The sequence below is a fragment of the Podarcis vaucheri genome, assembly GCF_965113315.1.
Source record: "Podarcis vaucheri genome assembly, chromosome: 16".
In the NCBI taxonomy this organism is placed as follows: domain Eukaryota; kingdom Metazoa; phylum Chordata; class Lepidosauria; order Squamata; family Lacertidae; genus Podarcis; species Podarcis vaucheri.
The window spans coordinates 4,208,880-4,351,599 of NC_138754.1; the positions used below are offsets into that span (position 1 = coordinate 4,208,880).

The 142,720-nt window shown below is 47.2% G+C and overlaps 2 protein-coding genes and 6 long non-coding RNA genes across 10 annotated transcripts in view; 4 read left to right on the forward strand and 4 right to left on the reverse strand.

The window, feature by feature from the left end:
• The first annotated feature begins 433 nt into the window (after positions 1 to 433).
• LOC309520737 lies at positions 434 to 81,827 on the forward strand. The gene is made up of 4 exons (XR_014214357.1): positions 434 to 1,050; positions 78,448 to 78,838; positions 79,685 to 79,779; positions 81,286 to 81,827. It is a non-coding gene; the product is annotated as an uncharacterized lncRNA (long non-coding RNA).
• On the reverse strand, positions 20,960 to 25,110 carry LOC309520800. Its single transcript, XR_014214434.1, has 2 exons — positions 24,780 to 25,110; positions 20,960 to 21,416 (listed from the first exon to the last, which is right to left on the reverse strand). It is a non-coding gene; the product is annotated as an uncharacterized lncRNA (long non-coding RNA).
• Positions 38,958 to 65,094, forward strand: LOC309520736. The gene is made up of 2 exons (XR_014214356.1): positions 38,958 to 39,928; positions 64,407 to 65,094. It is a non-coding gene; the product is annotated as an uncharacterized lncRNA (long non-coding RNA).
• On the reverse strand, positions 66,282 to 67,253 carry LOC309520771. Its single transcript, XR_014214397.1, has 2 exons — positions 66,859 to 67,253; positions 66,282 to 66,372 (listed from the first exon to the last, which is right to left on the reverse strand). It is a non-coding gene; the product is annotated as an uncharacterized lncRNA (long non-coding RNA).
• On the forward strand, positions 67,247 to 70,220 carry LOC309520773. The gene is made up of 3 exons (XR_014214400.1): positions 67,247 to 68,386; positions 69,692 to 70,098; positions 70,133 to 70,220. It is a non-coding gene; the product is annotated as an uncharacterized lncRNA (long non-coding RNA).
• Positions 81,828 to 118,677: 36,850 nt separating the features above from the next.
• On the forward strand, positions 118,678 to 129,898 carry TNFAIP8L2 (TNF alpha induced protein 8 like 2). 3 transcript variants are annotated; one of them, XM_082202586.1, is made up of 2 exons: positions 118,678 to 119,083; positions 127,836 to 129,898. In XM_082202586.1, exon 2 carries the CDS (start codon positions 127,845 to 127,847, stop codon positions 128,403 to 128,405), a length of 561 nt encoding a protein of 186 aa, XP_082058712.1. In that variant the 5' UTR covers positions 118,678 to 119,083; positions 127,836 to 127,844; the 3' UTR covers positions 128,406 to 129,898. The 3 variants fall into 3 exon arrangements, with proteins under 3 accessions (XP_082058712.1, XP_082058713.1, XP_082058714.1); XM_082202587.1 differs by lacking the exon at positions 118,678 to 119,083 and adding an exon at positions 124,117 to 124,252; XM_082202588.1 differs by lacking the exon at positions 118,678 to 119,083 and adding an exon at positions 127,630 to 127,713.
• Positions 121,136 to 127,562, reverse strand: LOC309520769. Its single transcript, XR_014214395.1, has 2 exons — positions 127,475 to 127,562; positions 121,136 to 124,244 (listed from the first exon to the last, which is right to left on the reverse strand). It is a non-coding gene; the product is annotated as an uncharacterized lncRNA (long non-coding RNA).
• A 5,379-nt stretch (positions 129,899 to 135,277) lies between the features above and the next one.
• Positions 135,278 to 142,720, reverse strand: part of LYSMD1 (LysM domain containing 1) — a 10,213-nt gene continuing 2,770 nt past the window's right edge. Inside the window, exons 2-3 of the mRNA XM_082202570.1 lie at positions 140,266 to 140,606; positions 135,278 to 136,119 (exon numbers count right to left, since the gene is read on the reverse strand). Coding sequence (XP_082058696.1) covers positions 135,954 to 136,119; positions 140,266 to 140,606 — 507 coding nt within the window. The 3' untranslated portion in view covers positions 135,278 to 135,953. The remainder of the gene's footprint in view (positions 136,120 to 140,265; positions 140,607 to 142,720) is intronic.

Consider the following 142,720-nt stretch of genomic DNA (forward strand, 5'->3'; position numbering starts at 1 on the left):
TGGGAGAGGCATAATAATAATAATAATAATAATAATAATAATAATAATGGCATAGGACATCTCTATTTTCATTGGAGAAATGTTGGAGGGATATGTATGGGCCTTTAGAGGAGTTCTCTGACTTCCCCAGAAGGAGAGACACCAGCCTCTTAGGGAACATCTCTCTCTTCCCCGTGCCAAACGAAGAAGAAGAAGAAGAGTTTGGATTTGATATCCCCCCTTTCACTCCCCTCCAGGAGTCTCAAAGCGGCTCACAATCTCCTTCCCCTTCCTTCCCCACAACAAACACTCTGTGAGGTGAGTGGGGCTGAGAGACTTCAGAGAAGTGTGACTGGCCCAAGGTCACCCAGCAGCTGCAGGTGGAGGAGCAGGGAAGCGAACCTGGTTCCCCAGATTACGTGACTACCGCTCTTAACCACTACACCACACTGAGGCCCAGAGCCTTTCCTTCATACAGTAATGGATTCCAGCCGCCATCTTGAGCCCCACAGCCAAAGGGCCGCTTCCGCTTCCCACAGGGAGGCAGAGGGTCCTTCCCACCACGATAGGACTCTTTGTGACTTCTTCACTGCACATCTGAGGCCATTTCAGCCCTTGTGAGGGGAAGTGGCTCATTTCAGAGCCCGAAAATGCCGAGGGGAGCCATCGTTTCCCCTCTCTCTTGTGACTCCTCTGAAGGACTCAGGGGGAAATGTAGACTGGAGCAGCCACACTTTGGGGGGCTGACGTTCCTGAGGTAAAAAAATGGGGGGAAGAGGGAAAACAGAAGAGGCTCGGGGTTTTTTTGCAGGAGGATTTGAAGTGGGAGCCATTTGTTTGATAAATGCCACCACCACTATGGACCCTTGTTTGATTTTTGCTGCTGTTGTTCTCCATGCCTCAGAAAACAACCACAACCGCAAACTATATGTGTTTTATTTGATGGCTTGGGTTCCAATCTGCTAGAAGAATAGAGGAGTCAGCCTTCTGCCATGTGTCTCCTCTGAGGCACCGAGGAGGTAAAAAGGAGGCTGGGGCAGCCATGTTGCCGCTGGGGGCGACCTTCCTGAGGTAAAAAAAAAAAGGGAGGGGAAACGGAAGATTTCAGGTAGCAGCCATTCAATTGATAAGCCTTGTCCCCTCCGGCTTTCTTAACTTTTCTATTACAGTCCAGCCGTAGAGTAATCTCATGAAATGAATAAATTAATATTAAGTAAGTAGGTATTTATCCTTCCAGGCTCAAAGCATATGTGTTTTCATGACCACAAGGACTTGCAAAATCCATTTTTGCTGCCTTCTTATTCTAGGGCTGCCATACGACTGGGAATCGCTAAGCAAAATGTCGTCTGGGCAGATTCTTGCTGAATATTCGGGAAAATCTAGACGTATGGCAAGATTAATAATAATAATAATAATAATAATAATAATAATGCCCCCAGAGCTTTTCCAGATGTTCAAACAAAACAAACAAGAAACACCTCAACAACTTTGAAACTCCCCACAAAAAAAGCAGCTCAACAGCTCTGTCCAGATTTTCACTTTGGGGAATACGGCAACCCTAATTAATCCCCAAACCATGAGTTGATAATTTAGAAGTAACTGATCAGCTTCAGAGTGTGAGGCCAGCAGTATTTCCCAGGACGGGGGGTTTCCGATATTTTTTGAACTGTCTGCTTTCATGAGACACTTTCCATACCGACCCCAATTTTAGAGAACAACATAATTTCCCCTCAGAAACGAACAGCTGAGGAAATGCTTCCTTGGCAAGGCACCCCCTGTAATCAAAGGTGCCGAGCTGCCTGCCAGAGACTGAGCTGTTGTGTATCATTACTATTGCTTTTAAAGGTGTAGATCATGCCTGAGGAGCGCTAATGAGTGCACCGACTAATTAACAAGGGAAACCACCCCAGATGAGTAGGAGCCTCCAACTCCATTGGCAGAGCCCATGTCTTGCAAACAGAAGATCATCCCCCAGCAGCGTCTCCAGGTAGGACTGGGAGGACTGGAGACAAGGCTGACGTTGGGCTCCCATCCCCAAACACGCCACGACTCTTGCTTGAAAGGAAGAAAGGCGGATAAAATCATGATATGGAACTGACGACAAGAGGCAGGACTATGAGGATGTGGAAAATGCATTGGAATTCAGACCGTGGGAAGTAAAAAAAAAACAAGATTACAATTTGGAAGACAATTGGACTTTTTTATTTTAGTTTTTTATCTTTATTGGATTGGATTTGATATGTTAATTGGATGTTCTTATTGGAAAATTAATAAACGCTTTTTTAAAAAAGAGGAAGGAAGGAAGAAAAGTATCTTTATTCAGGCTATTAGCGAAAGCTTAGAAGTCAATACATGAGCAAGGGAGCAGGTTCATAACTGAACAGAAGCTATGGAAATGTCCCGACAGTTGACACGCACACCGGCAGGCTTTTAAGGATGATACTCGCAAAACAATTTTTCTGCTGTCTGTGCATCTTGGCAGCTTTGTCTGATTCCAGCTGCAAAGGGGGCACCTGTTTCTCCGTGACAAGCCTGCGTCCTGCCTGCCACCCCTTTCTGATCCCTCATTCTGGTCAAACTCCTTCTCCCCAATTAACAGACCCTCCTACAGTCCTGCAGACTGAGCTGCCTTCCCAGGATCTCTGTAAAAATTCATCTCACGGTTGCATAGGGAATGCATCTCATCCTTCCCTTTGCCCTGGCCCAGCCGGCTAAAAACGGCCCCAGACGGGAATCCTCAGTGGAAAATGTGCAGCTCTTGAGGGTTGCTTGGCGCAAAGGGAGGGAAGATACACAGTCAGCAGAGCTAGAAGGAAAATTTGTAAGGAAAGAGTAATGTGGGACAGAGCAAAGATGAGGTGTGGGCGGCTACGGATGTCAGAAAAGATGGCATCCCTGTCATCGCGGAGACATGGCTGGCCTCCGAGATTACGGACCATCTCCAGGTTTGTTATTTCAGTTTCCAGCTGGGGGCTTTCCTTTAGGGTGGGGAACGTGGGCTATTCTCGGATCCACATTCTGAGTTCCATCACAGTGACTGACATTATGACTTCATCAGTCGATAGTGCAGAACGAAAAGGAAGGAAAATTGGTCCCATGTCTGGTATCATCAGCGCCTTCAGGGTGACTCCCATGCTGACAGTGGACATCTTGGAGGAGTCTTGGAGAACCTGAAATGAGAACATTTTCAAGGATACTTTCAGAAAGATGTGGATTCCCAAAGAAATAAGTGTTTAATGTTGTAGCCTGCCCTGGGACGCAAGGGAAAGGGATGGGTGACAGGTTAAACAACAATTTTAAAAAGAACCGAAGAAGAGCTGGCTGGATCAGGCACAGGAAATCTCTTGTGATTTCCGGAACTTTTGTTCAGAAACATGCTGCCTCCAATCGTGGAGGGGAAAGCATAACCATGGTGGCTGGTAGCCAGCAATACCCCTTCCCACATTCAGCATTACATTCAGAAGACAGGGAGCTCCTTTTAATGTGTTGTCCCTAGAGCAGGAATGGGGAACGGATTGAATCTGAACTACAAATCTCAGCAGCTGAAGGAAGCAGGGAAGAAGAAGAAGACTTTGGATTTGATATCTCGCCTTTCACTCCCTTTAAGGAGTCTCAAAGCGGCTCCTTTCCCTTCCTCCCCCACAACAAACACTCTGTGAGGTGAGTGGGGCTGAGAGACTTCAGAGAAGTGTGACTTGCCCAAGGTCACCCAGCAGCTGCAGGTGGAGGAGCAGGGAAGCGAACCTGGTTCCCCATATTACGTGACTACCGCTCTTAACCACTACACCACACTGGCTCTGGAAGATGATGGTTGTAGTTTGGCCATGTCTGGAGGGCCACAGGTTCCCCACCTCTCTTCACCAGAAAGAAGGATTCCCTTTCCAGGGTTTCAGGGGAGCACCTGGCTCTGCCAGACCTGCCTCATGCAAGAAAGGGTCAGTGGGGCTGGAACAAGGCAGCCCTGCATAGAGTGAGCCTCAAAAACCCAGTTCGGTTGCTACATGGGCAGCAGCTGTGACCATGGCCAGAGCAGCTTTCTCCAGAAAGACAGGGAACAGGGACACTAGGCAAGGTTTTGCAAAACCACTCAGGACCACGGCTGCTATCTTCTTTTCTTAGCTGGCTCCAACCATGAAAGTACCCAGTTTCGCATTTCTAAAAGCCCCAATACAACTCTAGGTTAAAATTTTCTGTTGAGCCCAAAACAATCCCAGTAACACAACTCCTAGGATGTAGAGATTTGCGTTTCTCTTCCCAAAACTGCTTCTTGTCTTGACAGCTAATTGAGTCGAACCAAATTTCAAAAAGATCTCTGTTCCATAATCAAACAGTTCCTTCCTTCTCTCCTCTAAGAAGCGATCCAGTTCAAGACAACTTACCAAGTGATGGAGAAGCCGAGTGGCGGAAGAGAGGAGATGTTTCAAGGCACTGGTGGGAAAGCCTTTTATACGGTTTCTCTCTGGACTTTTCGGGCAACATGGCGTCACTAATTTGGCTAAGTATATCACTCCTCAGTCAAGTCTAGACTTTACCAGAATGCTCCTGGCCACCCTCCCAGACTCTGTAACCCAATTGTAAGATGTTATCTTTCATGTCAGGCGACGTCTTGCCTCAGGAAACTGCTTTGCTTTCTTTTGGATCAGCTTCATCTTGGAAGTTCTTTGTGTTCCTTTTTATGGGATTTGGGTTTTTGCCTTAAGCCTTCATGCTTCTGAAGCATCACATGTGGAGCATCACGGCTACAGACAAACTTCATTGTTGAAACACATTTAAAACACTTTCCCCTCTTCATAGAAGAAGTTTAGGGAGGGCTTTAATATTTGATGAATTATTGTATTTTAATCTTTTGTTGGAAGCCACTCAGAGTGGCTGGGGAAACCCCGCCTGATGGGTGGGGTATGAATAAATTATTATTATTATTATTATTATTATTATTATTATTATTATTATTAGGCACTGTAGATCTTTAAGGGCGCTGGGAATTGTAGCACTGTGAGGGGGGGACAGGCATTGGACAGGATCCACACACCCCGGATCCCTTAAAGAGGATGTCCTTAATGAGGAGGGGCAGGCAGAGCCTACAACCTCCCCTCCATCCAAACAAAGGCTTACCTGCCTTTCCCAGCAGCGGGTACCCAGAGGCAGAATGCAGAGGAGGAGAAGGCAGACTCCATGGCCAGTAGCCATTGGTAGCCTTATTATCCTCCACGAAACTGCCTCATCGCCTTTCAAAGCCATCCAAATTGGCGGCCGTCGCTGCCTCTTGTGGGAGGGAGTTCCGCAGTTTAATTATGTATTGTGAAAATTCTTTTGTCTTTTCTCTGGAGGCGTCTGCCTTCTGGGGGATTCCAGTAACACAGGGTGGTGGCTGTCTTGATTAAGAACTGGGGCGCCATTCCCGTGGGATGAAAAAATGCCTTTTAACCCCATTCCGATTTCCAGAATGGTAAACAGCAACTCCTGGGTATGAGGAGCAGAGCGCTGCCCTTCCTCTTCACCCTGTTCTCATCTCAGCACGGTCCTTTGCCACACACCAACCCTTGTGCGAGAGGGAGAAGCAGGCGGCCATTTTCCTCAGGCTTGGAGCCACTAGTCCTCTCCATGTGACATTGCTGTGGGGCTTCAGAGCGGTTCTCTGTTTTCCACTGAAGGAGAGACAAGAGCCTTTGAGGAAACAGCTCTCTAGTCCCTGTGGCAAACGGCTGAGGCCCAGAGCCTTTCCTTTATAGTGGATTTCAGTGGCCATCTTCAGCCCCACAGCAAAAGGGCCGTTTCCGCTTCCCACAGAGGCAAAAGGCTCTTCCCAGGACTATGGGACTCTCTGTGCCTTCTTCCATGCATCTCTTACGCCCATCTCTTGTGGCTCATTTCAGGGAACCAAAAGAACAAGGGGAACTATCTTCTCTCTGAAGGGCTCCAAAGGGGGGGGGGGAGACACACGGCGGGTGGTGACATTTTTGCAAAGCAATTTTCCTCTGCATGTGATGTTCAGTGATATTATTTGTATTTATATTTCTATCTGTATTCATGTGGACGCTTTAGCATGGCAGATGCATCTTCCAAGTGGATGTACAGCAGAGGGAGGAAGTTTGTACACATGGCAGAATCACAGACTCCTCCTTAAAGCTTAGGAAATGGGAGTGATTTGAAATTTTGTTTCCTAAAGCTAAAACTCGTCACCGTTCAGAATATTATATTTATTTTATTTCACATCATTTAGAAACTGCTTGATTGTCATAAAACCTCAAGAGGTTTTTGTTTTGGTAAACCTTTCCACTCCCAATATGACTCTCAGCCCAAATATACTTTCTCACGTGATTGGTTGCTCTTTGTCCTTAAAACTGTATGTTATATGAGAAGTAAAATGATCACACCTTTTTCCTTAAATGGTAGAAAGCATTCTTGTGTTATTTGTCTTGTGCTATTTGTATTACAGTGGTGCCTCGCAAGACGCAAAGAATTCATTCCGCAAGTCTTTTCGTCTTGCGATGTTTTTCGTCTTGCAAAGCACAGTCCGTCGCAACTGCGCCTCTTCAAGCAGCTTTGAGAAAAAAGAGCAAGACGTTTTCGTCTTGCGAAGCAAGCCCATAGGGAAATTCGTCTAGCGAAGCAATGCAAAACCGAAAAACCCTTTCGTCTAGCGAGTTTTTCGTCTTGCGAGGCATTCGTCTTGCGGGGCACCACTGTACTTCAAATGTCATATCTCATTACTGTGTCTATGTAATCGTCCTTTATGAATGTATCACAATGTATATATCACAATGTATTCAGTGCATCACTGTTTCTATGTATGAGTATATCTTTTTTCTATAAGAATGAAACTGCTCCTAATCTTGTAAAATGTCAAAGTGTATCTTCCTGCCACTACAAATGTGAATGTATCTGTACAGTACTTCATATTTGGCAACACCACAGTGCTACCTACTGAGTCTACAGTGCTAAACTAATCACTCACACAAACATAAAAAACAAAGACTTTATTTCACAATAGTTCATTCATGGCCAAACTCCCATTCATACCCTCGTTAATATGCTGATTTAGAGTCAACGCAACGCCCAAAGCGATAAATCCTGTCTTCCTTCCTGTCAGCGCCAGACATAACCATCAAGACCCCACCTAAAAAAAGTAAAGGAACATTGAATAATCTTTAGTGAGAAGAGAAATCAGGATGGGCTCAAAGATAGGTAAAACCATGGGTAGGCAAACTGAGGGCCGGGGGCCGGATCCGGCCCAATCGCCTTCTAAATCCGGCCCTGGGATGGTCCGGGAATCAGCGTGTTTTTACATGAGTAGAATGTGTCTTTTATTTAAAATGCATCTCTGGGTTATTTGTGGGGCATAGGGGTTCTTTTTTCTTTTTTCTCACAATATAGTCCGGCCCCCCACAAGGTCTGAGGGACAGTGGACTGGCCCCCTGCTGAAAAAGTTTGCTGACCCCTGGTAAAACCCAACAGCCTCTCTCACCCTATTGTCAACATGTTTGTATTTGACGCATAAGCAGGATTCCCCCTACAGTTCCTCAATCACTGAAATATCAACCCTTTGTCAAACACTTACCTGGCAATCATACCATTCCTCTTCGTGTCATTTTTTGACCACTCTGTATAACGGGAAAAAGTATAAATGTAAGCTTTTTTCTTTGTTCGAGGTTCTCTCTCTTTTGCACACGTGGGGACCCACAGGTTGAGAACTGCTGGTCTAGAATATGTGAATTCTCTAAGGTCATCCATTCCTTCAACCAGCCAACAATGACAGACTCTCAATAAAGAAGAAATTAATGTAGACTGAAGTAAAGACTGTATTTTTATGTCATCTCTTTCAGGACCCTGGATAATACCATGGTTAGTAATTTCACATCTCAAGTCAGGCAAAATAGCTCCCAACTCAGAAGGGAGGGATTTGAGGAAGTCAACCAAGATGTTTAAAAGGTTGGATTTGTGAAGAATTAAGTTTGTTATTATTGTCTATCTTTATTGTTCCCTCCCTTCCCCCCCTTTCTTCTTTTTTCTTTTTCCTTTTCTGTTTTTGTATATCATCTTGCTTTGTGGTTTGTGTTACCACAGTGGAATATTTAATAAAATTTATTTTAAAATAAAGAAGATATGGGAGAGCTAGCAAAAAAAAAAAATAGCTCCCAGCTGGCCTTTTTTATAGACCAGGTTTATATCTCTCCTCCTCCTCCAAGAAGCTCAAAGTAGTACACATGTATTTTCTTTCAAACTTTAACAAAATCAATTGGAAAACAAAAATGGAAAATAACCCATGAGGGTGGCCACCTTCGCATCCCTAAGAGTCTAACTGGAAGTCTAAGTTCCCATTTGTGTGAAATTTCATTTGAGCCCTAAACAATTCCAGTGGCACGCCGAGTTGCGCATGGAGATTTGAACGTCTCTTTCCACCAATCTGAATTTCATCTGTCGATAGACATCAAATCATGCTGAATAAAATCTCAAATAAATATCTGATTCGGAACCACGTGATTCTTTCATTCCCTACCCTAAGAAGAGAGTAAGTGAAAGATAAGTTAGCAAAAGAACTGAAGAAGATGCCAGAAGGCACTGGCAGAAAATCCGCACATGGTGAGCCCCTCGGGCCAGCCCCAGACATTTTGGCACCTCGTGAATCAGAAATGGCTCTCTCCCCCCACATTCTAGTCTGTTAAGGGTGCTTTTTATATAAAGTTCAGGCTTTGTTGTGTTTTTATATATATTGTAACCCGCCCAGAGTGGCTGGGGAAACCCAGCAAGATGGGTGGGATATTAATTAAGAAATTATTATTATTATTATTATTATTATTATTATTATTATTATTATTATTATATTCCCGCCCTGTGGAACGCCCTCCCATCAGATGTCAAGGAAATACAGAACTGTTTGACTTTTAGAAGATATCTGACGGCTATAGGGATGCTTTTAAAGTTTGATGTTCTCTTAAGGTAAAGGGACCCCTGACCATTAGGTCCAGTTGTGGCCGACTCTTGGGTTGTGGTGCTCATCTCACTTTATTGGTCAAAGGAGCCTGCGCGCAGCTTCCGGGTCATGTGGCCAGCATGACTAAGCTGCTTCTGGAGAACCAGAGCAGCGCACGGAAACGCCGTTTACCTTCCCGCCAGAGTGGTACCTATTTATCTACTTGCACTTTGACGTGCTTTCAAACTGCTAGGTTGGCAGGAGCAGGGACCGAGCAACGGGAGCTCACCCCATCACGGGGATTCGAACCACTGACCTTCTGATCGGCAAGTCCTAGGCTCTGTAGTTTAACCCACAGCGCCACCCGCATCCCTTGATGTTCTATTATGTTTCTGTATATGCTGGAAGCTGCCCAGAGTGACTGAGGTGACCGAATCAGAGGGCGGGGTAGAAAAAAACAAAATTAAAATAATTATTACCATTATTCTTATTCAGGGAGACAATAAAACGCACCAAATTCCATTAGAAGGAACATGAAGAACATTATGCAAAGTGAAGCCAAGCAAAAAAACCACCCCGAAATGGCATGCTAAGCAAAGGAGGATGCTGACATGACAGTAATTCATCCAAACACATAACATTGGAGTCAAGTTGCATCTGAATTGCTAGGAACATCAAGTGAATCTAGGTGGGGTAAAGGTAGTCAAATTAGTGACCCCATGCCAACATATTTTCTTCAAAGTACAGAGAGAACCCATGTAAAATACCATACACAACAGTTTAATTACCACCTGCTACACTGCTTCACAGGACGCGGGTGGCGCTGTGGGTAAAAGCCTCAGCGCCTAGGACTTGCCGATCGAAAGGTCGGAGGTTCGAATCCCCGCGGCGGGGTGCGCTCCCGCTGCTCGGTCCCAGCGCCTGCCAACCTAGCAGTTCGAAAGCACCCCCGGGTGCAAGTAGATAAATAGGTACCGCTTACCAGCGGGAAGGTAAACGGCGTTCCGTGTGCTGCGCTGGCTCACCAGATGCAGCTTTGTCACGCTGGCCACGTGACCCGGAAGTGTTCCGGACAGCGCTGGCCCCCGGCCTCTTGAGTGAGATGGGCGCACAAACCCCAGAGTCTGTCAAGACTGGCCCGTTCGGGCAGGGGTACCTTTACCTTTTACACTGCTTCACAGCTGTAAAACTAGGTCACGTTATTTGCTCTGGCCCTTAAAGACATACACATCTTGTGAAACAATAATGAACCTTCAAATTTAAAGAGACCATTCAACAGATTCAGATTCAGTTTCCAAAAATGGTATGAGAACTGAAAAACACCAACCTTCGAATTGCACATTTGTATGAATTTGTGGGGACGAGGGTGATGCTGTGGTCTAAACCACTGAGCCTAGGGCTTGCCGATCAGGAGGTCGGTGGTTTGAATCCCCATGACGGGGTGAGCTCCCGTTGCTCGGTCCCTGCTCCTGCCAACCTAGCAGTTTGAAAGCACCCCAAAAGTGCAAGTAGATAAATAGGTACTGCTCCGGCTTAGTCATGCTGGCCACATGACCCGGAAAAACTGTCTGCGGACAAACGCCAGCTCCCTCGGCCTGTAAAGCTAGATGAGCGCTGCAACCCCAGACTTAACTGTCAGAGGTCAGCAAACTTTTTCAGCAGTTCACTGTCCCTCAGACCTTGTGGGGGCCGGACTATATTTTGAAGGGGGAAAATGAACAAATTCCTATGCCCCACAAACAACCCAGAGGTGCATTTCAAATAAAAGCACACATTCTGGTAAAAACACCAGGCAGGCCCCACAAATAACCCAGAGAGGCATATAAAATAAAAGGACGCATTCCACTCATGTAAAAGCAGGCTGATTCTTGGACTATCCACTGTCAGGGAACTGCAGGCAGCGAGGGAGGAAAGAATTAGAGGATACAGGGAACGATCTCCACTGCTCAGTACTGAATCCTCCTCAGAAGACAGAGAAGAGGATAGTGAGTCTGGGGAGGAAGGGGTGCTTCAGAGAGGGGGGGATCCACGTCACAGGGGGAAATGGAAGGGGCTGAGCCGTTGGCTCTGTTGGTCTCGAGGGAGAGGGAAAAGAGAAAGTAGTTAGAGCAACGCGTCATGAGAGACGGGTCGCTTTGTTTATTCTGCATGTAATCTGGTCAGAAGAAAATAAAGAAAGGAATTTATGGCTGGCTGCCGGGAGTGTTTTTCTGCTAAGTGCAGCAACGCATGCAGCTGGCCAGCTGACATCCATGGACCGGATTGAGAAGGGGATTGGGCCAGATCTGGCCCCCAGGCCTTAGTTTGCCTACCCATGCACTAATGTCTAGGAACTCAATGCGCTTGCAGCTTTCTTGCTGCACCACTAGGAGGACTAAATGTAACATGTTCCAATAAATTACCTTTCATGTCAGCCACCCCTTTGCTCAGAAAGCTGTTTAGCTTTGTTTTTCCGCAACTTCATCTTGGATATTCTTCATGTTCCTCTTAATGGGACTTGGGGTGTTTCCTGAATCATTCATGCTCCTTTAGCGTAATGTTTGGAGCATATGTTATCCTGGCCACAGAGGTACCCACATCATACCTTTCAAGCACATTCACAGCACAGTTTTCCCCTTTAAAAACGACGGGCTCTGTCAGACAGCTGGGAATCGTAGCTCTGTGAGGGGTAAACTGCATCTCCCAAAATCCTTCGATGGGAAAATATACTGTGAACGTTTGAGGCCTTGTACTGTTAAAATACCCTGCAAGCATGCGTAGCAGAAGTCCTTCTTGAGCAGTCTTGGGAGGTGAGAGAGAAGAGAAAACTTATTTAACTGGGAGGAGCCTGGATCAAGTCAATTCATCCACACTGGTCCGGGTGGGAGAGGGTGCAGGACTATCTAGCCAACGTGGGGATTTAGGGAAAGCCACTTCCGAGCTGGAGAGGAGGTGGGGTTGCGGGCTTCATGCCCTCCCCCCACATGTGCAGGGGCTGGCTTGCAGTCCCCGCGAGAGCAGGGAATCCTCAGGCGCGTCATGTCCCTTGCCAGCCAATCGGCTGGCCCGGGAGGCGTGGCCCGCGCTATTTAGGGCCGGCGCGCCTGAGGATTTCCCTCTTTCTCCGCTCCAGCGCCCCAGCTGCTCCGGTTTCCCACCCTCCCGCCCTTTAAGGTTTTTTGTTCCTTGACCTTGCTATGGACCTCGCTTGGTCGCCATTAAGGAGCCTGGCAGGATTTTTTTCAACTTGGCAAATCGGCACCAGCCATTTGGTTTTTCGCCTACCTCGTAGCAAATCGTAACAACTTCCTCGGCATTGGCGGTTAGGCATTGGTAAGGGTATTGTTATGCAGATGAGTGGGGGGGAAGGAAGCGCCATCACCTTCCCCCATATCGAAGGGTAGTCCAGTAAAGGATTCTGGGGGGGGGGCGTTGCCCTGTCCGAAGCCTATGGAGGTGTGGGCCTAAGGCACGCCCCCTAGCGGTGACCCCGGGGGAGATCCTAGTTGATGTACATCAGCAGGACTCCCCCTACTAGTGGTTAACCCTTGCCGGTCTTCTAGCAATCAGGCTGAAGCCAGTTAGTCGATAGGACCAATGCCTAAGCCAATACCGCTCAATTCCTGTAATCAATAAAGTTGTGGCCTAATTTTGCCCATTAACCTAAAATACGGGTGTCCCGTGTCTTTATTTCCATGGGGGAGGCGGGAACTCGCCACGCAACATGACTAGAGGGTGAAGCCACTTTGTGACTGGTGTCAGAAATGGTGTCTCCTGAGGCTTCAGAAACTCTAATCAGGTACTATGAAGACCCTAATATAAATATCCACATTCCTTCCTGTACATATTGTCCCTTTAATAGATCGAAACATTAATTCAAAGTTCATTTTGTCTCTCGTTCTGGTGTCTAGCTCATGCTTCTTACATCAACTTCTAGGAGGTTTGGAAAGCATTCAGAGTAAACTGGGGGTGGGGGTGGCAAAAAACTAAAGGATGGCAGCATTAGGGAAAGTGTTTGTTGGGTTAATTCCACATAAGTTGGTAATGCTGACTCATGTTGGGAAACTGCCAGGGAGATATTGTCCATCATGGCCCCCAAGCCGGCTGCCGGACGTCCATCAATCTCCCGTAGACAGGCAGATCCAGCAGTTAGCGACACGAAGCCGTTCTGGAAATAGATAGCCACATTCCAGAGCTTGTGCACACTGTTCTTTATCAGCAGAAACACAGGCAGAAAGCTGCACCGCAGAAGAGCATATTTAGCATATTTACAGACTTTATTTAGCGTAGAACAGAACAAAGGAAAAACATGACCGTTCTGAGTCAGTGTCTTCGACCCGACTGAAATCGAAAGGAAACAGCAAGGAAGGAAGGAAGGAAGATTTGCAAGGGGAAAGAATGTGTTACAGAGCAAAGATGACATGTTGGCAGCCATGGATAGTTTGCGTAGTGGGCGCTCAGCATTTCGGACTTCCTGGCCCTCAAGAGCACAAACTACATTACATTAGGATCAGAAAAGCAGACGATTCTCAACTGGGCGCATCTGGTGAGTGACATGACTGCTGTGCATAAAGGAAGCAGCAGAAGTGAATCCTCAACGAGTGAATCGTAGTGTCCCCTCGACAACGATAGCGAATTCATATATTATAGCCCAAAGATCCTCGTCTCGGGGGGGTTTCACTGGCATCAATGGAGAGGGAGTTAGATTGTTGACACTGGACATCTTGCAAGGGTCTTGGATACTCTGAAATGATACGTTTTCAAGGATACTTTCAGAAACTCGTGAAAACAGGGGAGATCAGACATTATGTCTCAGATAGCCAGAGAAATATTTGTCAGACAGGGAGGAGGCAGTTCCCCTTACTTTTCAGCTTTTATATTGAGATTCCTTTACGATGACTTAAAGAATGCATATCCAGGAAGGAGACAGTTCAGATAACGAGAGATATAAAAGATTAATTTAATGTTGATTTTTAATCGTTGCAGCCAGGCCTGGGACAGTAAGTTGAATGATGGTAAAACATTAAAATAGTGATTTTAAAATGGAAAGGTCTCAATGATTCCCACCCCCATTTGACAGGTTGTGTCTCTCTGACCCTTCTCCCTCTCCCTCTGAAATTTGAGAGACTTCTCTCACGCTCTGGCCCTGCGGGATCCTTCCTCCTCTGGGCTCAGACTGTTGGTCCCCCTAGCTGAGTGTTGTTTCTACAGCAGGGATGGGGACGGGTAGCCTTCCGGAGCTTGAGGAACTCCAACTCCCAGCAGCCCTAGCAGCCAACATTGGCCAAGGCCAGAGGGGGTGGGAGGTGTTTCACATCAGGAGGACCACGGGTTCCCCAGTCCTGCTAAGCTGTGAGTGGGATTGACGTCCCAGGAGTCCAGCTGAGCCTCTTTCCCTGCCTGACCTGCCTCACCCAAGAAGAGGCAACTGTCAGCCCTGCCTAAAGTGCTCCTCAGTCCTCCCGTTGAGAGGCAACGTGGGCACATCCTGTGACAACGGCACAGCGCCTTTCTCAGAAGAAGAGGAGGATGGGGCACTGGCCTGAGATTCCCAGAGGAGGGAAAATGGGTCCAGGGATCTTCCCATTACACAGAGCTGCTCTTTCAAACACAGCACAACCAGATCCAGAACAGGACATCTTCCCCTTGCCAGTTCTGGTCTCTTAGGAGGAAGAGAGTCCCCTTTTCACCCTCATCCAACTCCATCCCAGAGAGGGCCCAGCGCCACATTTCAGAAGTCCTATTAGAAGTGGGACTTCTGTTTGAACCCAAAACAATGCCAGTGGCACAGGGAATTGCAAGTAAAGACCTGAAGGTCTCTTCCCAAATCTGATTTCCATGTGAAGCTAAGAAGAAAGGCATGTTGGGGGGAAACCCCAGTAAATAACTGCCCCATAGTCAATCCGTTGCAAACTTCTTTGCTCTAGTAATCAATTTACTTAAAAGGAGCTTACCAAAAGCTGAAGAAGCTGAGCAGCCGAAGAGAGGCGATCTTCAAAAATGCTGGTTGAAAAGGCCTACGCACTGAGCCCTTTTATGCAGGTTCTCTCTCTGCACCTGCAGCAAATATCTTGCTTCAGCACCACTAATTTGGGTAATTAATTCTACCAGCTAAGATATTTGTTCCAAGTGCAGAGAGAAACTGTCTGCCTCTGAGCTGTCACCTCCCGCAAACCAACTGGTGGAAAGCTGGCGGAAAAGCCATACATTGTGGGCCCTTTTAGACGGTTTCTCATGAGAGTTCAAGCCAACAATTTGGCGTGGTGCCACTAATTTGGCTAAGTATGCCGCACCTCCATTTCCTCTAGATTTCCCTGGATGTTCCAAGCCACCTTCCCACATCCAGCATTACTTTCAGAAGACAGGGAGCTCCTTTTAATGCGTCCGACCATGGGTTCATCTAGCAGAGGGTTGTCCCTTGATCAGGAATGGGGAACGCTTTGAATCTGAACTACAAATCTCAGCAGCTGCAGGAAGCAGAGGAGACGAGGGCTGTAGTTTGGCCATGTCTGGAGGGCCAGAGGTTCCCCACCTCTCTTCACCAGAAAGAAGGATTCCCTTTCCAGGGTTTCAGGGGAGCAGCTGGCTCTGCCAGACCTGCCTCATGCAAGAAAGGGTCAGTGGGGCTGGAACAAGGCAGCCCTGCAGAGAGTGAGCCTCAAAAACCCAGTTCAGCTGCTCCGTGGGCAGCAGGTGTGACCATGGCCAGAGCAGCTTTCTCCAGAAAGACAGGGAACAGCGACACTAGGCAAGGTTTTGCAAAACCACTCAGGACCACGGCTGCTATCTGCTTTTCCTAGCTGGCTCCAACCATGAAAGTACCCAGTTTCGCATTTCTAAAAGCCCCAATACAACTCTAGGTTAGAATTTTCTGTTGAGCCCAAAACAACCCCAGTAACACAACTCCTAGGATGTGGAGATTTGAGTTCTTCTTCCCAAAACTGCTTCTTGTCTCTCAATTGACAGCTAATTGAGTCAAACCAAATTTCAAAAAGTTCTCTGTTCCATAATCAAACACTTCCTTCCTTCTCTCCTCTAAGAAGAAATTCAGTTAAAGACAACTTACCAAGTGATGGAGAAGCCGAGTGGCGGAAGAGAGGAGATGTTTCAAGGCACTGGTGGAAAAGCCTTTTATACAGTTTCTCTCTGGACTTTTTGGGCAACAGTTTGGCATGGGGTCACTAATTTGGCATGGGGTCACTAATTTGGCTAAGTATAATCTTTTGTTGGAAGCCGCTCAGAGTGGCTGGGGAAACGCAGCCTGATGGGTGGGGTATAAATATATTATTATTATTATTATTATTATTATTATTATTATTATGCACTCTAGATCTTTAAGCTGTCTCCTGTGGGAGGGAGTTCTGCAGTTTAATTACATATTGTGAAAATTGTTTTTTCTTTTCTCTGGAGGTGAATTCCAGTAACACAGGGTGGTGGCTGTCTTGATTAAGAACTGGGGTAGCATTCCAGTGGGATGAGAAAATGCCATTTTGCCCCACGCCGATTTCCATAATGGCAAACAGCAACTCCTGGGTATGAGGAGCAGAGCTCTGCCCTTCCTCTTCACCCTGTTCTCATCTCAGCGCAGTCCTTTGCCACACACCAACCCTTGTGAGAGAGGGAGAAGCAGGCGGCCATTTTCCTTGGGAGAGCAACGGCTTGGAGCCACTAGTCCTCTCCATGTAACGTTGCTGTGGGGCTTCAGAGCGGTTCTCTGTTTTCCACTGAAGGAGAGGCAAGAGTCTTTTAGGAAACGGCTCTCTAGTCCCTTTGGCAAACGGCTGAGGCCCAGAGCCTTTCCTTTATAGTGGATTTCAGTGGCCATCTTCAGCCCCACAGCAAAGGGCCGCTTCCCACCATCTCATCCTCTGTCGTCCCCTTCTCCTTGTGCCCTCCATCTTTCCCAACATCAGGGTCTTTCCCAGGGATTCTTCTCTTCTCATGAGGTGGCCAAAGTCTTGGAGCCTCAGCTTCAGGATCTGTCCTTCCAGTGAGCACTCAGGGCTGGTTTCCTTCAGAATGGAGAGGTTTGATCTTCTTGCAGTCCATGGGACTCTCAAGAGTCTCCTCCAGCACCAAAATTCAAAAGCATCCATTCTTCGGCGATCAGCCTTCTTTATGGTCCAGCTCTCACTTCCATCCATCACTACTGGGAAAACCAGAGCTTGAACTATACGGACCTTTGTTGGCAAGGTGGTGTCTCTGCTTTTTAAGTGTGTGGCAAAGGACTGCGCTGAGATGAGAACAGGGTGGAAAGGAAGGGCAGTGCTCTGCTCCTCATACCCTGAAGAGACAACTCCCAGAGCCGGCCCTACCATTGGGCAGAGTGAACCAGAGGACGATGGGGGAAACTTGTGGTGGTCCCACAGCACCATTTCTTCTTTATTGGATAATAATTTTTATTAGTTTTCAATTACAATAACCCAGTGCTGTTTTCCCCCGCAAGGATGCAGTGGTACGCATTCCGCTAAACATTTTGTGAATCTAAGTTTGGCCTCATTGAGGAGCAGTATTTCAACATGAGTAGGAAAATGAGAGTACCCCTAAACATTTTTTTTAGAAAAAAGCTGTGCAATAATCCAAGAATAACCTCATTATAAAAATGCCAATTTAGAATACAATTACTAATGCCAATCCTTCAGGTACCAAATTATATCATTTAAATGCCCCCCCCCCGGTGTGCTAGAATTGATGGTTTGATGATTTACTTTATTTCTGCGTTCCAAAATCTTTTCAATTACACTCTGGTCAAAATAACAATCCCTTATATAACAACTGCAATATTCCACACAGTAAATGGTTTATAAAACCACAGGTGGGGCACTCAAACTATATCCTCGCTCTTCCTGTGTGTGGCAATTATGCTGCTCCTCATACCCAGGAGTTGCTGTTTACCATTCTGGAAATCAGAATGGGGTGAAAAGGCATTTTCTCATCCCACTGGAATGCCGCCCCAGTTCTTCATCAAGACAGCCCCCATCCTGTGTTACTGGAATCCCCCAAAAGGCAGACGCCTCCAGAGAAAAGAGAAAACAATTTTTATAATACATAATTAAACTGCGGAACTCCCTCCCGCAGGAGACAGCGATGGCCACCAATTTGGATGGCTCTGAAAGGCGATGAGGCAGTTTCGTGGAGGATAATAAGGCTACCAATGGCTACTGGCCATGGAGCCTTCCTTCTCCCTCCTCCGCATTCTGCCTCTGGGTACCCGCTGCTGGGAAATGCAGGTAAGCCTTTGTTTAGATGGAGGGGAGGTTGTAGGCTCTGCCTGCCCCTCCTCATTAAGGACATCCTCTTTAAGGGATCTGGTGTGTGTGATCCTGTCCAATGCCTGTCCCCCCCTCACAGTGCTACAATTCCAGGCGCCCTTAAAGATCTACAGTGCCTAATAATAATAATAATAATAATAATAATAATAATAACAATAATAACAATAATTTATTTATACCCCACCCATCAGACTGGGTTTCCCCAGCCACTCTGAGCGGCTTCCAACAAAAGATTAAAATACAATAATTCATCAAATATTAAAGCCTTCCCTAAACTGAATTCTATGAAGAGGGAAAAGTGCTTTAAATGGGTTTCAACAATGAAGTTTGTCTGTAGCCGTGATGCTCCACATGTGATGCTTCAGAAGCATGAAGGCTTAAGAAAAAAACCCAAATCCCATAAAGAGGAACACGAAGAACTTCCAAGATGAAGCTGATCCAAAAGAAAGCAAAGCAGTTTCCTGAGCCAAGACGTCGCCTGACATGAAAGATAGCATCTTACAATTGGGTTACAGGGTCAGGGAGGGAGGCCAGGAGCATTCTGGTAAAGTCTAGACTTGACTGGGGTGGGGTATACTTAGCCAAATTAGTGACGCCATGTTGCCCGAAAAGTCCAGAGAGAAACCGTATAAAAGGCTTTTCCACCAGTGCCTTGAAACATCTCCTCTCTTCCGCCACTCGGCTTCTCCATCACTTGGTAAGTTGTCTTGAACTGAATCGCTTCTTAGAGGAGAGAAGGAAGGAACTGTTTGATTATGGAACAGAGATCTTTTTGAAATTTGGTTTGACTCAATTAGCTGTCAAGACAAGAAGCAGTTTTGGGAAGAAGAACTCAAATCTCCACATCCTAGAAGTTGTGTTACTGGGATTGTTTTGGGCTCAACAGAAAATTTTAACCTAGAGTTGTATTGGGGCTTTTAGAAATGCGAAACTGGGTACTTTCATGGTTGGAGCCAGCTAAGAAAAGCAGATAGCAGCCGTGGTCCTGAGTGGTTTTGCAAAACCTTGCCTAGTGTCCCTGTTCCCTGTCTTTCTGGAGAAAGCTGCTCTGGCCATGGTCACACCTGCTGCCCATGTAGCAACCGAACTGGGTTTTTGAGGCTCACTCTATGCAGGGCTGCCTTGTTCCAACCCCACTGACCCTTTCTTGCATGAGGCAGGTCTGGCAGAGCCAGGTGCTCCCCTGAAACCCTGGAAAGGGCATCCTTCTTTCTGGTGAAGAGAGGTGGGGAACCTGTGGCCCTCCAGACATGGCCAAACTACAACCATCATCTTCCAGAGCCAGTGTGGTGTAGTGGTTAAGAGCGGTAGTCACGTAATATGGGGAACCAGGTTCGCTTCCCTGCTCCTCCACCTGCAGCTGCTGGGTGACCTTGGGCCAGTCACACTTCTTTGACATCTCTCAGCCCCACTCACCTCACAGAGTGTTTGTTGTGGGGGAGGAAGGGAAAGGAGCCGCTTTGAGACTCCTTAAAGGGAGTGAAAGGTGGGATATCAAATCCAAAGTCTTCTTCTTCCCTGCTTCCTTCAGCTGCTGAGATTTGTAGTTCAGATTCAAACCGTTCCCCATTCCTGCTCTAGGGACGACCCTCTGCTAGAAGGTCGGACACATTAAAAGGAGTTCCCTGTCTTCTGAATGTAATGCTGAATGTGGGAAGGGGTATTGCTGGCTACCAGCCACCATGGTTATGCTTTCCCCTCCACGATTGGAGGCAGCATGTTTCTCAACAAAAGTTCCGGAAATCACAAGAGATTTCCTGTGCCTGATCCAGCCAGCTCTTCTTAGGTTCTTTTTAAAATTGTTGTTTAACCTGTCACCCATCCCTTTCCCTTGCGTCCCAGGGCAGGCTACAACATTAAACACTTATTTCTTTGGGAATCCACATCTTTCTGAAAGTATCCTTGAAAATGTTCTCATTTCAGGTTCTCCAACACTCCTCCAAGATGTCCACTGTCAGCATGGGAGTCACCCTCAAGGCGCCGATGATGCCAGACATGGGACAAATTTTCTCTCCTTTTCGTTTTGCAATATCAGCTGCTGACGCCCTAATGTTAGTCAGAATATCGACTGATGAAGTCATAATGTCAGTCACTGTAATGTCACTCAGAATATTGATCGTAGAATAGCCGACGTTCCCCACCCTACAGGAAAGCCCCCAGCTGGAAACTGAAATAACAAACCTGGAGATGGTTCGTAATCTCGGAGGCCAGCCATGTCTCCGCGATGACAGGGATGCCATCTTTTCTGACATCCGTAGCCGCCCACACCTCATCTTTGCTCTGTCCCACATGACTCTTTCCTTACAAATTTTCCTTCTAGCTCTGCTGACTGTGTATCTTCCCTCCATTTGCGCCAAACATCTTCCACTGAGGATTCCCGTCTGGGGCCGTTTTTAGCCGGCTGGGCCAGGGCAAAGGGAAGGATGAGATGCATTCCCTATGCAACCGTGAGATGAATTTTTACAGAGATCCTGGGAAGGCAGCTCAGTCTGCAGGACTGTAGGAGGGTCTGTTAATTGGGGAGAAGGCGTTTGACCAGAATGAGGGGTCAGAAAGGGGTGGCAGGCAGGACGCAGGCTTGTCACGGAGAAACAGGTGCCCCCTTTGCAGCTGGAATCAGACAAAGCTGCCCAGATGCACAGACAGCAGAAAAATTGTTTTGCGAGTATCATCCTTAAAAGCCCGCCGGTGTGCGTGTCAACTGTCAGGACATTTCCATCGCTTCTGTTCAGTTATGAACCTGCTCCCTTGCTCATGGATTGACTTCTAAGCTTGCGCCAATAGCCTGAATAAAGATGCTTTTCTTCCTTCCTTCCTCTTCTTTTAAAAAGCGTTTATTAATTTTCCAATAAGAACATCCAATTAACATATCAAATCCAATCCAATAAAGATAAAAAACTAAAATAAAAAAGTCCAATTGTCTTCCAAATTGTAATCTTGTTTTTTTTGACTTCCCACGGTCTGAATTCCAAAGCATTTTCCACATCCTCATAGTCCTGCCTCTTGTCGTCAGTCTTTTCACAATTCCATATCATGATTTTATCCGCCTTTCTTCCTTTCAAGCAAGAGTCGTGGCGTGTTTGGGGATGGGAGCCCAACGTCAGCCTTGTCTCCAGTCCTCCCAGTCCGACCTGGAGACAAGGCTGCTGGGGGATGATCTTCTGTTTGCAAGACATGCGCTCTGCCAATGGAGTTGGAGGCTCCTACTCATCTGGCTGGTTTCCCTTGTTCATTAGTCGGTGCACTCATTAGCGCTCCTCAGGCATGATCTACACCTTTAAAAGCAATAGTAATGATACATAACAGCTCAGTCTCTGGCAGGCAGCTTGGCACCTTTGATTACAGGGGGTGCCTTGCCAAGGAAGCATTTCCTCAGCTGTTCGTTTCTGAGGGGAAATTATGTTGTTCTCTAAAATTGGGGTCGGTATGGAAAGTGTCTCCTGAAAGCAGACAGTTCAAAAAATATCGGAAACCCCACGTCCTGGGAAATACTGCTGGCCTCACACTCTGAGACTGATCAGGTAATTCTAAATTATCAACTCATGGTTTGGGGATTAATTAGGGTTGCCGTATTCCCCAAAGTGAAAATCTGGACAGAGCTGTTGAGCTGCTTGTTTTGTGGGGAGTTTCAAAGTTGTTGAGGTGTTTCTTGTTTGTTTTGTTTGAACATCTGGAAAAGCTCTGGGGGCTTTATTATTATTATTAAACTTGCCATACGTCTAGATTTTCCCGAACATTCAGCAAGAATCTGCCCAGACGACATTTTGCTTAGCGATTCCCCACCGTATGGCAGCCCTAGAATAAGAAGGCAGCAAAAATGGATTTTGCAAGTCCTTGTGGTCATGAAAACACATATGCTTTGAGCCTGGAAGGATAAATACCTACTTACTTAATATTAATTTATTCATTTCATGAGATTATAGAATCATAGAATCATAGAGTTGGAAGAGACCACAAGGGCCATCGAGTCCAACATTTTTCCCGGCTATATACAGCTCCAAACATTGCTATACCGAGCCAGTTTCCTCCTCTTAAAAATGATCTATTAATGGGCTGGGATCCTGTTACCGAATCAGAATGTTTACAGCTAATTAAAACACTCAAGAATGGCAAAGCTCTCGGTGAAGATATGATTCCTCCTGAGGTGCTTAAACTAAATGCCCAGTGGTGGGCTGCTATTTTGCCCCAACTTTTTACGGTAATAAATGATACATGCAAAATCCCAGGAAACTGGAAACTGAGCCTGGTAGCCCCCACCTATAAGAAGGGAGACCCCCAAGACCCCTCGAACTATCGCCCCATAAGTCTCCTGGACATTGTGTATAAACTTTATACCCGATACCTGCTAAATAAACTGCTTGACTGGGCTGACCACTCTAACCTGCTTAATCCGGAACAGGCAGGGTTTAGAAAGGGCCATAGGACAACAGGCCATTGTTTGGTACTACAGACAATGATAGATAAGTATACAAAGGTACATAAGAGCAAACTTTTTGTGGCTTTTGTAGATCTCACATCCGCTTTTGATTTAATCTGTAGGGACAAATTATGGCAAAAACTATATGAAACAGATATTGAGAGACGACTTCTCAAAATACTTAGAGAGTTACATTCAGACACCACAGTTAAAATCAGAACTGGGATGTCAGGCAACTATACTGACCCACTGCCACTGGGGAAAGGGGTTAAACAGGGCTGTTTGTTAGCGCCGTTCCTCTTTAATTTCTATATAAATGACATTGTCCAACATATGGCAAAGTATAAGTCATCAGCTCCTGCCCTGGAAGGCAAACACCTGAATATATTGCTATATGCGGATGACATGGCTGTCATGGCACTCACTCGAAGGGGCCTACACAGCATGCTGGAGGGGCTCGCAGCTTATTGTTCCCAAAACTCTCTAAAGATAAATTATGACAAAACAAAAATTGTGGTATTTACTAGAGCTCGCCACACATTTAGATGGTCTTTAGATGAACACAAAATGGAACAGTGTCTTTTTTTTAAATATCTTGGTATCACTTTCCAAGCCACATCTAGCTGGCTTGCCCACTTCAAGACTGTAGCCCTTCTAACACGCAGGACAATCGGTGCTCTGCTCAGCTTTTTTTACTCGAGGGGAGGGCAACTGGTGATCCCGGCACTAAAAGCTTTTGTTGGAAAAGTGATTCCCCAGATGTTATACGGAGTAGAACTCTGGGGATGGAACCAGAAGCTGTTAGAACGGCTTGAAATCTTCCAAATTTTTTATCTCAGAAGAATTCTAGGCCTCCCTCATAGTACTCCGGCAGCTCTCCTAAGAGTGGAAGTAGGATTACCTTCTGGGTCTGCCAGGGCCCACTTCAGATTCCTGCGTTTTTTCACCAACCTTATAGATGCCCCGAACACCTTATTGGCTAAACAAGCCTTTGTATCATTACAAAATAATACCACTTGGCGTAAAAACCTACTAGATATCCTATCCAGATACAATCTACCTGAGTTTAATACCCACAAATTGTGGAGCCCTGATAAAGTTCGGGAATGGATCTTTGAAAAAGACGCCTTTTTGGACTCCACAAAGATAAAAAAACTCTGGGTTTTCCTACTAGTTTCCCCGAGTAAAAGCAGTCAAAATCTGTGCCAACTACTTGGTGGAGATCACTGATCCCACCCTTTGGAGAGCTTTCACTATGGCACGGTCTCAAACATTGCCAACGGCATATCTGACCGGTAGATTCACAAAAACCCCAGTAGAACATCGCTTATGCCCTTGCCTTATGAAAACTAAAGAGGATCTTACACATTACCTCCTCTATTGCCCCATCTACTCGGGCTTTAGAGACGCATTGCTGCAAATTGTACCCAACTCTATAACTAATCCTGAAGATAGAGTAAAATTCTTGTTAGTTGATGCAAACCCACGTATTACCCATGTGTTGGCGGTTTTTGTGATGAAGGCCATGAAAGCCAGGGAAAGATTTATGGATGACAATGTAAAGACCCCTTCATCGTCTGTTTAACTCGTTCCTTGTTTTCCCTCTCTTTCTATTTTGTGGGATGAAGGTTTTGTTGGCATAGTATGTAATGAATTTTAATATTTTTAACTATTGTTGTGTTGATGTTTGTGTACAGGCATGGTCCTCACAATAAACGGAATTATGTGTGTGTGTGTGTGAAAACACATATGCTTTGAGCCTGGAAGGATAAATACCTACTTACTTAATATGAATTTCTTCCTTTCATGAGATTACTCTACTGCTGGATTGTAATAGAAAAGGCAATAAAGCCGGAGGGGACAAGGGTTATCAAGCGAATGGCTGCTACCTGAAATCTTCCGTTTCCCCTCCCTTTTTTTTTTTACCTCAGGAAGGTCTCCCCCCCAGCCTCCTTTTTACCTCCTCGGTGCCTCAGAGCAGACACATGGCAGAAGGCTGACTCCTCTATTCTTCTAGCAGATTAGAAGCCAAGCGATCAAATAAAACACATACAGTTTGCGGTTGTGGTTGTTTTCTGAGGCGTGGAGAGCAACAGCAGCAAAAATTAAACAAGGGTCCATAGTGGTGGTGGCATTTATCAAAGAAATGGCTCCCACTTCAAATCCTCCTGCAAAAAACCCTGAGCCTCTTCTGTTTTCCCTCTTCCCCCCATTTTTTCACCTCAGGAATGTGAGCCCCCAAAAGTGTGGCTGCTCCAGTCTACATTTCCCCCTCCGTCCTTCAGAGGAGCCACAAGAGAGAGGGGAAATGATACTCTGGTTTCTCTTCAGATCGTATAAATCTTTTGCCTTTTACTATCTGCTTTCCTAGCTGGCTCCAACCATGAAAGTACCCAGTTTCGCATTTCTAAAAGCCCCAATACAACTCTAGGTTAAAATTTTCTGTTGAGCCCAAAACAATCCCAGTAGCACAACTCCTAGGATGTGGAGATTTGCGTTCTTCTTCCCCAAACTGCTTCTTGTCTTGACAGCTAATTGAGTCAAACCAAATTTCAAAAAGATCTCTGTTCCATCATCAAACAGTTCCTTCCTTCTCTCCTCTAAGAAGTGATCCAGTTCAAGACAACTTACCAAGTGATGGAGAAGCCGAGTGGCGGAAGAGAGGAGATGTTTCAAGGCACTGGTGGAAAAGCCTTTTATACGGTTTCGGGCAACATGGCGTCACTAATTTGGCTAAGTATACTCCACCCCAGTCAAGTCTAGACTTTACCAGAATGCCCCTGGCGACCCTCCCAGACCCTGTAACCCAATTGTAAGATGCTCTCTTTCATGTCAGGCGACGTCTTGGCTCAGGAAACTGCTTTGCTTTCTTTTGGCTCAGCTTCATCTTGGAAGTTCTTCGTGCTCCTCTTTATGGGATTTGGGTTTTTTCCTTAAGCCTTCTTGCTTTTGAAGCATCACATGTGGAGCATCATGGCTACAGACAAACTTCATTGTTGAAACACATTTAAAACACTTTTCCCTCTTCATAGAATTCTGTTTAGGGAAGGCTTTAATATTTGATGAATTATTGTATTTTAATCTTTTGTTGGAAGCCGCTCAGAGTGGCTGGGGAAACCCAGTCTGATGGGTGGGGTATAAATAAATTATTATTATTATTAGGCACTGTAGATCTTTAAGGGTGCTGGGAATTGTAGCACTGTGAGGGGGGGGACAGGCATTGGACAGGATCCACACACCAGATCCCTTAAAGAGGATGTCCTTGAGGTCTTCCGGGTTGGCGCCATAGGCAATGGCGGAATTCCTCTGACCGGGGGGAATTTGCCCCGTGGAAAAATTGGGTCTGGCCGCCACGGCGAACGTGGAGACCCGTAAAAATCACAGGCGGGAGAAGCCTATGAACGTGGGATTCGGCGGGCACCTTCTGCGTCTCCCCTACTCGCGGGGAAACCGGTTTTCGGGTCTCCGGCGCGACGTGGCGTGAGTGGCGCGGTGCTTCGCATCGTCTGCTTCTTCCACGGAGCGAAGCCGCACAGCCGTTGCCGGAGAGCGCTGACTTTTTCCTGTGGACAATTTGACCTTAAAGTAATTACCCGTGAGTAGAGCTGAAACGGGAGAATTGGATTTCTAAAAGTATAATTTGGTATCGAAGCGGGGAGGTTCAAAACAGGAAGTCCGCCTCCCCCTTTTGTAAATAGGCAATGAAGCTGCAAGCTGGAGTCCTGGAAAGTCTTTTGTAAAAGATTAAATTTCCACTGGTAAAGAACAAAACCCCCCTTTGTAGGCAGGAGAAGGGGGGGGAGTTGTAGACTGGATATTCCTGCAGGAGAGAGCGAAGAGATCTAAAACCCCGCTGCTCTGACCCTGGAAACGGGCTGCTAGGAGGACTGACATATTGTGGAACGTTCATTGACAGCTAGTTAAACAAGAGAAATACATTGTTTCTACTGTTTCCGGCTGCTTTAAAAAGGAGTAAAAGTAACTGAAAATTGAAACTAACTTGAAACTAATTTTCGGATCGTTTAAAAGAGGATACTATTGACTATTGCAAATAGAAACTGTTTCCCCCTAGTGGAAGCCTTTGAAACCGGTTGCTTTACAAGAGCTGGACTAGGGGAATTTCCAGCTGCAAGTTAAAAATTGTGAGACTCTGGGACTGACCTTGATCTTTTAAGTGTTATGGTAAATGGAAGAGGAAAAACAGACCGGTCAACTGCTGACAAAGCATTAAGGTCTGGGAGGACTTGGCAACAATCCAGGAGAGGTTCACCATCAGCCCCCCCTGCTTTTTCTGAGCCTTTGTACCAGTATATGTAAACCAAGAGAAATGTTGACAGAAGAGGCCCATACATACCCTCCAACATTTCTCCAATGAAAATAGAGATGTCCTATGCCATTATTATTATTGTTATTATTATTATTGTTATCATGCCTCTCCCATCTGACTGGGTTGCCCCAGCAGTTCTTGGTGGCTTCCAACATATATGCGGTAAGCATTCAACATTTAAAAACTTCCCTATACAGAGCTGCCTGCAGATGTCTCCTAAATGTTGTACAGTTCCTTATCTTCCTGGCTCAGGGGTTGCATAACTCCATAGCCATGAGCCACAAGAGATGGGCGTAAGAGATGCATGGAAGAAGGCACAGAGAGTCCCATAGTCCTGGGAAGAGCCTTTTGCCTCTGTGGGAAACGGAAACGGCCCTTTTGCTGTGGGCTCAAGATGGCCGCTGGAATCCACTGTAAAGGAAAGGCTCTGGACCTCAGCCGTTTGCCACAGGGACTAGAGAGCTGTTTCCTCAAAGGCTCTTGTCTCTCCTTCAGTGGGAAACAGAGAACCGCTCTGAAGCCCCACAGCAATGTCACATGGAGAGGACTAGTGGCTCCAAGCCGTTACTCTCCCGAGGAAAATGGCCGCCTGCTTCTCCCTCAGCAGATAGTTTTATTGCAGCATCAGCAGAACGTCTTTACTGCAGAGTGGTCTTAAATTACGTACCGCTGACCCCAAGCTGTTCTGTTTTCTATGCCCCTAACTCAGGTATAGGGAAACTCGGCCCTACAGATGTTTTGGGACTACAACTCCCATCACCCCTAGCTCACAGGACCAGTGGTCAGGGATGATGGGAGTTGCAGTCCCAAAACATCTGGAGAGCCAAGTTTGCCTATGCCTGCCCTAACCGCTGACTGTTCCTTCATATAAGGTCAAGTCCGTTTCTTATCTGATAGAGACAGGTGCTTAACCAACAGGTATGTAGATATGTTCATGTTCACAGCTGCTAGCTACATCCTGCGTACCTTGCAATGTGTACCTTGCAATGTTCTTGTGGTTAATTTTATCACCCTAAGCGATCAGCTTCGCTTCTATGCCCAGTAGCCTAGCAGGCATATGTCTGTCTGCCTGCCTGTCTGTCTGTCTGTCTGTCTGTTTGTTTGTTTATGAGAGGCAAATAAAGAATAAAAAGGGAATCAATAATTGCTAATGTTAAGGTAAACAATTGCTTAGAAGCATCTTGTGCAAACATGGCCAAGCTATGGATTAATGAAATGTGTGGGCTCACATAAATGTATGAATAAAACATAAACTACAAAAAGGCAACAAGATATTATTTCTCACATCTTCTGAGAAGCAGGACCAGAGCGCAGCAGCAATGCTCTTCCCAGAGGCATAATGCAGAGGAGGAGAAGGCAGACTCCATGGCCAGTAGCCACTGATAGCCTTTTTATCCTCCATGAAACTGCCTCATCGCCTTTCAGAGCCATCCAAATTGGCGGCCGTCGCTGCCTCTTGTGGGAGGGAGTTCCGCAGTTTAATTATGTATTGTGAAAATTGTTTTGTCTTTTCTCTGGAGGCGTCTGCCTTTTGGGGGATTCGAGTAACACAGGATGGTGGCTGTCTTGATTAAGAACTGGGGCGGCATTCCAGTGGGATGAGAAAATGCCTTTTCACCCCATTCCGATTTCCAGAATGGTAAACAGCAACTCCTGGGTATGAGGAGCAGAATAATTGCCACACACAGGAAGAGCGAGGATATAGTTTGAGTGCCCCACCTGTGGTTTTATAAACCATTTAATGTGTGGAATATTGCAGTTGTTATATAAGGGATTGTTATTTTGACCAGAGTGTAATTGAAAAGATTTTGGAACGCAGAAATAAAGTAAATCATCAAACCATCAATTCTAGCACACTTGGGGGGGCATTTAAATTATATAATTTGGTACCTGAAGGATTGGTATTAGTAATTGTATTCTAAATTGGCATTTTTATAATGAGGTTATTCTTGGATTATTGCAGAGCTTTTTTCTAAAAAAAAAATGTTTAGGGGTACTCTCATTTTCCTACTCATGTTGAAATACTGCTCCTCAATGAGGCCAAACTTAGATTCACCAAATGTTTAGGGGTATGCGTACCACTGCATCCCCGCAGGGAAAAAAAGCACTGGGTTATTGTAATTGAAAACTAATAAAAATTATTATCAAATAAAGAAGAAATGGTGCTGTGGGGCCACCACAAGTTTCCCCCATCGTCCTCTGGTTCACTCTGCCCAATGGTAGGGCCGTCTCTGGGAGTTGTCTCTTCAGGGTATGAGGAGCAGAGCACTGCCCTTCCTTTCCAGCCTGTTCTCATCTCAGCGCAGTCCTTTGCCACACACTTGAAAAGCAGAGACACCACCTTGCCAACAAAGGTCCGTATAGTTCAAGCTCTGGTTTTCCCAGTAGTGATGGATGGAAGTGAGAGCTGGACCATAAAGAAGGCTGATCGCCGAAGAATGGATGCTTTTGAATTCTGGTGCTGGAGGAGACTCTGGAGAGTCCCATGGACTGCAAGAAGATCAAACCTCTCCATTCTGAAGGAAATCAGCCCTGAGTGCTCACTGGAAGGACAGATTGTGAAGCTGAGGCTCCAATACTTTGGCCACTTCATGAGAAGAGAAGACTCCCTGGGAAAGATCCTGATGTGGGGAAAGATGGAGGGCGCAAGGAGAAGGGGACGACAGAGGATGAGATGGTGGGAAGCGGCCCTTTTGCTGTGGGGCTGAAGATGGCCACTGAAATCCACTATAAAGGAAAGGCTCTGGGCCTCAGCCATTTGCCAAAGGGACTAGAGAGCCGTTTCCTAAAAGACTCTTGTCTCTCCTTCAGTGGAAAACAGAGAACCGCTCAGAAGCCCCACAGCAATGTTCCATGGAGAGGACTAGTGGCTCCAAGCCGTTGCTCTCCCGAGGAAAATGGCTGCCTGCTTCTCTCACAAGGGTTGGTGTGTGGCAAAGGACTGCGCTGAGATGAGAGGGTGAAGAGGAAGGGCAGCGCTCTGCTCCTCATACCCAGGAGTTGCTCTTTACCATTATGGAAATCGGCGTGGGGCAAAATGGCATTTTCTCATCCCACTGGAATGCTACCCCAGTTCTTAATCAAGACAGCCACCACCGTGTGTTACTGGAATTCCCCTCCAGAGAAAAGAAAAAACAATTTTCACAATATGTAATTAAACTGCGGAACTCCCTCCCACAGGAGACAGCTTAAAGATCTAGAGTGCCTAACAAAAACAACAACAACAAGAATAATAATAATAATAATTTATTTATACCCCACCAATCAGGCTGCGTTTCCCCAGCCACTCTGAGCGGCTTCCAACAAAAGATTATACTTAGCCAAATTAGTGACCCCATGCCAAATTAGTGACGCCATTCCAAACTGTTGCCCAAACAGTCCAGAGAGAAACTGTATAAAAGGCTTTTCCACCAGTGCCTTGAAACATCTCCTCTCTCCTGTCACTCGGTTTCTCCATCACTTGGTAAGTCGTCTTTAATTAAATCACTTCTTAGAGGAGAGAAGGAAGGAACTGTTTGATTATGGAACAGAGATCTTTTTGAAATTTGGTTTGACTCAATTAGCTGTCAATTGAGAGACAAGAAGCAGTTTTGGGAAGAAGAACTCAAATCTCTACATCCTAGGAGTTGTGTTACTGGGATTGTTTTGGGCTCAACAGAAAATTTTAACCTAGAGTTGTATTGGGGCTTTTAGAAATGCGAAACTGGGTACTTTCATGGTTGGAGCCAGCTAGGAAAAGAAGATAGCAGCCGTGGTCCTGAGTGGTTTTGCAAAACCTTGCCTAGTGTCCCTGTTCCCTGTCTTTCTGGAGAAAGCTGCTCTGGCCATGGTCACACCTGCTGCCCACGGAGCAGCTGAACTGGGTTTTTGAGGCTCACTCTATGCAGGGCTGCCTTGTTCCAGCCCCACTGACCCTTTCTTGCATGAGGCAGGTCTGGCAGAGCCAGCTGCTCCCCTGAAACCCTGGAAAGGGAGTCCTTCTTTCTGGTGAAGAGAGGTGGGGAACCTCTGGCCCTCCAGACATGGCCAAACTACAGCCCTCGTCTCCTCTGCTTCCTGCAGCTGCTGAGATTTGTAGTTCAGATTCAAAGCGTTCCCCATTCCTGATCAAGGGACAACCCTCTGCTAGATGAACCCATGGTCAGATGCATTGAAAGGAGCTCCCTGACTTCTGAATGTAATGCTGAATGTGGGAAGGTGGCTTGGAACATCCAGGGAAATCTAGAGGAAATGGAGGTGCGGCATACTTAGCCAAATTAGTGGCACCACGCCAAATTGTTGGCTTGAACTCTCATGAGAAACCGTATAAAAGGGCGCACAATGTATGGCTTTTCCGCCAGCTTTCCACCAGTTTCCGCACTTTCCGGAGAAAGCTGCTCTGGCCATTGTCACCTTTGCCCATTTTGCATTTCAACTGCACTGCTGATGCTCATTCTGGGTGGGGATGCCTTGTTCCAGCCACACTGAGCCTTTCTTGGATGAAAGGGCAAGTCCTGTATGAAGGAAGGGTGCAGCGTTTGGAACTGTTCAGTTTAGAAAAAGGGTGAGTACGAGGCACATGATGGAAGTTTATAAAACTAGGCAGGGCAGGGAGAAGCTGAATAGATGGACTAGAATTCCTGGACATTGGAAGATTTGGAAAATGAAAGTAGTACCTCTTCACCCACTGTGGAACTTGTTCCCACATGAGGTGGCGAGGGCAAGCAATTTGGGTGGCTTTCAAAGAGGTTTGGACAAATTCATGCAAGAGAGGGGTATTGCTGGCTACCAGCCACCATGGTTATGCTTTCCCCTCCACGATTGGAGGCAGCATGTTTCTGAACAAAAGGTCTGGAAATCACAAGAGATTTCCTGTGCCTGATCCAGCCAGCTCTTCTTAGGTTCTTTTTAAAATTGTTATTTAACCTGTCACCCATCCCATTCCCTTGAGTCCCAGGGCAAGCTACAACATTAAACACTTACTTCGATGGGAATCCACATCGTTCTGAAAGTATCCTTGAAAATGTTCTCATTTCAGGTTCTCCAAGACTCCTCCAAGATGTCCACTGTCAGCATGGGAGTCACCCTTAAGGTGCCGATGATGCCAGACATGGAACCAATTTTCATTCCTTTTCGTTTTCATATATGGGATGATGTTCCCCACCCTACAGGACAGCCCCCAGCTGGAAACTGAAATAACAAACCAGGAGATGGATCATAATCTCGGAGGCCAGCCATGTCTCCGCGATGACAGGGATGCCATCTTTTCTGACATCCGTAGCCGCCCACACCTCATCTTTGCTCTGTCCCACATTACTCTTTCCTTACAAATTTTCCTTCTAGCTCTGCTGACTGTGTATCTTCCCTCCATTTGCGCCGAGCAACCCTCAAGAGCTGCACATCTTCCACTGAGGACTCCCGTCTGGGGCCGTTTTTAGCCGGCTGGGCCAGGGCAAAGGGAAGGATGAGATGCATTCCCTATGAAACCGTGAGATGAATTTTTACAGAGATCCTGGGAAGGCAGCTCAGTCTGCAGGACTGTAGGAGGGTCTGTTAATTGGGGAGAAGGCGTTTGACCAGAATGAGGGGTCAGAAAGGGGTGGCAGGCAGGACGCAGGCTCGTCACAGAGAAACAGGTGCCCCCTTTGCAGCTGGAAGCAGACAAAGCTGCCCAGATGCACAGACAGCAGAAAAATTGTTTTACGAGTATCATCCTTAAAAGCCCGCCGGTGTGCGGGTCAACTGTCGGGACATTTCCATAGCTTCTGTTCAGTTATGAACCTGCTCCCTTGCTCATGTATTGCTTATTAATTTTCCAATAAGAACATCCAATTAACATATCAAATCCAATCCAATAAAGATAAAAAACTAAAATAAAAAGTCCAATTGTCTTCCAAATTGTAATCTTGTTTTTTTTTTTGACTTCCCACGGTCTGAATTCCAAAGCATTTTCCACATCCTCATAGTCCTGCCTCTTGTCGTCAGTCTTTTCACAATTCCATATCATGATTTTATCCGCCTTTCTTCCTTTCAAGCAGGAGTCGTGGCGTGTTTGGGGATGGGAGCCCAACGTCAGCCTTGTCTCCAGTCCTCCCAGTCCTACCTGGAGACGCTGCTGGGGGATGATCTTCTGTTTGCAAGACATGGGCTCTGCCAATGGAGTTGGAGGCTCCTACTCATCTGGCTAGTTTCCCTTGTTCATTAGTCGGTGCACTCATTAGCGCTCCTCAGGCATGATCTACACCTTTAAAAGCAATAGTAATGATACACAACAGCTCAGTCTCTGGCAGGCAGCTCGGCACCTTTGATTACAGGGGGTGCCTTGCCAAGGAAGCATTTCCTCAGCTGTTCGTTTCTGAGGGGAAATTATGTTGTTCTCTAAAATTGGGGACGGTATGGAAAGTGTCTCCTGAAAGCAGAGAGTTCAAAAAATATCGGAAACCCCACGTCCTGGGAAATACTGCTGGCCTCACACTCTGAGACTGATCAGGTACTTCTAAATTATGAACTCATGGTTTGGGGATTAATTAGGGTTGCCGTATTCCCCAAAGTGAAAATCTGGACAGTGCTGTTGAACTGCTTTTTTTGTGGGAGAAGGGTTCAAAGTTGTTGAGGTGTTTCTTGTTTGTACATCTGGAAAAGCTCTGGGGGCTTTCTTCTTCTTCTTCTTCTTCTTCTTCTTCTTCTTCTTCTTCTTCTTGCCATAAGTCTAGATTTTCCCGAACATTCAGCAAGAATCTGCCCAGACGACATTTTGCTTAGCGATTCCCGGTCGTAGGGGAGCCCTAGAATAAGAAGGCAGCAAAAATGGATTTTGCAAGTCCTTGTGGTCATGAACACACATATGCTTTGAGCCTGGAAGGATAAATACCTACTTACTTAATATTAATTTATTCATTTCATGAGATTATAGAATCATAGAATGATAGAGTTGGAAGAGACCACAAGGGCCATCGAGTCCAACCCCCTGCCAAGCAGGAAACACCATCAGAGCACTCCTGACATATGGTTGTCAAGCCTCTGCTTAAAGACCTCCAAAGGAGGAGACTCCACCACACTCCTTGGCAGCAAATTCCACTGTCGAACAGCTCTTACTGTTTAGGTGGAATCTGCTTTCTTGTAGTTTGGATCCATTGCTCCGTGTTCGCTTCTCTGGAGCAGCAGAAAACAACCTTTCTCCCTCCTCTATGTGACATCCTTTTATATATTTGAACATGGCTATCATATCACCCCTTAACTTTTGCTGTGGGCTCAAGATGGCCGCTGGAATCCACTGTAAAGGAAAGGCTCTGGGCCTCAGCCATTTGCCACAGGGACTAGAGAGCTGTTTCCTCAAAGGCTCTTGTCTCTCCTTCAGTGGAAAACAGAGAACCGCTCTGAAGCCCCACAGCAATGTTCCATGGAGAGGACTAGTGGCTCCAAGCCGTTGCTCTCCCGAGGAAAATGGCCGCCTGCTTCTCCCTCAGCAGATAGTTTTATTGCAGCATCAGCAGAACGTCTTTACTGCAGAGTGGTCTTAAATTACGTACCGCTGACCCCAAGCTGTTCTGTTTTCTATGCCCCTAGCTCAGGTATAGGGAAACTCGGCCCTACAGATGTTTTGGGACTACAACTCCCATCATCCCTAGCTCACAGGACCAGTGGTCAGGGATGATGGGAGTTGTAGTCCCAAAACATCTGGAGAGCCGAGTTTGCCTATGCCTGCCCTAACCGCTGACTGTTCCTTCATATAAGGTCAGGTCAGTTTCTTATCTGATAAAGACAGGTGCTTAACCAACAGGTATGTAGATATGTTCATGTTCACAGCCGCTGGCTACATCCTGCGTACCTTGCAATGTGTACCTTGCAATGTTCTTGTGGTTAATTTTATCACCCTAAGCGATCAGCTTCGCTTCTATGCCCAGTAGCCTAGCAGGCATATGTCTGTCTGCCTGCCTGTCTGTCTGTCTGTCTGTCTGTTTGTTTATGAGAGGCAAATAAAGAATAAAAAGGGAATCAATAATTGCTAATGTTAAGGTAAACAAGTGCTTAGAAGCATCTTGTGCAAACATGGCCAAGCTATGGATTAATGAAATGTGTGTGCTCAAATAAATGTTTGGATAAAACATAAACAACAAAAAGGCAACAATATATTATTTCTCACATCTTCTGAGAATCAGGACCAGAGCGCAGCTGCAATGCTCTTCCCAGAGGCAGAATGCAGAGGAGGAGAAGGCAGACTCCATGGCCAGTAGCCACTGATAGCCTTATTATCCTCCACGAAACTGCCTCATCGCCTTTCAGAGCCATCCAAATTGGCGGCCGTCGCTGCCTCTTGTGGGAGGGAGTTCCGCAGTTTAATTATGTATTGTGAAAATTGTTTTGTCTTTTCTCTGGAGGCGTCTGCCTTTTGGGGGATTCCAGTAACACAGGATGGTGGCTGTCTTGATGAAGAACTGGGGCGCCATTCCAGTGGGATGAGAAAATGCCTTTTCACCCCATTCCGATTTCCAGAATGGTAAACAGCAACTCCTGGGTATGAGGAGCAGAATAATTGCCACACACAGGAAGAGCGAGGATATAGTTTGAGTGCCCCACCTGTGGTTTTATAAACCATTTAATGTGTGGAATATTGCAGTTGTTATATAAGGGATTGTTATTTTGACCAGAGTGTAATTGAAAAGATTTTGGAACGCAGAAATAAAGTAAATCATCAAACCATCAATTCTAGCACACTTGGGGGGGCATTTAAATTATATAATTTGGTACCTGAAGGATTGGTATTAGTAATTGTATTCTAAATTGGCATTTTTATAATGAGGTTATTCTTGGATTATTGCAGAGCTTTTTTCTAAAAAAATGTTTAGGGGTACTCTCATTTTCCTACTCATGTTGAAATACTGCTCCTCAAACTTAGATTCACAAAATGTTTAGGGGTATGCGTACCACTGCATCCCCGCAGGGGGAAAAAGCACTGGGTTATTGTAACTGAAAACTAATAAAAATTATTATCAAATAAAGAAGAAATGGTGCTGTGGGGCCACCACAAGTTTCCCTCATCGTCCTCTGGTTCACTCTGCCCAATGGTAGGGCCGTCTCTGGGAGTTGTCTCTTCAGGGTATGAGGAGCAGAGCACTGCCCTTCCTTTCCAGCCTGTTCTCATCTCAGCGCAGTCCTTTGCCACACACTTGAAAAGCAGAGACACCACCTTGCCAACAAAGGTCCGTATAGTTGAAGCTCTGGTTTTCCCAGTAGTGATGGATGGAAGTGAGAGCTGGACCATAAAGAAGGCTGATCGCCGAAGAATGGATGCTTTTGAATTCTGGTGCTGGAGGAGACTCTGGAGAGTCCCATGGACTGCAAGAAGATCCAACCTATCCATTCTGAAGGAAATCAGCCCTGCGTGCTCACTGGAAGGACAGATCCTGAAGCTGAGGCTCCAAGACTTTGGCCACCTCATGAGAAGAGAAGACTCCCTGGGAAAGACCCTGATGTTGGGAAAGATGGAGGGCACAAGGAGAAGGGGACGACAGAGGACAAGATGGTGGGACGGTGTTCTCGAAGCTACCAACATGAGTTTGACCAAACTGCAGGAGGCAGTGGAAGACAGAAGTGCCTGGCGTGCTCTGGTCCATGGAGTCACGAAGAGGCGGACACGGCTAAACAACTCAAGAACAACCCTTGTGCGAGAGGGAGAAGCAGGCGGCCATTTTCCTCGGGAGAGCAACGGCTTGGAGCCACTAGTCCTCTCCATGTGACATTGCTGTGGGGCTTCAGAGCGGTTCTCTGTTTTCCACTGAAGGAGAGACAAGAGCCTTTGAGGAAACAGCTCTCTAGTCCCTGTGGCAAATGGCTGAGGTCCAGAGCCTTTCCTTTACAGTGGATTCCAGCGGCCATCTTGAGCCCACAGCAAAAGGGCCCTTTCCGCTTCCCACGGAGGCAAAAGGCTCTTCCCAGGACTATGGGACTCTCTGTGCCTTCTTCCATGCATCTCTGACGCCCATCTCTTGTGGCTCATGGCTATGGAGTTATGCAACCCCTGAGCCAGGAAGATAAGGAGCTGGACAACATTTAGGAGACATCTGCAGGCAGCTCTGTATAGGGAAGTTTGTTGATGTTGAATGCTTACCGCATATATGTTGGAAGCCACCAAGAACTGCTGGGGCAACCCAGTCAGATGGGAGAGGCATAATAATAATAATAATAATAATAATAATAATAATAATGGCATAGGACATCTCTATTTTCATTGGAGAAATGTTGGAGGGATATGTATGGGCCTTTAGAGGAGTTCTCTGACTTCCCCAGAAGGAGAGACACCAGCCTCTTAGGGAACATCTCTCTCTTCCCCGTGCCAAACGAAGAAGAAGAAGAAGAGTTTGGATTTGATATCCCCCCTTTCACTCCCCTCCAGGAGTCTCAAAGCGGCTCACAATCTCCTTCCCCTTCCTTCCCCACAACAAACACTCTGTGAGGTGAGTGGGGCTGAGAGACTTCAGAGAAGTGTGACTGGCCCAAGGTCACCCAGCAGCTGCAGGTGGAGGAGCAGGGAAGCGAACCTGGTTCCCCAGATTACGTGACTACCGCTCTTAACCACTACACCACACTGAGGCCCAGAGCCTTTCCTTCATACAGTAATGGATTCCAGCCGCCATCTTGAGCCCCACAGCCAAAGGGCCGCTTCCGCTTCCCACAGGGAGGCAGAGGGTCCTTCCCACCACGATAGGACTCTTTGTGACTTCTTCACTGCACATCTGAGGCCATTTCAGCCCTTGTGAGGGGACGTGGCTCATTTCAGAGACCGAAAATGCCGAGGGGAGCCATCGTTTCCCCTCTCTCTTGTGGCTCCTCTGAAGGACTCAGGGGGAAATGTAGACTGGAGCAGCCACACTTTGGGGGGCTGACGTTCCTGAGGTAAAAAAATGGGGGGAAGAGGGAAAACAGAAGAGGCTCAGGGTTTTTTGCAGGAGGATTTGAAGTGGGAGCCATTTGTTTGATAAATGCCACCACCACTATGGACCCTTGTTTAATTTTTGCTGCTGTTGTTCTCCATGCCTCAGAAAACAACCACAACCGCAAACTGTATGTGTTTTATTTGATCGCTTGGCTTCTAATCTGCTAGAAGAATAGAGGAGTCAGCCTTCTGCCATGTGTCTCCTCTGAGGCACCGAGGAGGTAAAAAGGAGGCTGGGGGGGAGACCTTCCTGAGGTAAAAAAAAAAAAAAAAAAGGGAGGGGAAACGGAAGATTTCAGGTAGCAGCCATTCAATTGATAAGCCTTGTCCCCTCCGGCTTTCTTAACTTTTCTATTACAGTCCAGCCGTAGAGTAATCTCATGAAATGAATAAATTCATATTAAGTAAGTAGGTATTTATCCTTCCAGGCTCAAAGCATATGTGTTTTCATGACCACAAGGACTTGCAAAATCCATTTTTGCTGCCTTCTTATTCTAGGGCTGCCATACGACTGGGAATCGCTAAGCAAAATGTCGTCTGGGCAGATTCTTGCTGAATGTTCGGGAAAATCTAGACGTATGGCAAGATTAATAATAATAATAATAATAATAATAATAATAATAATAATAATGCCCCCAGAGCTTTTCCAGATGTTCAAACAAAACAAACAAGAAACACCTCAACAACTTTGAAACTCCCCACAAAAAAAGCAGCTCGACAGATCTGTCCAGATTTTCACTTTGGGGAATACGGCAACCCTAATTAATCCCCAAACCATGATAATTTAGAAGTAACTGATCAGTATTTCCCAGGACGTGGGGTTTCCGATATTTTTTGAACTCTCTGCTTTCAGGAGACACTTTCCATACCGACCCCAATTTTAGAGAACAACATAATTTCCCCTCAGAAACGAACAGCTGAGGAAATGCTTCCTTGGCAAGGCACCCCCTGTAATCAAAGGTGCCGAGCTGCCTGCCAGAGACTGAGCTGTTGTGTATCATTACTATTGCTTTTAAAGGTGAAGATCATGCCTGAGGAGCGCTAATGAGTGCACCGACTAATGAACAAGGGAAACCAGCCAGATGAGTAGGAGCCTCCAACTCCATTGGCAGAGCCCATGTCTTGCAAACAGAAGATCATCCCCCAGCAGCCTTGTCTCCAGGTAGGACTGGGAGGACTGGAGACAAGGCTGACGTTGGGCTCCCATCCCCAAACACGCCACGACTCTTGCTTGAAAGGAAGAAAGGCGGATAAAATCATGATATGGAATTGTGAAAAGACTGACGACAAGAGGCAGGACTATGAGGATGTGGAAAATGCTTTGGAATTCAGACCGTGGGAAGTCAAAAAAAATTAAGATTACAATTTGGAAGGCAGTTGGACTTTTTTATTTTAGTTTTTTATCTTTATTGGATTGGATTTGATATGTTAATTGGATGTTCTTATTGGAAAATTAATAAACGCTTTTTTAAAAAAGAGGAAGGAAGGAAGAAAAGTATCTTTATTCAGGCTATTAGCGAAAGCTTAGAAGTCAATACATGAGCAAGGGAGCAGGTTCATAACTGAACAGAAGCTATGGAAATGTCCCGACAGTTGACACGCACACCGGCAGGCTTTTAAGGATGATACTCGCTAAACAATTTTTCTGCTGTCTGTGCATCTTGGCAGCTTTGTCTGATTCCAGCTGCAAAGGGGGCACCTGTTTCTCCGTGACAAGCCTGCGTCCTGCCTGCCACCCCTTTCTGATCCCTCATTCTGGTCAAACTCCTTCTCCCCAATTAACAGACCCTCCTACAGTCCTGCAGACTGAGCTGCCTTCCCAGGATCTCTGTAAAAATTCATCTCACGGTTGCATAGGGAATGCATCTCATCCTTCCCTTTGCCCTGGCCCAGCCGGCTAAAAACGGCCCCAGACGGGAATCCTCAGTGGAAGATGTGCAGCTCTTGAGGGTTGCTTGGCGCAAATGGAGGGAAGATACACAGTCAGCAGAGCTAGAAGGAAAATTTGTAAGGAAAGAGTAATGTGGGACAGAGCAAAGATGAGGTGTGGGCGGCTACGGATGTCAGAAAAGATGGCATCCCTGTCATCGCGGAGACATGGCTGGCCTCCGAGATTACGGACCATCTCCAGGTTTGTTATTTCAGTTTCCAGCTGGGGGCTTTCCTTTAGGGTGGGGAACGTGGGCTATTCTCGGATCCACATTCTGAGTTCCATCACAGTGACTGACATTATGACTTCATCAGTCGATAGTGCAGAACGAAAAGGAAGGAAAATTGGTCCCATGTCTGGTATCATCAGCGCCTTCAGGGTGACTCCCATGCTGACAGTGGACATCTTGGAGGAGTCTTGGAGAACCTGAAATGAGAACATTTTCAAGGATACTTTCAGAAAGATGTGGATTCCCAAAGAAATAAGTGTTTAATGTTGTAGCCTGCCCTGGGACGCAAGGGAAAGGGATGGGTGACAGGTTAAACAACAATTTTAAAAAGAACCGAAGAAGAGCTGGCTGGATCAGGCACAGGAAATCTCTTGTGATTTCCGGAACTTTTGTTCAGAAACATGCTGCCTCCAATCGTGGAGGGGAAAGCATAACCATGGTGGCTGGTAGCCAGCAATACCCCTTCCCACATTCAGCATTACATTCAGAAGACAGGGAGCTCCTTTTAATGTGTTGTCCCTAGAGCAGGAATGGGGAACGGATTGAATCTGAACTACAAATCTCAGCAGCTGAAGGAAGCAGGGAAGAAGAAGAAGACTTTGGATTTGATATCTCGCCTTTCACTCCCTTTAAGGAGTCTCAAAGCGGCTCCTTTCCCTTCCTCCCCCACAACAAACACTCTGTGAGGTGAGTGGGGCTGAGAGACTTCAGAGAAGTGTGACTTGCCCAAGGTCACCCAGCAGCTGCAGGTGGAGGAGCAGGGAAGCGAACCTGGTTCCCCATATTACGTGACTACCGCTCTTAACCACTACACCACACTGGCTCTGGAAGATGATGGTTGTAGTTTGGCCATGTCTGGAGGGCCACAGGTTCCCCACCTCTCTTCACCAGAAAGAAGGATTCCCTTTCCAGGGTTTCAGGGGAGCACCTGGCTCTGCCAGACCTGCCTCATGCAAGAAAGGGTCAGTGGGGCTGGAACAAGGCAGCCCTGCATAGAGTGAGCCTCAAAAACCCAGTTCGGTTGCTACATGGGCAGCAGCTGTGACCATGGCCAGAGCAGCTTTCTCCAGAAAGACAGGGAACAGGGACACTAGGCAAGGTTTTGCAAAACCACTCAGGACCACGGCTGCTATCTTCTTTTCTTAGCTGGCTCCAACCATGAAAGTACCCAGTTTCGCATTTCTAAAAGCCCCAATACAACTCTAGGTTAAAATTTTCTGTTGAGCCCAAAACAATCCCAGTAACACAACTCCTAGGATGTAGAGATTTGCGTTTCTCTTCCCAAAACTGCTTCTTGTCTTGACAGCTAATTGAGTCGAACCAAATTTCAAAAAGATCTCTGTTCCATAATCAAACAGTTCCTTCCTTCTCTCCTCTAAGAAGCGATCCAGTTCAAGACAACTTACCAAGTGATGGAGAAGCCGAGTGGCGGAAGAGAGGAGATGTTTCAAGGCACTGGTGGGAAAGCCTTTTATACGGTTTCTCTCTGGACTTTTCGGGCAACATGGCGTCACTAATTTGGCTAAGTATATCACTCCTCAGTCAAGTCTAGACTTTACCAGAATGCTCCTGGCCACCCTCCCAGACTCTGTAACCCAATTGTAAGATGTTATCTTTCATGTCAGGCGACGTCTTGCCTCAGGAAACTGCTTTGCTTTCTTTTGGATCAGCTTCATCTTGGAAGTTCTTTGTGTTCCTTTTTATGGGATTTGGGTTTTTGCCTTAAGCCTTCATGCTTCTGAAGCATCACATGTGGAGCATCACGGCTACAGAAAACTTCATTGTTGAAACACATTTAAAACACTTTCCCCTCTTCATAGAAGAAGTTTAGGGAGGGCTTTAATATTTGATGAATTATTGTATTTTAATCTTTTGTTGGAAGCCACTCAGAGTGGCTGGGGAAACCCCGCCTGATGGGTGGGGTATAAATAAATTATTATTATTATTATTATTATTATTATTATTATTAGGCACTGTAGATCTTTAAGGGCGCTGGGAATTGTAGCACTGTGAGGGGGGGACAGGCATTGGACAGGATCCACACACCCCGGATCCCTTAAAGAGGATGTCCTTAATGGGGAGGGGCAGGCAGAGGCTACAACCTCCCCTCCATCCAAACAAAGGCTTACCTGCCTTTCCCAGCAGCGGGTACCCAGAGGCAGAATGCAGAGGAGGAGAAGGCAGACTCCATGGCCAGTAGCCATTGGTAGCCTTATTATCCTCCACGAAACTGCCTCATCGCCTTTCAAAGCCATCCAAATTGGCGGCCGTCGCTGCCTCTTGTGGGAGGGAGTTCCGCAGTTTAATTATGTATTGTGAAAATTCTTTTGTCTTTTCTCTGGAGGCGTCTGCCTTCTGGGGGATTCCAGTAACACAGGGTGGTGGCTGTCTTGATTAAGAACTGGGGCGCCATTCCAGTGGGATGAAAAAATGCCTTTTAACCCCATTCCGATTTCCAGAATGGTAAACAGCAACTCCTGGGTATGAGGAGCAGAGCGCTGCCCTTCCTCTTCACCCTGTTCTCATCTCAGCGCGGTCCTTTGCCACACACCAACCCTTGTGCGAGAGGGAGAAGCAGGCGGCCATTTTCCTCAGGCTTGGAGCCACTAGTCCTCTCCATGTGACATTGCTGTGGGGCTTCAGAGCGGTTCTCTGTTTTCCACTGAAGGAGAGACAAGAGCCTTTGAGGAAACAGCTCTCTAGTCCCTGTGGCAAACGGCTGAGGCCCAGAGCCTTTCCTTTATAGTGGATTTCAGTGGCCATCTTCAGCCCCACAGCAAAAGGGCCGTTTCCGCTTCCCACAGAGGCAAAAGGCTCTTCCCAGGACTATGGGACTCTCTGTGCCTTCTTCCATGCATCTCTTACGCCCATCTCTTGTGGCTCATTTCAGGGAACCAAAAGAACAAGGGGAACTATCTTCTCTCTGAAGGGCTCCAAAGGGGGGGGGGAGACACACGGCGGGTGGTGACATTTTTGCAAAGCAATTTTCCTCTGCATGTGATGTTCAGTGATATTATTTGTATTTATATTTCTATCTGTATTCATGTGGACGCTTTAGCATGGCAGATGCATCTTCCAAGTGGATGTACAGCAGAGGGAGGAAGTTTGTACACATGGCAGAATCACAGACTCCTCCTTAAAGCTTAGGAAATGGGAGTGATTTGAAATTTTGTTTCCTAAAGCTAAAACTCGTCACCGTTCAGAATATTATATTTATTTTATTTCACATCATTTAGAAACTGCTTGATTGTCATAAAACCTCAAGAGGTTTTTGTTTTGGTAAACCTTTCCACTCCCAATATGACTCTCAGCCCAAATATACTTTCTCACGTGATTGGTTGCTCTTTGTCCTTAAAACTGTATGTTATATGAGAAGTAAAATGATCACACCTTTTTCCTTAAATGGTAGAAAGCATTCTTGTGTTATTTGTCTTGTGCTATTTGTATTACAGTGGTGCCTCGCAAGACGCAAAGAATTCATTCCGCAAGTCTTTTCGTCTTGCGATGTTTTTCGTCTTGCAAAGCACAGTCCGTCGCAACTGCGCCTCTTCAAGCAGCTTTGAGAAAAAAGAGCAAGACGTTTTCGTCTTGCGAAGCAAGCCCATAGGGAAATTCGTCTAGCGAAGCAATGCAAAACCGAAAAACCCTTTCGTCTAGCGAGTTTTTCGTCTTGCGAGGCATTCGTCTTGCGGGGCACCACTGTACTTCAAATGTCATATCTCATTACTGTGTCTATGTAATCGTCCTTTATGAATGTATCACAATGTATATATCACAATGTATTCAGTGCATCACTGTTTCTATGTATGAGTATATCTTTTTTCTATAAGAATGAAACTGCTCCTAATCTTGTAAAATGTCAAAGTGTATCTTCCTGCCACTACAAATGTGAATGTATCTGTACAGTACTTCATATTTGGCAACACCACAGTGCTACCTACTGAGTCTACAGTGCTAAACTAATCACTCACACAAACATAAAAAACAAAGACTTTATTTCACAATAGTTCATTCATGGCCAAACTCCCATTCATACCCTCGTTAATATGCTGATTTAGAGTCAACGCAACGCCCAAAGCGATAAATCCTGTCTTCCTTCCTGTCAGCGCCAGACATAACCATCAAGACCCCACCTAAAAAAAGTAAAGGAACATTGAATAATCTTTAGTGAGAAGAGAAATCAGGATGGGCTCAAAGATAGGTAAAACCATGGGTAGGCAAACTGAGGGCCGGGGGCCGGATCCGGCCCAATCGCCTTCTAAATCCGGCCCTGGGATGGTCCGGGAATCAGCGTGTTTTTACATGAGTAGAATGTGTCTTTTATTTAAAATGCATCTCTGGGTTATTTGTGGGGCATAGGGGTTCTTTTTTCTTTTTTCTCACAATATAGTCCGGCCCCCCACAAGGTCTGAGGGACAGTGGACTGGCCCCCTGCTGAAAAAGTTTGCTGACCCCTGGTAAAACCCAACAGCCTCTCTCACCCTATTGTCAACATGTTTGTATTTGACGCATAAGCAGGATTCCCCCTACAGTTCCTCAATCACTGAAATATCAACCCTTTGTCAAACACTTACCTGGCAATCATACCATTCCTCTTCGTGTCATTTTTTGACCACTCTGTATAACGGGAAAAAGTATAAATGTAAGCTTTTTTCTTTGTTCGAGGTTCTCTCTCTTTTGCACACGTGGGGACCCACAGGTTGAGAACTGCTGGTCTAGAATATGTGAATTCTCTAAGGTCATCTATTCCTTCAACCAGCCAACAATGACAGACTCTCAATAAAGAAGAAATTAATGTAGACTGAAGTAAAGACTGTATTTTTATGTCATCTCTTTCAGGACCCTGGATAATACCATGGTTAGTAATTTCACATCTCAAGTCAGGCAAAATAGCTCCCAACTCAGAAGGGAGGGATTTGAGGAAGTCAACCAAGATGTTTAAAAGGTTGGATTTGTGAAGAATTAAGTTTGTTATTATTGTCTATCTTTATTGTTCCCTCCCTTCCCCCCCTTTCTTCTTTTTTCTTTTTCCTTTTCTGTTTTTGTATATCATCTTGCTTTGTGGTTTGTGTTACCACAGTGGAATATTTAATAAAATTAATTTTAAAATAAAGAAGATATGGGAGAGCTAGCAAAAAAAAAATAGCTCCCAGCTGGCCTTTTTTATAGACCAGGTTTATATCTCTCCTCCTCCTCCAAGAAGCTCAAAGTAGTACACATGTATTTTCTTTCAAACTTTAACAAAATCAATTGGAAAACAAAAATGGAAAATAACCCATGAGGGTGGCCACCTTCGCATCCCTAAGAGTCTAACTGGAAGTCTAAGTTCCCATTTGTGTGAAATTTCATTTGAGCCCTAAACAATTCCAGTGGCACGCCGAGTTGCGCATGGAGATTTGAACGTCTCTTTCCACCAATCTGAATTTCATCTGTCGATAGACATCAAATCATGCTGAATAAAATCTCAAATAAATATCTGATTCGGAACCACGTGATTCTTTCATTCCCTACCCTAAGAAGAGAGTAAGTGAAAGATAAGTTAGCAAAAGAACTGAAGAAGATGCCAGAAGGCACTGGCAGAAAATCCGCACATGGTGAGCCCCTCGGGCCAGCCCCAGACATTTTGGCACCTCGTGAATCAGAAATGGCTCTCTCCCCCCACATTCTAGTCTGTTAAGGGTGCTTTTTATATAAAGTTCAGGCTTTGTTGTGTTTTTATATATATTGTAACCCACCCAGAGTGGCTGGGGAAACCCATCAAGATGGGTGGGATATTAATTAAGAAATTATTATTATTATTATTATTATTATTATTATTATTATTATTATTATTATATTCCCGCCCTGTGGAACGCCCTCCCATCAGATGTCAAGGAAATACAGAACTGTTTGACTTTTAGAAGATATCTGACGGCTATAGGGATGCTTTTAAAGTTTGATGTTCTCTTAAGGTAAAGGGACCCCTGACCATTAGGTCCAGTTGTGGCCGACTCTTGGGTTGTGGTGCTCATCTCACTTTATTGGTCAAAGGAGCCTGCGCGCAGCTTCCAGGTCATGTGGCCAGCATGACTAAGCTGCTTCTAGAGAACCAGAGCAGCGCACGGAAACACCGTTTACCTTCCCGCCAGAGTGGTACCTATTTATCTACTTGCACTTTGACGTGCTTTCGAACTGCTAGGTTGCCAAAAGCAGGGACCGAGCAACAGGAGATCACCCCGTTGCGGGGATTCGAACCGCCGACCTTTTGATCGGCAAGTCCTAGGCTCTGTAGTTTAACCCACAGCGCCACCCGCATCCCTTGATGTTCTATTATGTTTCTGTATATGCTGGAAGCTGCCCAGAGTGACTGAGGTGACCGAATCAGAGGGCGGGGTAGAAAAAAACAAAATTAAAATAATTATTACCATTATTCTTATTCAGGGAGACAATAAAACGCACCAAATTCCATTAGAAGGAACATGAAGAACATCATGCAAAGTGAAGCCAAGCAAAAAAACCACCCCGAAATGGCATGCTAAGCAAAGGAGGATGCTGACATGACAGTAATTCATCCAAACACATAACATTGGAGTCAAGTTGCATCTGAATTGCTAGGAACATCAAGTGAATCTAGGTGGGGTAAAGGTAGTCAAATTAGTGACCCCATGCCAACATATTTTCTTCAAAGCACAGAGAGAACCCATGTAAAATACCATACACAACAGTTTAATTACCACCTGCTACACTGCTTCACAGGACGCGGGTGGCGCTGTGGGTAAAAGCCTCAGCGCCTAGGACTTGCCGATCAAAAGGTCGGCGGTTCGAATCCCCGCGGCGGGGTGCGCTCCCGCTGCTCGGTCCCAGCGCCTGCCAACCTAGCAGTTCGAAAGCACCCCCGGGTGCAAGTAGATAAATAGGTACCGCTTACCAGCGGGAAGGTAAACGGCGTTCCGTGTGATGTGCTGGCTCGCCAGATGCAGCTTTGTCACGCTGGCCACGTGACCCGGAAGTGTCTCCGGACAGCGCTGGCCCCCGGCCTCTTGAGTGAGATGGGCGCACAAACCCCGGAGTCTGTCAAGACTGGCCCGTTCGGGCAGGGGTACCTTTACCTTTTACACTGCTTCACAGCTGTAAAACTAGGTCACGTTATTTGCTCTGGCCCTTAAAGACATACACATCTTGTGAAACAATAATGAACCTTCAAATTTAAAGAGACCATTCAACAGATTCAGATTCAGTTTCCAAAAATGGTATGAGAACTGAAAAACACCAACCTTCAAATTGCACATTTGTATGAATTTGTGGGGACGAGGGTGATGCTGTGGTCTAAACCACTGAGCTTTGGGCTTGCCGATCAGGAGGTCGGTGGTTTGAATCCCCATGACGGGGTGAGCTCCCGTTGCTCGGTCCCTGCTCCTGCCAACCTAGCAGTTTGAAAGCACCCCAAAAAGTGCAAGTAGATAAATAGGTACTGCTCCGGCTTAGTCATGCTGGCCACATGACCCGGAAAAACTGTCTGCGGACAAACGCCAGCTCCCTCGGCCTGTAAAGCTAGATGAGCGCTGCAACCCCAGACTTAACTGTCAGGGGTCCTTTACCTTTTATGAATTTGTGATGCAGGTCCCCAACCAATTAATTACTTTGCAAAGCTAAGCTGGGTCCCGTATGGTTTCAGATTGGATGGGGGACTATGTGTTGAGATTCCCTGGGGGGCTGGAGTAGATGGCTTTTGGGGTCCCTTTCATGATTCTATGTGCTAATGTAGAGGTCAGCAAACTTTTTCAGCAGTTCACTGTCCCTCAGACCTTGTCGGGGGCAGGACTATATTTTGAAGGGGGGAAATGAACAAATTCCTATGCCCCACAAACAACCCAGAGGTGCATTTCAAATAAAAGCACGCATTCTGGTAAAAACACCAGGCAGGCCCCACAAATAACCCAGAGATGCATATAAAATAAAAGGACACATTCCATTCATGTAAAAGCAGGCTGATTCTTGGACCATCCACTGTCAGGGAACTGCAGGCAGCGAGGGAGGAAAGAATTAGAGGATACAGGGAACGATCTCCACTGCTCAGTACTGAGTCCTCCTCAGAAGACAGAGAAGAGGACAGTGAGTCTGGGGAGGAAGGGGTGCCTCAGAGAGAGGGGGATCCACGTCACAGGGGGAAATGGAAGGGGCTGCGCCGTTGGCTCTGTTGGTCTCGAGGGAGAGGGAAAAGAGAAAGTAGTTAGAGCAACGCGTCATGAGAGACGGGTCGCTTTGTTTATTCTGCATGTAATCTGGTCAGAAGAAAATAAAGAAAGGAATTTATGGCTGGCTGCCGGGAGTGCTTTTCTGCTAAGTGCAGCAAATGACATCCACGGACCGGATTGAGAAGGCGATTGGGCCAGATCTGGCCCCCAGGCCTTAGTTTGCCTACCCATGCACTAATGTCTAGGAACTTAATGCGCTTGCAGCTTTCTTGCTGCACCACTAGGAGGACTAAATGTAACATGTTCCAATAAATTACCTTTCATGTCAGCCACCCGTTTGCTCAGGAAGCTGTTTAGCTTTGTTTTCCCGCAACTTCATCTTGGATATTCTTCATGTTCCTCTTAATGGGACTTGGGGTGTTTCCTGAATCATTCATGCTCCTTTAGCGTAATGTTTGGAGCATATGTTATCCTGGCCACAGAGGTACCCACATCATACCTTTCAAGCACATTCACAGCACAGTTTTCCCCTTTAAAAACGACGGGCTCTGTCAGACAGCTGGGAATCGTAGCTCTGTGAGGGGTAAACTGCATTTCCCAAAATCCTTCGATGGGAAAATATACTGTGAACGTTTGAGGCCTTGTACTGTTAAAATACCCTGCAAGCATGCGTAGCAGAAGTCCTTCTTGAGCAGTCTTGGGAGGTGAGAGAGAAGAGAAAACTTATTTAACTGGGAGGAGCCTGGATCAAGTCAATTCATCCACACTGGTCCGGGTGGGAGAGGGTGCAGGACTATCTAGCCAACGTGGGGATTTAGGGAAAGCCACTTCCGAGCTGGAGAGGAGGTGGGGTTGCGGGCTTCATGCCCTCCCCCCACATGTGCAGGGGCTGGCTTGCAGTCCCCGCGAGAGCAGGGAATCCTCAGGCGCGTCATGTCCCTTGCCAGCCAATCGGCTGGCCCGGGAGGCGTGGCCCGCGTTTCTCCGCTCCAGCGCCCAAGCTGCTCCGGTTTCCCACCCTCCCGCCCTTTAAGGTTTTTTGTTCCTTGACTTTGCTATGGACCTCGCTTGGTCGCCATTAAGGAGCCTGGCAGGATTTTTTTCAACTTGGCAAATTGGCACCAGCCATTTGGTTTTTCGCCTACCTCGTAGCAAATCGTAACAACTTCCTCGGCATTGGCGGTTAGGCATTGGTAAGGGTATTGTTATGCAGATGAGTGGGGGGGGGAGGAAGTGCCATCACCTTCCCCCATATCGAAGGGTAGTCCAGTAAAGGATTCTGGGGGGGGGGCGTTGCCCTGTCCGAAGCCTATGGAGGTGTGGGCCTAAGGCACGCCCCCGAGCGGTGACCCCGGGGGAGATCCTAGTTGATGTACATCAGCAGGACTCCCCCTACTAGTGGTTAACCCTTGCCGGTCTTCTGAAGCCAGTTAGAAAAATTTGGCTGTGGACTTAAGATCTCCAGGCCGACAACATACAGACAGATGGACATGGGGAATCCAAACCGGGGAAGGGAGGGGGAATCTTAGAATCCAAAGGCTATGTAACCAACTTTTTGAACTTTCTTATATCTTCTATCTTTTATTCTTTATATAACTTTGGAATTTTGATCTTACATGTTTTTGTTTTGTTTTTAAGAAAGGGGGAATTCGTGGAAGGAAATGGGGGCATCTTGGGGGGAAATTCTTGTTCTATTTTAAGATGAGGAGTGATGCTAAGATTGTATAAATTTAAATTGGCTAATGGGTATAACATATTAGGTTTAAATTGGGAATGAGAGCTTGTGGAACCAACTTAGGGAAAGGGGAATACAGTTGGGAGGGGAAGGAGGGAGTCCTAGAAAGAAGGTTATGAAAAGAAGGGTTTAAATTTGTCTTTCTTTTTCTTTCTTTTCTTTATCTTTTCTATTTTTCTTATTCTGTTATTATTGGAAATTTTAATAAATATGATTAAAAAAATAATAATTCCACATAAGTTGGTAATGCTAACTCATGCCCCACCTGGCTGAATCTGGTGACTTTCTTATCCGTGTTACTGGGCAGATATGGCAGGTAAATTTGAGTACAAAAGGACTCAGGTGACAGCATACAGTGTTGGGTTGTGGTAGGAGTTTGCAGGTGAAGCACGTTTTCTGCCTCAAAAGACTCTGGTCCCTATAGCTGCCTAAGGGTGCTGGGAATCATAGCTCTGTGAGGGGTAAGCGACATTTCCCAGAATTCTTGGGGAGGACAATGTTCCGTGATTCCTGGGACTGTCAGTGTTCAAGGCCTTTATGCTGTTACAATGACCCTGCAAATGTTCGGAGCAGAGATTATTGGTGAGCAGGCCTTAGAGAGAGGGAAGGAGAGGCTGCTTCTGAAGCCTGAAGGAGTCAAGAGAACACCCTGAACTCCATGAAAAGGAACACAGAGAACATCATCCAAGGTGAAGCTGAGCCCAAATGAAGCAAAGCACGTTCCCGAGCCAAGGTGTAACCTGGCCTGCAAGATACCTTTCGGAACATAGTAGGGGAAGGTTGAATATTGTCCTGGTCTTCTGGTCACAGCTTAGGAATGCTTGTCCCTTCAACCTGTTAATTTTAGAAATCCCAGTTTCTCACTGTTTCCAAATGTGAATTCAGCTCTCTTCGTGTCTGCTGCAGTTATTTATTTATTTATTTATTTATTTATTTATTTATTTATTTTATTTATTAAGCCTTGTGAAAGTTCATAAGCATCAATGCAAAATTCTCCCAATTCCCCACATTTCAACATGGAATTTTGCAACCAGAGTCCACTGATATAATCCAGATTTGTATGTTAAGATAATTCACTAATCTCTTCATTTTATGCACTCTTTCATCTTAACTTATGGGTTTTTCTTTCTTTCAAAATATTACTTGCTTGGGGAAAAGCATCACACCTTCATACAAGTGTGTATTTTGAAGGGTGCCGTGTTTTGGCTATTATGTCAAATTGCAAATTGTGAATTGGATAGATTCACCTTTAAATGCAAACTAAACTCAACGCCCCTAACCCCATTCCTGAGTCCTCTTTCTGCTGACTTCATCACGACTGGACACCTTGGAACTGCAGAAACAGCTTCCAAGGAGTAGCTGGGAATCCCTCCTTCCAACTGAGCGGTGCCTGTCTTGGCAGGGACTTTCAGGCAGGAGAAGCTAATAGGGGTCAGCACAGATGGGTGTCGGACAGGATCAGACACATATCAAGGAGACATATTTGCGATTGCCAGTTGCACTCCGTGAAAGGTGAGCTGAGAACCAGTAAAGCAGGAGAAAAAACACGCAAGAGGCCTCTGTGATGCTGCAATGAAGCTTTAATGGCTAGCAAGGAAGGAGGGAACATTCTCTGGGATCAACAGGTCAAGCAGGAGAAGGGATTCAACATTAAGAGGTTAAAGGAAAGCAAAACACTCATAACAGTGTTCACAGGAGGCCAAAATGGCCCCAGGCAAGAGCCTCTCGGTGGAAGATGTGCAGATCTTCCGCCAATTCTGACTCAGTGAACTGAGGCTTGCTTGGCATAAATGGAGGATACACTCAGCAGAGAAGGAAGGAAGATTTGCAAGGGGAAAGAATGTGTTACAGAGCAAAGATGACATGTCGGCAGCCATGGATAGTTTGCGTAGTGGGCGCTCCGCATTTCGGACTTCCTGGCCCTCAAGAGCACAAACTATACGCAGGTTTCTTGACTCAGGTATCATTCTGGGGCTTTACATTAGGATCAGAAAAGCAGACGATTCTCAACTGGGCGCATCTGGTGAGTGACATGACTGCCGTGCATTCTGTTCAACACGTTCTGTTCAAAACGTGATCCAGAGGATCAAAGGAAGCAGCAGAAGTGAATCCTCAACGACGGAATTGTGGCCGCTTGACAATGATTTTGAATTTGTTTATTATAGCTATAATATCCTCTATTGGGGGGTGTTCCACTGGCATCTCCGAAGAGGGAGCTAGATTGTTGATACTGGACATCTTGCAAGAATCTTGGATACTCTGAAATGATACGTTTTCAAGGATACTTTCAGAAACACGTGAAAACAGGGAAAATCAGACATTATCTCTCATAACCAGAGAAATATTTGTCAGACCGGGAGGAGGCAGTTCCCCTTACTTTTCAGCTTTTATATTGAGATTCCTTTACGATGACTTAAAGAATGCATATCCAGGAAGGAGGCAGTTCAGATAACGAGAGATATAAAAGATTAATTTAATGTTGATTTTTAATCGTTGCAGCCAGGCCTGGGACAGCAAGGTGAATGATGGTAAAACATTAAAATAGTGATTTTCAAATGGAAAAGTCTCAATGATTCCCACCCCCATTTGACAGGTTGTGTCTCTCTGACCCTTCTCCCTCTCCCTCTGAAATTTGAGAGACTTCTCTCATGCTCTGGCCCTGCAGGATCCTTCCTCCTCTGGGCTCAGACTGTTGGTCCCCCTAGCTGAGTGTTGTTTCTACAGCAGGGATGGGGACGGGTAGCCTTCCAGAGCTTGTGGAACTACAACTCCCAGCAGCCCTAGCAGCCAACGTTGGCCAAGGCCAGAGGGGGTGGGAGGTGTTTCACATCTGGAGGACCACGGGTTCCCCAGTCCTGCTAAGCTGTGAGTGGGATTGACGTCCCAGGAGTCTAGCTGAGCCTCTTTCCCTGTCTGACCTGCCTCACCCAAGAAAAGGCAACTGTCAGCCCTGCCTAAAGTGCTCCTCAGTCCTCCCGTTGAGAGGCAACGTGGGCATAATATCCTGTGACAACGGCACAGCGCCTTTCTCAGAAGAAGAGGAGGATGGGGCACTGGCCTGAGATTCCCAGAGGAGGGAAAATGGGTCCAGGGATCTTCCCATTACACAGAGCTGCTCTTTCAAACACAGCACAACCAGATCCTGAACAGGACATCTTCCCCTTACCAGTTCTGGTCTCTTAGGAGGAAGAGATCCCCCTTTTCACCCTCATCCAACTCCATCCCAGAGAGGGCCCAGTGCCACATTTCAGAAGTCCTATTAGAAGTGGGACTTCTGTTTGAACCCAAAACAATGCCAGTGGCACAGGGAATTGCAAGTAAAGACCTGAAGGTCTCTTCCCAAATCTGATTTCTATATGAAACAAAGCAGGAAGGCATGTTGGGGGAAAACCCAAGTAAATAACTACCCCATAGTCAGTCCGTTGCGAACTTCTTTGCTCTAGTAATCAATTTACTTAAAAGGGGCTTACCAAAAGCTGAAGAAGCTGAGCAGCCAAAGAGAGGAGATCTTCAAAAGCGCTGGTGGAAAAGCCCTACGGGCTGAGCCCTTTTATGCAGGTTCTCTCTGAAACCTGCAGTGAATACTTTGGTGCAGCATCACTAATTTGGCCAAGTATAGCCCACCTCCACTTTTTGGCCAGACTGTCCCTAGCCATTGGAACTCCATCAGACTGCAATGCAATGTGTTCCAAGAAGTTATTGGTTATGTCAGCCTCCTGCTTGGCTTTCTTTTGACGCAGCTTCAATTTGGGTGATGTTCATTGTGTTCCTTTTAAATGTAATTTGGGGCATTTACTTTGACTCAGCCCTGCTTACGCCTTTGCACCTATGAACACACTCGTTGTCGCAATCGCATATGAAGCCCATTTTCTGCCTCATAGGACTCTGTACCTATAGATGGCTAAGGGTGCTGGGAATCATAGCTCTGCGAGGGGTAAGCTACATCTCCCAGATTTCTTTGGGAGGAAAACGTTCTGTGATTTCTGCCATGAGCTATGATTAGCCAAATTAGTGGTGCTGAAGCAAGATATTCACTTCAGCTGCAGAGAGAAAGTGTGTAAAAGGGCTCAGCGTGTATGGCTTTTCCACCAGGGCTTTTGAAGATCTCCCTTCTTCCCCTCAACTTCTTCAGCTTTTGGTAAGCTCCTTTTAAGTAAATTGATTACTAGAGCAAAGAAGTTTGCAACTGATTGTCTATGGGGCAGTTATTTGGACGGAAGGGACTTCTTCACCCCGAACAGAGTCATACTGTGCCAGTCTCTCCCATGATCACACAGCATTTTGCCCTCACAATGCTGCCGTTCCCAACACCCCTAAGAGTCTACAGTGCCCAGAGTTCTATGAATGGGAACAGTTGCTTAAGGTATGTTTTAAAGAAGTCATCCGTATGTAGGTTACGCTCCATAGATGATGCTTCTGAAGCCTGAAGGAGTCAAGAGAACACCCTGAATACCATTAAAAGGAACACAGAGAACATCATCCAAGGTGAAGCTGAGTCAAAATTAAGCAAAGCAATTTCCCGATCCAAGGTGTAACCTGGCCTGCAAGATACCTTTGGGAACATAGTATGGGAAGGTTCGATGTTGTGGGATGATGGCTAGGAACATTTTGGTATAATCTAGAGTTAACTGAGGTGGGGTATACTTAGCCAAATTACTGATATGTAATGATAGGGACGCGGGTGGCCCTGTGGGTAAAACCTCAGTGCCTAGGACCTGCCGTTCGCATGGTCAGCGGTTCGAATCCCCGCGGCGGGGTGTGCTCCCGTCGTTCGGTCCCAGCTCCTGCCCACCTAGCAGTTCGAAAGCACCCCTAAGTGCAAGTAGATAAATAGGTACCACTTTATAGCGGGAAGGTAAATGGCGTTTCCGTGTGCTGCGCTGGTGCTGGTTCGCCAGAGCAGCTTCGTCACGCTGGCCACGTGACCCGGAAGTGTCTGCGGACAGCGCTGGCTCCCGGCCTCTAGAGTGAGATGAGCGCACAACCCTAGAGTCGGACATGACTGGCCCGTATGGGCAGGGGTACCTTTACCTTTACCTTTTATGTAATGATACATTTTCAATGATACTTTCAGAAACACGTGAAAACGGGAGAAATCAGACATTATCTTGTTGAATGGTTTTTTTTTAAATGTTAGGGTTCATTTTTGTTCCACAGAATGTGTACCACTTTAAAATCCCTGGTGCATATTCTGACCTAGTTCTTACAGCTGTGTAGCAGGTGCTGATAAGTCACTGCAATTAGCTGTGTCAGCAGTTGTGAATGGTATGTAATGTGCTATATGTACCTTAATCTGCCCCCTGGTGGATGGATGGGTGATGATTATAACCACTATGTAAGATGTATTGTTAGGGGACGCGGGTGGCGCTGTGGGTTAAACCACAGAGCCTAGGGCTTGCCAATCAGAAGGTCGGCGGTTCGAATCCCCGCAACGGGGTGAGCTCCCGTTGCTGGGTCCCTGCTCCTGCCAACCTAGCAGTTCGAAAACACGTCAAAGTGCAAGTAGATAAATAGGTACCACTCCGGCGGGAAGGTAAACGGCGTTTCCGTGCACTGCACTGGTTCGCCAGAAGTGGCTTAGTCATGCTGGCCACATGACCCGGAAGCTGTACACCTGCTCCCTCGGCCAGTAAAGCGAAATGAGCGCCCAACCCCAGAGTCGGTCATGACTGGACCTAATGCTCAGGGGTCCCTTTACCTTTTTAAGATGTATGTTTGATGAGTTTTTGTTATTAAACCTTGCAAAGATCTCTCTGCATCTCTTTGGTGATTCCATCTGTGTGGTCTACTCTGCACGGACTCTGTGGCATGTTTCAAATGCCCAATATCTCTCTCACATAACCAAAGAAATAATTGTCAGACAGGGAGGAGTTCTTCTTTCTTTTCAGCTTTTAGATTAAGATTCCTTTATGATGACTTAAAGAATGCCCATCCTGGAAGGAGACAGCTGGGGGGCGGAGGGTCTTTGTAGGGCCGGCAAGCTAGGAAACATCTCTCAGGGTGGGGGAACAGGCAATCTATGCTGCCAGGTGCCATAAGAAAGCGGCAGAGATAGCACATGATAGTGCGCACCCCGGAAATGATCTCTTTCAGCTTCTGCCTTCTGGAAGAAGGTATAGGGTTATAAAGGCCAGGACTAGCCATCTGAGAAACAGTTTCTACGCTAATGCAATTCTGGTTCTAAATGCAGCATAAGGGGTCTCTGTAGTATAGTGTATTTTAAAATGGGGTTTTAGAGTTTTTAGGGGGTTTTGAATGTTTTATGTAGTTTTTATGTAGTTTTATGTAGTTTCGTGGTAGTTTTATGTAGTTTTTATGTAGTTTTTCAATTTCATTGTTCCACAAGGGACAATGACAATAAAGATATCGTATCGTATCATATCGTATCGTAAGCATCCAGGTGAGACCTTCTGCCTGTGGGGATGAATGATATGACATGTAGGACATGAGGGAGAGACTCCACCTGCCTTGCTCCACCCTCTAGTCTCTGCTTCTCAATGTGTATTGTATTGTTTTATGTACTGCGGCTTGCCATTGTTTTATTGATTATAGTTTAGATATTATTGTAACTGTTGAGTGGATTTCTGATTAACTTTTATATGTTGATATTATTATTGTCTACTATTCTAATGGCTGTTGAATGTTACTTTTTTGATGGAGGTTGCCTATTTTAAAGTTACCGTATTTTTCGCTCTATAACACGCACACAACCATAACACACACGTAGTTTTTAGAGGAGGAAAATCCGTAGGCATCCCACCTGTAGGCATTCCCTCCATAACACGCACAGACATTTTCCCTTACTTTTTAGGAGGAAAAAAGTGAGTGTTATGGTGCAAAAAATACGGTATGTTTTATTATCGCATTTTTGTATTGCATTAGATTGTTGTAAGATGCACATTTTTTGTTTCTTCAGCTTGTAAACCGCCTTCAGTACGGTAAGATTGAAAGGCGGTATACAAATTAAAAATGAGGAGGAGGAAGAGGACATAAAGAGTCTTTCTTTTTCTTTTTCCTATATGATTGTGTTTGTATTTTTGTATAGATGAGATAGAGTTTTAGTGTTCAATGCATTAAAAAATGTTCAATGAAAATGTTATTGAAAAAACATTCGAGGCCTTATGCTGTTACAATGACCCCGCAAGCGTCTGTAGCCCAAATAATTGGGGAGCAGTCCTGTGAGCGGAGACAGAAGGAAGGACTTTGTTTAATTCAGAGGGGCCTGGGTTATTTTTCGTCATTGTTCTCCTGGCTGCTTGGACGCATCAGCCACCATATGTCGCCTTCCTCTTGTCAGAACTTCACACAGGGCACCCTCTCAAACCAACTCAGCTCCTTTGTACTGATCTTCCCTGTAATGAATATAGGGGTTGCTCGTGCGTAAGTTACTGCCACTCCTGGCTATGTTGCCTTGTTAAACCTTTTCTGTCTGGACAGCCCTTCACTTCGTGGCTGCCTCAGTCGCTAGCAGAATCCGTCAGTGGGCATTTCTTAAACCTTTTCCAGCATAAAAGCTGTTTGACGCCAAGTCTCCTCCTACTCTCCCTGCGCGGAAGTCTTCTGCGCAGGGAGGGTGTGGGTAGCGGAGGACCCGTGCTCTCCCCGCTGGTGTCCAGCGAAGAGTCCTGGAGCCCTCTCGCCGATTCCCCCATCTGCCCCCCTTTATCCCTGGTGTTGCGCTGATTTGCTTCCCCATCTGCGGAGCTGCCTCTCTCCCTGCTGGGTCCCTCTCCAGCATCATTTGAGAGCCTTCCCTCCGCCTCTGGCTCCGATGTCAGTTCCCTGACATCCCCCAAGCAAGTATGAAGAACGCACAGAGTCTCCAAATCCTGGTCTCAGGTTTCCCCGTGGCTTTTTCATTTTTTCTCCTCCTCCCACCTTCCTCGCCAACTTCCTTTATTCCCACGGAATCCTCCCAGCTTCGAAACCCACCTGAGGACCAGGAAACATCCCAGACAGGAGCACTTCTGCCTGTATGGCTAAATTCCTGCTTTGGGGAACAGACAATGGAATTGTGTATATGCAGGGCTCACTTAAATATTGTTGCATGCCACTTCAATCTCGGAGCAGTGAGAAATTGGGATATCTAAAATTGAGAGGTTGAAGGGACAAGCATTCCTAAGCTGTTACCAGAAGACCAGGACAATATTCAACCTTCCCATACTAAGTTCCGAAAGGTATCTTGCAGGCCAGGTTACAGTGACTCGGGAAGCTGCTTTGCTTAATTTTGACTCAGCTTCACCTTGGATGATGTTCTCTGTGTTCCTTTTAATGGAGTTCAGGGTGTTCTCTTGACTCCTTCAGGCTTCAGAAGCATCATCTGTGGAGCGTAACCTACATACAGACGACTTCTTTAAAACATACCTTAAGCATCTTTTCCCCTTCATAGAACTCTGGGCACTGTAGACTCTTAGGGGTGTTGGGAATGGCAGCACTGTGAGGGCAAAATGTTGTGTGACCACCGGTACTATTGTGTGCAATTGTGAGCAGTAGAAGTCCTTGGTGAGAGGTCCTGTGAATGCAGGGAGAGAGGAATGCGCGGAGAATCGATTAAGCAGGGTCAGAATCAGGTCTGTGGATCTTCATTGCTCTTTGTGACCACAGACCCTGTTTGGCTGGAAGTTCCAGGTACTTGGGGGCAGAGTCAGCTGAGAGGAGTCTCTGGGAAGAAAGGAAGTCGGTGAGGAAGGTGCAGGGAGGAGGAGACCAGGAAAAACCTGTGGGAGAAACTGAGACCAGGATTTGGAGACCACGTGTGCTTTGCATGGACTTCCAGGGAGTTTATCTTTGGGGAAGTTACTGATGGGTGCAGGCAGTGGCGTAGCGTGGGGGGTGAAGGGGGGCGGCCGCACCAGGCGCAACATCTGGGGGGCGCGCCTGCACTCGCAGCTCTCTGCCCCTACCTGGCTCACTCACTCTCTCTCACTGCCTTGCCCCGGGTGCTGACAACCCACGCTACGCCAGAGTAACTGACACAACACAGGACATGGGTTTGGGGATTTTGGCAGCAGTGGACCAAGATCCAGGAAGGCAGAAGAAAAGTGAACAAGACACATCAGTGATGCTGCACTGAAGCTTTAATAGAGAAGCAGAAATGAGTGAATGTTCTCTGTGATGAGCAGTTTAAGTGGGAGAAGAAAAATAAAAAGATCCCATTCCGAGTAAAGAGCACATTCACTATTGAGATGATGCCGATTATGAGAAAACAAAATATCTATAAAGAGAGGGGATCGTATTGGACAAGCACAAGGAAGGAAAGAAAGAAGTTGGTTTTCTCTAGACCTCCCTTTTGTCCTGGCCCAGCTGGCTAAGAAGTTCTCAGTTAGGAACTCCCTGGAAGATGTTCAGATCCTGAGGCTCTCCTTATTCAGACTCAGAGAACTGAGGGCTGCTGGGAATAAATGGAGGAGAGATAGCAGAGGAAGATGGGCAAGAAAACAGTAAAGGGACGGAGAATGTGGGCGATTCTCAGTAGGGTCCATATTGTGAGTGATATTGAAACTCTGCCATCTCTGCAGAACATGAGGACATCGTGAGCATCCATTGAAGCATCAGGGACTGGGCAGAGGAGGGGGAGGAGTGGTAGAGACGGCCTCCCCATCTTGACCCTTCCAGAGAGAAGGAAGAGGAAGATGGTCTGGTTTTACAACAGGGGTTTGCGGGAGGTGACAGCTCAGAGGAAGACAGTTTCTCTCTGCACTTGGAACAAATATATTAGCTCATAGAATTAATTAGCCAAATTAGTGGTGCTGAAGCAAGATATTTGCTGCAGGTGCAGAGAGAACCTGCATAAAAGGGCTCAGCGCGTAGGGCTTTACCACCAGCACTTTTGAAGATCTCCTCTCTTCGGCTGCTCAGCTTCTTTAGCTTTTGGTAAGCTCCTTTTAGTAAATTGATTACTAGAGCAAAGAAGTTTGCAATGGATTGACTATGGGGGGTTATTTACTGGGTTTTTCCCCAACATGCCTTCCTTCTTAGCTTCACATGGAAATCAGATTTGGGAAGAGACCTTCAGGTCTTTACTTGCAATTCCCTGTGCCACTGGCATTGTTTTGGGCTGAAACAGAAGACCCACTTCTAATAGGACTTCTGAAATGTGGCGCTGGGCCCTCTCTGGGATGGAGTTGGATGAGGGTGAAAAGGGGGGTCTCTTCCTCCTAAGAGACCAGAACTGGCAAGGGGAAGATGTCCTGTTCAGGATCTGGTTGTCATTTGTTTGAAAGAGCAGCTCTGTGTAATGGGAAGATCCCTGGACCCATTTTCCCTCCTCTGGGAATCTCAGGCCAGTGCCCCATCCTCCTCTTCTTCTGAGAAAGGCGCTGTGCCGTTGTCACAGGATATTGTGCCCACGTTGCCTCTCAACGGGAGGACTGAGGAGCACTTTAGGCAGGGCTGACAGTTGCCTCTTCTTGGGTGAGGCAGGTCAGGCAGGGAAAGAGGCTCAGCTGGACTCCTGGGACGTCAATCCCACTCACAGCTTAGCAGGGCTGGGGAACCTGTGGTCCTCCAAATGTAAAACACCTCCCACCCCCTCTGGCCTTGGCCAATGTTGGCTGCTAGGGCTGCTGGGAGTTGTAGTTCCACAAGCTCCGGAAGGCTACCCGTCCCCATCCCTGCTGTAGAAACAACACTCAGCTAGGGGGACCAACAGTCTGAGCCCAGAGGAGGAAGGATCCTGCAGGGCCAGAGCATGAGAGAAGTCTCTCGAATTTCAGAGGGAGAGGGAGAAGGGTCAGAGAGACACAACCTGTCAAATGGGGGTGGGAATCATTGAGACTTTTCCATTTTAAAATCACTATCTTAATGTTTTACCATCATTCACTTTACTGTCCCAAGCCTGGTTGCAACAATTTAAAAACTAATATTAAATTAATCTTGCATTTCTTTGGTTATCTGAGAGATAATGTCTGATTTTCCCCATTTACATGTTTCTGAAAGTATCCTTGAAAATGTATCATTTCAGATTATCCATGAGTCTTGCAAGTGACGATTATGATAATAACTCTATGATGATGCACATGGTTCTTCACTTACGAGTTGTTGACCAATATGGTAATGTTGCATAACGTTATACCCTTCGCAATGTAAAGCCCCAAACAGAAAACTGAGTCAAGAAACCTGCGTATAGTTTGTGCTCTTGAGGGCCAGGAAGTCCGAAATGCTGAGCACCCACTACGCAAAACTATCCATGGCTGCCAACATGTCATCTTTGCTCTGTAACACATTCTTTCCCCTTGTAAATCTTCCTTCCTTCTCTGCTGAGTGTATCTTTCCTCCATTTATGCCAAGCAAGCCTCAGTTCACTGAGTCAGAATTGGCGGAAGATCTGCACATCTTCCACCGAGAGGCTCTTGCCTGGGGCCATTTTGGCTGACTGTGAACACTTTTATGAGTGTTTTGGTTTCCTTTAATCTCTTAATGTTGAATCTCTTCTCCTGCTTGACCTGTTGATCCCAGAGAATGTTCCCTCCTTCCTTGCCAGCCTATTAAAGTTTCACTGCAGCATCACAGAGGACTCTTGTGTGATTTTCTCCTGCTTTACTGGTTCTCAGCTCACCTTTCATGAAGTGCAACTGGCAATCGCAAATATGTCTCCTTGATATGTGTCTGATCATGTCCGACACCCATATGCGCTGATCCCGATTAGCTTCTCCTGCCTGAAAGTCCCTGCCAAGACAGGCACTGCTCGGGCGGAAGGAGGGATTCCCGGCTACTCCTTGGAAGCTCTTTCTGCAGTTCCAAGGTGTCCAGTCGTGATGAAGTCAGCAGAAAGAGGACTCAGGAATGGGGTTAGGGGCGTTGAGTTTAGCTTGCATTTAAAGGTGAATCTATCCAATTCACAATTTGCAAATTGACATAATAGCCAAAACACGGCACCCTTCGAAATACACACTTGTATGAAGGTGTGATACTGTTCCCCAAGCAAGCAATATTTTGAAAGAAAGAAAAACCCATATGTCAAGATGAAAGAGTGCATAAAATGAAGAGATTAGTGAATTAGTTTAACATACAAATGTGGATTATATCAGTGGACTTTGGTTGCAAAATTCCATGCTGAAATGTGGGGAATTGGGAGAATAAAAAAGAAATAAATCACAAACTGCTGCAGACACTAAGGGAGCTGAATTCACATTTGGAAACAGTGAGAAACTGGGATATCTAAAATTGAGAGGTTGAAGGGACAAGCATTCCTAAGCTGTTACCAGAAGACCAGGACAACATTCAACCTTCCCCTACTATGTTCCCAAAGGTATCTTGCAGGCCAGGTTACACCTTGGATCGGGAAATTGCTTTGCTTAATTTTGACTCAGCTTCACCTTGGATGATGTTCTCTGTGTTCCTTTTAATGGTATTCAGGGTGTTCTCTTGACTCCTTCAGGCTTCAGAAGCATCATCTGTGGAGCATAACCTACATACGGATGACTTCTTTTAAACACATCTGAAGCATCTTTTCCCCTTCATCGAACTCTGGGCACTGTAGACTCTTAGGGGTGTTGGGAACGGCAGCATTGTGAGGGCAAAATGCTGTGTGATCATGGGAGAGACTGGCACAGTATGACTCTGTTCTGGGTGAAGAAGTCCCTTCCGTCCAAATAACTGCCCCATAGACAATCAGTTGCAAACTTCTTTGCTCTAGTAATCAATTTACTTAAAAGGAGCTTACCAAAAGCTGAAGAAGTTGAGGGGAAGAAGGGAGATCTTCAAAAGCCCTGGTGGAAAAGCCCTACGCGCGGAGCCCTTTTACACACTTTCTCTCTGCAGCTGAAGCGAATATCTTGCTTCAGCACCACTAATTTGGCTAATCATAGCTCATGGCAGAAATCACAGAACGTTTTCCTCCCAAAGAAATCTGGGAGATGTAGCTTACCCCTCGCAGAGCTATGATTCCCAGCACCCTTAGCCATCTATAGGTACAGAGTCCTATGAGGCAGAAAATGGACTTCATATGCGATTGCGACAATGAGTGTGTTCATAGGTGCAAAGGCGTAAGCAGGGCTGAGTCAAGTAAATGCCCCAAATTACATTAAAAGGAACACAATGAACATCACCCAAATTGAAGCCGAGTCAAAAGAAAGCCAAGCAGGAGGCTGACAAGACCAATAACGTCTTGGAACACATTGCATTGCAGTCGGATGGAGTTCCAATGGCTAGGGACAGTCTGGCCAAAAAGTGGAGGTGGGCTATACTTGGCCAGATTAGTGATGCTGCACCAAAGTATTTGCTGCAGGTGCAGAGAGAACCTGCATAAAAGGGCTCAGCACGTAGGGCTTTTCCACCAGCACTTTTGAAGATCTCCTCTCTTCGGCTGCTCAGCTTCTTCAGCTTTTGGTAAGTTCCTTTTAAGAAAATTGATTACTAGAGCAAAGAAGTTTGCAACGGATTGACTATGGGGCAGTTATTTACTGGGTTTTTTCCCAACATGCCTTCCTGCTTAGTTTCATATAGAAATCAGATTTGGGAAGAGACCTTCAGGTCTTTACTTGCAATTCCCTGTGCCACTGGCATTGTTTTGGGTTCAAACAGAAGTCCCACTTCTAATAGGACTTCTGAAATGTGGCGCTGGGCCCTCTCTGGGATGGAGTTGGATGAGGGTGAAAAGGGGGATCTCTTCCTCCTAAGAGACCAGAACTGGTAAGGGGAAGCTGTCCTGTTCTGGGTCTGGTTGTGCTGTGTTTGAAAGAGCAGCTCTGTGTAATGGGAAGATCCCTGGACCCATTTTCCCTCCTCTGGGAATCTCAGGCCAGTGCCCCATCCTCCTCTTCTTCTGAGAAAGGCGCTGTGCCGTTGTCACAGGATATTGTGCCCACGTTGCCTCTCAACGGGAGGACTGAGGAGCACTTTAGGCCGGGCTGACAGTTGCCTTTTCTTGGGTGAGGCAGGTCAGGCAGGGAAAGAGGCTCAGCTGGACTCCTGGGACGTCAATCCCACTCACAGCTTAGCAGGACTGGGGAACCTGTGGTCCTCCAGATGTAAAACACCTCCCACCCCCTCTGGCCTTGGCCAACGTTGGCTGCTAGGGCTGCTGGGAGTTGTAGTTCCACAAGCTCTGAAGGGCTACCCGTCCCCATCCCTGCTGTAGAAACAACACTCAGCTAGGGGGACCAACAGTCTGAGCCCAGAGGAGGAAGGATCCCGCAGGGCCAGAGCGTGAGAGAAGTCTCTCGAATTTCAGAGGGAGAGGGAGAAGGGTCAGAGAGACACAACCTGTCAAATGGGGGTGGGAATCATTGAGACTTTTCCATTTTAAAATCACTATTTTAATGTTTTACCATCATTCACCTTACTGTCCCAGGCCTGGCTGCAACGATTAAAAATCAACATTAAATTAATCTTTTATATCTCTCGTTATCTGAACTGCCTCCTTCCTGGATATGCATTCTTTAAGTCATCATAAAGGAATCTCAATATAAAAGCTGAAAAGTAAGGGGAACTGCCTCCTCCCTGTCTGACAAATATTTCTCTGGTTATCTGAGAGATAATGTCTGATTTCCCCTGTTTTCACATGTTTCTGAAAGCATCCTTGAAAACGTATCATTTCAGAGTATCCAAGATTCTTGCAAGATGTCCAGTGTCAACAATGGAACTCCCTCTTCAGATATCCCGCAGGGCTCCGACCGAATAGATCAATTTTTAGCTATAGTAAACAAATTCAGATTCAGTATCAAGCGGCCACAATTCCCTCATTGAGGATTCACTTCTGCTGCTTCCTTTGATACTTTGGATGGTCTCACGTTTTGAACAGAATGTAGGGGAGTCCTGTCACTCACCAGATGTGCCCAGTTGAGAATCGTCTGCTTTTCTGATCCTAATGTAAAGCCCCAAAATGATACCTGAGTCAAGAAACCCGCGTATGGTTTGTGCTCTTGAGGGCCAGGAAGTCCGAAATGCTGAGTGCCCACTACGCAAACTATCCATGGCTGCCAACATGTCCTCTTTGCTCTGTAACACATTCTTTCCCCTTGCAAATCTTCCTTCCTCCTCTGCTGAGTGTATCCTCCATTTCTGCCAAGCAAGCCTCAGTTCACTGAGTCAGAATTGGCGGAAGATCTGCACATCTTCCACCGAGAGGCTCTTGCCTGGGGCCATTTTGGCCTCCTGTGAACACTTTTATGAGCGTTTTGCTTTCCTTTAACCTCTTAATGTTGAATCTCTTCTCCTGCTTGACCTGTTGATCCCAGAGAATGTTCCCTCCTTCCTTGCTAGCCATTAAAGCTTCACTGCAGCATCACAGAGGCCTCTTGCGTGTTTTTTCTCCTGCTTTACTGGTTCTCAGCTCACCTTTCATGGAGTGCAACTGGCAATCGCAAATATGTCTCCTTGATATGTGTCTGATCCTGTCCAACACCCCTCTGCGCTGACCCCTATTAGCTTCTCCTGCCTGAAAGTCCCTGCCAAGACAGGCACTGCTCGGGCGGAAGGAGGGATTCCCGGCTACTCCTTGGAAGCTGTTTCTGCAGTTCCAAGGTGTCCAGTCGTGATGAAGTCAGCAGAAAGAGGACTCTTCTGAGAGTACTTTTTACCCTTGCCAGGAATGGGGTTAGGGGCGTTGAGTTTAGCTTGTATTTAAAGGTGAATCTATCCAATTCACAATTTGCAAATTGACATAATAGCCAAAACACGTCACCCTTCGAAATACACACTTGTATGAAGGTGTGATGCTGTTCCCCAAGCAAGCAATATTTTGAAAGAAAGAAAAACCCATATGTTGAGATGAAAGAGTGCATAAAATGAAGAGATTAGTGAATTAGCTTAACATACAAATGTGGATTATATCAGTGGACTTTGGTTGCAAAATTCCATGCTGAAATGTGGGGAATTAGGAGAATTTTTCACTGATCCTTATGAATTTTCACAAGGCTTTAAAAAATAATAATTCACAAACTGCTTTAGACATGAAGAGAGCTGAATTTACATTTGGAAACAGTGAGAAACTGGGATTTCTAAAATTGAGAGGTTGAAGGGACAAGCATTCCTAAGCTGTTACCAGAAGACCAGGACAATATTCAACCTCCACATACTAAGTTCCGAAAGGTATCTTGCAGGCCAGTGACTCGGGAAGCTGCTTTGTTTAATTTGGGCTCAGCTTCACCTTGGATGATGTTCTCTGTGTTCCTTTTAATGGAATTCAGGGTGTTCTCTTGACTCCTTCAGGCTTCAGAAGCATCATCTGTGGAGCATAACCTACATACGGACGACTTCTTTAAAACATACCTTAAGCATCTTTTCCCCTTCATCGAACTCTGGGCACTGTAGACTCTTAGGGGTGTTGGGAATGGCAGCATTGTGAGGGCAAAATGTTGTGTGACCACCGGTACTATTGTGTGCAATTGTGAGCAGTAGAAGTCCTTGGTGAGAGGTCCTGTGAATGCAGGGAGAGAGGAATGCGCGGAGAATCGATTAAGCAGGGTCAGAATGAGGTCTGTGGATCTTCATTGCTCTTTGTGAGCACAGACCCTGTTTGGCTGGAAGTTCCAGGTACTTGGGGACAGAGTCAGCTGAGAGGAGTCTCTGGGAAGAAAGGAAGTCGGTGAGGAAGGTGCAGGGAGGAAGAGACCAGGAAAAACTGGAGGAAACAGACCAGGATTTGGATACCCCATTAGTTATTTATACTCATTTGGGGAAGGTCAGAAGAAGCAGGGGCTGAGGTGGTCTGAGAGGGTGCCCTCTGTGAAGGTCTGACAAGAGGAAGGTGACCCAAGTGAGCTGAAGTGTCCAAGCAGCCAGGATTACAGTGACAAGAAGGAATCCAGGCCCCTCTCATTTAAATAAAGTCCTTCCCTCTCTATCTACTCAAAGGCCTGCTCACCAATAATCTCTGCTACAAATGTAACAGCATAAAGGCCTTGAAAGGTTGACAGTCCTAGGAATCATGAAACATTGTCCTCCCCAAGAATTCTGGGAAATGTAGCTCCCCCCTCACAGAGCTATGATTCCCAGCACCCTTAGCCATCTATAGGGACCAGAGTCTTTTAAGGCAGAAAATGTGCTTCACCTGTGATTGCAACACCCAGTGTGTTTGTAGGTGCAAATTGAAGCCGAGTCAAAAGAAAGCAAAGCAGCGTCTTGAGTGAAGGAGGAGGCTGGCAGGACCAATAACTTCTTGGAACACATTACCTCTCCTAACTTTTAAGGCTCACCAGGTTCTGGGAGATGGAGAGTCTGGAATCCTTTTACTGATATGTCCGTCAGCTGCTGCCAACTTCATTTATTCCCATGGAATCCTCTCAGCTTCGAAACCCACCTGAGGACTGGGAAACATCCCAGACAGGAGCACCTCTGCCTGTATGGCTAAATTCCTGCTTTCTGCACCAGACAAAGGAATTGCGTATATGTAGGGCTCACCTAAATATTGTTGCATGCCACTTCAATCTCTGAGCAGTGCCAGATTCAAAGGGGTACAAGCGCTGAACCAGGGACTGTGTTTCCTTTGGAAACGAGGGACAGTGGGGACTGCAGTGTCTTTATGACATATGGTTTATTTGCACATATATACCACCTGAGCCCAAGTGTGGCTCTGACCCTGGGTCCAGCTTGCTACATCTTACAGGCTGCAACCTTTCTGCAAAAACTCAGTCCTAAACTCAGCTCTGTACTCCATCTCAAATTCTCCTTTGTCTTCAAAAGTAACTCTGGGTCCCATTTTCTGTGTGGCACAGTCTCCCCTCTCTCTGGCTTTCCTGATGTACCACAGGCCTTATTGGCTGGAGGTTCCAGGTTCTTGGGGGGAGAGTCAGCTGAGAGGAGTCAGGGAGGAGGAGACAAGGAAAAACTGGAGGAAACAAACCATTTGGAGACCCCGTTTGTTCATACTCATTTGGGTAAGATCAGAGGAAGGGAGCCAGGGGCTGAGGTGGTCTGAGGGGGTGCCCCCTGTGAAGGTCTGACAAGAGGAAGGTGACCCAAGTGAGCTGAAGTGTCCAAGCAGCCAGGAGTACAGTGACAAGAAGTAATCCTGGCCCCTCTCATTTAAATAAAGTCCTTCCCTCTCTATCTACTCAAAGGCCTGCTCACCAATAATCTCTGCTACAAACAATTACAGGGTCATTGTAACAGCCTAAAGGCCTCAAACGTTGACAGTCCCAGGAATCATGGAACATTGTCCTCCAAAGAATTCTGGTAAATGTAGCTCACCCCTCACAGACCTATGATTCCCAGCACCCTTAGCCATCTATAGGGACCAGAGTCTTTTGAGGCAGAATATGTGCTTCACCTGCGATTGCAACATCCAGTATGTTCGTAGGTGCAAATTGAAGCCGAGTCAAAAGAAAGCAAAGCAGGAGGCTGGCATGACCAATAACATCTTGGAACACATAACCTTAGAGTCGGATGGAGTCCCAGTGGCTAGGGGCAGTCTGGCAAAAAAGTGGAGGCGGACTACACTTAGCCAAATTAGTGATGCTGCGCCAAAGTATTTGCTCCAAGTGCAGAGAGAAACTGTATAAAAAGGCTCAGCGTGTAGGGCTTTTCCACCAGTGCTTTTGAAGATCTCCTCTTCGGCTGCTCAGCTTCTTCAGCTTTTGGTAAGTTCCTTTTAAATAAATTGATCTGGAGAGCAGGGAAGGTAGGAAGTGATTGTGGGTCAACGCTCTTCTTGATGGTCTAAAGGAAGAGGAAGCTTCTTGCATGCCCAACTTGAGAAGAACGCTGGATTTCAGCACAGACAGGGAGAGAAGGAGAACAGGCACAGAGAGCTGGGCTTTAATACCAATAATAATACTTTTAGTATTGGGGAGATTACCAGCCCTTGCTTAAAGTAATGCCCAACAGTTAAATACATTTTCATCTGTTCGGCAATCAGAAGGCTAATGACTAATTTCCCTCTGTTTCCACATATTTGTGAATAAATGTCTTTAAAATGATTTATTTCAGATACTCCAACATTCCTCCAAGATGTCCAGTGCCAACATTGGAGTAAGTCTTATGATTCCCATGATACTACGCCCTGGTTGGCCAAGTCCATTTTTTACAGGTTTCCGGGCCCAGTTCTACTTCCCAATGTAAGAGGTTTTCGACAGTGGACCAAACACCCTCAGAAGGTTGTGGACTCTGCTTCATTGGAGAATTTTAAACAGAGGTTTAATGTGTCAGCATCGCCCTTGAGCCAGTGCCCACGACTGGACTCATCCACTTCAGCCTGACTGGGCCAGGCAAGCTGGGGTAGCACTTCCAGAGACCACCTTCTGCACAGGAACAGGTCAAAGTGCTGTGGACTCACAATTCAGAGCTGTGAGCACCAGATTCACTACCGAAGACAGTCATTGCACAGCAGAGTATAAACCACTCAGAGAACAGCTCTGTAGAAGAACTACTTTTATTCTATCTACAACTATCATACAAACTATATACAGAGCTAAATGGAGAAGCTGAACTGCACTGAGTGTCTGCAGCTGCTCTTAGCAGCAACCTTATCTATACAGAGATAACACTCTCTCTAACACTCAGTCTCTCTAATTGATGTGAGGCTGGAGCGGAATAAGTAGTGAGCAGAAATCGCCCCCCCCTCCTCTCTGGAGAATCAGCAGAGAACATCAGCAGATTCTTGGAATGGGAGGGGTGAAATCTCCTCAGAATGGCCCCTGCCATAGTTGAGATTCCTGCTTTTCCAGGGTTGGACTGGATAACCCCTGGGGTAATTCCAACTCTATGATTCTATGATTCAACAATTCTATGATTCTGCACTGCAACGATTTAAAAATGTGTTTCTTATGAGACAGTGTGTATAAAAATGAATATACAAGAGAGTACAAGAATCATGCAAGATTTTAGCTAAGGTTTCTGTTAAAAAGTATATCTAGAAGTATATACAGAAGTTTTTCCTGTTTCAGTGATCTTGACCGGACCATCAGCCTCTGCGTTGATTTGTGTTCCTTGTGGCTAAAGATTCACTTCTGGAATATTACAAGGACTACTCATGTTTTGAGAAAAATTCCTATACCTGATTTTGCAGACCCTACTGTAAAGAGTCCAAAATACTTATCCTAAAAGAAGGGCCCCAGTCTGAAATGTAATGTGGCAAACCTGGATAGAGGTTGTGATCTCAGGGGCCAAAAAGTCAGAAGTGCTCAGCATCCGTGATCCAGATCCATCTGTTCTGATGTCCAGGGCTGCCAATGCTGAAACTTTCCTCTGCAACACATGACTTGGTCATTCTTCCTCTGCCGCCTGTGTATGTTCCCTGTGCTGATGCCAAGCCTTCGTCCATTTGAGGAGTCAGAATCAGGCGACCTTTTCAGTCTGCCTTTTCAGCCAGCTGGGCTAAAGGGAAGGTCTGGGGAGAAGCTTCCAGCCTTCCACTTTTCCAATACAACCACCTCCATTGATGGGTCCGTTGGTTTCCCCGCATATCTCCCCTTTGAATGTGGAATTTCCCCTTCCTTTGTTTTGGAATGTACGGTATTTGTTTCTTTTCACCTACCAGAACTGTTCATCACAGAGAATGTTCCCTCCTTCCTTTCTATCCATTAAAGCTTCACTGCAGCATCACAGAGGCCTCTTGCGTGTTTTTTCTCAAAGCTTCTTATGTCTTGCTCCTCATTTCGTGAAATGCCCCTGGCCAGTCTCAAAGTTCCAGTGTGTCCAGTCCTGATGAAATCAAGAGAAAGAGAACTCTTCTGAGAATACTTTCTGCCCTTGCCAGGGATGAAGGGGTGGATCAATTTAGCTTGCATTTCAAGGTGAATCTATGAAACTCATATTTTCCAAAATGATATCACACTGAAACACACGACCCTCTGAAATGCACACTGGGTTTGCGCGGCAAGGTCCCAGACTCTCCCGGGAAGTGGAATAAAGACACATGAAACAGTATTTTTGGTTAATGGGAGAAAAAGGCCACAACTTTATTGGTTACAGAATGTGAGTGGTATTGGCTTAGGCATTGGAAACCACATGACTATATCTGACTCCTGCCTGTCTGCAGGAGTCTTGTAATGGTTGATCTCCAGTAGGGGGAGCCCTACTGGCCCAGGGTCACCGCTAGGGGTCATGCCATGGCCCTAGCCCCCCACCTGGGGCTTCAGGTGGAGACCACGCCCCCGGGATTCCTTTAACAGAATACCCTTGTGTCAGGACTGCTCTCAGGTCCCAGCTCACAGAGGACCACGCTAGCCGGCAATGCTGTATAAAAGTCTTTATTGCGTTACAGTTTCCATTTTCAAGCCGCAGCGTGCAGCTCTACGTCTTAGAAGCTAGACCGGCAAAGCTCCGTCTGATTCTCCGCCCCCTGTACACCAACTTAATACCCTAGCCTTACTCCACCTCTTCCGCCTTTCCTTTCTTCTCTGGGTCCCTCTGCCCCCCGGGGTTCCCTCCTTCCTAGACTCTTCTGACGCTGACGACCCCCCGGACCCTTCTCCCTCCTTGCGGCGGGCTTTGGGACGCAGCTCCCTTTCCGGGCTGCTCACTGTGCCGCCTTCCTGTGTATTTGAACTTGGCGCGCGCGCCCAACCTTCCACCTTCCTCCTGACCGTTTCCTCGCTCCCCGACGGAGGTGTGGCCAATCCTGACTCATGCTCTCCCTCCTGCGGCGAGTCGCCTGATCCCGATACCTGGCCCCCTTCCTCCCTACTGCTCTCTATTGGGGAAGCTGGTCCTGATTTCCAACTGCTGCTCTCTGAGTCTCCTCGGGTCCCTCCTTCCCGGGGTGTCCCCCTGGGTCCCCCCCTTGCTCTGGCCACGGGCGCTCCTTTCTGCGAGTCTTCCGATTCACTGGAAAGACTCGGAGATCTCGGGCCGCCGTCCTCGCTCATATCTCCTTCTGATTCCTCCCCTTCGCTCTCTATCTCTTCTCTCTCCTGTGCCTCTGCTCCTGAACCCCTGACACCTTGAATTAATCAATTTGATTTGAAGTAATTTTTGAATGAAATGACTTTAGAATGTTGTATTGTTTTATTGTTGTTAGCCGCCCTGAGCCCGGCTTCGGATGGGGGGGGCGGGATATAAATAAAAATTTATAATTATAATTATAATTATAATTATTCTGCAGCACAACTAATCTGCAAATCTGCACTAATAAATTCATTGTTGTGCCCACTTATCACTTAACAGATGCTCTTTTTTAATAAATAATGTTTGGATGGGGAACTGCATCACAGATTCAAATAAGTGCAAATTCTGGAGGGTGGCTGTGAGTTAGATAGATTCGCTTTTAAATACAAACTGAAATGACCTTCTGCCTGATTCCTAGTTGAGGTTAAAAGTGCTCCTTGGGTTGAACTCGACAGGACTGCAAAGCCTGGAATGGCACAAACAGTGGCTGGGAATTCCTCCTTCATCTCAAGCGCTGCCGGCTTGGCATGGACTTCTTGAGAGTTTATCTTTGGGGATATCACTGATGGGGGGGGTCAGGACACGGGTCATTCACACATCAGAGGACATGGGTTTGGGGTGAGGCTTTGGGGGTTTGGTGACGGTGGACCAAGTTCCAGGAAGGCAGAAGACAAGACACATCTGTGATGCTGCAGTGAAGCTTTAATAGAGGAGAAGAAAGGAGGGAACCTTCTCTGTGGTCAGCAGTTTAAGCGGGAGAAGAAAAATAGATCCCATTCTGAGTAAAGAGCACATTCACCAAATATTAAAAACAATACAGCGTCAGTCATTAAAAACTTCCCTAAACAGGGCCGCCTTCAGTTGTCTTTTAAAAGTAAAACAGTTGCTTATTGCCTTGACATCTGGTGGGAGGGTGTTCCACAGGGCGGGTGCCACTACCGAGAAGGCACTCAGCCTGATGCCCTGTGACCTCGCTTCTCGTAGTAAGGGAACTGTCAGAAGGCCCTCGGCGCTGGACCTCAGTGTCTGGGCAGAATGATGGGGGTGGAGACGCTCCTTAAGGTATACTGGGCTGAGGCCATTTAGGGCTTTAAAGGTCAGCATCAACACTTTGAATTGTGCTCAGAAACGTACTGGGAGCCATTGAAGATCAGATTGTGAGAAACAAAATATCTCTAAAGAGAGGTGGTCAAGCACATGGAAGGAAGGAAGGAAGGAAGGAAGGAAGGAAGGAAGGAAGGAAGGAAGGAAGACTGGTGGTTGGTTCTGCCCAGACTTTCCTTTTGTCCTGGCCCAGATGGATAAAAAGTTCCCAGTTAGGAACTCACTGGAAGATGTTCAGATCCTGAGGCTCTCCTTATTCAGACTCAGAACGGAGGGTTGCTGGGCATAAATGGAGGAGAGATAGCAGAGGAAGAAAGGAGATGTGCAAAGGAACAGTCAAGGGCAACTGAGCAAAGGTGAGGCATTGGCAGCTGCAGGTGTCAGAAAAGATGAGCACCTGAGACCATCTTTGCTTTGGATCCCAGATGCTCATCATTCCTGACTTCCTGCCCAGAAAAGAAAGCAAATCATATCCTGGTTTCTCATCTCAGTTTTCCGCTTGGAGCTTCCCTTTAGGATGGGGAATGTGGACGATTCTCAGTTGGGTCCGTATTGTGAGTGACACTGAAACTCTGCCTTCTCTTCAGAACATGAGGTCACCTGGAGCATCCAAGGAGGCAGCAGAAGGGAATCCTCAGAGAGGAAGAGGTTAAACCCGGATAACATAGGTTCCTGTTGGAGTTATGACAGTAATAGTAACAGTTCCATCCATGGGTGGCAATTGCTGCAGCAGAGAGGGGCTGATACTGAACATCTTGGAGGAAAGCTTTGAAACCTGAAATGAGACATTTTCATAGATAATTTCAGAAATATGTGGATTCCTAAAGAAATAAGAGTTTGAATTAACATTCTTTAATTGCTGTAGCCTGGCCTGGGACATTCGGGTGAATGAGGCATAAGAAATTCAATTAGGATTTTGAAATAGGAAATGCTAAAAGATTCTTCCCCCCTCCCCGCCATTTTGACCAAGTCTCCTCTTTCTGCTCCCTGTCTCCTCTGATGAAATCCAACCTTCTTCTTCTATAAGAACATGAGAAGAGCTGGCTGGATCAGGCCCAAGACATCTCTTCCAACCTGTGGTTTCCAGCGGCTAATGTTCAGAAGTGTTGCTGGCCCCAACTGTGTAGGGAAAGCATAACATTGGTGACTGGTAGCCATCAATAGCCTCCTCCTCCTCCTCCTCCTCCTCTTTTTAAAATTTTTCTAATCCTCTTTGAAAGCCATCCCAGTTGCTGTCTGTGCTGGTCCTGGGGGCTAACCGAGAGGTGAGGTCTGAGTCCAGTCCGAGGTCTTTGGAGGCTGTCCGTCAAAGCTGTAGCTGGGTCCAAAGCAGGGAGTCGGGTGAGGTCAGGAACTCTGGCAGAAGAGCAGGACAGGATGCAGGCAGGAACAGGCTACCAACAATGTTGCTCCCGCAACCTGGGACTGGGGCTGACTGGCTTTTATCTGCCCTGAGGCATAGGGCGGCCCCGGTCCACAGGTGACTCGCCTCTCCTGGCCTGAAGGTGAGCACTCCTCCTACAGGAACTTAGTTCCCTCTGCTTCTCTGCCCGGAGCCTCTGCAGCTCAGGAGAGGCTGGAGGGTTCCCAGACCCAGAGGCAACCTCCTCTTCTCCTGACGGGGCTGAGAGTGGAGCACCTGCAGGCAATGGGTCCTCCATCATCTCAGGAGCCAGAGCAGACTCAGCTGGTGCCTGAACCTGAGGATCCAGCACAGGTGAGGACCCTTCAGGTTCAAGCCCCAGCCCCGGCTCAGCTGGTTCTGGAGGCAGGGACTCCTGTGCGGGCTGGGATTCTTCAGGTTCAGCCTCTGAGTCCGAATCCCAGGCCATCACACTGTCCTTCACTGCCTCCCATGGGAAAGACTTGCCCAGTTTGACTCTGTTCTGTGAGAATAAGTCCTTTCTGTCCAAATTTTCCAACATTTCAGCTTCGTTGGCTGTCCAGGAATTGTAGTGTTGTGAGAGAGGAAGAAAAACCTTTCTCTGTTCAACTTCCTCATGCCCTGCCTGGCTTTATAAACTTCTGTCATCATGACTCTTACTCGCTTTCCCCCAAAACCAAAAACTCCCGAACACTGCAAACTCTCTTCATAGCTCCATCCCCCTGATCATTCTTCCTGCCCTTTTCCACTCTCCGATAGATTATTTGAGGTCAGGAGACCAGATCTGTACCCAGCATTACATTCAGAAGACAGGGAGCTCCTTTTAATGCGTCCGACCATGGGTTCATCTAGCAGAGGGTTGTCCCTCGAGCAGGAATGGGGAACGCTTTGAATCTGAACTACAAATCTCAGCAGCTGCAGGAAGCAGAGGAGACGAGGGCTGTAGTTTGGCCATGTCTGGAGGGCCAGAGGTTCCCCACCTCTCTTCACCAGAAAGAAGGATTCCCTTTCCAGGGTTTCAGGGGAGCAGCTGGCTCTGCCAGACCTGCCTCATGCAAGAAAGGGTCAGTGGGGCTGGAACAAGGCAGCCCTGCAGAGAGTGAGCCTCAAAAACCCAGTTCAGCTGCTCCGTGGGCAGCAGCTGTGACCATGGCCAGAGCAGCTTTCTCCAGAAAGACAGGGAACAGGGACACTAGGCAAGGTTTTGCAAAACCACTCAGGACCACGGCTGCTGATTATCTGTTTTTCCTGAGCTGGCTCCATAATAATAATAATAATAAGAAGAAGAAGAAGAATTTATTATTTGTACCCCGCCCATCTGGCTGGGTTTCCCCAGCCACTCTGGGCGGCTTCCAACAAAGATTAAAAATACATCAAAATGTCACAATTAATTTATCTGCATCTTGTTATTATTATCTTTCTCCCTGTCCTGACCATCCCTCCGAGGTTATATTTATATGTGTTTGTCCTTTGATGCTATGGTCCTTTGATTGATTGATTGATTGATTGATTAAAATGTCACAAATTAAAAACTTCACTGAACAGGGCTGCATTCACATGTCTTCTAAATGTCAGGTAGTTGTTTATCTCTTTGACATCTGGTGGGAGGGCGTTCCACAGGGCGGGCGCCACTACCGAGAAGGCCCTCTGCCTGGTTCCCTGTAGCTTAGCTTCTCGCAATGAGGGAACCACCAGAAGGCCCTCGGAGCTGAACCTCCAACCATGAAAGTACCCAGTTTCGCATTTCTAAAAGCCCCAATACAACTCTAGGTTAAAATTTTCTGTTGAGCCCAAAACAATCCCAGTAACACAACTCCTAGGATGTAGAGATTTAAGTTTCTCTTCCCCAAACTGCTTCTTGTCTCTCAATTTGCAGAACCAAATTTCAAAATTATTTTGTTCCATAATCAAACAGTTCCTTCCTTCTCTCCTCTAAGAAGCGATTCAGTTCAAGACAACTTACCAACTGATGGAGAAGCCGAGTGGCGGAAGAGAGGAGATGTTTCAAGGCACTGGTGGAAAAGCCTTTTATACGGTTTCTCTCTGGACTTTTCGGGCAACATGGCGTCACTAATTTGGCTAAGTATACCCCACCCCAGTCAAGTCTAGACTTTACCAGAATGCTCCTGGCCACCCTCCCAGACCCTGTAACCCAATTGTAAGATGCTATCTTTCATGTCAGGCGACTTCTTGGCTCAGGAAACTGCTTTGCTTTCTTTTGGCTCAGCTTCATCTTGGAAGTTCTTCGTGTTCCTCTTTATGGGATTTGGGGTTCCTCCTTCTCCTCATGGCCTGTGAAGGCATCCCTGCCCTGGATGGCCAAGAGGGAGGGAGGGAGCAGTCTGAGGACAATGAATGGAAGGCACCTGCCTCTCCTGCTTCATCTTCCTCACGTTGCCTTCCTCCCACCCTAGGCCCACCGACAATCACCAGTCCTGGGCACCAGGAGACACGTTCCACCACTGCTCCCGAGGCTTCGGAACAGGAACTGCCATGATGGCCACAGCATAAGTATCCACCTTCCTTTTGGTACATATTATCCCTTGAATGGGATGCGGGTGGCGCTGTGGGTTAAACCACAGAGCCTAGGACTTGCCAATCAGAAGGTCGGCGGTTCGAATCCCCGCGACGGGGTGAGCTCTCGTTGCTCGGACCCTGCTCCTGCCAACCTAGCAGTTCGAAAGCACGTCAAAGTGCCACATGACCCGGAAGCTGTGCGCCAGCTCCCTCGGCCAATAAAGCAAGATGAGCGCCAAAACCCCAGAGTCGGCCACGACTGGACCTCATGGTCAGGGGTCCCTTTACTTTTACCTATCCCTTGAATAGATCAGAATCTAAGTTCAACGTTCATCATGCCTCTATCATTGAGATTCAGCTCAGGGGCGTCTTGCCCATAGAGGCAAGTGGTGGGGGCGCCAGGTCGCCAAGTTCTGGAGAACGCCAGGGAAGAGGCAGAGGCTAGAAGTGGTGCCTCCCAGCATTAGCTTGCCGCCCTCGCCCGCTTCGCTGAAGCAGCGCCATGCACCGCCTCGCTGAAGCAGCGCCATGCCCACTGAAGCAGCGACATACCCACCTTTCCCACCGGAGGAGCCGCCCTCCGGCTGCTGTCCGCCTCCTCCAGCCCCGCAAAGGTGCCAGCATCTCCGTAAAAAGGTTGGCAACTCTGGGAAAGGGGGCTGTGCCGGAGGGATCTTTGCACCACACGCCGGATATACGTAAGACGGCCCTAGTTCAGCTCATGCCAAAGACTTCTTCACCAACTTCTAGCAGGTTTGGAAAGCATTCAGAGTGAGCTGGAGTGGTGGTGGCAGAAAATCCAAACAGGGCAAATAGCTAAACCTGGCTTTTTAAATGTGAGGCTGAGGAGTCAGGTACCCTTGACTGAGATGAATCAAATGCCTCGTGTAGTGTAATCTTATTGTAGCTGGAAGTGCCTGACATTCATGAATCTCTTTCTAAGTGTGAACTCAAGTTGATGGGCTCCTGCTGCTTTGAACAAAAGGCCATTGCAAAAGCAGGAAGGCCAAAGCCTTGTTGCACTGTAGGAGAAAATGTCTTGAGGGCTTTAAGTGCGAAGGTGGGATGTTCTGGAGCAGGCTCTTTGCCTTCAGGAGAGTCGATGGAGAACATTTCCTACTTGGAGCCAATTAACTTGCTTTCATTTCAGGTAATTAAAAGGCTAAGGACGGCCACCCTGTTGCAATTAGGAATTAGACTAGAAGTTATGGCTTCTAAAATGTCACCATGATCAGGCCCAACAACAGCAACACAACATTTTGGCACTTAAAATAAATGAAAGCAGCTGCTTGTGCCAAGGAGGAGCCTGGCATGAAAGATAACATCTCTGAAAACATTACATCAAGAGGTGTCTTAATGGCTAGGAATATTCTGGCCAAATTCTGAGCTGTGGTTGGGTATACTTAGCCAGATTACTACCGCCAGGCCAAACGATTAGCTTCCAGGACAAAGAGGAACCATAGAGAAGGGGTCACCTCCTGGCTGTGCCCCTGGGACTCTTTTGCGCTCCCAAGGAATTTCACTCAAATTTGAGCTTGCACTTCTCATTAGACTCTGAGAAACGTGCAGCTGGCTACACTGATGTAGCATATGTTCATAACCAACAGTGCGCTTAGACTACTGCAACGCGCTCTACGTGGGGCTACCTTGGAAGGTGACCCAGAAACTACATCTAATCGAGAATGTGGCAGCTAGACTGGTGACGGCTGCCGAGACCACATAACACCGGTCTTGAAAGACCTACAGCCAGACGGGCAGGGTACAAATAATAAATTACTTTTGTTATTATTATTATTTCTTGTCTGTCAGGGACTGGAGTGTCTTCTCTCCTCTGCAAAGCCAGGAGGCCCCTTTGACACGTGGACTACCCCATGGGACTCTTGTGAAGATCAAAAGGGGAGCTGAAGGAAACGTACACACAGAAACCCGTGCCCGTTAAGGAAAGCCATTCAAGAGCAGATTCCTCACGATGCAGCTGCAAGGCGCTTTGTGACTGCCTTGGCCGTGTTGCTGGGCAGAACTGGCACAGTCAGGCTGGGTAGGAAAGGGGCTCAAGTTACAGCATTCAAGGGCAGAGAGCATAGAGCACTCTGGAGAGAAGCATTGGAGCTGAGGCCTTTGAGGAAGAGTTGCAGGACTCCATTGCAAGAGAATTGCAAGAGAACTCTTGCCTTGCGGACTTTGGCGCAGCAAGGGCTTCGTAAGCAAAGAAACCGTCTGGGCTCAGAGAGGGAAAGCTGGTTGTAGCATTTTGTAAATAAATACGTGTGAGAAAGAAAGAAGGAAAGAAGGAAAGAAGGAAAGAAGGAAAGAAGGAAAGAAAGAAAGAAAGAAAGAAAGAAAGAAAGAAAGAAAGAAAGAAAGAAAGAAGGAAGGAAGGAAGGAAGGAAGGAAGGAAGGAAGGAAGGAAGGAAGGAAGGAAGGAAGGAAGGAGCAAGGACCTCTTGCTCCCAACAGAGCAGAACTTGCAGGCTGGCTGTGTGTGTGTGTGTGTGTGTGTGTGTGTGTGTGTGACCTGTTCTGGACCTGGTTGTCCTATGTTTGAAAGATCAGGTGTGCAGCAAGGGAGCTCCTTGGGCCCACCCCCCCCTTCTGGGGTGCTCCATTCATGGTTGCTGTCGTGACTTGCTTTACAAAGCTTTGGCTGGTGCTCCCGCTCTGAGCTCTGCTTCCCAGCACCCTTAGCAATCTGGAGGGCCCAGTGTCCTTTGAGGGAGAAAATGTGCCTCACCTGCGATTGCAACATCCTGTGTGTTCGTAGGTGCAGAGCCATAGGTCCTAAAAGAGGACTGAGTCAAGAAAATGCCCCAAATTCCTTTAAAAGGAACGCGAAGAACATTACCCAAGGTGAAGCCGAGTTAAAAGAAAGCGAAGCGTTGCCTTGAGAGAAGGAGGAGGCTGACAGGACAGCTAATTTATTGGAACACATGACATTGCAGTCGGATGGAGTCTCAGTGGCGAGGAACGTTCAGGCCCAAAAGTGGAGGTGGACCATATTTAGCCAAATTAGTGATGCTTCACCAAAGTATTTGCTCCAATTGCAGAGAGAGAAACTGTATAAAAGGGCTCAGCGCGTAGGGCTTTTCCACCAGAGCTTTTGAAGATCTCCTCTCTTCGGCTGCTCAGCTTCTTCAGCTTTTGGTAAGTTCCTTTTAAGTAAATTGATTTGTGATGCGGGTGGCGCTGTGGTCTAAACCACAGAGCCTAGGGCTTGCCGATCAGAAGTCGGGGGTTCGAATCCCCGCGACGGGGTGAGCTCCCGCTTCTCAGTCCCTGCTCCTGCCAACCTAGCAGTTCGAAAGCACGTCAAAGTGCAAGTAGATAAATAGGTACCACTCTGGCGGGAAGGTAAATGGCATTTCCATGCACTGCTCTGGTTCGGCAGAAGCGGCTTAGTCATGCTGGCCATATGAACCAGAAGCTGGCTGCGGACAAATGCTGGCTCCCTCGGCCAGTAAAGCGAGATGAGTGCCACAACTCCAGAGTCATCCTTGACTGGCCTTAACAGTCAGGGGTCCCTTTACCTTTAAATTGATTCATAGACCAGGGAAGGTAGGAAGTGATAGACCATGGGCAGTGCTTTGTTCCTGGGGGGACGCAGGGGGACGCATACCACTAAACATTTTGTGAATCTAAAGGAAGAAGAAATTTTTAGTTTCTTCTCTAACACGGTGAATCGTCAGTTCCGGTGCCGCCTCTGATGGTGGCCTCATTTCCAGTGACGGTGTTTCCTGAGTCTCAGACGGAATGAGAGTACCCTAAATATTATTTACAATAAAAGCAAAGACCATGGGGCAGATATTTATTGGGGGCTTTTCTTTTCAACATGCCTTCCTACTTCGTTCCACATAGAAATCAGATTTGGGAAGAGACCTTCAAAGGTTTACATGTAATTCCCTGTGCCACTGGCAGTGTTTTGGGCTCAGACAGAAATTTCTCTTCTAAGAGGGCTTTTGAAAAGTGGAGCTGGCACTTTGGTGAACGGAGTCTGATGAGGGTGAAGAATGAGGATCTCTTCCTCCTAAGAGATCAGAGCAGGGAAGGGGAAGATTCCCTGTCCTGGATCTGCTAGGATTCTGTGTGCAAGAGCAGGTGTATGGTATGAGAGCATCCCAGGATCCACTTTTCCAGCCTTGTCCTTTTTGGGGTGAGGCAGGTCTGGCAGAGAGAGATGCTCACCTCAAACTCTGGGAAGGGAATCCCATTCCTGGCTGAGCCCCGTGCCCTTGAGGTGTTGCCAAACTAAAACTCCCATCTCCCCTGGCATTTGGCCATGCTGGCATCGGGGCTGCTGGGAGTTGTAGTTCCATAAGTTACGGAAGGCCAGTGCTTCCCATCCCTGCTGTTGGGTCAAGGCTCTTCTTGGTGGTCTAAAGGAAGAGGAAGCGTCTTGGAAGCCCAGCCTGAGAAGAACGCTGGATTTCAGCACAGACAGAGGAAGAAAGGAGAACAGGCACAGAGAGCTGGCCTCAGGGTTTTTTATCCCAATAATAATAATAATACTTTTCAGTTACTACCTGTCCTTGTTTAAAGTAATGCCCAACCATCAAATACTTTTTCATCTGTTTGGCAATCTGAAGACTAATGACTAATTTCCCTCTGTTTCGACATATTTGTGAACATATTCTTGAAATTGATTTATTTCAGATTCCCCAACATTCCTCCAAGATGTCCAGTGTCAACATTGGAGTAAGTCTTATGATTCCCATGCCACAACCCATGATACTACGCCCTGGTTCGACAAATCCATTTTTTACAGGTTTTCGGCCCCAGTTCTACTTCCGAATGTAAGAGGCTTTCGACAGTGGACCAAGCACCCTCAGAAGTTTGTGGACTCTGCTTCATTGGAGATTTTTAAGCAGAGGCTGGATGTCTTTTCCTAGGGTTGGACTGGAATTACCTTTGGGTAATTCCAACTCTACAATTCTATGATTCTACAATTTTATGATTCTGCACCACAACAAATTTAAAATGTGTTTCTTAGGAGAAAGTGTGTATAAAAATGAGTATATTAGTGACAAAAACCACACAAGAATCACGCAAGATTTTAGCTAAGGTTTCTGTTACGTAATCAAGCCATCAATTCTAGTACGTGGGGGCCACCTTATCTAAATTATATAATTCGGTATTTGAACTATTGATATTAATATATTACAAATTGGTACTGTTGTAACAAGCCTATTAATGGATTGTAATTGAAAACTAATAAAAATTATTATCAAAAAAGAAGAAGTAATACATACAGAAGTTTCTCATGTTTTGGTGATCTTGGCGGGACCATCGGCCTCTGTGTTGATTTCTGTTCCTTGTGGCTAAGGATTCACTTCTGGAATACTACCAGGGCTTCTCATGTTTTGAGAAAAAATCCTGTCCCTGACTTTACGAACCCTACTGTAAAGAGTCCAAAATACTTATCCTAAAAGAAGGGCCCCAGTCTGAAATGTAATGTGGCAAACCTGGATAGAGGTTGTGATCTCAGGGGCCAAAAAGTCAGAGGTGCTCCTGCCTGGGACGTGTCCTGGTCCTCAGGTGGGTTTTGAAGCAGCCGGGTCATGGCAAAGTGATGTCTTTGCCCCCAGAAGTGCTCAATGTCTTAGAGAACTGCCAAGCTGACTGCAGATCCCAGAAGAAGGTTGCAAGAGAGGCCATATTGCGCATTGAGGCTGCCCCAAACCCACTCCCATCAACAAGACACGTCTGTGATACTGCACTGAAGCTTTAACAGTGGACTTCCTGGGCGTTTAATGGACTTCCTGGGAGCTGGTCTTTGGGGATATCACTGATGGGGGGTCAGGACACGGGTCATTCACAAGTCACAGGACATGGGTTTGGGGTGAGGCTTTGCGGGTTTTGGTGACGGTGGACCAAGTTCCAGGAAGGCAGAAGACAAGACACATCTGTGATGCTGCACTGAAGCTTTAATAGAGGAGAAGAAAGGAGGGAACTTTCTCTGTGGTCAGCAGTTTAAGCGGGAGAAGAAAAATAAATAGATCCCATTCCGAGTAAAGATCACATTCACTATTGAGGTGATACAGATTGTGAGAAAACAAAATATCTCTAAAGAGAGTTGGTCAAGCGGAAGGAAGGAAGGAAGGAAGGAAGGAAGGAAGGAAGGAAGGAAGGAAGGAAGGAAGGAATAATGGTTGGTTCTCCCCAGACTTTCCTTTTGTCCTGGCCCAGATGGCTACAAAGTTCCCAGTTAGGAACTCCCTGGAAGATGTTCAGATCCTGAGGCTCTCCTTATTCAGACTCAGAGAACGGAGGGTTGCTGGGCATAAATGGAGGAGAGATAGCAGAGGAAGAAAGGAGATGTGCAAAGGAACAGTCAAGGGCAACTGAGCAAAGGTGAGACATTGGCAGCTGCAGGTGTCAGAAAAGATGAGCACCTGAGACCATCTTTGCTTTGGATCCCGGATGCTCATCATTCCTGACTTCCTGCCCTGAAAAGAAAGCAAATCATATCCTGGTTTCTCATCTCAGTTTTCCGCTTGGAGCTTCCCTTTAGGATGGGGAATGTGGACGATTCTCAGTTGGGTCCGTATTGTGAGTGACACTGAAACTCTGCCTTCTCTTCAGAACATGAGGTCACCTGGAGCGTCCAAGGAGGCAGCAGAAGGGGAATACTCAGAGAGGAAGAGGTTAAACCCGGATACAGTGGTACCTCGGGTTACATAGGCTTCAGGTTACAGACTCTGCTAACCCAGAAATAGTGCTTCAGGTTGAGAACTTGGCTTCAGGATGAGAACAGAAATTGTGCTCCGGTGGTGCAGCAGTAGCTGGAGGCCCCATTAGCTAAAGTAGAGCTTCAGGTTAAGAACAGTTTCAGTGAAAGTTCTCATCTCCGTATCTAATGGTGCACGAAACCCGAGGTACCAGTGTATCAAATATTCCTGATGGAATGGTGAAAGTCATAATAAGAGGTTGCTCCATGCCTGGCTCTTGCAGCTCCAGTTCGTAGATGACAATGGACATCTTGGAGGAAACTTTGAACTCTGAAACGAGACATTTTCATAGATACTGTCAGAAATATGTGGATTCCTAAAGAAAGAAGAGTTTGAATTAACGTTGTTTAATTGCTGTAGCCTGGCCTGGGACATTAGGCTGAATGAGGCATAAGGAATTCAATAAGGATTTTGAAATAGGAAATGCTGAAAGATTCTACCTCCCCTCCCTGCCATTTTGACCTTTCCTCGCTTTTCTTCTCAACTATAAAGACCCCCAAACTGCAAACTTTCTTTATATGAGAGTTGCTGCTGCAATCCCTTGATCATTCTTCCTGCCCTTTTCCACTTTCCAATAGATTTTTTGAGGTCAGGAGACCAGATCTCTACCCAGCATTACTTTCAGAAGGCAGGGAGCTCCTTTTAATGCGTCCGACCATGGGTTCATCTAGCAGAGGGTTGTCCCTTGAGCAGGAATGGGGAACGCTTTGAATCTGAACTACAAATCTCAGCAGCTGCAGGAAGCAGAGGAGACGAGGGCTGTAGTTTGGCCATGTCTGGAGGGCTAGAGGTTCCCCACCTCTCTTCACCAGAAAGAAGGATTCCCTTTCCAGGGTTTCAGGGGAGCAGCTGGCTCTGCCAGACCTGCCTCATGCAAGAAAGGGTCAGTGGGGCTGGAACAAGGCAGCCCTGCATAGAGTGAGCCTCAAAAACCCAGTTCAGCTGCTCCATGGGCAGCAGGTGTGACCATGGCCAGAGCAGCTTTCTCCAGAGAGAAAGGGAACAGGGACACTAGGCAAGGTTTTGCGTGGCGATTCCCGCCTCCCACCATTTGGAATAAAGACACAGGGCCCCATTATTTTAGGTTAATGGGCAAAAATTGGCCACAACTTTATTGGTTACAGGTAAGAGTGATATTGGCTTAGGCATTGGTAGTATCAGACTATCTGGCTTCAGCCTGTTAGCATTTAAACCGTAAATGATTAACCCCAGCAGGGGGAGTCCTGCGATGCACATCAACTAGGAACTCCCCCGGGGTCACCGCTCGGGGGTGTGCCTTAGGCCCTGGCCTCCATAGGTTTTGGACGAGGCAACGCCCCCCAGAATCCTTTACCGGACTACCCTTAAATATTTGGGGGGGTGATGGCGCTCCCCCCCAACACACCTACATAATAATACCCCTACCAATGCCTAATCACCAGAACCAAAGACGTTGTGACAATTTGCTACGAGGTAGGTGAAAAACCAAATGGCCAGTGCCAATTCACCAAGTGGGAAAAATTCCTACCAGGCCCCTCAACGGCAACCAACCGAAGTCCATAGCAAGGTCAGAATGAAGACCTAAAGGGTGGGTGGGAATCAGCTGCGTGGTCGAAAAGGGGAGATCCCTGGGCTGCACCAGCCTTAAATGACCCAGGCCACGCCCCCAGAGCCAGCTGATTGGCTGGCTGCGGGGCTGACGCTGCCCGAGGATTCCCCTGGTTGCGCAGGGCTGAAAGCCAGCCACCGCGTGTGTGTTGGGGGCGTGAGCCCGCAACACCACCTCCTCCTGATGTCGGAAGTGGCTTTGCAAAACCACTCAGGACCACGGCCACAATCTAAGCATCCCAGAGGGAGAGAAAAAATGTTCCAGGCATCCTTGAATACTGCATGCCTGCTCTTTGAAACACAGTCCAAAGTAATCCAGAGCTCGGCATCTCCCCTTCCCAGTTCTGATCTCTTAGGCGGAAGACATCCTCATTCTTCGCTCCCATTGCACTCTGCTTCAGATTTCTAAAGGCCCAAAAGTCAAAATTTGTGTAGATTTTTCTCTTGAGCCCTAAAAAATGCCAGGGGCACAACCCACTGGATCTTGTGATTTGAGTGTCTCTTCCGAGAACAGATCCCAACTCAATCTCTGCTCCATAGTCAAACAATCACTTCCTTCCCTGCTCTAAGAAGTCATTCAGTTGAAAACTTACCAGTCATTGATTGATTGTGTTTGACTAAAAGCCATTACAAATTCAATTACAGATCCAGCAAGTCAATTAAAACCTGATAAAATAAAATCCAGAGATGTACATCCATTTACAATAAGTCAAATTAAGGAGTCGCCTGCACAGAACTTACCAAGAGTGGGAGAAGCTAAGCGGCAGATGAGAGATCTTCCAAGGCGCTGTTGGAAAAGTCGTACGTGGTGAGCCCTTTTATACAGTTTCTCCCGAGAGTTCAGGCAAACAGTTTGGCGTGGCGTCACTCATTTGGCTAACTATACACCCACCTAAGTTTACTCTAGATTTTGCCAGAATGTTCCTGGCCATCTTCCCACACCATCTAACCCATTCTACGTTCCAAAATGTTGCCTTTCATGTCAGGCTTCTCCTTGACTCAGGTCACTGTCTTGCTTTATTTTGGCTCAGCTTCACCTTGGGTGAAGCTGTTCTTCAGTGTTCTTCATGTTCCTTTTAATGGAATTTGGGGCGTTCTCCTGGATCCTTCATGCATCTAAAACATCATATTTGGAGCATAAATCATGGCTGCTACCCGCAGACTTCATCTTTAAAACACATTTGAAGCACCTTTTCCCCTTCGCAGAACTCTGGGCACTGTTTATCATTAAGGGCGCTGGGAGCTGTAGCACTGTGAGTATCAAATGAGTCTTGTGATATGAGGAAGTGTTAGAAAAAGTTTAAATTAGATATAGAAAAATATTAATAAGAAACTGTGTAAAAAAAATTGAATGCAAAATAGTACAATGGGTTTAGTCAGACGTTTCTTTTCTTTTGCTATTTTTTATTCTACATGTAATTAGGTTCTTTTTTCTTTTTTCTTATAGAATGTTTGTACTGTATGTTTGTTTTGTGTGTGTTTTAAGATATTTTCTTGTTTAATAAAGTTTATATATTAAAGAGAGAGAGAGTGACTTCAGAAACTCTCAGAAATTGCCATGAAAGCTACAGTTAAAGGTATCCATCTTTTTGGTACATGCTATCTATTTAATACTGGGACGTGGGTGGCGCTGTGGGTTAAACCACAGAGCCTAGAACTTGCCGATCAGAAGGTCGGCGGTTCGAATCCCCGCGATGGAGTGAGCTCCTGTTGCTCGGTCCCTGCTCCTGCCAACCTAGCAGTTCAAAAGCACATCAAAGTGCAAGTAGATAAATAGGTACCGCTCTGGCAGGAAGGTAAACAGCGTTTCTGTGCGCTGCTCTGGTTTGCCAGAAGCGGCTTAGTCATGCTGGCCACATGACCCGGAAGCTGTACGCTGGCTCCCTCAGCCAGTAAAGCGAGATGAGCGCCGCAACCCCAGAGTCGGCCGCGACTGGACCTAACGGTCAGGGGTCCCTTTACCCTTTACCTTTATCCATTTAATAGAGCAGAACCAGAGTTCAAAATTCCCCTTGTCTCTAGCAATGGGGATCAGCTCATCCCTAAGACGCCTTTACCAACTGCATTTGGAGGAAACTGGGGGGGGGGGGCAGAAAATCAAAAAAGTGGATTAGATAAATCTGGGTTTATCAAGGTGAGGCTGAGGGAATGGGTATCCCTGACTGAGATGAATCAAATGCCTTGCCGAATCAAAATGATAATATCTATTGTGGTTGGAATTGCTATTTGTGAGTCTCCTTATAAGTACGAAGCTTTTGGAGTCCTCTGGAAGCACCCTGCTGCTGTGAGCCAAAGGCATTTGCAGAATCTGGAATGTAAAAGCCTTACTAAGGTGTTTAAAAGCTTTGAGGGTTGAAGCAGAGAGAGCAAGCATATTGTAGAACAGGTTGTGTTCCTTCAGCTCTGCTGAGTTGATGGAGAACATTCACTAATTCATGCCAAGATCCTTGGTCAAACCCTGAATTATAGTCCGATTGGTCTCTTTAATTTCAGGATATTAAAGAACTGAATAGGACACACAACCTCCCTCACGGTTGCAATTAATTGATTCCAGTTCCAACAAAGGAGATTCTGATTAAACTACTCTGGTAGTAAGAGCTGTTTGACAGTGGAAAATATTTTTTTTGAAAAAAGGAAAGTCAGGGGAGAACCAACCACCAGTCTTCCTTCCTTCTTTCCTTCCTTCCTTCCTTCCTTCCTTGTGCTTGACCACCTCTCTTGAAATATATTTTGTTTTCTCACAATCTGCATCACCTCAATAGTGAATATGATCTTTACTCGGAATGGGATCTATTTATTTTTCTTCTCCCGCTTAAACTGCTGACCACAGAGAAGGTTCCCTCCTTTCTTCTCCTCTATTAAAGCTTCAGTGCAGCATCACAGATGTGTCTTGTCTTCTGCCTTCCTGGAACTTCGTCCACCGTCACCAAAACCCCCTAAAGCCTCACCCCAAACCCATGTCCTGTGATGTGTGAATGACCCATGTCCTGCCCCCCGATCAGTGATATCCCCAAAGACCAGCTCCCAGGAAGTCCATTAAACTCCCAGGAAGTCCACTGTTAAAGCTTCAGTGCAGTATCACTCTTTGAGGAAGAGTTGCAGGACTCCATTGCAAGAGAATTGCAGGAGAACTCTTGCCTTGCAGACTTTGGCGCAGCAAGGGCTTCGTAAGCAAAGAAACCGTCTGGGCTCAGAGAGGGAATGCTGGTCGTAACATCTTGTAAATAAATACGTGTGTGAAAGAAATAAAGAAAAAAGGAAGGAAGGAAGGAAGGAAGGAAGGAAGGAAGGAAGGAAGGAAGGAAGGAAGGAAGGAAGGAAGGAAGGGGCAGCTGGGCACTTTTGTGGGTGGAAACAGATGAGGGTGAAGAATTAGGATATCTTGCTCCCAACACAGCAGAACTTGCAGGCTGGCTGGGTGTGTGTGTGTGTGTGTGTGTGTGTGTGTGTGTGTGTGACCTGTTCTGGATCTGGTTGGCCTATGTTTGAAAGCTCCTTGCCCCCCCCCCCCCACTGGGGCGCTCCATTCATGGCTGCTGGCGTGACTTGCTTTGCAAAGCTTTGGCCAGTGTGGTGTAGTGGTTAAGAGCAGTAGACTCGTAATCAGGAGAACCGGGTTCACATCTCCGCTCCTCCACATGCAGCTGCTGGGTGACCTTGGGCCACTCACACTTCTCTGAAGTCTCTCAGCCCCTCTCACCTCACAGAGTGTTTTGTTGTGGGGGAGGAAGGGAAAGGAGAATGTGATCCGCTTTGAGACTCCTTCGGGTAGTGATAAAGCGGGATATCTAATCCAAACTCTTCTTCTTCTTCTTGGCCGGTGCTCCCGCTCTGAGCTCTGCTTCCCAGCACCCCTAGCAATCTGGAGGGGCTAGTGTCCTTTGAGGGAGAAAATCTGCTTCACCTGTGATTGCAACATCCTGTGTGTTCGTAGGTGCAAAGTCATATGTCCTAAAGGAGGGTTGAGTCAAGAATATGCCCAAAATTCCTTTAAAAGGAATGCAAAGAACATTACCCAAGGTGAACCCGAGTTAAAAGAAAGCAAAGTGGTGCCTTGAGAGAAGGAGGAAGCCGACAAGGCAGGTAATTTATTGGAACACATGACATTGCAGCCGGATGGAGTCTCAGTGGTGAGGAACGTTCAGCCCCCAAAGTGGAGGTGGACCATACTTAGCCAAATTAGTGATGCTTCACCAAAGTATTTGCTCCAATTGCAGAGAGAGAAACTGTATAAAAGGGCTCAGCGCGTAGGGCTTTTCCACCAGAGCTTTTGAAGATCTCCTCTCTTCAGCTGCTCAGCTTCTTCAGCTTTTGGTAAGTTCCTTTTAAGTAAATTGATTTGTGATGCGGGTGGCGCTGTGGTCTAAACCACAGAGCCTAGGGCTTGCTGATCAGAAGGTCGGAGGTTCGAATCCCTGCGACAGGGTGAGCTCCCGCTTCTCAGTCCCTGCTCCTGCCAACCTAGCAGTTCGAAAGCACATCAAAGTGCAAGTAGATAAATAGGTACTGCTGCAGCAGGAAGGCAAATGGTGTTTCTGTGCGCTGCTCCGGTTCGGCAGAAGCAGCTTAGTCATGCTGGCCATATGAACCAGAAGCTGGCTGCGGACAAACGCCGGCTCCCTCGGTCTGAAAGCGAGATGAACGCCACAACCCCAGAGTCGTCCTCAACTGGCCTTAACAGTCAGGGGTCCCTTTACCTTTAAATCGATTCATAGACCAGGGAAGGTAGGAAGTGATTGACCATGGGCAGTGCTTTTTTCCCTGGGGGGATGCAGGGGGACGCATACCCCTAAACATTTTGTGAATCTAAAGGGAAAAGAAATTTTTAGTTTCTTCTCTAGCACGGAGAATCGTCAGTTCCATTGCTGCCCCCGATGGCGGCCTCATTTCCTGTCACGGTGTTTCCTGAGTCTCAGACGGAATATGAGTACCCTAAATATTTACAAAGGTAAAAGCACAGACTATGGGGCAGATATTTATTGGGGGCTTTTCTTTTCAACATGCCTCCCTGCTTAGTTCCACATAGAAATCAGATTTGGGAAGAGACCTTCAAAGGTTTACAGTGGTACCTCAGGTTACATACGCTTCAGGTTACACAGTCCGCTAACACAGAAATAGTGCTTCAGGTTAAGAACTTTGCTTCAGGATGAGAACAGAAATCGTGCTCCGGCAGCGCAGCAGCAGCAGGAGGCCCCATTAGCTAAAGTGGTGCTTCAGGTTAAGAACAGCACTCCGGAACAAAGTACTTAACTTGAGGTACTACTGTACATGTAATTCCCTGTGCCGCTGGCAGTGTTTTGGGCTCAGACAGAAATTTCTCTTCTAAGAGGGCTTTTGAAAAGTGGAGCTGGCACTTTGGTGAACGGAGTCTGATGTGGGTGAAGAATGAGGATCTCTTCGTCCTAAGAGATCAGAGCAGATAAGGGGAGATTCCCTGTCCTGGATCTGCTAGGATTCTGTGTGCAAGAGCAGGTGTATGGCATGAGAGCATCCCTGGATCCACTTTTCCAGCCTTGCCCTTTTTGGGGTGAGGCAGGTCTGGCAGAGAGAGATGCTCACCTCAAACTCTGGGGAGGGAATCCCATTCCTGGCTGAGCCCCGTGCCCTTGAGGTGTTGCCAGACTAAAACTCCCGTCTCCCCGGCATTTGGCCATGCTGGCTGCAGGGGCTTCTGGGAGTTGTAGTTCCATAGGTTACGGAAGGCCGATGCTTCCCCTCCCTGCTGTTGGGTCAAGGCTCTTCTTGGTGGTCTAAAGGAAGAGGAAGCGTCTTGGAAGCCCAGCCTGAGAAGAACGCTGGATTTCAGCAGAGAGAGAAGGAGAACAGGCACAGAGAGCTGGCCTCAGGGTTTTTTATCCCAATAATAATAATAATACTTTTCAGTTACTACCTGTCCTTGCTTAAAATAATGCCCAACAGTCAAATACTTTTTCATCTGTTTGGCAATCTGAAGGCTAATGACTAATTTCCCTCTGTTTCCACGTATTTGTGAACATATGTCTTGAAAATGATTTATTTCAGATTCCCCAACATTCCTCCAAGATGTCCAGTGCCAACACGGGAGCAAGTCTTATGATTTCCATGACACTACGCCCTGATTCGACAACTCCAATTTTTACAGCTTTTCCGGTCCAGTTCTACTTCCGAATGTAAGAGGCTTTCGACAGTGGACCAAGCGCCCTCAGAAGTTTGTGGACTCTGCTTCATTGGAGATTTTTAAGCAGAGGCTTGATTGCTTTTCCTGGAGTTGGACTGGAATTACCTTTGGGTAATTCCAACTCTACAATTCTATGATTTTACAATTCTATGATTCTGCACCACAACAAATTTAAAATGTGTTTCTTAGGAGAAAGTGTGTATAAAAATGAGTATATTAGTGAAAAAAACACACAAGACTCACACAAGATTTTAGCTAAGGTTTCTGTTATGTAATCAAGCCATCAATTCTAGTACGTGGGGGCCACCTTATCTAAATTATATAATTCGGTATTTGAACTATTGATATTAACGTATTACAAATTAGTATTGTTGTAACAAGCCTATTAATGGATTGTAATTGAAAACTAATAAAAATTATTATCAAAAAAGAAGAGGTAAATACATACAGAAGTTTCTTGTGTTTTGGTGATCTTGGCCGGACCATCGGCCTCTGTGTTGATTTCTGTTCCTTGTGGCTAAGGATTCACTTCTGGAATACTACAAGGACTACTCATGTTTTGAGAAAAAATCCTATCCCTGACTTTACAAACCCTACCGTAAAGAGTCCAAAATACTTATCCTAAAAGAAGGGCCCCAGTTTGAAAAGTGATGTGGCAAACCTGGATAGAGGTTGTGCTCTCAGGGGCCAAAAAGTCAGAGGTGCTCCTGCCTGGGACGTGTCCTGGTCCTCAGGTGGGTTTTGAAGCAGCCGGGGCATGGCAAAGTGATGTCTTTGCCCCCAGAAGTGCTCAATGTCTTAGAGAACTGCCAAGGTGACTGCAGATCCCAGAAGAAGGTTGCAAGAGAGGCCATATTGCGCATTGAGGCTGCTGCTCAGGTGCAGAACAGACACAGGGAGCCCACCTGTCAAGCTCGCTGCCGCCCCCAAACCCACTCCCATCAACAAGACACGTCTGTGATACTGCACTGAAGCTTTAACAGTGAACTTCCTAGGAGTTTAATGGACTTCCTGGGAGCTGGTCTTTGGGGATATTACTGATGGGGGGGCAGGACACGGGTCATTCACACATCACAGGACATGGGTTTGGGGTGAGGCTTTGGGGGTTTTGGTGACGGTGGACCAAGTTCCAGGAAGGCAGAAGACAAGACACGTCTGTGATGCTGCACTGAAGCTTTAATAGAGGAGAAGAAAGGAGGGAACCTTCTCTGTGGTCAGCAGTTTAAGCGGGAGAAGAAAAATAAATAGATCCCATTCCGAGTAAAGAGCACATTCATTATTGAGGTGATACAGATTGTGAGAAAACAAAATATCTCTAAAGAGAGTTGGTCAAGCGGAAGGAAGGAAGGAAGGAAGGAAGGAAGGAAGGAAGGAAGGAAGGAAGGAAGGAATAATGGTTGGTTCTCCCCAGACTTCCCTTTTGTCCTGGCCCAGATGGCTAAAAAGTTCCCAGTTAGGAACTCCCTGGAAGATGTTCAGATCCTGAGGCTCTCCTTATTCAGACTCAGAGAACGGAGGGTTGCTGGGCATAAATAGAGGAGAGATAGCAGAGGAAGAAAGATGTGCAAAGGAACAGTCAAGGGCAACTGAGCAAAGGTGAGACATTGGCAGCTGCAGGTGTCAGAAAAGATGAGCACCTGAGACCATCTTTGCTTTGGATCCCGGATGCTCATCATTCCTGACTTCCTGCCCTGAAAAGAAAGCAAATCATATCCTGGTTTCTCATCTCAGTTTTCCGCTTGGAGCTTCCCTTTAGGATGGGGAATGTGGACGATTCTCAGTTGGGTCCGTATTGTGAGTGACACTGAAACTCTGCCTTCTCTTCAGAACATGAGGTCACCTGGAGCGTCCAAGGAGGCAGCAGAAGGGAATCCTCAGAGAGGAAGAGGTTGAACCCGGATACAGTGGTACCTCGGGTTACATAGGCTTCAGGTTACAGACTCTGCTAACCCAGAAATAGTGCTTCAGGTTGAGAACTTGGCTTCAGGATGAGAACAGAAATTGTGCTCCGGTGGTGCAGCAGTAGCTGGAGGCCCCATTAGCTAAAGTAGAGCTTCAGGTTAAGAACAGTTTCAGTGAAAGTTCTCATCTCCGTATCTAATGGTGCACGAAACCCGAGGTACCAGTGTATCGAATATTCCTGATGGAATGGTGAAAGTCATAATAAGAGGTTTATCCATGTCTGGCTCTTGCAGCTCCAGTTCGTAGATGACAATGGACATCTTGGAGGAAACTTTGAACTCTGAAACGAGACATTTTCATAGATACTGTCAGAAATATGTGGATTCCTAAAGAAAGAAGAGTTTGAATTAACGTTGTTTAATTGCTGTAGCCTGGCCTGGGACATTAGGCTGAATGAGGCATAAGGAATTCAATAAGGATTTTGAAATAGGAAATGCTGAAAGATTCTACCTCCCCTCCCCGCCATTTTGACCTTTCCTCGCTTTTCTTCTCAACTATAAAGACCCCCAAACTGCAAACTTTCTTTATATGAGAGTTGCTGCTGCAATCCCTTGATCATTAGGGCTGCCCTTTTCCATTCTCCAATAGATTTCTTGAGGTCAGGAGACCCAATCTGAACGCAGCATTACATTCAGAAGACAGGGAGCTCCTTTTAATGCATCTGACCATGGGTTCATCTAGCAGAGTGTTGTCCCTCGAGCAGGAATGGGGAACGCTTTGAATCTGAACTACAAATCTCAGCAGCTGCAGGAAGCAGAGGAGACGAGGGCTGTAGTTTGGCCATGTCTGGAGGGCCAGAGGTTCCCCACCTCTCTTCACCAGAAAGAAGGATTCCCTTTCCAGGGTTTCAGGGGAGCAGCTGGCTCTGCCAGACCTGCCTCATGCAAGAAAGGGTCAGTGGGGCTGGAACAAGGCAGCCCTGCATAGAGTGAGCCTCAGAAACCCAGTTCCGCTGCTCCATGGGCAGCAGGTGTGACCATGGCCAGAGCAGCTTTCTCCAGAAAGACAGGGAACAGGGACACTAGGCAAGGTTTTGCGTGGCGATTCCCGCCTCCCACCATTTGAAATAAAGACACAGGACCCCATTATTTTAGGTTAATGGGCAAAAATTGGCCACAACTTTATTGGTTACAGGTAAGAGTGGTATTGGCTCAGGCATTGGTCCTATCAGACTATCTGGCTTCAGCCTGTTAGCATGAAAACCGGAAACAATTAACCCCTGCGATGCACATCAACTAGGAACTCCCCCGGGGTCACCGCTTGGGGGTGTGCTTTAGACCCTTGCCTCCATAGGTTTTGGACGAGGCAACGCCCCCCAGAATCCTTTACCGGACTACCCTTAAATATTTTTGGGGGGGTGATGGCGCTCCCCCCCAACACATCTACATAACAATACCCCTACCAATGCCTAACCGCCAATGCCGAGGAAGTTGTTACGATTTGCTACGAGGTAGGCGAAAAACCAAATGGCCAGTGCCAATTCGCCAAGTGGGAAAAATTCCTACCAGGCCCCTTAACGGCGACCAACTGAAGTCCATAGCAAGGTCAGAATGAAGACCTAAAGGGTGGGTGGGTGGGAATCAGCTGCGTGGTCGAAAAGGGGAGATCCCTGGGCTGCACCAGCCTTAAATGACCCAGGCCACGCCCCCAGAGCCAGCTGATTGGCTGGCTGCGGGGCTGATGCTGCCCGAGGATTCCCCTGGTTGCGCAGGCCTGAAAGCCAGCCACCGCGCATGTGTTGGGGGCGTGAGCCCGCAACACCACCTCCTCCTGATGTCGGAAGTGGCTTTGCAAAACCACTCAGGACCACGGCCACAGTCTGAGCATCCCAGAGGGAGAAAAAAATGTTCCAGGCATCCTTGAATACTGCATGCCTGCTCTTTGAAACACAGTCCAAAGTAATCCAGAGCTGGGCATCTCCCCTTCCCAGTTCTGATCTCTTAGGCGGAAGACATCCTCATTCTTCGCTCCCATTGCACTCTGCTTCAGATTTCTAAACGCCCAAAAGTCAAAATTTGTGTAGATTTTTCTTTTGAGCCCTAAAAAATGCCAGGGGCACAACCCACTGGATCTTGTGATTTGAGTGTCTCTTCCCAGAACAGATCCCAACTCAGTCTCTGCTCCATAGTCAAACAATCACTTCCTTCCCTGCTCTAAGAAGTCATTCAATTGAAAACAACTTACCAGTCATTGATTGATTGTGTTTGACTAAAAGCCATTACAAATTCAATTACAGATCCAGCAAGTCAATTAAAACCTGATAAAATAAAATCCAGAGATGTACATCCATTTACAATAAGTCAAATTAAGGAGTCGCCTGCACAGAACTTACCAAGAGTGGGAGAAGCTAAGCTGCAGATGAGAGATCTTCCAAGGCGCTGTTGGAAAAGTCGTACGTGGTGAGCCCTTTTATACAGTTTCTCCCGAGAGTTCAGGCAAACAGTTTGGCGTGGCGTCACTCATTTGGCTAACTATACACCCACCTAAGTTTACTCTAGATTTTGCCAGAATGTTCCTGGCCATCTTCCCACACCATCTAACCCATTCTACGTTCCAAAATGTTGCCTTTCATGTCAGGCTTCTCCTTGACTCAGGTCACTGTCTTGCTTTATTTTGGCTCAGCTTCACCTTGGGTGAAGCTGTTCTTCAGTGTTCTTCATGTTCCTTTTAATGGAATTTGGGGCGTTCTCCTGGATCCTTCATGCATCTAAAACATCATATTTGGAGCATAAATCATGGCTGCTACCTGCAGACTTCATCTTTAAAACACATTTGAAGCACCTTTTCCCCTTCGCAGAACTCTGGGCACTGTTTATCATTAAGGGCGCTGGGAGCTGTAGCACTGTGAGTATCAAATGAGTCTTGTGATATGAGGAAGTGTTAGAAAAAGTTTAAATTAGATATAGAAAAATATTAATAAGAAACTGTGTAAAAAAAATGATTGCAAAATAGTACAATGGGTTTAGTCGGACATTTCTTTTCTTTTACTATTTTTTATTCTATATGTAATTAGGTTCTTTTTTCTTTTTTCTTATAGAATGTTTGTACTGTATGTTTGTTTTGTGTGTGTTTTAAGATATTTTCTTGTTTAATAAAGTTTATATATTAAAGAAAGAGAGAGTGACTTCAGAAACTCTCAGAAATTGCCATGAAAGCTACAGTTAAAGGTATCCAACTTTTTGGTACATGCTATCCATTTAATACTGGGACGTGGGTGGCGCTGTGGGTTAAACCACAGAGCCTAGAACTTGCCGATCAGAAGGTCGGCGGTTCGAATCCCCGCGACGGGGTGAGCTCCTGTTGCTCGGTCCCTGCTCCTGCCAACCTAGCAGTTCAAAAGCACGTCCAAGTGCAAGTAGATAAATAGGTACCACTCCGGCGGGAAAGTAAACGGCGTATCCGTGCGCTGCTCTGGTTTGCCAGAAGCGGCTTAGTCCTGCTGGCCACATGACCCGGAAGCTGTACGCCGGCTCCCTCGGCCAATAAAGCGAGATGAGCGCCGCAACCCCAGAGTCGGCCACGACTGGACCTAATGGTCAGGGGTCCCTTTACCTTTACCTTTTTCCATTTAATAGAGCAGAACCAGAGTTCAAAATTCATCTTGTCTCTAGCAATGGGGATCAGCTCATTCCTAAGCCTTCTTCACCAACTGCATTCGGAGGAAACTGGTGGGGGTGGCAGAAAATCCAAAAAGTGGATTAGATAAATCTGGGTCTATCAAGGTGAGGCTGAGGGAATGGGTATCCCTGACTGAGATGAATCAAATGCCTTGCCGAATCAAAATGATAATATCTATTGTGGTTGGAATTGCTATTTGTGAGTCTCCTTATAAGTACGAAGCTTTTGGAGTCCTCTGGAAGCACCCTGCTGCTGTGAGCCAAAGGCATTTGCAGAATCTGGAACGTAAAAGCCTTACTCAGGTGTTTAAAAGCCTTGAGGGTTGAAGCAGAGCGAGCAAGCATATTGTAGAACAGGTTGTGTTCCTTCAGCTCTGCTGAGTTGATGGAGAACATTCACTAATGCATGCCAAAATCCTTGGTCAAACCCTGAATTATAGTCCAAATGGTCTCTTTAATTTCAGGATATTAAAGAGCTGAATAGGACACACAACATCCCTCACGGTTGCAATTAATTGATTCCAGTTACAACAAAGGAGATTCCGATTAAACTACTCTGGTAGTAAGAGCTGTTTGACAGTGGAAAATATTTTTTTTTAAAAAAAGGAAAGTCTGGGCAGAACCAACCACCCGTCTTCCTTCCTTCCTTCCTTCCTTCCTTCCTTCCTTCCTTCCTTCCTTCCTTGTGCTTGACCACCTCTCTTGAGAGATATTTTGTTTTCTCACAATCTGTATCACCTCAATAGTGAATATGATCTTTACTCGGAATGGGATCTATTTATTTTTCTTCTCCCGCTTAAACTGCTGACCACAGAGAAGGTTTCCTTCTTTCTTCTCCTCTATTAAAGCTTCAGTGCAGCCAGCGGCGTAGCGTGGGTTGTCAGCACCCGGGGCACGGCAAGTAATTTGCGCCCCCTAACCCGGGGCAAGGCAAGTAATTTGCACCCCCTAACCCCTAACCTGCCGCCGCTGCCAGCTTCTTTTTGCTGCTGCCTGGTCTGGTCTGGTGTGGTTCTCTCCCGCACTCAGCGCTGCGCTGGGCGGCCGCTGCACTGTCCCTCCCCCAGATAGTCCCTCCCCCTCTCTCCGCACCGCACGCCTGGCACCCACCCCCTCCACAGTGGGCGGCGACCTAGCGGCTCGGATCGGATTCGCACAGCCAGCACTGCAGTGAGAGAGAGTGAGTGAGCCAGGTAGGGGCAGAGAGCTGCGAGTGCGAGCGCCCCCCCCCAGATGTTGCGGCCGGTGTGGCCGGCCCCCCTGCACTCCCCACGCTACGCCACTGAGTTCAGCATCACAGACGTGTCTTGTCTTCTGCCTTCCTGGAACTTTGTCCACCGTTGCCAAAACCCCCAAAGCCTCACCCCAAACCCGTGTCCTGTGATGTGTGAATGACCCGTGTCCTGCCCCCCCCATCAGTAATATCCCCAAAGACCAGCTCCCAGGAAGTCCATTAAACGCCCAGGAAGTCCACTGTTAAAGCTTCAGTGCAGTATCACCGACGTGTCTTGTTGATGGGAGTGGCTTTGGGGGCAACAGCGAGCTTGACAGGTGGGCTCCCTGTGTCTGTTCTGCACCTGAGCAGCAGCCTCAATGCGCAATATGGCCTCTCTTGCAACCTTCTTCTGGGATCTGCAGTCAGCTTGGCAGTTCTCTAAGACATTGAGCACTTCTGGGGGCAAAAAGACATCACTTTGCCATGACCCAGCTGCTTCAAAACCCACCTGAGGACCAGGACACGTCCCAGGCAGGAGCACCTCTGACTTTTTGGCCCCTGAGATCATAATCTCTATCCAGGTTTGCCACATCACTTTTCAGACTGGGGCCCTTCTTTTAGGATAAGTATTTTGGACTCTTTACAGTAGGGTTCGTAAAGTCAGGGATAGGATTTTTTCTCAAAACATGAGAAGACCTTGTAGTATTCCAAAAGTGAATCCTTAGCCACAAGGAACAGAAATCAACACAGAGGCTGATGGTCCGGCCAAGATCACGAAAACACGAGAAACTTCTGTATGTATTACTTCTTCTTTTTTGATAATAATTTTTATTAGTTTTCAATTACAATCCATTAATAGGCTTGTTACAACAGTACCAATTTGTAATATATTAATATCAATAGTTCAAATACCGAATTATATAATTTAGATAAGGTGGCCCCCACGTGCTTGATTGCATAACAGAAACCTTAGCTAAAATCTTGTGTGAGTCTTGTGTGTTCTTTTCACTAATATACTCATTTTTATACACACTTTCTCCAAATAACACATTTTCAATTTGTTGTGGTGCAGAATCATAGAATTGTAGAATCATAGAATTGTAGAGTTGGAATTACCCAAAGGTAATTCCAGTCCAACTCGAGGAAAAGACATCCAGCCTCTGCTTAAAAATCTCCAATGAAGGAGAGTCCACAAACTTCTGAGGGCGTTTGGTCCATTGTCGAAAGCCTCTTACATTGGGAAGTAGAACTGGGGCCGAAAACCTGAAAAAAATGGAGTTGTCGAACCAGGGCGTAGTATCCTGGGTTGTGGCATGGGAATCATAAGACTTGCTCCAATGTTGACACTGGACATCTTGGAGGAATGTTGGGGAATCTGAAATAAATCATTTTCAAGAATATGTTCACAAATAACAGAGGGAAATTAGTCATTAGCCTTCAGATTGCCAAACAGATGAAAATGTATTTGATGGCTGGGCATTATTTTAAACAAGGACAGGTAGTAACTGAAAAGTATTATTATTATTATTATTATTATTATTATTATTATTATTATTATTATTATTAGCATAAAAAACCCTGAGTCCAGCTCTCTGTGCCTGTTCTCCTTTCTTCCTCTGTCTGTGCTGAAATCCAGCCTTCTTCTCAGGCTGGGCTTCCAAGACGCTTCCTCTTCCTTTAGACCACCAAGAAGAGCCTTGACCCAACAGCAGGGAGGGGAAGCATCGGCCTTCCGTAACCTATGGAACTACAACTCCCAGAAGCCCCTGCAGCCAGCATGGCCAAATGCCGGGGAGACGGGAGTTTTAGTCTGGCAACACCTCAAGGGCACGGGGCTCAGCCAGGAATGGGATTCCCTCCCCAGAGTTTGAGGTGAGCATCTCTCTCTGCCAGACCTGCCTCACCCCAAAAAGGACAAGGCTGGAAAAGTGGATCCAGGGATGCTCTCATGCCATACAGCTGCTCTTGCACACAGAATCCTAGCAGATCTCCCCCTTCCCTGCTCTGATCTCTTAGGAGGAAGAGATCCTCATTCTTCACCCTCATCAGACTCCATTCACCAAAGTGCCAGCTCCACTTCTCAAAAGCCCTCTTAGAAGAGAAATTTCTGTCTGAGCCCAAAACACTGCCAGCGGCACAGGGAATTACATGTAAACCTTTCAATGTCTCTTCCCAAATCTGATTTCTATGTGGAACTAAGTAGGGAGGCATGTTGAAAAGAAAAGCCCTAAATAAATATCTGCCCCATAGTTTGAGCTTTTATCTTTGTAAATATTTAGGGTGCTCTCATTCCACCTGAGACTCAGGAAACACCGTGACAGGAAATGAGGCCGCCATTGGGGGCAGAAGTGGAAGTGACGATTCACCATGCTAGAGAAGAAACTAAAAATTTCTTCTCCCTTTAGATTCACAAAATGTTTAGCGGTATGCGTCCCCCTGCGTCCCCCCAGGAAAAAAGCACTGCCCATAGTCATTCACTTCCTACCTTCCCTGGTCTGTGAATCCATTTAAAGGTAAAAGGACCCTGACTGTTGAGTCCAGTTGAGGACGACTCTGGGGTTGCAGCACACATCTCACTTTACTGGCGGAGTCTCAAAGCGGGTAACAATCTCCTTTCCTTTCCTCCCCCACAACAAAAACTCTGTGAGGTGAGTGGGGCTGAGAGACTTCAGAGAAGTGTGACTGGCCCAAGGTCACCCAGCAGCTGCATGTGGAGGAGCGGAGACGCGAACCCGGTTCACCAGATTACTAGTCTACTGCTCTTAACCACTACACCACACTGGCCAAAGCTTTGCAAAGCAAGTACCGCCAGCAGCCATGAATGGAGCACCCCAGAAAGGGGGGGAATGGGCCCAAGGAGCTCCCTTGCTGGACACCTGATCTTTCAAACATAGGCCATCCAGATCCAGAACAGGACACACACACACACACACACACACACACACACAGCCAGCCTGCAAGTTCTGCTCTGTTGGGAGCAAGAGATCCTAATTCTTCACCCTCATCTTTTTCCAACCACAAAAGTGCCCAGCTGCGCCTTTCTTTCTTTCTTTCTTTCTTTCTTTCTTTCTTTCTTTCTCACACGTATTTATTTACAAAATGTTACAACCAGCTTTCCCTCTCTGAGCCCAGACGGTTTCTTTGCTTACGAAGCCCTTGCTGCGCCAAAGTCCGCAAGACAAGGGTTCTCTTGCAATTCTCTTGCAATGGAGTCCTGCAACTCTTCCTCAAAGGCCTTAGCTCCACGGACTTCTGGGGTGGCACCATCGGAAATGGCGGACTCCCTCTGAACTGGAGGGACTAGCTCTGCGTGAAACGGGTCTTTTCCGCTATGGTGAAGCGGGGACCCTGCTAAAAATCACAGTCGGATGAAGCCTGTGACCATGGGACTCGGCGGGCACCCTTAGCGCCCCCCCAACCCGCAAAGGAACCCAATAACTGGCTCTGAAGTGAAGGGGGGAAGTGGCACGGTGCTGTGAGTCAGCTGCTATTTCCGTGGAGCGAAGCCGCATAGCCATTGCCGGAGAGCGCTGCCTTTTTCCTGGGACAATTTGGCTTCTAAAATAAGCACCCGTGAGTACTTAAACTTTGAACAATCGGACTTTAAATAAGGACTTACGAGCAGAAAGGAATTGGACTTAAAAAATTATTTCAATTTGGTACTGAAACGGGAAGGTCTAAACAGGAAGTCAGCCTTCCGTTTCTTTGTAGACAGAATAAAGCAAAGACAACGTAAACTAGAGCTCAGAAAATCGCTTCTAAAGGATTGGCTTTCATCATTTAAAATTGTTGAACCCCCCTTTGGCAGCAGGAGAAGAAGGGGGATCTTTTTTGGACTCTTTAAACCTGCAGAAGTGAGTTTAAAGTAAAGTAACTTTCCACCGTCCTGATCCTGGAGCGGGGTGTCAGGACTGACATTTGAAGCTCATTGACCAGAGACAAACGTTTTTGACAGACAGTTAAAAGAAGGGTAACATTGTGATTCCACTGTTTCCTTTCGCACTTTAAAGGAACAAATATTGACAAAATATCTCAAAAAGGATACTTTGTTGCAAGAACAAATAGAAGTTCTCCCCCTAGAGGGAGACTGTGAAACTGTAACTAATTCCAGGGAGCTTGCAGCTGTTTCAGATTACAATTGTGGGAATGGGCTTGTGACCTTGTAGGACAATGTATTCAGAGGCTCTGTTGTGTGCTCTCTGTAAAACAAGTGCCCTACTGGAACAGTTAAGTGAGAAGATGGATTTGATGACTAATGCGGCAGTGGGAAACTATGTGGAGCCCACCCAGGAATTAGATCAGGAGGGTGTCCTGACAGAGCAGATGAGAGAAGAGGATGTTGCTGAATCTTGGGCGCCAGAGATGGAGGGAGCTGCGGCCTTGCAGGAACATGAGCTTTTGGATTTGACAAATGAACTTGGAAAAGGCCAGATTTGGAAAGATAAAGTTTGGATTGGTTTGGAAATGGGGGGTTGGATAGACCCCCCCCCTATGCAGGGATGTTTGGACTTTCCGAGTCTGGCAATGGGCCGTGAGATGTTTGGAGCTGTGGGGGCTCTCAATTTTGGAGGGATTCTGAAACATGTTTTTAAATACCACATGGAGTTGAGTCTGGACTATGGAAAAGGGGCTGATTTGTTGAAAAGGGTCAAAAACATCACCAAGCTGGAGTTCCCACAAGTGAAAGGAGAATATGAAGAAGAGCTGTGGAAGGGACATGGAAGAGATTTAAGGGTCTCGGATACAAGGTTACCAGGTTAATGCGCTAGATCGATGGGATATAAAGGACTGACAAAACCCGGGACCAGGAGGAAGGGACGCTGGATGAAGATTGGATTGTTTTTATTTCTCTTTTTATTACCAGGATTGTTTTATAAAATTGATGAATGTTAGAAAAATGTTGGAACGAAATTACTTGGCTTTAGCAAAAATGTTTAAAGAATTAGGTAAGAATATTAAGGTTGTGAGAAGTCGGTAAAAATAAGATTTAAGTTTTAAGTTTTTAAGGTTTTCTATAAGATAAGATGAAAATAGATTAAGGTAATGTAACGACAGAATACTATGAAATATTGAAAGGATTTGCTGTGATAATTATTAACCAGGATACAAAAAAAGGGAGCAGGAGGAGGTCAAAGAAAGAAGGTAATGAGAGTTGAGGATTTGAGAAAGATGGATTTATTTTTGTCTGTTTGCGGTGTATTTTTGTTTTTTGAATTTGTATTGTTTGATGTGGTTTGTTTTTTTCTTTGTTTTTTCTTTTTTTGTTTTTCTGCTTTGTTTTTTCTCTGTAATTCAAAAATTTTCAATAAATATCATATAATAAAAAAGGCCTCAGCTCCAATGCTTCTCTCCAGAGTGCTCTACGCTCTCTGCCCTTGAATGCTGTAACTTGAGCCCCTTTCCTGCCCAGCCTGACTGTGCCAGTTCTGCCCAGCAACACGGCCAAGGCAGTCACAAAGCGCCTTGCAGCTGCATCGTGAGGAATCTGCTCTTGAATGGCTTTCCTTAACGGGGACGGGTTTCCCATGTGAACATTTCCTTCAGCTCCTCCTTTGATCTTCACAAGAGTCCCATGGGGTAGTCCACGTATCAAGGGGGCCTCCTGGCTTTGCAGAGGAGAGAAGACACTCCAGTCCCTGACAGACAAGAAATAATAATAATAACAAAAGTAATTTATTATTTGTACCCTGCCCATCTGGCTGGGTTTCCCCAGCCACTCTGGGCGGCTTCCACAGAGACCAAAAATACACCAAGATGTCACACATTAAAAACTTCCCTGAACAGGGCTGCCTTCAGATGTCTTCTGAATGTCAGGTAGTTGTTTATCTCTTTGACATCTGGTGGGAGGGCATTCCACAAGGCGAGCGCCACTACCGAGAAGGCCCTCTGCCTGGCTCCCTGTAGCTTTGCTTCTCGCAATGAGGGAACCACCAGAAGGCACTCAGTGCTGGACTTCAATATCCAGGCAGAACGATGGGGGAGGAGACGCTCCTTCAGGTCTACTGGGCCAAGGCCGTTTAGGGCTTTCAAGGTCAACACCAACACTTTGAATTGTACTCGGAAACATACTGGGAGCCAATGTAGGTCTTTCAAAACTGGTGTTATATGGTCTCGGCAGCCGCTCCCAGTCACCAGTCTGGCAGCAACATTCTGGATTAGTTGTAGTTTCCAGGTCACCTTCCAAGGTAGCCCCACGTAGAGCGCATTGCAGTAGTCTAAGCGCACTGTTGGTTATGTACATATGCTACATTAGTGTAGCCAGCTGCACGTTTCTAAGAGTCTAATGAGAAGTGTAAGCTCAAATTTGAGTGAAATTCCTTGGGAGCGCAAAGGAGTCCCAGGGGCACAGCCAGGAGGTGAACCCTTCTCTATGGTTCCTCTTGGCCCTGGAAGCTAATCGTTTGGCCTGGCAGTAGTAATCTGGCTAAGTATACCCAACCACAGCTCAGAATTTGGCCAGAATATTCCTAGCCATTAAGACACCTCTTACCTCTTGATGTAATGTTTTCAGAGATGTTATCTTTCATGCCAGGCTCCTCCTTGGCACAAGCAGCTGATTTGATTTATTTTGGCTCAGCTTATTTTGGCTTTTAATTTGTTGAAGGTTGAAATCCAACAGATACCCTGTACATTTCTTGCCCAATCCGTTAGCCAGATTTGTTTCTTCCATACAGAAGCAATGGTACAAGTGCTAAAATGTTGTGTTGCTGTTGTTGGGCCTGATGATGACGACATTTTAGAAGCCATAACTTCTAGTCCTAATTCCTAATTGCAACAGGGTGGCTGTCCTTAGCCTTTTAATTACCTGAAATGAAAGGGAGTTAATTGTCTCCAAGTAGGGAATGTTCTCCATCGACTCTCCTGAAGGCAAACAGCCTGCTCCAGAACATTCCACCTTCGCACTTAAAGCCCTCAAGACATTTTCTCCAACAGCTCAATTCCTGGTTTTGCAAAGGCCTTTGGTTCAAAACAGCAGGAGCCCATCAACTTAAGTTCACGCTTACAAAGAGATTCATAAATGCCAGGCACTTGTAGATTACACAGTAGATTACACTACACGAATTCTGCGAGGCATGTGATTCATCTCAGTCGAGGGTACCTGACTCCTCAGCCTCACATTTATAAAGCCAGGTTTAGCTATTTGCCCTGTTTGGATTTTCTGCCACCACCACTCCAGCTCACTCTGAATGCTTTCCACCACCACTCCAGCTCACTCTGAATGCAAAGATCCCTCCGGCACGGCCCCCTTTCCCAGAGTTGCCAACCTTTTTACGGAGATGCTGGCAGCTTTGCGGGGCTGGAGGAGGCGGGCAGCAGCCGGAGGGCGGCTCCTACGGTGGGAAAGGTGGGTTCGGCGCTGCTTCAGTGGGCATGGCGCTGCTTCAGCGAGGCGGTGCATGGCGCTGCTTCAGCGAAGCGGGCGAGGGCGGCAAGCTAATGCTGGGAGGCACCACTTCTAGCCTCCGCCTCTTCCCTGGCATCCTCCAGAACTTGGCGACCTGGAGCCCCCACCACTTGCCTCTATGGGCAAGACGCCCCTGAGCTGAATCTCAATGATAGAGGCATGATGAACGTTGAACTTAGATTCTGATCTATTCAAGGGATAGGTAAAGGTAAAGGGACCCCTGACCATGAGGTCCAGTCGTGGCAGACTCTGGGGTTGCAGCGCTCATCTTGCTTTATTGGCCGAGGGAGCTGGCGCACAGCTTCCGGGTCATGTGGCACTTTGACGTGCTTTCGAACTGCTAGGTTGGCAGGAGCCGGGTCCGAGCAATGAGAGCTCACCCCGTCGCGGGGATTCGAACCGCCGACCTTCTGATCGGCAAGTCCTAGGCTCTGTGGTTTAACCCACAGCGCCACCTGCATTCCATTCAAGGGATAATATGTCCCAAAAGGAAGGTGGATACTTATGTTGTGGCCATCATGGCAGTTCCTGTTCTGAAGCCTCGAGAGCAGTGGCAGAGCGTGTCTCCTGGTGCCCAGGACTGGTGATTGTCAGTGGGCCTAAGGTGGGAGGAAGGCAACGTGAGGAAGATGCGGCAGGAGAGGCAGGTGCCTTCCATTCATTGTCCTCAGACTGCTCCCTCCCTCCCTCTTGGCCATCCAGGGCAGGGATGCCTTCATGGGCCATGAGGAGAAGGAGGAACCCCAAATCCCATAAAGAGGAACACGAAGAACTTCCAAGATGAAACTGAGCCAAAACAAAGCAAAGCAGTTTCCTGAGCCAAGACGTCGCCTGACATGAAAGATAGCATCTTACAATTGGGTTACAGGGTCTGGGAGGGTCGCCAGGGGCATTCTGGTAAAGTCTAGACTTGACTGGGGTGGGGTATACTTAGCCAAATTAGTGACGCCATGTTGCCCGAAACCGTATAAAAGGCTTTTCCACCAGTGCCTTGAAACATCTCCTCTCTTCCGCCACTCGATTCTCCATCACTTGGTAAGTTGTCTTGAACTGAATTTCTTCTTAGAGGAGAGAAGGAAGGAACTGTTTGATTATGGAACAGAGATCTTTTTGAAATTTGGTTTGACTCAATTAGCTGTCAATTGAGAGACAAGAAGCAGTTTTGGGAAGAATAACTCAAATCTCTACATCCTAGGAGTTGGTTTACTCGGATTGTTTTGGGCTCAACAGAAAATTCTAACCTAGAGTTGTATTGGGGCTTTTAGAAATGCGAAACTGGGTCCTTTCATGGTTGGAGCCAGCTAGGAAAAGAAGATAGCAGCCGTGGTCCTGAGTGGTTTTGCAAAACCTTGCCTAGTGTCCCTGTTCCCTGTCTTTCTGGAGAAAGCTGCTCTGGCCATGGTCACACCTGCTGCCCACGGAGCAGCTGAACTGGGTTTTTGAGGCTCACTCTCTGCAGGGCTGCCTTGTTCCAGCCCCACTGACCCTTTCTTGCATGAGGCAGGTCTGGCAGAGCCAGCTGCTCCCCTGAAACCCTGGAAAGGGAGTCCTTCTTTCTGGTGAAGAGAGGTGGGGAACCTCTGGCCCTCCAGACATGGCCAAACTACAGCCCTCGTCTCCTCTGCTTCCTGCAGCTGCTGAGATTTGTAGTTCAGATTCAAAGCGTTCCCCATTCCTGCTCGATGGACAACCCTCTGCTAGATGGTCAGACGCATTAAAAGGAGCTCCCTGTCTTCTGAATGTAATGCTGGGTACAGATCTGGTCTCCTGACCTCAAAAAATCTATTGGAGAGTGGAAAAGGGCAGCCCTTATGATCAAGGGATTGCAGAATGTTTGCAGTTTTGGGAACTTTTTAGTTGAGAGGAACAGTGAAGAAGGGTCAAAATGGCGGGGGGGGAGAATCTTTTAGCATTTCCAATTTCAAAATCCTTATTGAATTCCTTATGCCTCATTCAGCCTAATATCCCAGGCCATGCTACAGCAATTAAACAACGTTAATTCAAACTATTATTTCTTTAGGAATCCACATATTTCTGAAATTATCTATGAAAATGTCCCATTTCAGATTTTAAAGCTTCCTCCAAGATGTCCAGTATCAGCCCCTCTCTGCTGCAGCAATTGCCACCCATGGATGGAACTATTACTATTGATATTCGTGTTACTATTACTGTCATAACTCCAACAGGAACCTATGTTACCCGGGTTTAACCTCTTCCTCTCTGAGGATTCCCTTCTGCTGCCTCATTGGATGCTCCAGGTGACCTCATGTTCTGACGAGAAGGCAGAGTTTCAGTGTCACTCACAATACGGACCCAACTGAGAATCGTCCACATTCCCCATCCTAAAGGGAAGCTCCAAGCGGAAAACTGAGATGACAAACCAGGATATGATTTGCTTTCTTTTCTGGGCAGGAAGTCAGGAATGATGAGCATCCGGGATCCAAAGCAAAGATGGTCTCAGGTGCTCATCTTTTCTGACACCTGCAGCTGCCAATGCCTCACCTTTGCTCAGTTGCCCTTGACTGTTCCTTTGCACATCTCCTTTCTTCCTCTGCTATCTCTCCTCCATTTATGCCCAGCAACCCTCCATTCTCTGAGTCTGAATGAGAGCCTCAGGATCTGAACATCTTCCAGGGAGTTCCTAACTGGGAACTTTTTAGCTATCTGGGCCAGGACAAAGGGAAGTCTGGGGAGAACCAGCCACCCATCTATCTTCCTTCCTTCCTTCCTTCCTTCCTTCCTTCCTTCCTTCCTTCCTTCCTTCCGCTTCACCACCTCTCTTTAGAGATATTTTGTTTTCTCACAATCTGTATAACCTCAATAGCGAATGTGCTCTTTACTCGGAATGGGATCTATTTATTTTTCTTCTCCCGCTTAAACTGCTCACCACAGAGAAAGTTCCCTCCTATCTTCTCCTCTATTAAAGCTTCACTGCAGCATCACAGATGTGTCTTGTCTTCTGCCTTCCTGGAACTTGGTCCACCATCACCAAAACCCCCAAAGCCTCACCCCAAACCCGTGTCCTCTGATGTGTGAATGACCCATGTCCTGACCCCCAAAAATGATATCCCCAAACACCAACTCCCAAGAAGTCCATTAAACTCCCAGGAAGTCCACTGTTAAAGCTTCAGTGCAGTATCACAGACATGTCTTGTTGATGGGACCGACCCCTCTCACTCTCCAGGCTTCAGTGAAAGCCTGCTTTCACCCCATAGGACGCACACACATTTCCCCTTCATTTTTGGAGGGGGGAAAGTGCATCCTATAGGGTGAAAAATACGGTAAATAATAAATTATTATTATTATTATTATTATTATTATTATTATCATCATCATCAATGCACCCTCCTGTATCTGAATTCACAGGACATCTCACCAAGAACATCTACTGCACACTATCGCAGGCTGGACCTATAAACCGTATAAAGCCACAAACGTTCCCAGGGACACAGCACATTTTGCTGTCCAAAAATTCAGAGCAACGTAGCTTTCCCTTCATGGTGCTATGATTCCCAGCACCCTTTGCAATCTACAGCGCCCAGAGTTCTAGGAAGAGGGAAATGTGCTTAAGATGTGTTTTAAATATGACGTATGTACGCAGCAGCGATGATTTATGCTCCAGATGGGATGCTGCAGGTGTGTCCATTAAAAGGAACAGGAAGAGCATCGTCCAAGGGGAAGCTGAGCCAAAATAAAGGAAAACAGGTTCCTGAGCGAAGGAGAAACCTGATACGAAAGACAACTTCCAGAAAGATTTGTTATCCAGCTTCCACGCCGTGGTCTTTGAGGATTCCCTTCTGCTGTTTCAATGGATGCTCTCAATGTCCTCATGCTCTGAAGAGAATGCAGAGTTTCAGTGTCACTCACAATATGGACCCTATTGAGAATACACCGGAACTTCGGTTGTCGAATGCTTCAGAAACTGAACAATTCGGAACCTGAACGCCGACAACCTGGAAGTGAATGCTTCCGTTTTCAAACGATTTTCGGAAGCTGAACGGTCTTCCAGTATGGATTAAGTTCGAAAACTGAGGTTCAAACTCTTCTTTCTTTAGGAATCCACATATTTCTGACAGTATCTATGAACATGTCTCGTTTCAGATTTCAAAGTTTCCTCCAAGTATGTCCAGTATCAGCCCCTCTCTGCTGCAGCAATTGCCACCCATGGATGGAACTGTTACTATTACTGTCATCATTCCACCAGGAAGTTTCGATACACTGATACCTTGGGCTATGTACACCATTGGTTACGGAGATCAGTACTTAGACTGAAACTGTTCTTAACCTGAAGCACCACTTTAGCTAATGGGGCCTCCGGCTGCTGCTGCACCACCGGAGCACAATTTCTGTTCTCATCCTGAAACACTATTTCTGGGTTAGCAGAGTCTGTAACCTGAAGCCTATGTAACCCGAGGTACCACTGTATCCGGGTTTAACCTCTTCCTCTCTGAGTATTCCCTTCTGCTGTCTCCTTGGACGCTCCAGGTGACCTCATGTTCTGAAGAGAAGGCAGAGTTTCAGCGTCACTCACAATACGGACCCAACCGAGAATCGTCCACATTCCACATCCTAAAGGGAAGCTCCAAGCGGAAAACTGAGATGAGAAACCAGGATATGATTTGCTTTTTTTTCAGGGCAGGAAGTCAGGAATGATGAGCATCCGGGATCCTAAGCAAAGATGGTCTCAGGTGCTCATCTTTTCTGACACCTGCAGCTGCCAATGCCTCACCTTTGCTCAGTTGCCCTTGACTGTTCCTTTGCACACCTCCCTTCTTCCTCTGCTATCTCTCCTCCATTTATGTCCAGCAACCCTCCGTTCTCTGAGTCTGAATAAGGAGAGCCTCGGGATCTGAACATCTACTGTACTACTGTAATTCGATCTATGTGGGGCTGCCCTTGAAGCTGTCCCAGAAACTCCAGCGGGTGCAGCATGCTGCAGCGAGGTTCCTCACGGGGTCCCTGCCATGGGAGCATATTCATTCAGTGCTTTACCAGTTGCACTGGTTCCCGGTGGAGTATAGGGTCAGATTCAAGGTGCTGGTCTTCAGTGACGTAGTGTGGGGGGTGCAGGGGGGGCCAGCCGCACCAGGCGCAACATCTGGGGGTTAGGGTTAGGGGGCGCAAATCCACGGGTTAGGGGGCAAAAATTACTTGCCTTGCCCCGGGTGCTGACAACCCACGCTACGCCACTGCTGGTCTTGACCTTTAAAGCCCTTTGTGGCTTAGGGTCCTCGTATCTATGGGACTGCCTCTCCTGGTCTGCCCCGCAGAGGACCTTAAGGTCCGTGAATAACCATAGTTTAGAGGTCCCAGGCCCTAAGGAAGTCAGATTATCCTCCACCAGGGCCAGGGCCTTCTCAGTGATGGCTCCAACCTGGTGGAATGCTCTGTCCCATGAGACTAGGGCCCTTCAGGATTTAACCTCCTTCTGTTGGGCCTGTAAGACAGAGCAATTCTGCCTGGCCTTTAATTTGAATTCAGCCTGAACTTTTATTTCCCTTCTCTTCCCTCCCCTTTTATGAAGATCACCCGCTCTGAGACCCCACAGCTAATTCTCCCCTGGCCTCCTCGCTGACCCAAGTAGGACTAATTCAGCCAGCTAGCCCTGGGATTATCTAATGCTTATTAGATGGATTTCCCCTAAATTGATTTCTGAACTTTGAATTTTATTGTTATTCATGTTTTTATACTGTATTTTATGCTGCTTTTACAATTAAGTGTTTTAAATTTGTTGTTAGTCACCCGGAGCCCGGTTTTTGAACCGGAGAGGGCGGGGTATAAATAAAAAATACTTTGCTTTTTTGCATTTTATTTATTAACATTTAAATATCATAACTAATGTCTCTCTTCTTTGCAATATTTCATATATTCCTCCCTACAAAACTTTTTGTAGTCCTACTAGCGTAATTTGTTGATTACAGTTGCTCTTCAAATAGTTCGTATATTTCTTCCAATCTTCTGCGAATCTCTGGTCCCGCAGGTTTCGAATCCTTCCGGTCATGGATAAAAGACTTTTTATGAACGCAATGACGGCAGCGAGAATGCTACCAGCCCAGAGATGGAAGGAAGGAGAGGTACCAACAAAAGAAGAATGGCAGACAAAACTGATGGAATACGCAGAGATGGCAAAGCTGACGGGGAAGATCCGAAACCAGGAAGATCGAGTATTTTTAAAAAGCAGGAGTAAATTCTTAATTTCTTTAAAAGACCACTGTAAACAGTTAAAATCATTGGCAGGGATGCAATGACACTTGTAATGTGGAATTCACTACGGTAACTATGGATATACAACAGACGGATAATGGTAAAAGAGGCAGAAAATTCAATCTTAAATCTGGAACCTGTGGAGGGAGGGAGAGGAAGTCAGAAGGTTCAAAAGAACCTTTTGCTTTAACGTTTGAAACTGCTAAAGTTAAAATGTATGAAATTGTGTAAAACCAATTTGAAAAATTATTTGAAAAAAGATATATAGTGGCACCTCGGGTTCCGGAGGTCCGTTCTTAACCTGAAACTGTTCTTTACCTGAAGCACCACTTTAGCTAATGGAATCTCCCGCTGCTGCTGCACAATTTCTGTTCTCATCCTGAAGCAAAGTTATTAACATGAGGTACTATTTCTGGGTTAGTGGAGTCTGTAACCTGAAGTGTATGTAACCCGAGGTACCACTGTGTATCTAGCCATCAGTTCAGGATCCTTCTTCCTACCTCTGATGAAACGGTTTCAAGCACTTGCACCATAATAAATTGCGCCAGCCTCCAGGGCGCCACAGGACTCTTTGATGTGACTGCGGCGGCTGACGCCACAGCTTCTTCTGTGAAAGGAATTTCAGGCGGACCGTGAAGGCAAACTGCATTCCAGTGAAACTTTTGAGAGTTTCAATATTGCCTTCGAGGTGCCTTTGTTGCTGCCGGACAGGCTAGGTGGATTTCAACCTGACTCTTTATGTCATGTTTTTTCCCCAGGTGGTTGAACGAGGCTATTGCTTTGTATCTTTCTGTTTGCTGCCGCTTAAAGGTAAAGGTAAAGGGACCCCTGACCATTAGGTCCAGTCGTGGCCGACTCTGGGGTTGCGGCGCTCATCTTGCTTTACTGGCTGAGGGAGCCGGCGTACAGCTTCTGGGTCATGTGGCCAGCAGGACTAAGCCGCTTCTGGCGAACCAGAGCAGCGCACGGAAACGCCGTTTACCTTCCCGCCGGAGTGGTACCTATTTATCTACTTGCACTTTGACGTGCTTTCGAACTGCTAGGTGGGCAGGAGCAGGGACCGAGCAACAGGAGCTCACCCCGTCGTGGGGATTCGAACCGCCAACCTTCTGATCAGCAAGTCCTAGGCTCTGTGGTTTAACCCACAGCGCCACCCGCGTCCCCTCGCTTCCACTTATCCTGCCCTGAAACTCGACGGTTCCTGTCACCCTCAGCCATCTTACATGAACACAAGAACCTGCCTTAAACTGAGTCACCCCACTGGCCCATCTAGCCCTGGGTTGTCTACACGGGCCGGCAGCATTTGTCTGAGACCAGGGATAGCATCCCCTCTGACCAGAATGCAGGGGGTGGAAATGGGACGTGTGAGAAAAAATGGGGCCAGCGTGAGATCATGGCCCCCCAAAGATGCACGGTGCCCCGAAAGCACACATTTGTGGGTGCTGTGCAAGATCTCGCCCCTGAAGAAAGCGCTTTGTTCAGGGTGAGATTGTGAGACCCAAAATGCCCCCTAGTCTCTCAGTTCAGTCTCCTCCAGCCAGCAGTCAAGATGGTTCTAGCTTCTTCCTGCTTCTTGTTCCAGAACACCTTTAGATTTCAAAAGGGACACATTTTCCTGTGACATCCTGGGAGCAATATAAAATAATAATAATAATAATAATAATAATAATAATAATAATAATACAGTGGTAGCTCAGGTTACATACGCTTCAGCTTACAGATGCTTCAGGTTACATACGTTTCAGGTTACAGACATTGCTAACCCAGAAATAGTGCTTCAGGTTAAGAACTTTGCTTCAGGATGAGAACAGAAATCGTGCTCCGGAGGCGAGGCAGCAGCAGGAGGCCCCATTAGCTAAAGTGGTGCTTCAGGTTCAAGAACAGTTTCAGGTTAAGAACGGACCTCTGGAATGAATTAAGTACTTAACCCGAGGTACCACTGTAATGATAATAATTTCTTATTTACACCCTGTCCATCTGGCTGGGTTTCCCCAACCACTCTGGGAGGCTTCCAACAAAAGATTAAAAATATATTAAAACATCAGTCATTAAAAACTTCCCTAAACAGGACTGCCTTCAGATGGAGGGGGTGGCTTTTTGCATTTCCAGCACCTGACTCCCCATTATTTCTCAACGGCTCTGCAGTTAGCCAGCCTGGCCAGTCTGGTTTCCATAAGCTAACCCGGGAATTTCCTGTCTGGCGCAGTTCTGCAGCTTCCTGTCCCAAATATTGTTAATTTCTACCATTTATTAATTTCTACCATTGGCTAACAAACTCCAATACCCTAGACCTATGATAATACATAGATGTGCACACTGAGGAGGAGAAGGAGGCACATTTCCATTCCCTGTTTGTACACGGGGTGGAAAGCCAAGAAGGGCCAGCCAGCCAGCCAGGGGTGCGACAGGCACCCTCCCCTGAGGGTGCACCATTCTGCAGCAATGCATAGACCCAGCCGTGCAAATGGGCGCAGCAGAATCTGAACAGAAAAGAGGAGAGGGCAGGGGTTGTTCATGCAGGGGTGCGACGGGGAACCTCTTCTGCGGGTGGCCTCCATTTTGGGCTCTGCAGAGCCTTTAACAATGGCCTGGAGGAGCCTGGGGCCTTCCATCTGCTGCTGAACTCCCAGTCCCTATCAAAACCCCTGACCACTGGCCAATAGGGCTGATGGGAGCTTTGGGGGGGGGGCAGGGTCAAACGACTTCCGCATCTGGCTCAACGGTTTTGTGGAACACTCCGCATCGCATTTCTGACATCTGGGGTCTGTCTTTGCTTTGTAACTCGCTCTACGTGGGGCTGCCCTTGAGACTGACCCAAAAACTCCAGCGGGTGCAGAATGCCGTGGCGAGACTCCTTATGGGGTCACGGGATCACATTCATCCGGTGCTGTACCAGCTGCACTGGCTCCCGGTGGAGTACAGGATCAGGTTTAAGGTGCTGGTTTTAACCTTTTAAGCCCTATACGGCCTAGGACCCTCGTACCTATGGGACCGCCTCTCCTGGTATGTCCCACGGAGGACCTTACGATCTTCAAACAAAAACGTCTTGGAGGTCTCGGGCCACAGGGAGGTTAGGCTGGCCTCAACTAGAGCCAGGGCTTTTTCGGCTGTGGCTCCGATCTGGTGGAACGCTCTGTCCCAAGAGACCAGGGCCCAGCGGGACTTGACATCTTTCCCCAGGGCCTGCAAGATGGAGCTGTTCCACCAGGCCTTTGCCCAAGGCAGAGTCTGACCCCCTCTCTCTTTCGGTAATCTTCACAGAACTCTAGCCCAGGGTTGCCATTAATTTGATTTTGAATTGATTTTAGAATGTTGTGTTACTTTTATTTTTGTTTGCCGCTCTGAGCCCAGCGTCGGCTGGGGAGTAAAGGTAAAGGTAAAGGGACCCCTGACCATTAGGTCCAGTCGTGACCAACTCTGGGGTTGCGGCACTTATCTCGCTTTACTGGCCGAGCGAGCCGGCGTACAGCTTCCGGGTCATGTGGCCAGCAGGACTAAGCCGCTTCTGGCAAACCAGAGCAGCGCATGGAAACGCCGTTTACCTTCCCACTGGAGTGGTACCTATTGATCTACTTGCACTTTGACGTGCTTTTGAACTGCTAGGTTGGCAGGAGCAGGGACCAAGCAATGGAAGCTCACCCCGTCACGGGGATTCGAACCGCCAACCTTCTGATCGGCAAGTCCTAGGCTCTGTCGGCTAGGGAGGGTGGGATATAAATAAAAAAAATCATTATTAATTATTATTATTATTTCGCACAGCTGCCAATGGCTTTCTCCTCTGCTGAGGCACCCCCCCTTGTATATTTTGCATTTTCTGCAGTTCCGATGGACTGATTAAACAAACACAACCCCCACCGCTTTATGAAGTCTCCGCTCAGCAAAACTTCCCCTTATCTGCCCCTCACCCTGCCTCGTGGCTTCCTCTCGGCTTCTTGCGGTTTTGCTGGGTGCTTCCTCTACGCAGTCGCAACCACCACCACGCATTTGTGTGTCAAGCATTAGAAGGAGTCTTATTTAGAAACCCCAAAGCTATCTGCCCAATCAGCAAAGATCAGCCAGAAGAAGAAAGGGGGTGAAATTGCCCCTGTGATTTGGGGGCGAGCATTCGCCGCCGCTCAACAGGTCTCCTCTTCAGCACAGCGTGGGAGAAAGCGTTTCCATCCCCTTAAAAAGATTTATCTGCATTTCTCGGTGCTCAGAAAAATAATCAGCCTCCCTCCTTTCACTCGTCCATCACGGAAACTTTCGATTTCCGGGAGGGGAGGACAAGACGGCTTCGGAGAGAATCAGTAAAACGTTAAATCAATCAATCACGCTGCTGCTGCTTCTGTGAAGCGAAACAGCTACTGAATCAAACCCCACGCCAGCCAGACGAGGTGGGACACATTTGTTAAGGTTTCGGTCGTGCTTTAAAAGCATTTCCTGTTGTTGTTTTTCTGGTTTTTAATTATGGTATATGCAAACTGCCTTGAGATGGTGGTTTAAGAGGCGATGAATAAATGAAGAAACAGAGAAATCGTTGCAAGTGAAGAGCCTGCCTGCTGGATCGGGACCGAAGACCCCATCTCATCCAGCACCTGGTCCTCTGAAGTGGCTAAGTCCACCAGGAGGACCTGAGGACCTTAGAGGTCACACATACACACAATCCAATTTGGGGCCAGATCCAGCGCTTTGGGGCAGCCCTGATGTGACCCTGGGCCAGCCTAACACAACCCCTCTCTGGTCAAATCCTGAGCTGACCCAAATCGCATTGGGATGTGGGGTTTGGCCGAACCCAACACAATTTTCCCTAATGTAATGCATTTCTGTACGCGAGGCTCATTCATACTTAAGGATTTAAATTCCCTCTTTACCCCTGGAGACCTCGCTGGAGAACTGCGTTGCAAAATTCAAAGTGCAAAACTCATTACTTAACAAAATTCAAAATGCAAATTTCAAAGGCTGGTTGCATTTCTGCCTTGTTTGGAAAGTGGAAATAGTTTCAGCCTTAACTCCAAACTGAGGTCCCTGTTTGCACTGTACACACCACATTCACAGTCATTCCCAAAGAATCCTGGGAATTGTAGTTTGTTAAGAGCGCAGCTTCTTCATGAGAAGAGAAGACTCACTGGAAAAGACCCTGATGTTGGGAAAGATGGAGGGCACAAGGAGAAGGGGACGACAGAGAATGAGATGGTTGGATGGTGTTCTTGAAGCTACCAGCATGAGTTTGATCAAACTGCGGGAGGCAGTGGAGGACAGAAGTGCCTGGCGTGCTCTGGTCCATGGGGCCACGAAGAGTCGGACACGACTAAACGACTAAACAACAACAACAACAAGAGCGCAGCTGAGAGTTGTTAGTAGACCCCACACACACACACACACACATTTCACTCACAGAGGTACAATTCCCAGAGTGCTCCAAGAACCAATCTCTCTTCCCAGGGAACTCTGGGAAATGTAGGCCTGAGAAATAAAATAGGGCCCTTAACAAACTACAGTTCCCAGAATGCTTTGGGGGAAGCCATGGCTGTTTAAAAGGCTATCATCGTGCTATAAATCTATAGCGCTTCTGGGCCTGAATCTGATTTCTGCCTCCTCCTGACTGTCACTGGGCATTATCTTCACCACCCTGGTTAAGCTCCGCTGGTTACACTAAGGATGTTCAACGTCCTTCTTCAAATGAGGCTCCCAAAATAACACCCCAGTGGTGGGCTGACCCCTTCCTAGGAGGTTGGAGGGGAGTAAGGGTCCCAGGCCAGACAATTTCTCCTCCAAACCCTCCTTTCCCACGAGGTCTTTGGCTGAACCCCATTTTGGTCACACACCCCAAACTGGAACCAAACTCTCAGAGAGAGAGATTATTCATTCATGCTCAGCCCTTGAACTGCTCGCCTTTCTCTCTCCCACCCGTTTCTTACAGTCGAACTGAGATTGTGTAAGCGCCTTGCGGGCAGAGACTTGTCCCTTGGCCCATGTTCGGCCTTCACCTCTTCCTGTCCCCTCCCCTCTGCCGCATTCCAATGTCCAGCTTAGATTGTCAACTCCCTGAGGGCAGAGATCCTCTTCCCTTTCCCCCTCTTCCCTTTCGCTTACGAGACCTCGTAAAACAGGGAAATAATATGGCGGGGCGCCATATAAAAGTACTTCGGAACTCCTTCCCATTGACGCATCCGGCAGGCCCCTTCGCTGTACTCTTTTCAGCACCCGCTAAAAGCATTTTTTCTTCAGGCAACCCAACCCTGTTGATGTGTGAGTTTTGCTTGCTTTCGGTTTATCGGTGCACACGCTTTCGAGTGTTTGTTTTTAGCTGTTTCCAACCCACAATTTTATTGTCTCCTTTTTTTCCGCTACTGTGGGTCCCCTGACGTTGTTGGACTACAACTCCCATCATAACTAGCCAGCATGACCAGTGGTCAGGGATGATGGGAGTTGTAGTCCAATAACACCTGGGGACCCACAGATTGAGAACCACTGCGCTACGTGATGAAATACAGTGGTACCTCAGGTTACAGACGCTTCAGGTTACAGACTCCGCTAACCCAGAAATAGTACCTCGGGTTAAGAACTTTGCTTCAGGATGAGAACAGAAATCGTGCTGCGGCGGCAGCAGGAGGCCCCATTAGCTAAAGTGGTGCTTCAGGTTAAGAACAGTTTCAGGTTAAGAATGGACCTCTGGAACGAAGTACTTAACCCGAGGTACCACTGTACCGTATTTTTCTGTGTATAAGACGGCCCTTATTTTTTGAGCCCAAAATGAAGAAATAAATTTATTTATATATTTAATTGCAACATTCCGTGTATAAGACAAAGCCCCAATTTTAAACCTAAAAAAATGTGGGGGGATATAGTATTATACATGGAAAAATACAGTAAATTTACAAGTTAGGAGGGAACCAGGCAGAGGGCCTTCTTGGTGATGGCACCCGCCCTGTGGAACGCCCTCCCACCAGATGTCAAAGAGAACAACAACTACCAGACTTTGAAGGCAGCCCTATTTAGGGAAGCTTTTAATGTTATGATGGATTATGGTATTTTAATATTTTGTTGGAAGCCGCCCAGAGTGGCTGGGGAAGCCCAGCCAGATGGCCGGGGTATAAATAATAAATTATTATTGTTATAAATAAATGAACCAAATGCTCTGCCCAAACAGACGCCGCTGCCGCCAAGGCCCTGCACCGACATCCTCGTGGGCGCCAGCGACGCAGAGAAACACACACGCACACATGCTCAGGTATGCAGGTAAGGCCTTGTCTGGTCAAGTCTGGAGCTGAACCTCCCAGCAGGAGTGGGTGGGGAAGCCTCCAGGCTACAGATGCTCACAGAGCAGGTCACAAAATATGCAGACGGTCGAGGCGGCCGGACAGTCGCTCTGCTCCCTGGGCACCTTTCAACAGGCAGCTGTGCTTTCCGCCTGTGAAGAATGAAGCCGAGATCCGTCAGCTGACACAGGGCGGGCCTGTCGCTCGAGGAAGTCTCCCCGAGGCCACCCGAGAGTCTCGCTCCTGCCTGCTGGGTCCGGGCTGCTTCTGCTTTCGCTCCTCGAGGACCGGCGGAGGGCCGCTCGCATGACTTGCAGAGCATCGTGGTCCCACGGTGAGTGAGGCGCGCTTTGCCGGGAGGGCTCAATAACAGAGGTGCTTCAGAGCAAGGGGCAGAGAAGGCAGGTCTGTTTTGGCAAGGAGACGACCGCCGGTCTCTTTTCTGTTTTCAACAAACGCTGAGCATTCGTGCTCCTCCCGGGCGAGCCGCAACAAGTCGGCGGGGTTGAGTCACCGGGGCGGCGAGAGAACAAAAAACCGGGAAGTGTGTCCGCAGGTTAAGATCAGGGAAAACTTCGGCCCCAGAAGCTAAGCTTCTAAGTCAGGGCTTTTGCTTAGGGCAGGCTAAGTCTTCCGAGAGAACCACAGTGCCCCTGGGCATGGGCAGAGTGCATGGGGACCCCACGCAGAGTAAATAGACCTCAGGCATTTGAGGCTGGGCACATGGGAATTAATGCGCCAAAGGCCCATGAAAAGCGCGACAGAATCGTAGAGTTGGGACGCCAAGGGTTCGCTAGTCCAAGCCCCTGCAATGTTGAAACTTAGCACTGCTGGGAAGCTAGTCTGAATGGTTATCGTCCTTTAAGATGAGACCACATGTGGGCAGAATGTAGAAATTAATAATAATAATAATAATTTATTATTTATACCCCGGCCATCTGGCTGGGCTTCTCCAGCCACTCTGGGCGGCTTCCAAAAAAATATTAAAATACTGTGATACATCAAACATTAAAAGCTTCCCTAGACAGGGCTACCTTCAGATGTCCTCTAAAAGTCTGGTAGTTGTTGTTCTCTTTGACATCTGGTGGGAGGGCATTCCATAGGGTGGGTGTCACCACCAAGAAGGCCCTCTGCCTGGTTCCCTGTAACTTGGCTTCTCGCAGGGAGGGAACCGCCAGAAGGCCCTTGGGGCTGGACCTCAGTGTCTGGACAGTGTTCTGGGTGCATGGTTGAGTGCCTTACTTTCTTTGGAAAGTGTACAGCAAGGTGCTAGTCCTCAAGACTTGAAAATGCAGCTGCACAAAGGTGATGCATGGGTGAGGCAAAGATCAGCCTTTTTTCCTTTGGCAAAGGGAGCAGGCCACAGTTTTCCAGCATGAGGACAGCTTGCCTCAGCCCTATAAGAACCGCTTTGCCGTATCAGACCCAAATAGTTCCATCTTGCTTTGCACCCAGGTTCCTGACAGTGTGGACAGCCAGGTGTCTCCCTGAGAAAACTCCCTGCCACTATTTGTCCCCGCTATCAAATGTTCAAAAAGGTAGCCTATCCCTGTATATGGAGGTTCCTCTAGACAGATGAAGCCTCTCCAAGAATCTGTGCAACCCTTTCTTTGAACCTAGCAGCCGCCACCCCGTCATATGGAAGGAAGTTCCACAGGTCAACCACAAGTCGCCTTTTAGGGCCTCCCGCCAATCAAATTCGCTCGGCAAAAAACCCTAAATTCCACACTTGTGAGACCGGAAAGTCCCTCCCCACACCCTTCTCTCCCCGTGCTGTTCCCAATTTCAAAAGCTTCGCTCGCATTTCCCCATCGATGCCTTTCAAGTTCTGCTTTTCTCCTTTTCGTTGAGATGGCGGAAGTGTGGAAAAACAGTTTCGCCTCACAGTTTTGCCTGTTTCTGCTTCTGTTGCCACTAACCTGAGCACGGCGTTGAGGAGACAGCCGGGAATGGCGACCCTCATTTTATGTCGCCTTGCTGTGACTCTAGCTAAGTGACCCGGCCCTCATAGAACGAGAGGAAGGTACGAGGGCTGCACTTGTTGGATTTCTGCCTGATGCTCAGCTCCCCAGACCCTGCCAGGATACAGTAGGGGGGGTGGCATACCTAGAGGATATTGTTCTCCTCCCAAATATGCCTGCTGAGGGCTTGCGCCTGGGTCCACACACCGTCAAGGATGTCTATTTCAGTCCCCTGCAATTAAGACACACTCATTCATTATTACACGGAGCCAGGAAGCCATTAAGTGGCAAGGCTAAACTGCGGCTCGTCAGCCAGCTAATTAGCATCCTCCCTCCTGGAACAGAGGAATCGTTAAAAGGGGACAGGATATGCAAGAGGCAAGGATGTAGCTGCAAGAATCTTTTTTGTTACTCGTTTTTTTCCCCCTTTACAAACCACACAAGGATCTGGAACACAGGAAGAAGAGAGCATGATGCCTTTGTCAGAGTCAGGCCGGTGGGGTTCATCAAGCTGTGTGTTCCCCACACTTACTGGCAGGTGGTCTCCAGGGTTTTAGACAGGGGTCTCTTACCTGGATATGCCTATTGGCACTGGCTGCCTGCAAAGCAGAGCTATAATAATAATAATAATAATAATAATAATAATAATAATAATAATAATAATAATAATTTATTATTTATACCCCGCCCATCTGGCTGAGTTTCCCCAGCCACTCTGGGCGGCTCCCAATCAAGTGTTAAAAACAGTACAGCATTAAATATTAAAAGCTTCCCTGAACAGGGCTGCCTTCAAATGTCTTTTAAAGATAGGATAGCTGCTTATTTCCTTCACATCTAGTGGGAGGGCGTTCCACAGGGCGGGAGCCACCACCGAGAAGGCCCTCTGTCTGGTTCCCTGTAACTTCACTTCTCGCAATGAGGAAACTGTCAGAAGTCCCTCGGCGCTGGACCTCAGTGTCCAGGCAGAACGATGGGGGTGGAGACGCTCCTTCAGGTATACTGGACCGAGGCCGTTTAGGGCTTTCAAGGTCAGCACCAACACTTTGAATTGTGCTCGGAAACGTACTGGGAGCCAATGCAGTTCTCTCAGGACCGGTGTTATGTGGTCCCGGCGGCCGCTCCCAGTCACCAGTCTACCTGCCACATTCTGGATTAATTGCAGTTTCCGGGACACCTTCAAAGGTAGCCCCACGTAGAGCGCATTGCAGTAGTCCAAGCGGGAGATAACTAGAGCATGCATCACTCTGGCAAGACACTCTGCAGGCAGGAAGGGTCTCATCCTGTGTACCAGGTGGAGCTGATAGACAGCCACCCTGGACACAGAATTAACCTGCACCTCCATGGACAGCTGTGAGTCCCGAATGACTCACAGGCTGCACACCTGAGCTACTATCCTTCCCTTTAAAATGAATAAGATTCCAGTCCTCATGGTTCTGAATGAACCATGAGGACTGGAGAAGGGAGAGGTTTAAGCAGGGGGGGAAGAAGTTGCTTTCTGCTGCATTAGACCATTGGTTCATCTCACCCAGTGTTGTCTGCGCTGACTGGCAGCAGCTGTCCAGGTTTTCAGACAGGAGACAATTCCAGGGATTGAACCCAGAAGCTTCTGCGTGTGAATCATGTACTCCACAACAGTGGTACCTTGGAAGTCGAACGGAATCCGTTCCAGAAGTCCGTTTGACTTCCAAAACCAAGGCACGGCTTCCAATTGGCTGCAGGAAGCTCCTGCAGCCAATCGGAAGCCACGGAAGTCACGCCGGACATTCAGGTTCCAAAGAACGTTTGCAAACCAGAACACTCACTTCCGGGTTTGCGGCGTTCAGGAGCCAAAACGTCCAAGAACCAAAGCGCTTGGGATCCAAGTTATGACTGTACTCCCTTTGAAATACAGTGGTACCTCGGGTTAAGTACTTAATTCGTTCCGGAGGTCCGTTCTTAACCTGAAACTGTTCTTAACCTGAAGCACCACTTTAGCTAATGGGGCCTCCTGCTGCTGCTGCGCCGCCGGAGCACGATTTCTGTTCTCATCCTGAAGCAAAGTTCTTAACCTGAAGCACTATTTCTGGGTTAGCGGAGTCTGTAACCTGAAGCGTCTGTAACCTGGAGCATATGTAACATGAGGTACCACTGTAATGCTAAGTTCCCAGTCCATGCCAAGGGCTGACTTAGGAATTTGCCTTGTGCCAAGTCAGACAAGCAGGTACAGTGGTGCCTCCAGTTGCGGACGGGATCCATTACTGAGCTCCAGTCAGATCCCAAGGTTTCTGCAACCGCAGGGACCGCTTCTGTGCATGCGGCGAAACCCGGAAAAATACTTCTGGGTTTGTGCCGCGTACATATCCCGAAGGATACGTAACCGGAGGTGAACGTAAGTAGAGGTACCACTGTACTTTAACCATTGAGTTCTGCAGCTTTCCTTCAAAAATAGAATAAGGTTCCAGTCTTCATTGTCCTGATATAAGGGGCTGATTTAAACAGCAGTGTCGGAAACTGCCTTAAGTCGAGGTTGGACGGCCATCTGTCCTGGGTGCTTTACGATTCTACGAAGTCCAACCACTGGTTCGAGATATCGCTGGGGATTGAACTTCTGCATGCAAAGCAGGTGCTCTAGCCACTGAGCAGCCCTCCCCTTCAAGGATCCAAGAAGCATTGCAAGGTGTGGCGTGAGCAGATTGTAAGGGACTACATTTCCCCGCTACTAAAGACTGGAGGCTCTCGTCATGCCAGCCGCCAAAAAGTTTTCCTTGCAAACGGGGACCTCGACTCCGCCTTTTCCCGGGGCTGATGATTCTCTCGCTCAAGATGTTCATCCCCCCAAAAAAGAAAGTACCGTATTTTTTGCTCTATAAGACTCACTTTTTCCCTCCTAAAAAGTAAGGGGAAATGTGTGTGCGTCTTATGGAGCGAATGCAAGCTGCGCAGCTATCCCAGAAGCCAGAACAGCAAGAGGGATTGCTGCTTTCACTGCGCAGCGATCCCTCTTGCTGTTCTGGCTTCTGGGATTCAGAATATTTTTTTTCTTGTTTTCCTCCTTCAAAAACTAGGTGCGTCTTGTGGTCTGGTGCGTCTTATAGGGCGGAAAATACGGTAATTGGGCAGAGGGGCAGAGCGAAAGGTCAGGAGGGCTCTATTGTGTGCCGCTCAACCACCACCTTGAAACTCTGAAACAGACTTCAGGAAAGAGCTGAGCTTGTTGGCTTTTGACAGAAGGATAAAAACAGGAAACCCCAGCGCATCTGTGGGGGTGGCGAGGAGAAGAGAAGGGAAGGAAACGCTGACTTTTAAAAATATATTCCGAAGCATCGTGAGAAGGCAGGGCTGCAACGGTGCCTGGCAGATCCCTCTCGGATCCTGGTTTTAAAAAGAAGAGGCTACAGAAAAAATCAGCTTTGCGCCTGCAAGCCGCATTTGGAGATTTGGCGGTGCACTGGTTCACAGGAGTGGAAGGAGAGGCCTGTTCCGTCGCGGTGTTGGTGTACGAAGACTGCCACAACCCCACGTTCCTCGCTGGGCATCCCTGAACAACTCACCCTACTGAGGAGGTACGGAGAGACCAAGCAGAGCTTAAATCATTGCAATTAATTTTTTAAAAAAAGAGTTAAGGTAGGTTCGGTTCCCAGAGGGGTAGCCGCGTTTGTCCGTCTTTCTGCCAAAGCAGCGGCGTCTTAAAGCAGGATTTATCTGAGGCCCACTTCCTCACAGTGAGCAAAAACCACAGGCACGTCATGTGCAGAATGCAGAACTGCCTTGGCTTGCCACATTGCTCTGAGACTCTCAGATTTAGCTTCTTCTTCCGAACTCAGCCGGCATTTTGGGTCCGTCGTTCATGGCCAGCATCAACCGCCTTGCTCCTTATCTGAGCATGCAAAGATACCTTCCTGCGGTCAGTTCCGCAGATGTTGGCTGCTTCCAGTGTCCCATAGATGGATGAGAATATATTTTCTCTCCACACGCACCCCTCTCGCAGAAACGCACACATACACCCTTCCTTTATTGCAGGAGTGCGGAATATACAGTGGGCACTCGGGTTGCGCACATGATCCGTGCGGGGCGCACATTTTCAACCTGCAGCAGCACGTCTGCACACGCGTGGATTGCGATTTGGCGCTTCTGCACATGCGCAAAGCACGATTTAGTGCTTCTGCACATGCGCGACCGCCCAAAACCCAGAAGTAACTTGAGAAGACACTGAGGTCCAGTTCCGAGGGCCTTCTGGCAGTTCCCTCCCTGCGAGAAGCCAAGTTACAGGGAACCAGGCAGAGGGCCTTCTCGGTAGTGGCACCCGCCCTGTGGAATGCCCTCCCACCAGACGTCAAAGAGAAAAATAACTACCAAACTTTTAGAAGACATCTAAAGGCAGCCCTGTTCAGGGAAGCTTTGAATGTTTAATAGGTTATTGTATTTTGGTGTTTTGTTGGAAGCCGCCCAGAGTGGCTGGGGAGGCCCAGCCAGATGGGCGGGGTATAAATAATAAATTATTATTATTATTATTATTATTATTATTATTATTATTATTATTCTGGTACTTCCGGGTTTTGGTGGGTGCGTAACCCAAAAAAAGCAACCTGAAGTGGCTGTAACCCGAGATATGACTGTATACATATAATATATATATATTTCTGTCAAGGGCCACATTAATAGAATCATAGAATTGTAGGGTGGGAACTCAAGAGTCATCTAGACCAACCCCCTGAAATGCAGGAATCTCAGCTAAAAAAGTATCCATCTAACCTCTGCTTACAAACCTCCAAGGAAGGGGAGTCCACCACTCTTACTCTCAGAAAGTTCTTCCTGGTGCTTCATTGGAATCGTGTTTCTTGTACCTTGAAACCGTTGATTTGGGTCCTACCTTCCAGAGCAGCAGAAAACAAGCTTGCTCTGTCTCCCCTGTGACAGCCCTTCAGATATTTCATAGAATCATAGAATCCTAGAGTTGGAAGAGACCACAAGGGCCATCGAGTCCAACCCCCTGCCAAGCAGGAAACACCATCAGAGCACTCCTGACATATGGTTGTCAAGCCTCTGCTTAAAGACCTCCAAAGTAGGAAACTCCACCACACTCCTGGGCAGCAAATTCCACTGTCAAACAGCTCTTACTGTCAGGAAGTTCTTCCTAATGTTTAGGTGGAATCTTCTTTCTTGTAGTTTGGATCCATTGCTCCGTGTCCGCTTCTCTGGAGCAGCAGAAAACAACCTTTCTCCCTCCTCTATATGACATCCTTTTATATATTTGAACATGGCTCATATCACCCCTTAACCTCCTCTTCTCCAGGCTAAACATGCCCAGCTCCCTTAGCCGTTCCTCATAAGGCATCGTTTCCAGGCCTTTGACCATTTTGGTTGCCCTCCTCTGGACACGTTCCAGTTTGTCAGTGTCCTTCTTGAACTGTGGTGCCCAGAACTGGACACAGTACTCCAGGTGAAGGTGGCTATCATATCTACCCAGCTTCCTCAACTGTTCCTCATCAGGCCTGGTTTCCAGACCCTTGATCATCTTGGCTGCCCTCCTCTGCACACTTTCCAGCTCCTCAATATCCTTCTCAAACTTTGGTACCCAGAACTGGATGCATAATTCCATGTGGAATCTGACCAAGGCAGAATACAACAGTACAGTCATACCTCATGTTACGTCCGCTTCACGTGACATTCTTTCAGGTTACATCCCACAGCTACCCAGAAGTACTGGAAAGGGTTACTTCCGGGTTTTGCCACTCGCGCATGCGCAGACGCGCAAAATGACGTCGCGCGCATGCGCAGAAGCAGTGAATTGCAACCTACGTGTGCGCAGACGCGCCGCTGCAGGTTGTGTTCTTTTCATGTTCCAAACGGGCCTCCGGAACGGATCCTGTTTGCAACCGGAGGTACCACTGTATTATCACTCCCCTTGATCTGGACACTAGACTTCTGTCAATGCAGCCTAGAATTGCATTGGGGGGTTTTGCTGCTGCAGCAAAAATGAGTATCTGTCTGGGGCTGCATGCTGACAATGGGCAAGGCCAGAGCCACTGGTAGACAGTGTTATAGACTTCTGTCTGTCTGTCTATCTGTCTGTCTCTCCCTCTCTCTTTCTGTCACCTACCACCCACTTTTCCTGCTTTGCTCCTCTCCCTCAGTGCTATCCCCACCCCCATGAAATTACCCCAGGGGCTGCATGCCCAACCCTTGATTTTGTTGGTGGCAAGGGGGGGAAAGTTAAATTAAAGGAGAATTCCATGGAAGCCAAGATCCAGGTTTGGGGCAAGTACTCTTTGGTAAGAGAACCCTTCCAGAGATGTAAAATCACAAAATAAGTGTGGAAACATAGGTTGTTAGGCTTTTAAAATATGCTCTCGTGAATGAGCTCCAGAATAGTCCCCTCTTCCCCTAGCGTAGAAAAAGGCGACATGTTTGGTAAGTTAAAAATGGTTTACTTACAAACTCTCTAAAGGTCATATTCATGTGTTTTTTCCATACAGCGTTCAGAAAACAATGCACAGGCAGTAAAACGTGGCTTCATTACAGTGGTGAAAGTTCTTAAATTATTGGTATAGGAACACAAGAATGGCTTGTAAGAGCCATGCGGTCTGAGCTTGGAGCAACCCTCTCACTGAGCTTTTCAGGTAGATAGGAGGGGAACAAAGTCTTGATTACCTAAGTCCCTCCCAAGGTGTGCTAAGCCTGGCAGGACAGCTTTATGGTTTTAACCCCTTCATGCATTAATTAAGACTTAAGCATGTTGGTTATATCTGGCTGGTTATCCCACACATAACTCTTATATTCCTCACCTCCGAATTCTGGTTCGACACAGAGAATGTTCAGACAGATCATATAGACACAACACTGTCCTGAGAAGTCTCTGTCAGCAGCCATTCTCCCTCTCACACACAAACAGAAGCCAGTTAAAAACGACAGTTAGTGGAATAACAGTCACAACAGAAACGGAATGACATTCTCATGTGACTAACAGTCAGCATATCACATGAGAGAGGGGAAACCCCATGTTAAAAGTACACAGTAGTTTAACGTAAGTAAATATTCCCATTTCGGGAAATTAAGTAATTATCCTTAACAGTGGCCTGGGGAGAGGAGGGTTATCCTGGGGTGAGTCCAGCCTGCCCTATAAAACCTCTCCGTTGCCTTTTCCAGGCAGCCACGATGGAGGCGTTCAGCTCCCGCAACTTGGCCATGCAGGCCGAGAAGAAGATTCTCAGCCGAATGGCCAGCAAGTCCATGGCCAATATGTTCATTGACGACACCAGCAGCGAGATCCTGGACGAGCTCTACCGGATCTCCAAGGAGTACACGCAGAACCGGACCGAGTCCCAGAAGGTCATCAAGAACCTCATCAAGGTGGCGGTCAAGATCTCCGTCCTGTACCGCAACAACCGCTTCAGCCCCGAGGAGCTGGGCCTGGCAGAGGAGTTCAAGAGGAAGCTCCACCAAGGAGCCATGACGGCCATCAGCTTCCACGAGGTGGAGTTCACCTTCGAGAAGGCCGTCCTGGCCGAGCTGTTGAGAGATTGCAGGGACCTGCTGCTCCGGCTGGTCGAGAAGCACCTGACGCCCAAGTCTCACGGGCGCATCCGGCACGTCTTTGACCACTTTGCCGACACAGAGCTCCTCGCCAAGCTGTACAGCCCTGGGGAACCCTACCAGCCACGGCTGAAGAAGATCTGCGAGGGGATGAACCGTCTCATCGACGAGGGGAAGTTGTGAGACCCACCGAGGAGGAGGAGGAGGAGAAAAAAGGTGGAAAGGAATGCACATGCGGGGTGGGGAGGGGGAGACACGAAATTTAACATCTGCCAAATCCTTCACGGACCTAGGGATTCAGATAGACTGCCTCTGGACCTGGGGGCCGCATAAGCAGAGGATCAAGCGAGAGGGGACTTGTTAAGTTGTGGGTGAACATATCAGACGACACAGCGATTCTTCAGACAGCTCTTGTTTATTCACAGGCCAGGACAGAACTGAACTGAAGGGCTCAGCCAGCCTGCTTATATAGAGCTCCAGTACCACGTTACTGTAACAACTTTCTAAAACTATCCAATCACTGAACGTCACTTTCGATCCTTCATTTGCATAACTATCTACAGTATCCCCCTGCTGGCCCAGGGTGAGAACTTCAGTACATAACAGGACTCATCCACTCTCACGGTGCTCAAATGCCTGTAAGAAGCGAGGGGTCCAGGTAGACTGCTTCTGGGCCTGGAGGTTCCATCAGGGCATGAGACGAGCCCTGTTGGATCAGGCCAGCTGGAGAAGAATAAATGGGTTCACCCTGTCGTGAGAAAACAAGGCGAGGGGTGCTTCTTGTGATCTCTTTGGCAGGCCGGTAGCACCCACAGAACTTGTTTGTGGGGTGGCCCTATCAGAAACTCAGCCCCTCCCAGCCTCCCTTCCGATGTCTTCAGAAGCCTGTGTCTTCCGCAGCTCATCTCTGCAGCCAGTAAGGACTAGAAACTTGGAGATGAAAACCGAGTTTCGAAAAATCCAGAGGGGAGAGTGATGGGCAGTAAACCGCAAAACCACCTCTGGCTGTGTACACCGGAGCTCTATCCCAAACCTTCCTGGTCCATCATCAATGAGAAGAAATGTTGTGTTTTATATTCTTTAAATGCTGTTTGCGGATGTTTACTTTGTTATGTTTGGTGCGGGGGGAGGGGGAGAGACCTTGCCACTCCTTTTTTTAATTTTTGCTTCTCCTCTGAAGTCACAGATCCTTTCGACGTCTGTATCACCACCTCTGGCTGTTGATCATGATGGTCTCTGACGAGGTTGATGGGAACCATAGAGCTCAGGCGCCAGTTGATGGGAAAGCGTTCCCTAGGGAAAGGGACCGTTTGCTAAACCGCTCTGGGAATCGTAGCTCTACTGGGGGGTTGGAAGGTCTCCTAACAACGCTTATCACCCTTAGCAAACTACAGTTCCCAGGGTGCCTCGGGCTGAGGGAGCCACGGCTGTTTAAAGCGGCAGGCACAGAGCTTTTAATGAATTGCGGCCTTGGTGAGTTGCAGGCAAGAGTCCATCCTTCGCTGCAAGATCAGCACCCTGGACAGCAGCCCCAGAGGAGGACTAGCTTGCAGCAAAAAAACGGGTTGCTCTCTCTTTCGTCCCTTGAGAAGAGTTTTGCTCAAGATCTCGGGGATTTCGACTCAGGGATTGCGCAGACTGAAAACCAAAGAAATAAAGGTTTCTTTTCCAATGCACAGAGTGTTCCCATTTCCTTAAGACAGGCAGCCATGGCGGGGCAGAAGAAGAAGGGGCAGCCAAAACCGTGAGCCCACTTGGCCTAGTCCTGCCGTCTAGCATAGGGAGATTGAGAAACAGCCTGTTTTTATTTCAATAGCTTTCTCATTGGTCCTTCTTCGGCTCCTCAGATTTAAACAGCCGCTTGCATTTATTTATTTTTTTAAAGGAAAGTCCTCGTGGAAATTCTCTAGCATTTTTTGGCATGCATTTATCCCAATGCACAGAATTCTGTCTCGCACACACATTTTTTGCAAGCCGTTTCCCGCAATATAAGGCATTTCTGTGCATCGCTTTGCCTACCTTTCGCATTATTTGAGATCAGAGAGGTCTGGGGTTTTATTATTATTATTTTTAAAATAATTTTTATTAAGTTTTCCATTTTAATAAACCAATCAAATCACATTAAATATTCCAAATTGTACAAATACATATCATAAAGTCCAAATATTTTGCCAAATTATAATTTTTTGGTTGGGGGTTCCCATGCTTCGAGTTCAGTGGGGTCCAATCATCTCATGTTTCTACTGCCTTGAGTGTCAGGTCTGTGGTTTTTTTTAGGACCCGGGCTATTTCTGTGATTGTAAGTTGTTTTCAACTGTTAATATTGCATTTAAACGTTGTAATCTTCCCTGGCACCTTGGGGTGAAGGACCGGTAACAAACAGCAGCAGCAACATTCTCCTTTTTTCTCCCCAGGTCCCCCATCCCTCCTCCTTGGAGAACCCCATCAGGAAATTAAGAAAAGTGTGAATTTGGAATAATAGCCACAATTTGCTTCAAGAAGTGCAATTGCAATATGAACCAGAGCAAATTTCTCCCCTTCCCAGCCCAGTCCCTATCCAATGTTGCTTTTGGCCAACTATTTTTTTAATACGGGGCAGGTGAGAGTAGGCTCAGCTTGAATGCCAGCAAGGACTGTGGAGCCCATCATCCTGGTTCCACTGACTGACTTGTTTCCTTTGGGCAGAGATGCTCATGAGAAGACTGTGAGAGACCTGCCTGAAGGGGTTAAAACCATAGAGTAAGCTGTCCTGCCAGGCTTAGCTCACCTTGGGAGGTAATCAACTACCCCTGACAACCTAGATCAGGCATAGGCAAACTCGGCCCTCCAGATGTTTTGGGACTACAACTCCCATCATCCCTAGCTAACAGGACCAGTGGTCAGGGATGATGGGAGTTGTAGTCCCAAAACTGCTGGAGGGCTGAGTTCGCCTACGTCTGAGCTGTATAGACTGCATCTGAACCTGGAGGTTCCATAAGAACACCCAAACAGCCCTGTAGCTGTTTAAGCATCCTGTTCTCACAGTGGCCCATATAGTGGTAGCTATAAATAATAATAATAATAATAATAATAATAATAATAATAATAATAATAATAATAATTTATTTATACCCCACCCATCTGGCTGGGCTTCCCCAGCCATTCTGGGCAGCTTCCAATCAAATATTAAAATACAGTAATGCCTCAAACATTAAAAGCTTCCCTAAACAGGGCTGCCTTCAGATGTCGTCTAAAGGTCTGTTAGTTGTTGTTCTCTTTGACATCTGGTGGGAGGGTGTTCCACAGGGTGGGCGCCACCACCGAGAACGCCCTCTGCCTGGTTCCCTGTAACTTGGCTTCTCGTAGTGAGGAAACCGCCAGAAGGCCCTCGGCGCTGGACCTCAGTGTCCGGGCAGAACGATGGGGGTGGAGATGCTCCTTCAGGTATACTGGACCGAGGCCATTTAGGGCTTTCAAGGTCAACACCAACACTTTGAATTGCGCTCGGAAATGTACTGGGAGCCAATGCAGGTCTTTCAGGACCAGTGTTATGTGGTCTTGGCGGCCGCTCCCAGTCACCAGTCTAGCTGCCACATTTTGGATTAGTTGTAGTTTCCGGGTCACCTTCAACGGTGACCCCACGCAGAGCGCATTACAGTACTCCAAGCGGGAGATAACCAGAGCATGCGTCACTCTGGTGAGACAGTGTGCGGGCAGGGAGGGTCTCAGCCTGTGTACCAGATGGAGCTGGTAAACAGCTGCCCTGGACACAGAATTAACCTGCGCCTCCATGGACAGCTGAGACTCCAAAATGACTCCCAGGCTGCGCACCTGGTCCTTCAGGGGCACAGTTACCCCATTCAGGACCAGGGAGTCCTCCACACCTGCCTGTCCCCTGTCTCCCCAAAACAGTACTTCTGTCTTGTCTGGATTCAACCTCAATCTGTTAGCCGCCATCCATCCTCCAACCGCCTTTTTATCCTCTGATGCTTTTTTAAAGTCACCCAAGTTGAAGGCCCTCACTGCCTTCCGCGGCACCCAGTTCCATAGTTTCACTGTGCTCCCATGTCAAGAAACGCTTTCTTTCGACTGTCTTGAATCCGTCCACATTCAGCTCCATTGCGTGGGCTCCCCCAGCTCCTAGCATTAGGGAAAAGATAGAAAAGCCTCTTTTCTCACTCATCCTTTTTACTCAGGAGCATGAGGCCTAGAATCTTAACCTTTTTTAGATTTGCAAGCAGCTGGCATTTGGAGGTAGACTGAACACAGCCATGGAGGTTCCATCTAGCTTTAACAAGCAAATCGGTGCTTAAACGAGGATTAAAGTGTACAAGAACTGCACCGGGTCCCGCCAAACGGAGAAGCCATGCAGACCAGTTTTCCTGTTTCACAGAGCAGCCCGCCAGCTGCTTCCGGGAGTCCCACAAGAAAGACAGGAAGGAAACAGACTTCCCTTGTTTTTTCCCTCCTCCACCACCAGCAACACCTGCTATTCAAAGATAGATTGTGCTTTGACACAGAGGCTTGATTAAGCTATTATAACTCTTGCAGGCTAAATCAATAAAAAGGAAAGGAGGAATTGCCAGAGGTATTCCAGATTCCACTTTACGGATGTTTCCTGTTGGTGGGAGAAAGAGTTGAAGTGGTGAAGGGCCCTACTAGATCAGGTCAAGCTGGGTTTGGGCTAAAAATTGTCTATCCAAAACTTCACTCTTGTGGTTTATCACCACAACAGCTACTCACTTTGCGTTTTAGTAAAGCAAACAGTCTAATTTGTCAGCGCCTAAATGATATTGAAGGGACGCGGGTGGCGCTGTGGTCTAAACCACAGAGCCTAGGGCTTGCCGATCAGAAGGTCGGTGGTTCGAATCCCCGCGACGGGGTGAGCTCCCGTTGCTCAGTCCCTGCTCCTGCCAACCTAGCAGTTCAAAAGCCCATCAAAGTGCAAATAGATAAATAGATACCGCTCCGGCAGGAAGGTAAACGGTGTTTCCGTGCGCTGCTCTGGTTCGCCAGAAGCGGCTTAGTCCTGCTGGCCACATGACCCAGAAGCTGTCTGTGGACAAACGCCAGCTCCCTGAGCCTATAGAGCAAGATGAGCACGCAACCCTAGAGTCGTCCGCGACTGGACTTAATGGTCAGGGGTACCTTTACCTTTACCTTTAAATGATATTGAGCGTCAGAACAACTTGGCCACAAAAAGGACATTTTGCCCATGGTATGACTATTTTCCACCTTCCAATTTTGACTCTCTGGAACCCTAGCTGCATAACCTAGCAATTCTAAAATATAGATGCGCTTTTACTCTCGCAAGATTGAACGTATTGCCCTCGGCTGTACTTGAGGGACGATTCCAACAGATTCCACATGAAAAACGCTCATGTCTCTGTGAAGATGGCAGTCCCGAAACGGTGGTGCATGCCCTTCTGGCTTGCACTCTTTATAAAGACTTGAGGAATAAGATTATCACCCCTCTCTTATTGTCCATTCCAGGTCGCCCAACCACTGCCAGAGCATCCTTTCTCTTGGCAGATCAAGATGAGCAGGTGACAGCAAAGGCTGCAAGGTTTTTAGCTGGGGCAATCAGAATAAGATAGTGACTATTTGACTATTGATTCAATACCCTGAAATGTAAAGTTTATATAATTGACTTTTTATTTATATTCTTTGCATATCGTATTGTTGTTTTATTGCTACGGCCAATGGCTGATGCAAATATTCATTCATTCATTCAAAGCTGGGTTTGGCTAACCCATTCCTCCACAGAGGAAATACGGGCTGCAGTGCATCAGGCAGACTGCTCCTGTCCATGGAATCCCAGCATACACCACAGCCTGAAGTATGCTCCCTCCCATTCCTGGGATATTGTATATTGAAGGAGGTTTGATATTTAAAGTATGAGAAAGAGAAATATTGTACAGAAATATTGTAAAGTTTTTGAATGCTGATGACATTGAAATGAATTGAAGGGGTTCTAGCAACAAGGTAAAATGTAAGATGGGATTGATAATAGATAAACTAATAGGGTATGAATTTGCTGAACCAATTCTTAAAAGGGATACAAAAAAGGGAGGCGTGAGGAAGTCAGGAAAATAAGTTAACTAAAGATGAGAAATTAAAAAAGAGGGAGTTCTGTTTTCTTTTATATGTGTTTCTTCTTCTTCTTTTTTGTGTTTAATGTTTGTATTTTTGTATTTTGTATTTTTCTGTTTTTATATTTTTCTGAACTTTTCTATTGATAAAACTTAATAAAATATTAATGAGAGAGAAAAAAATAAAGTATGAGAAAGAGTTATTGTAAAAAAGCACCTCTGGATGCCACATACCCCCCCCCCAGCCTCTAGGTGCCCCCCACTGAAGAGGGAAAGAAATCTAGCCCAGAGCATTGACTCATGCAGAGGGGCGGCAGGCAGCCTCTTCTGAAGGCAGCCTGCTCCACTGCATCCCTCGATCGGGGGGAGGCAATGGGACACTAGGACCCACGTACCTACGGGACCGCCTCTCTTGGTCTGCCCCGCGGAGGACCTTAAGGTCCACAAATAACAACACTTTGGAGGTCCCAGGTCTCAAGGAGGTTAGATTGGTTTCAACTAGAGCCAGGGCCTTTTCAGCGCTGGCCCCGACGTGGTGGAACACTCTTCTCCCAAGAGACTAGGGCCCTGCGGGACTTGACATTTTTCCGCAGGGTCTGCAAGACAGAGCTGTTTCGCCTGGCCTTTGGTTTGGACTCAGTCTGACCCACATTTCCCTCCCCTTATGATTTAGCAGCTACTTTAAAATGAGGCTGCATTTTAAATTGCATTTTAACTTGGATTTTAAATTGTGTTTTTTTTCTCCCCCCCCCTTTCCCCCCCTATTATGTTTTTACTGTGATTTTATTGGTGTTAGCCGCCCTCAGCCCGGCTCTGGCCGGGGAGGGCGGGGTATAAATAAAATTTATTTTTATTTTTATTTTTATCCCACTTACGGGGTGAAGCAAAACCCCAAGGACAAAATCCCAGCATGTACAGCTCCCAGGTTGCCAGCGACCGTTACAGACAAAAAACAAACAGAGTCAGACAGGCACAGAGACAAACTTGGAAGTCAGCAAAATCTGCCGGTTGTTTTAATCACAGGGGTGGCAGTACAACAAGACGACCGGACGTCTGCGGGGTGAGGAGATGGGAGCCTTGGAAGTGGAAGGGGGTGGGCTGGAACGGCTCAGGGATCCCACTGTTAAATCGAGCACAGACCCAACAAGCCCTCGCCCAACGGCCAGCCACACCGGGGATCCCACGATGGCCACCCCAGCCCTAAACTGACCGCCGGAAAACAAGGGACAGGTTTCCCACAGCACAACAGCGCCCCCTTTGCTTCCGTTCAGCCAGCCGCTCCATATATACCAGAGGGGGGCATTAAGGGAAGGATATCCTTGGACTTTGAGGACAGGCAAGAAAGCATTTAAGGTGATAAATATGACAGAGGAGGAGGGAGAAAACAAAGGTAGGCAGAGACAAAAACACACAAAGAGTCTGTTCAAAATCCAGGAGGCAGAAATGGGTCGTCGATGATGCTGACGCCACGGAGGCCCCTCCCGAAGCGCCCGTCTACGGGGGTCGTCCATCCTCCAAAAACAATTCCCGGCTCCTTGGCTTTTTGCAATGGGAGAGTCCCCTTACTGGTAGGTCCGGTGGGGTGGGGGGAAAGGGACGGGGAGGGTCTCTTGCGGTCGCCAGAGCCCAACGGACAGCAGAAGGAGGGAAGCGGCGCCGCTCAGAGCTTGAAGATTTCGTCCTCTTGGTCGCGGAGGGTGTCGGCACGGGCGATTTTGGTGAGAGGCACGGGGCCCAGGACAGCGCGGGAAGAAGCCTCGTTCTGGTAGGAGGAGGGAGAGGAGGCGGCCGTGGCGTGGGGAGAGCCTGGCTCGCTCCCAGAAACCCTAAAGTGTGGGAAAGGGAAATATATGAGAGAGAGAGAGAGAGAGAGAGAGAGAGAGAGAGAGAGATGTTCTGCTGCAACTGCTGTTGAGAAGGATGTGCAGTTGTGTCCCTTGTGGCCACGGGTGGCGCTGTGGGTTAAACCACAGAGCCTAGGACTTGCCAATCAGAAGGTCGGCGGTTCGAATCCCCGCGATGGGGTGAGCTCCCGTTGCTCGGTCCCTGCTCCTGCCAACCTAGCAGTTCGAAAGCCCGTCAAAGTGCAAGTAGATAAATAGGTACCACTCCGGCGGGAAGGTAAACGGCGTTTCCGTGCGCTGCTCTGGCTCGCCAGAAGTGGCTTAGTCCTGCTGGCCACATGACCCAGAAGCTGTACACCGGCTCCCTCGGCCAGTAAAGCGAGATGAGCCCCACAACCCCAGAGTCGGCCACGACTGGACCCAATGGTCAGGGGTCCCTTTACCTACCCTTGTGGATCAGACCCACCTAGCCCAAAGTGGGTCGACCGCAGGCCTGTGGGAAAACCGCTGGGGAAATTTTGGTTTAGGGTGGGGATTGCTCAGAGACTCTACGTATGGTGGCAGTCTATCTCCAAGCACCAGGGGCAACCGGCTCAGAGAAACCGTTTCTTTCATGCCTCACTTGCAGACTTCCTAGAAGTCTTCAGCTGACCAGAGATACTGGACCAGTCAGACCAGCCCAAGGCCTGATTCGGCAGGACTCTTCTCCCCTCCAGCAGGGGAGGCCCCTAAAGTGGAAACAGGGACCCTGGTTTCTTCCCAAATCTAGTTGGCATCAAGGGAACCTCCACACTATGGAGCAGTCTACCTCTGAATGCCCAGATCCAGGGCACTTGGAGCTGGAATTGGCCATTCCCTGCTTGCCCTTGGCATATGGTGCTCAGGGGAGCGGTACACTGCCCCTGGAGACTGGATTTCTATTCAGCCAACCCAGTTAACAGCTGCTAAAGATAAAGGGACCCCTGACCATTAGTTCCAGTCGTGGCCGACTCTGGGGTTGCGGCGCTCATCTCGCTTTATTGGCTGAGGGAGCCGGGGTACAGCTTCCAGGTCATATGGCCAGCATGACTAAGCCACTTCTGGCGAACCAGAGCAGAGCACGGAAACGCCGTTTACCTTCCCCCCGGAGCGGTACCTATTTATCTACTTGCACTTTGACGTGCTTTCGAACTGCTAGGTGGGCAGGAGCAGGGACCGAGCAACGGGAGCTCATCTCGTCGCAGGGATTCGAACCGCCGACCTTCTGATCAGCAAGTCCTAGGCTCTGTGGTTTAACCCACAGCGCCACCCGCGTCCCTAACAGTTGCTAGTAGACTTATACATTCCCAGGAGTGAGGTGCCTCACTGGGCTCCAAATCTGGGGCAGGGGCAGGGCTGGCTCCAGCTTCACTGAGGGACAATTCTGGCCCTTGCAATGCCAGCATGTGGTCCCCGAGAGACTACTCTGGAGAAAATGGGGCCCTCGGTGGCGGGCAGAATGCTCCATTAATTTTATTTCAAGGATGCCCATAAATGCTGCGTTTGCCCAAGCTGAGGACCAGAGTTGGATGAGACCTCAAAGCTTCCCACCCCACCCACAATCCGTTAGGCAGGATCACAATGTTCCGCAACAAACACACAAACACACAATCCCTCCTCTGATCATCCGGCAACGGATCCGCCGATACAGAGGAAGGTTGTGGAAAAGAAAGCGCAGTGCACTGGGACTGTTTTTAAAGCAAAAGGCGATCTCAGGTCGCTCGTGCTAGCCAGCCAAGCTGCGTGGAACTGGGTGCAGGTGTTTGGGGGGAATGACCAGGATCTCTGCAGGTCTCCCGGTCCAAGGAGGCCCCGTTTCAAACCTCCACATGCTCTCAAGTCTTTATCTTGCATGCTTTTGCAGAAATCCGTTAGAAATGAGAATATCAGCATCAACAAATTCAAGGATGGAGCAGCTCTGTAGCAACTACGCCCTCTGGTGGCCACAGAAGGAGGCATCTAAGCATGCCAGAGTGCCTGGTTTGCTACTTCACAGCTGCAGCCTGGTTCTTACGCCAAATTAAGAATTTAGGCCCCCCAGTTAGAAAAAACCCACAGATAAGGTTTCCAGCTTTGTGGCCTTCACGGCCTAGGACCCTTGTACCTACGGGACTGCCTCTCCCGGTATGCCCCACAGAGGACCTTAAGGTCCATAAATAGCAACACTCTAGAGGTCCCGGGCCCTAAGGAAGTCAGATTAGCCTCAGCCAGAGCCAGGGCCTTTTCAACACTGGCTCCGGCCTGGTGGAACACTCTGCCTCATGAGACCAGGGCCCTGCAGGATCTGATTTCTTTCCGCCTAGCCTTTGGCTTGGAATCAACTTGATCCCCTTCCCCTTTCCTTTTTCCTTTCTCCGTTTGTGATGAAACTCCTACTTGGGGACTTCCCTGGCTTTTTTCTGGCCCATGAAGGACCAGTCTGGATAGTTGGCCTTGGTGAAGACTTGACGTTTTCATCCCCCAAAAAGTTTCTGATTTGAGTTCCTACTGAAATGAGGCTGCATTTTAATGTAGTTTAATCTTGTTTTTAAGTTGTATTTCAATCAACTGTTTTCATACCTGGTGTTAGCCACCCTGAGCCCAGTCTTGGCTGGTGAGGGCGGGGTATAAATGAAATTTAGTAGTAGTAGTAGTAGATATTGCAACCCAGACTTGAGTCCCTTGTGACAGGTGGAGCTCCGAAATGAAAATTAAAACGCATATTATTATACAGTGGTGCCCCACAAGACGAATGCCTCACAAGACGGAAAACTCGCTAGACGAAAGAGTTTTCCGTTTTGGAGGTGCTTCGCAAAACGAATTTCCTATGGCAAGACGACAATGTCTTGCGAGTTCCTGCTGGTTTTTTTTCCTCCCCCCCCCCTTTTTTCTAAGCCGCTAAGCCGCTTATCAGCTGATCCGATCAGCAGATAAGCCACTAAAAGCCGCTAATAGCGCTAATCCGCTAATCCTTCAATGGGCTTGCTTCGCAAGACGAAAAAACTGCTAGACGAAGAGAATCACAGAACGGATTCTTTTCGTCTTGCGAGGCACCACTGTAATTACATTGTTTTAGTCGATTTTAGTATCGTGGGTGGTATAGCCAACTAGGTTCCGCTCACAACTTTTAAAAACGGGCCTTTGGAATATTTTCCCCAGATCCCTCCTTCTATGCCCCCCCCTCCCCAATTGGGCTGTGTTGCGCTGCAAGCAAGATGCAAGATGCAACAGGAGTCTGAGAATGGAGCGTTGTATTTAGGTCGCTTGGGGCAAATAACTCAAGCTGCAGCCTGAGTGCCGGGTGTGTGGGGAAAACATATTGACCCCTGTTCAGGAGACCCCTTTATCTCCCCCCACGGAGAGCCTCAAGGTCCATAAATAACAACACCCTAGTGGTCCCAGGCCCTAAGGAAGTTAGATTGGCTTCAACCAGAGCCAGGGCCTTTTCAGCACTGGCCCCAACCTGGTGGAACGCTCTGTCTCATGAGACCAGGGCCCTGCAGGATCTGATTTCTTTCCGCAGGGCCTGTAAGACAGAGTTGTTCCGCCTGGCCTTTGGCTTGGAGCCAATTTGATTCCCTCCCCCCCATTTTCTTTTTTCTTTTCCTTCTCCTGCAATGAGGCTACATTTTAATATTTTAATGTTCCATTATTTTAATGTTGTATTTTATTTTTGTTTTTAAGTTGTAATCATTCATCTTGTTTTTATTATTGCTTGTAAGCCGCTCTGAGCCCGGCCTTGGCTGGGGAGGGCGGGGTATAAATAAAAAATTATTATTATTATTATTATTGTTGTTGTAAACCACTCTGGGATCATATGGTTCAAGTGCAACCTAATAATAATAATAATAATAGCCTTCCACATAAAGCCTGTCCTTAATTTTCCCCATCTGTGAAATGGGTACAATTGCCTGGGAGGAAAATAGGAAAATGGCCCAGCACTCTGTCTGCCCTTTTCCCACAACACAGCTTGATTCACTTGCTCTGAGCGACCTAAATACAATGCTCCTGTTGCATCGTGTTTGCAGCGCAACACAGCCCAATCCGGCGGGGGGGGAGGGCAGAGGAGGAAGGATCCGCTTTGTGCCACCCTTGGGACCCACGGAAAAGGGAAAAAGCAGGGTCACTCACGAGTTCCCCCCTTCCCGCAGCTTCTTCGTGGCGGCCTGCTTGGATCGGCGGATCTCAGAGTCCAGCTTGAACAGGAAGTCCGCGGCGGAGAGGTCATGCTTGGGGGCAGAGGCCCCCGACGCCCCGTTCTTCCGCGGATGCTTCTGCTTCTTGGGGGCCTCGGACTGGAAGGCCCCCGTCTCCCCTTCTTCCACCTTCTCCTTCTCCTCCTCGTCTTCCTCGAGATCTAACCCGTTGGACAACAGCGCCTTGGGTTCGACCGGTACAGGGATGTAGAGAGTCTTTTTGAGGAAGATGGAGTCGCTGGTGTACAGCCGGTTTGCTCTCTTGATTTGCTCTGTCTGGAACAGAAAGGGAAGGGCTGCTAAATACAAGGCTCTTTAACAAAGCAAGCTGCTTAGACCTCATGGACGTGGAAACATGCAAAACAGCAGAAACTGAGTGGGGGAGCTCACTTTGGCATAATTTGGGCAGAGCCAGGGCCTCCTCTTTTTGCTGGGGCATCTGAGTACAGCGCTGTTAAAATTTTGTGATGCCAAGTTCTTGATCAAGGTGGGATACGCCACAACAGCGGCGAGAATTGAAATTGAAATACTTTATTGTCACTTGTACAATTTGCACCCCCCACTCAGCTCTCTTAGTCTTGATTCCCCTCGTTTACTGACGCACAGCCACCAAACCCGAAAGTCAGTTGCCCTTTTGTTATCTTTCCATTCAGCAGCCTAACAGCCCGTGGATAGAAGCTGTTCTTTACCCTGTTGGTGTGACTAATCATGCTTCTATATCTTCTGCCTGAGGGCAGGAGATCAAGAAAGTGACGGCCAGGGTGTAAATCATCCCTGAGAATTTTCCTCACTCTTCTGAGGCAACATTCATTCAGCGGATTCACAGGACAGCCCATAATATCTTGTGCTGTATTCCCCACCCTCTGTAGGCACTTCCTATCAGATGATGTCAAACTAGCGTACCACACCGTGATGCAGTAGGAAAGGACACTTTCTATTGTGGACCGGTAGAAGGAGATCATCAAATGTTGATTGACATCGTTCTTCCGCAATATTCTGAGGAGATGGAGTCTCTGTTGGGCTTTCTTAACCACCTGGCTTGTATTGATTTTCCAAGTAAGGTCTTCACGGAGATAAACTCCTAGGAATTTAAAGGAAGAGACTCTCTCTACAAAGCCCTCCCCGATGTATAGCGGGGCTAGTTCTCCTCTCTTCCTCCGAAAGTCCAACACCATCTCCTTTGTCTTGCTGATATCAAGGTGCAAGTTGTTCCTTAGGCACCATGTAGATATTTTTTTTGGACCTCCCCTCTATACGCTGATTCGTCTCCACCTGTGAAATGGTGACCGCAAAGAATTGGAAAGGGGATAGCGTTCCAGGAAAGGAAGAATGGCAACTCAAACTTTGTGAATATTTAGAATAAACAAGAATGGCCTCCCCAGTTTGAGGCAGCAAGGCTTCGGAATCCAGTCAAGCTGGCAAAAATATACCATTTGCATGATAATAAATGCTGGAGATGTAAGGAGACTGAAGGAACATTCTTTCACCTGTGGTGGACTTGCCCGAGGGTTAAGGCCTTTTGGGAAATGATATATACTGTAATGAGTTAAAAAAGGTATTTAAGTATACCTTCCCTAAGAAACCAGAGGCCTTCCTTTTGGGCATTGTTGGCCAGAGGGTGTTAAAGAAGGATCGGACCTTTTTTATGTATGCAACAACAGCAGCAAGAATACTCATCGCAAAACATTGGAAGACACAAGATTTGCCCACGCTGGAAGCATGGCAGACGCAATTGATAGACTACATGGAGCTGGCTGAAATGACTGGCAGAATCCGAGACTTGGGAGAAGAAACAGTGGAAGAGGACTGGGAAAAAATTTAAGGACTATTTACAAAAACACTATAAGTTGTATGAATGTTAAGAAAATGCACGATAGAAACTAACACGGCATCAGCAATTTTAGTTGAAAGAAATTATGAGAATAAGTGATGTATAAGTAAAAGATGAATTAGGAAGTAATATTATGTTTAAACTAAGTTATTAAGCATATGACAAAAATATTTAAAGTCTGAGATATAATATTGGAGAATTACAAAATAAGAAATTGAAATAGGGTGATAAATTGCTGTATACAACTTTATTACTGAGAATGCAGGAAAGGGAGATGTGAGGAAGTCCAAAAGCTATGGAAATATGATTTATGGACAGTCGCTTTTGTTGTATTTTTTCTGTTTTCTGTTTATCTTTTTACCTGTTGTTGTTTTCTTTTGATTGTTATTCTTTGGTGACGGTATTTTATATGTTTGGTGTCTTCTTGTTTGTTAAAAAATCCGCAATAAAAAATTTAAAAAAAGAAAAAAAAACAATGCTTCGGAATACCAGTTGCTGGAAACCACAGGAGGAGAGAGTTGCTCTTGTTCTTGGGTCCAGCCCTTTGGGACATCTGGTT

What these genes read in the sequence shown, in the direction of transcription:
- TNFAIP8L2 (XM_082202586.1), top strand. Translation starts at nt 127,845, where the DNA reads ATGGAGGCGTTCAGCTCCCGCAACTTGGCCATGCAGGCCGAGAAGAAG.